This window comes from Manis javanica, chromosome 3, assembly GCF_040802235.1.
Source record: "Manis javanica isolate MJ-LG chromosome 3, MJ_LKY, whole genome shotgun sequence".
Classification (NCBI taxonomy): Eukaryota; Metazoa; Chordata; class Mammalia; order Pholidota; family Manidae; genus Manis; species Manis javanica.
Window position 1 is genome coordinate 49,642,001 of NC_133158.1, and position 126,580 is coordinate 49,768,580.

The following is a 126,580-nucleotide window of genomic DNA, read 5'->3' on the forward strand; positions in this document are numbered from 1 at the left end:
AGATAGAATGGTTTTAGTGTCCTAACTGGGCTGTCATTAATGTCCCAGGCTTACATTGATGGAAACTCTGAGGAGCAGTTTTCTACAAGGTGCTGTTCTGCGTGTCAGAGGAATGTTATCAATGATCCACTCATTCCTTCAGCAGTCAGTGAGTCAGGGCCAGGGCTTGGGGATGCCAGAAATTTACAAGAAGGTGGTGTAATTACCAAGTACGGGCATTATGCAGGATACAAGGAGACCCCCACTGCTCCTGTCCTCAGAGGGCTTGCAGTACAGTGGGGAAAAGAGATAGTCAAGTGTTATGATGTACTATGACCACTGTGTTTGATGAAAGTGTTAAAGAGGGCATCATATAGGGGACTTCCATGACAGGGACCACAGACCTCACCTGAGCAGGGAGGGAGGGATTTGATGATCATTATTTGGATGCCTGATCCTTGGAAGTTTCTAGTGAGTAACTCAAACATGAATGGAGAAGGCTCCCAAGCCCTCAGCTCTGGCACCCAGCTTAGTGGCCCACATAAGGCTGCAGTCCCAAACTGAAAGAATGGATGGGGGAGGAGATAAGGGGGTAGACTCGGCCAGTATGGTATGTGGGGCAGCAGGAAGAGTGGAAGGGCCATGGGGATGGGCTGTTGGATGGGGGATGGATCAGCTGGGGGCGTGTGCATGTAAGTTAGAGGGAGCAGTCTGCAGGACTCCTACTTTCTTCCCTGGTGACTGGGCAGATTGCAGGGCACAAATTAGAACAGAATAGAGTGGGTGAGCAGGTTCCATGGGAAAGATGATGGCCTTTGAAGTGCTCTTTGGAAACAAACCTTACATTTCTGACCACAGTGATGACCTGGGAGGGTGAAAAGAGCAGAACTCAGAAAAGCTCAGTAAGCCCCACAGTCCAGGGTCAGAGCCGGACTGTCCAGATGTAAGGCGCTGTCCTTGGTGGAGTTTTGTCCATTCTATTTACCTGCCCTTCTGGGGGTCAAGGTCACTCACTGGGGTGAGTGAAAAATACTAGGTCTTCTGTTTATATTAGTTTCTATATTTTTGAAAAAGAGAGGAGGAAGGAAGGAGGGAAGGAAGGAAGGAAGGAAGGAAGGAAGGAAGGAAGGAAGGAAGGAAGGAAGGAAGGAAGGAAGGGAGGGAGGGAGGGAGGGAGGGAGGGAGGGAGGGAGGGAGGGAGGGAGGGACGGAGGGATCTGGCTCTGCTGTTTTGCTATGAGGGTTACCTGCTGCCCACTCTCGCTGCAGGAGCCACATAGGCAGGTGTCATGGGGGTGCACAAGGTGCCCTGATGGCATGGCTGTAGCTACAGGTGGCGTGGGTTGACAATGCTCTGCACATCTTCCTTACTTCCAGAATTTTCCTGTTATTACAGATCCCAAATGCCCATCAAGAAAATTTGCAGGTTATGTTTCCTAGTTTTTAGCCAAACTAGTTCTCATGAAAATAGACAAGTATCTTTCTTACAAAGGTGCCTGCTAACCAATGATGTGAAGATATTTCTAAGGAAGCAAGCAGAAGTGGACAATGAGAAAGGGACCGAGCTGGCATTTCTCCACTCTGTGTATGACCAACCACCAGCCGTATGTCATTTTATATGAACATATATTAGTATTGATTATAATTATTTTGTAGTATGTGCTATACATATTTGAATATATTATATATAAATGTATTTGTTTATATCTATTAATAAGTAGTTATATCTGTTAAGTCAGTAGCTAAATAAACAAACTCAACCTGCCTCTTCAGGGTCAGGGTGACACTTAACAACTAAGAAAATAACCACTTTCTGCCAGAAACATGTGCTATAGCAACATTTTGAAAACAGAAACTTTTGGAAACGTTTCTATCATGCAGTGATTTTATTGCCAGCAAATGATGTGTCACATCTATAAAAACTCTCATATCTCACCCTTGAAACTTGGAAACACCATTTTCTAACCTGCAAAAAGCTTCCAAGGGATTCTGTGGATTTTAAAACCCATATGTGAAACATATAAAAACAAATAACTTCCAATTAATTTATAAGAACAGCTCATTGACATCAAGGAGCATGGAATTAAGTACATTTCCATGATAATAATAATAAATAATAAACCTTTGCATAATACTTGACAATGGGATTGAAAAATGAGTATCCTGATTTAGGAAGCAGAGCAAATACTATCCACCACCTGGCTCCCAAGGTTTTCCAAAAAGGATGAAACATATGTAACCACATCACTCTTACTAAGACACTACTAATAAGTAATTAAGAGAAACAAAGATTTTTGAGGAAACAAAATATTTTTGATTGTTGATAAAATCTTTGCCTTTGTTAATCTTCCAAGCTGGAGGAGATGAGGATTAAAAACAATAAACATTTAAGTTTGGGTTTATTTCTTTTCTTATACTTTAAAAATTCCTATTTGTCTGTAAGTTTTATAATAAGCATCACATATATTATGAATAGATTATATATCCTATATATATTAGTGTATTAATATGTCATTACATAATTATCTGCATGTATTTCTGTATTCATGTATGGTGGATGAATATATGTTCATATATCATTTTATATAAACATATATTAGTATTGATTATAATTATTTTATAGTATGTGTTATACATATTTGAATATATTATGTATAAGCATATTTGTTTATATCTATTAATGCCTATGTATATATTAAATTCTATGCATACATTTACATTTTACATACATATATCATACGATATCACATTAGTGTGCCTATGTAATCCTCCTGCATTTTGCGGGTCCATTCATTCTCTGTTTTCCCAGAAGACTACTTTACATTTCCTTCTCTTGCCTTAAACTCAATGTCATGTTCCTCATCCTCACCCTCAGCTGATGGCATTGCTTCTAATTTTACTGAGAAGATCAAAGCAGCCCTGGGGAGCCTCACCACCCCTGCCCCCATATCATGTCAGCACCACCAGCCCCTGTGCGGAGCTTGCCACCCTCTTCCTGTGACATGGAGATGGAGGGCATGGATTCTTCCCCCTAGGGCTGCCTCTGCACTCCTGTGCCAGGACCCTCTCCTCCCTGCTGCACAGAGATGACTCCAGAAACTCCCCTCATCCCACCTGGCTGTCAAGCCTTTCCTGTCTATCAGGTCATCCCCATCAGGTACAAAGCGTGTGTTTCTTCTCCCATCTGTAAATACACCAACAAAACCTGTCCCTGACTTTCACTTCTTCCAGCTACATCCCATTTCTCCACCTACCTCTAAAATTTCTGTCTACCTCTAAAACAACGTCTAGGAAGAGTTGCTTAAAATCCTCGCCTCTAATTATTCTCCCAGTTGGACATTCATCTCCCACTATTTCTCTTGCAAAGTTAGTATGACTTCCAAACTGTGAAATCCAAAAGTCTGTTCTTCATCCTCCCCAAAGCCACCCTGTGGGCAGCACTGGACAGAAAGGACCCTCCTCTGGCCTGCGAAGCCCTTTCTGGCCTTGGTTTCCAGGCCCCCTGCCTGCCTGGAAGCTCTGCCGCACTGATCCACCCGTCCACGTTCCACTGCTGACCGATGTCCGAGCACATCCTCTTCACGCACTCTGAAAGGGACATGACGGCTTCATGCCTTTAAATCCCCTCTGGAGCCGTGTCTCCTCATGCACGATTCCAACGATCTCCCTTAAACTTCTGTTTAAGTGCTTTCTCAAGCCTGAATTTCCCCAGCAAACTCCTTATGACGGGCCCTCCCCAACAACCTCGGGTGTGTGCTTGCTCATGTGGCTGAGAGGCAGCTCCTTCCTTACCTCTGAGGGCCTGGAGTCAATCCGGACTCCTGTCTTCAAGTATGGTAGATACAACTATGACCTGCCCAAAGATTTTCCCATTCTAAGACCTGGAACCTTTGAGTTTGTTACCTTACAGGCAAAAAGGACTCTGCAAATGTGATTAAATTAAGGGTTTGGAGATGGCAAGATTATCCTGGGTTACCAGGTGAGCCCAATAGACGGGTCCCTGTAAGAGGGAAGCAGGGCGTGAGAGTCAGAGGAGGTGGTAGGCGGGAAGCAGAGGTTGGAGAGATGTAGGGTCACAAGCCCAGGGCTGCGGTAGCCTCCTGAACCTGGAAAAAGGCAAGAAATGGGTTTTCTTCTAGAACCTAGAAAAGGAACACAGCTCTGATGACCCACTTCAGACTTCTGACCTCCAGAATTATAATTTTTTTTGTTGTTTCAGCCACTCAATTTGTGGCATTCTGTTACGGCATCCATAGGAAAATAATATGCTAAGGAAATCCTATTGGCTGCACCTTCAGAATATAGAAAATCTTACCACTTTCACACTACTTTGGGTGGTCCATCCTCATCCAAATTCCCATATCGCCTCTCACCTGGATGATTACAACAGCCCCTGACTAGTTTGTAGCTTCCACCGTTGGTCCCACACAGTGTACTATGCAGAGAGCTCCTAAGTGAGCCTTCCTGATAGTCACAAGAAAGTCAGGGCATGTTAGTTGCTTTCTGCTCAAACCCTCCTCTGGCTCCCAAAGTCCTCACTGTGCCCTAGAAAGCACCTTATCATCTGACCAGAACTCATGTCTGACCTCAGCACTGCTCACTACCCTGATCACCCATCCCAGCCACACTGGCCTTAAAACTATTCCTTCGAAAAGGCTAGGCAGCTGCTGCCTCAGGGCCTTTGCACTTGCTCCTCTGGCTAGCATACTCTTTCCTAGAAGAGGGCATAGCACCCCTTTCCTCAGTCTTCGCTCATGGTATTCCCTGGTTGACCTAGCTGAAATCCTTCCCCCTATACACGCACATGTGCACCTATTTCCAATCCCTCTTCCTGCTTTATTTTCTGCTCCTTAGTACTTATTACCACGTATCTATATGTTATATTTACTTATGACCAACATCTACATATCATATTTATCTTATTTATTGCCCACCCCCCACCCCCATGCCAGCTACCAGCCCTAGAAAGTACACTTCACCAGACAGGGCTTTTTGTCTGTTTTGTGCAGCACCTTATTCCTAGCACCCCATGAGAATGGGGGTCCCCAAGTCCATCAGGGTAGACTCAGGCCTGAATGAGGTTGGCTTAGTTGTGGCCATTTTAGCCCTGTGCCCAGTGAGTTCATGAACACTAAGTCATCATTATACAGCAGGCACTGTTCAGTGTTACAAGCAAATAAGATGTGGCTCCTATTCAAAGCAGGAACCCATCACAGCAGTTAGAAACCATTCCTGAGGAGGGGCAGTGGGACAGTTTTCAGCCATGTCCCCCCGAACTGCCAACGCTGACAAGAAATCTTTCCTGTTGGGATAGTGACAATGAATCAGCTCAATCCCAGGACAGCGTTGCCCAGCACACAGATGGCTTGCAAGGACAGATGTCAATAGCCTAGGTAAGAGGTAGGTGGAGTCCTTTGTTGTATCATCCATCTCAAAATCTGAAGAAGAGTTCATTAGCACACTAATGCTCTCATTCCCAGGCACGGACCTGCCTGGGATTCATTCTCTAGAAGCTGGCCAGAAGAGGAAGGTCTATTTTCCTGCTATCCCATTGTTAAAAGACTAACATAGAAGAGAAGGAGGTCCCTAAGTGAGAGATACAGGGCCAAGAGTGGAATTATAATCCTTCCATTCTGAGCTCTCATTTGTGCCTGGCCAAGTATGGACATCATTTCTGACCCCTGCTACACTTCTGGAAGGAAGCTCTTTATGTCACCTTTCTGGGATTTGGAGACTCAGAGAGGTCAGGTGGCTTCCCCGAAGCCACAGAGATAATAACAGAACTGGAATTTAGAGCCCATCTACCTGGCTTCTGGAGCTAATAGGAGATTGTGGAATAGTTACAGGAGTGAGGATTTTAGCTCAAAACAAAGGAAGACATTTTGAACAATCAGACTCACTGAAAATACATGGGCTGCAAACTTTCAGAAGTGGATGCCCATTTGCTTATGTGCCATTCTCCTGTCTCTGGTGGCCTCAAGATGGCCCCAAATGACAGATTGGCTTCCAGATAGCCACTGAGGTCTGCTGTCTGAGATCTTCCCAGGGCCTGGCCACATTCCTGCCTTTGGCTACCATGAGATGCCCTACATCCTTATTTAAAATTCCTTCTTGTTTAAACCAGCTCCAGAGGTTTTCATTACTTGCATCTAGAAGACTCCTAACTCACATAAAAGCCACATAAATGTCAGCAACCTTGAATTTAAAGTAATGTAAAAACTAGTGAACTTTCTTTCCAAACTTGGAAAGGCAAAGTAACCAAATTCCATTATTTCCCCCCACAAAACCTTATTTATAATGTTGGCTTTTTGACTTAAAAAACATCAGAGATCATAAAAAAAAATAGCAGGGACATTAAGAGTAATTTAAGAATAAACCTTGAGTGGGGGAATAAGTCCTCTCCCTAAAACAAAACAATAAAACAGCACATATTTTTATTCATTTTATAGGAGGTAAAAGAAGAAAAACTTTCAATTGAGTTATTTAAGGGGTTGTTCATTTGAGCTGTCTTTGGAACAGTTCATTCTTTGTAAAAGCAAACACTTAGAAAGTCAGCTATTTGCCTTCTATCTTAAAAACATTTTTTAAATGTCTGTAATTTCCCAGAATGTGCAGAAATGCCTTTTCATTTAATAAGCACTCCTCAAGTGCCTACTGCACACAGTCCCCTTCAATTTCCAGAACAAAATAGGAAGCAATTGACAATGTCATACTGTGAAACTTTCCCACCTGGCAAATGAATGGGCCAGTTTATCTGCACCCAGGCATGTTTGCATAACTGGGCTGCCTTAAATGTAAGAGACAGATGCTAAGAACAAAAATAGCCAAACATTGCTTTTTGAGCGCCTCTTCTTTTATATTTGGTAATTGCAATGGCTGATATGAAGGAAGCATAAGGGGAGGGAAGTGAACAGGAGGTGGTAGCATATATTAATAAAAATTTGTGCCCCTCCCCCATTTTAATAAAGAATTATGGAGAGCAGCTCTTTACTGATGTTGGTTCCTTTCCCTTCTGGGCATCTGAAGATCTGGATCAAATCTGCTCCTGTGAGCCAGTGAGAAGGGAAGGCTTCATTGCCACTGTCGGAAAAAGGACAGCTAGCAATTCCCAGAGACACGTGAGGAATTTTGTACATGTTTCATGGTGGAACAGCACTTAAAAGAATATCCCCAAGTATAATGATTTCACCCTCAGAAATGTCTGCAATTCTACTTAGGTGCCTGTTTTTCTTAGCGGCCACTGTGCTGTTGGCAGCATATTTCTGTTTTTTCCTTCTCAGAACAGACCGTTGATTGTTGGTGTTGTTAGTGTCCATGAAAGCATAAGGCACAACGCTTGCCTTTCTTAAACTGACAAGGCATAAAGAACAGGGCAGTTACTACAAAGTTCTATTTACTAAGTGGAAGGGAGAATCTGGCATCTTATTACTGAATGTGTTGCCTACGATAGGGCAGGGACCCTGGGCCCCGGATGTGGAAGGCGTGCTGCTCATCTCCTTTGAGAGATCCCGTCAGTTTGCTCTGATATTTTGAGCGCTCTCCATGTCTTGGGCGCCAGGTCCAGCACGGGCTCTGAGTAGCTGAGCTGCCCTGCATGCTGGCTGTGCTGGGAGGCTCACCGTTTCCTTAGGGTCACCAGCCCTGCCCCCATCTTCAACCCTAAGCACCTCTTACCTTCTACTCTCAATCTCTCCACCTCTCTCATTCCCTCTTTTCCTCTGCTCTCTTTCCCCATCCTCTGCTTTCCCCCACTGCTTTTCTTTGGTTCCTTCCATTTTTCTGTTCCTGTAGTGCTGAGGGGCAGGAATAAGAGGAAGGGGTGTTTTTCTCTGCCTTTTGCTACTGCCTGCTTGTGGGAAGATCATTCCATTTCTTGAACCTCAGTTCTAAGACTCTGGAGTCAAAATAGCTGTTGGTGAGGATTATAGGAGCTAGTTTATATTTATAACCATTAACTATTCAAGAGCTACCCAAGTGAAATAGTGTTATTAATAAAGTCATACAGACAACTATGAAATGTCACTGCCTTTAATTTGCTGCCTGGAGAGGGAAAGGAGAGACACAGGAGCGGGAATCCAAAGTCCCTTTAGGAACAATGTGTGACTTTATGTCTTAGTAATGGCTAGCTGTGGCCCAAAGTCAATTACACGTACCTTTGTACCAGCTGCCTGTTTGAATTTGTTCCTTCCTCTCCGAGCTCAGAAGCTAGCCCCCTGTGACAGCCTGCTCGGTGTGCATTTCAGGTTTCTGCTTTGCTGGTGTTTTCCTTCCCCTCACACACTTTGCCCTCATGGCCCACTGCAAGCTGGAAGCAGCTTAGGGGAAGCCAGTACTGAAAGAGCCTGTGTACTGTCTGAGGATGGTGATGCCGTGGACCCTGCCAGCAGAGGGTCAGCAGGGCACAGTTTTCCAAAACTGGTACCTCTCCCCTCTGGTACCCTTTTCAGAATGTGGGCTTGAGTTTACAGAGTTTTTGATTCTGCAATATCATTCACTCTGCCTCCATTCATCTAGCTTCTTGTGACCTTTATCACAGTCTCTTATTTGTAAATACCAACTTTACTGAGATATAATTCACATACCATACAATTCACCCTTTAAAATACAATTCAGTGACTTTTAGGACATTTGTGGAGTTGTGCCAAGATCACCACAATCCAATTTTAGAACATTTTCTTCACCCCAAAAAGAAAGCCATACCCTTTAGTGGTCACTGCACTTCTCTCCCCGACCAAGCTCTGGCAATCACTAATTTACTTTCCATCTCTATGGATTTGCCTATTCTGGATGTTTCATAGAAATGGAATAATATAATATGTGGCCTTTTGTGACTGGCTTCACTTAGCACAATGTTTTTGAGGTTCATCATATTGTAGCAGGTGTCAGACTTCATTCCTTTTACGTTGAATAATGCTCCAATGAATGGATGTATGTCTGGCTACCTGATCATCAGCTGATGAACATTTGGGTTATTTCCACTTATGGCTATTGTGAATAATGATGATACCAACCAACCTTCGAGTATTGGTTTTTGTGTGGACATTTTGTTTCACTTCTCTTAGGTTTATACCTAGGACAGGAATTACCTGGTCATGTGTAACTCTAACTTTCTGAGGAACTGCTAAACCGTTTTTCCAAAGTAGCTGCACTGTTTTACATTCCCACCAGCAATGTAGGATGGTTCTGGTTTCTCCAGATTCTCACTTCACATTTTATTTTATGAGTCATCTCTGCATGCATATTACTCTCCTCAGATTTAAGCTCCCAATGGGCCCTTAACTGCCCTAAGATTGTCAGAATAGCAACCACAGCACATGGCATATTCTGAATAAATCTCACCTGCTACTGGATATACTTTTTATTACAATCAGTTAACAGTTCTTACTAAATTAGGATAAGCCAACTTTGAGAAAAAATACAGGCCTAATTTCACGTTTTAAGAACTGTACACATTAACAGAGCTGCCATTTATTGGATGCTTACTGAATTCTTACCATATATGACCTCATTTTTCAGATGAAGCCACAAATTCAGGCAAATTGTCCAAGTAATTAACGACAAAACGGAAATTCAGAACCGAGTTTTCATGGTACCACTTGTCCTACATGGTGAAGGAATTCTGTTTTGCAGGAAGAGAGGGGGAAAAGTTACTTTTATTTGAGGACCTCAGCTTTCCTTCTGTAAACTCCCCAAAGGCAAGGACCAATGTTTTCCTTCTTTTGTTATCTGCTATTGCACACAGCATATACTGAAATTCAAAAAATTACTTCAGATTATATAAATATCGAAAAATGATATAATGACTAATAAGCTGAAGTATGACGGAAGCAAGGTATCGTCATGGTCTAATTCAATCTTTATTTGCGACTCTATGTGATAATACACGGTAAGCGTCTAACCCGTTGCAATGGCCACCGAGTCGAAGGCAGCACTGGATGGATCACGCTTAAATTCCCACAAGTTGACGTAGGTGCCTCAAGGTGTCACGCATGGGAACCACAGAAGCGAGGCCTCTGCGGCTACCATCCGGGCGCCCCAGACCCCATCTCGCGCCATTCAGCCGGCACCAGTCCTCAGAAAAGCGGAACCGGCTGAACAGGCCCCTGCCCGTAACAAACAGGGCCACCCCAGGGCTTCAGGCTGAAGGCGGCCGAATAGGGATGACGTAAAAATAATCTCTTTCTCTTATTGGCTTTGTTTCCTGGGAGGGCGGGAGACAACAACACTGCGGAGGCCGGCCTTAAAGGGCCCTCCTCCGCTGAGGCTTCCCGAGCTCCGCCCCGCGCTGGGCGCGCGGGAACGGCGCCGGAGGCCGCGTCTCCGGAGCCTTGGTGACCGCGGCGGCCGGCGACGCGAGCCCGAAGGGGTTAACCGGAGCCGGCGGACGGGAGAGCGCCGGGCTCCCGCGCGCGAGCCCGGCTCAGCCGGCGGGGACGCGCGGGCGCGGGGATGGAGGACGGCGCGGCCGGGTCCCCGCTCCGGGAAGCGGCCGACGCGGCTGAAGCGCGAGCGCGGCCCGGGGCCACCCTGCGACCCTTCGCGCCGTTCTCGGGGGCAGCCGAGGCCGACGAGGGCGGCGGCGACTGGAGCTTCATCGACTGTGCGATGGAGGAGGTGGACCTGCAGGACCTGCCCAGCGCCACCATCGCCTGCCACCTGGACCCGCGCGTGTTCGTGGACGGCCTGTGCCGGGTGAGCCCGGGCCGGGCGGGCCGTCGGGAGGCGGGCGGACACTTGTTGCCCAGAGGAGGCGGCGCGGCGCGGGGCGCAGCGCAGCGCCTCGGTCCCGGCCGGCCCAAGGCAGCTTCTCCAGCCCGGGCCGCCGGCGGAGCGCAGAGGCGACCGCCGGGGACGCAGCGACGTCCCCGGCCGCCCCGCCGCGGGTACCCCTCCAATCCGGATTGGGTGGGAGCCTCGGCTGGGGCGGGGGCGCGCTCCCCGGGGTCCCGATGCCAGAGCACCTGCCCGGACGCCTGCGCAGCCCGCCCGAGGGGAGCGCCTGGCCTTTGATCAGGGCTGGTAACCGTCTCCCAGCGACGCCCCTGCCCCGTTGTCTATTCGGGCAGGGAGGGGGACTAAGTAGGAGACAGTCAAGGGATGAATTAGCACCCGGAGTGGCCAGGAGCTCTGCACCGCCGCCTCTGGGGCGTTTACTGCCCTGCATTTACTCATTTGAGGGGGATTGGGGGTGGGAGTGGGTCTCGCCCCATTCACAGGGATAAGGAAACAGACATTGAACGGCGACTTGATTCGCTGCCCATAAATAGTACGACGTCCTGCATTCTTAATCTGCACTATTGGAAGAAAAGCCAATGTTTGGGTGAAGATTCGTGGTTGCTCATTATCCTCCGGTTGGCCAGTTTTGGTTGAATGGTGTTGGGGGAAAGGGGCCCATTTTCTAGGCCTTTAGGATATTTAGTCAAGAATTTTGATCTCAGAAGGGGTGACATGCCACCACCGGGGACACTGAGTACATTGGGAGTTGTTTTTTTTTTCTTTTTAACTTTCCAAGCCATTTTAAATACTTTGAAGCTGAGGGGCCAAATATGAGTAGAATGGTGATGATGGAGAGAAGGAATTTATTTCAAATCTGCAATTAATGTGCAGAATAAATTTGGACAATGTAGGCGTTGCAGGATAAAGCCTGTCTTTGAGAGATACGCCTCATTCAGAGAGCAGCTATCAAAAAAAGTGACGCTTTCTGGGCTTGGCTCTGGGTCTGCAAATACTGTCAATGAACTGTAGTTGAAGTGTGCAGCCAAGAGGAACACCACTATGGAACCAAGAGTGGTGCCCATTTATTTATAATTCATATCCCCATCTACTTTCAGAAATGATTGCAATGTCTGCTTGCTTAGGTAAGCTTCTGTGCATGCTTTCTAAAGCAATGATTGTCAAAAATCCGGGGTCAAACTCATCTTACTGAGGCCCAGGTCTAGCCAGCATTTCAAGTTTCTATCTTAGGGGGGCCTAGGCTCTTTCTAATGGAACAAGGTCAGGTCATGTAAGTCTGTGATGATGCTGGGGTGTCTAACAATTCATTGTTCTATAGTCTTCCCAGTAAGTGTTGGGGACAATCCTGAAATTGCTTTGTATGAAATTTTGCACACTAGCTATTCATTTTAACAAATGTTTATTGAGACTACTGTGGGCCAGGCATTGTTGTAGGCTCTGCAGGCCCATCAGTGAGTAAAACAACGTTCCTGCCTTCAGGGCTGACTTTTTTGTCCCCCAGAGGGAGTGACAGTCTAGGAGGGCAGGAAGGTTGTAGTTTTACATTAAGAGGATCATGGAAGGTCTTAATAACAAGGTCATGTTTTGAGCAGAGACAGTGGACTAGCATTCATTCATTCACCTTTCTTTAGGTGTTTATTGAATGCTTACATGCTCCCAGCACTGTTTCAGGCACAGTGGATAGAGATTTGAACATTATGAGCTTCTGTTCTAGTGGTGAGGAGAAAACAATAGGCAGTTAAGTGAACAAGGTAATTTCAGAGTAGGAATAAGTGCAGTGGAGAAAATACAACAGGATAATGTGATAGAGGGTGACCAAGGAGGGGAGATGGGCTGGGTAGTAGTATCAATCGGGTCCTAACAGGGACACTGTAGGGTTCAAGAGGTTTTAATGAAGAACCCATTCATTGGGGGCAGGACTGAGGCAATCACAAGGGGTGTGGGCTGGAGGGGAGAATGTAGTATTGCTAGAACCCTAGCAGAGGAGCTGCCTAGCAGCAGCTGCACACGAAAAAATACAGAATTGAGATGTGACTCAGGGTGTGGTAAAGAGGGCTTTAGATTGAGTGGCCCCAGAAGGCTTGTCTGCACAGCTTGGCCTTGGCTGACAGAAAGAAGCTCCTGGTACGGATTTGTGTGGCTAGCCTCCAGGCAGAGGGAATAGCAAATGCACAAGCTCCTGTGCAGGAATAAGCTGTGCATTCACAGGGCGCAAAGCTGCCTGCTGGGTAGTGAGAGGTAATCAGTGAGGGGCCTTGGAAGCCCTGTAGGGATTTAGATGTTATTCTAATTGCAAAGCTGGTTGGAGAATGTCTTTTGGGGAAGGACGTTGGGTGGATAAGAGAGGAAGCAAGGAGGGCCTGTAGAAGGCTCTTGACTTCAGCTATCTTGGGGGCTATGGAAGTGTTCAGACTTGGGTGGTGGTGCTGGAGATGGAGGAAGAGGACTGAGCCTCTCCTCTGGGAGGGTCAGGAGCTTCAGAATGGGGGCAGGGGAACTTGGTTCCTTGGTTGCCCATCCATAGGGTCCTGCAAGATGTAAAACAATCAGCAAAAACACAAAAACCCACTGGGCTAAGGGAGTTCCAGCCACTGAAGGCAAACAGCTCTGTGAAACAAGGCAATGAGATCAGAAATCACTGCAGGCCTTTGGGACGCCTTTCTGTGAACTATAGTTTGTTATTTAGCTAAAACCATCCTTCACGGTGGGAAGATGAGGCTTCTGAGGTTTCAGTCTGACAGTGTTATTATTGTAAAGGCCATTCTTCCTTAAGGCTGGTGTGTCACCTTTGGTGGTGTAACGAGAATGTGATTCCACTTCAGGTTGCGGGTGTCTGACACTTGAATAGGTGGCTCACTGGCAGCACTGCTGACAGAAGTCCCTGGGCTGGTGGTCTGGCCTCCCTTCTCCTTAATCAGTCTGCTGGAGGGTCACCTGGGTGAGTGATGGTGTCTCAGCCCGTCAGGGCAGCAAACACCACCGACTGGGTAGCTTATAAACAACAGGCATTTCTCTCCCAGTTCTGTAGGCCAGCATGGTCGGGTGGGCCTCTTACAGGTTGCAGACTTCTCAGGTGTCTTTTTCCCTGTAGAAGGGGTGAGGAAGTTGTGTGTGGGGGGGAATTTCTGATCAGGACACTAATCCCACTGTGAGGGTCCCACCCTCATGACCTAATCTCCTCCCAAAGGCCCCTCCTGACAGTACCTTCACGTTTGAAGGTTAAGATGTCAACATATGAATTTGGTGGGAACACAAACACTCAGACCATGGCAGAGAGTGTGAAGGAAAAAGACTGTCAAACTTCTTTACATGTGTTCATATTTTTCTCTAAACTTAGTCTTAAAGTAAAGAAAGAAATTGACCTGGACTACCGATTAATTTGGCAATTTACCTTGGAAGCCATCTTTCTAGCTGTAACAGTGGGGTCTGATAGGTAAAATTTGTTTTTGTTAGCTGGGTCATCACTAATATAAACTTATAATGAATATGTTCAGTAAATGTTTATCTAATAAATAACTGAGATTGTATCATTAATTTCAAGTACTGTTATTGGATTCATACCATTACAAATGAATGAAAATTTTTATTAAAATATGATTTTTTTGTGTGCTGCAGACATTTGCCTAGCATATTCCATCACCATACTCTTTTGGAAACCTTTCTTCTAACTGAGCAAGCCCAGCAATGTCTGAACCAGTGCCTGCATGTGACATGGGATTGCTTGCAGTGGTTCGTTGGTTCCCTAGAATAAGAGTTTACTCAGTTATCACGAAGCTAACCAGAAGTTTGAGAGTTCTGAAATAATATTCTTTAGTTTCCAAGTCAGTTAATGTAGTTCAATACAGTAATGGAAATAAATATAATTTTTTCTGCTGTCATATTTTTTGTTTCATATTCATGAAACATGAATATATATTTGATTAATGAAGCTTTGCCTGAAGGCTAAGTCAGAAAATGCTAATCACAGAAGAATTTACTCTTCTCTAGTGAATAAACTCACTTTTCTTAAAACAAAGGCCCCCTTCAGATTTGTGATACTGCCATGACTTTTTTTTAATAACATGAAATAGTCTGATAGACATAAGAGGGATTTGAGGATGTCTGAGTTCTTTGTGTCAGTGAAGACCCCTGAGCAGTTTGTACTTTAGCTGCACATTAGCATCCCTGAGGAGCTTTAAGAACTCCCCTGCCCAGCCTGTTCCAGATCACTTCCAGTCTCAGGGGCTGGGAAACCCCTGGAAAGCTCCCCAGGTGGTTCCAGTTGAGAGTCAAGGTTAAGAACCATTGTCCAAGCCAGAGAGGGTTTTGTCTGACCAGAGGCACTGCTGTACTATGAAAAGACCATTGACTTGACGATCGGGTTCCATTTTGAGGCAGATCTGTGCCTTGATTTCCTTGAGTCTCAAATGGGAGTCAGGCTCTTGGTCTGGCACCTGCCTCCTAAGTGGCATTTGACCTTGTAGCTGGAGAGCAGGCTGACTGCTTGTCAGCCCCCTACAGCCTCAGCCCTGGGCAGGTAACTCAGGAGATAAGAGCATTTACTTTAACCTGGGGCCCTTGGCCTTTGCGTACATCCCTCTCATGCTGCCCCTTACTGTCCACCCAAATGTCAGATCCCAGACTTACCCTCCCAAGATATCATTCAATAGTAATTTGATGATCAAAATGACTTTAAGATCTCTGGTGGCATAACTGATGTGCATAGTTTCCACTCATGAGGAGGTTGTATATACTTGGCTGTGTTTCTGCCTGTTCCTATTACAAGTCAGTCCAGGCAACATGCTGTAAAATGTGCCATTCCAGTGGATAGTAAAAACTACCCTTCATTACAGTGTAAAATCCAGGCATCTTTAGGCCATTTTCGCTTTTCACGCTAGAGTCATAGGCATGCAGTTTCTCAGACTTAATTAAGCTTTAAATTTTCTCTTAAACCTCTTCAAAAGCAGAGATATTAAACCAGTTTTGTATGGTTTAATTTATTTGGGAATGTTCAGAATGTTGTATGTAAAAAGAAAATCTATGTGCTATATACATGCAAAGTTTATTTTAGAAGTTATCTACTACTTCCCTAGTTTTAGAATTTCTGACTCAAATCAGCCACATATTTCTTTGCACCCGTGAGGTTCCTCTGATTCCTCCTCACTACTCCACGCCCTGGGAAGCATTAGGTTTCCTTTTCAGCTTAGTCTGCCACCACCATCCATTGCTCAGAGCATTTTGAGCAGTAGCTTTAAATGCTATTGTCTGCAATTAGAGATGTTCAAGCCCCAAGATAGTTATATAAGGAAAAAAAAATCTTTGATAGAACAGCACAGCTAAAGCAGAGGGTGATTCCAGTGTTTCGGGCTATATTCTTTTTTTCTTTTTAAAAGTGTCATCAGGTGACACAGTCCACTGTTTGTCATACATGTTACTGAGGGGCCTGTTTGCCCTGTTCTGTGATGGCACCACTCCCATTCAGCTCCCAGCACATGCATCAGTATGTGCTGAGGTGGGGGAGAGATGGGCTCCTCGGTTGTCTGTGCACAATTGTTAGCTGTGGGGGAGTGCCAGTCATTTGAAATAGAATTTGGTCATGAGAGAGAGTATGTTTCTCTGTGAATATTAGTCACCATCAAACTATGGGAATGCTGACAGTTAATGAGATGGTAAACAACTACATGTGTTCTCTGAGCATTGACAGGCCATGCCACGGCAATAGGAAGTAAAAATAGCTCTTCTGTCCTTCTTAGGCAAAACAAACATTTTCAAAACACAACATCATGAAAATAGTAGTTACACTAACTCAAAGTCGGATGCTGTGGAAAGGGTTGGCTTCATATTGTACAAATTTCAGTCATTGTAGACATTCTTTACTCTTTTTCATTTAGTTGCTATACAATGGTTTTATTTACTTTCTAACCTCTAAAGATGTAACTGTTTATTGTGCTCACACTCCCCACTGAAATGTATGAGGAAGCAGTACTACATAATGGCTAAGCGTATGGATCCTAAGCATGCTTCTGCCACTTACGCAGTGTGGCTCTGAAGAAGCTGTTTATCCTACTGTGCCTTACTTTCCCCTGCATGTAAAATTGGAGTAGCATTAGTGCTTACATCTTATGATATATATAAAATGCTTGTCATAGTAACCAGGACATAGTAAACATACAGTAGAATTTAGAGTATTAATTATCTATTACAGTGTAACTAACTCAAAACTTAGTGGTTTAAAAAAACAAATGTTTATTATCTCACAGTTTATGTGGGTCAGGAATCCAGGGATGGCTTAGCTTGGTGCCCCTGCCTTAAAGTCTGCAATAAAGTATCAGCTGTGGTCTCATCTGAAGGATCAACTGAAGGCCTAGTACTTCCAGACTCACTCACATGGTTGGTGGTGGGATTGTGTTTCTGGTGGGTTGTTAGACTGAGGGCCTCAGTCCCTTGGTGGCTGGTCGCCAAGGCCTCTCTCATTTTCTTGCCACACAGGCCTCTCTGTAGGGCAGCTCCCAACACAGCAGCTGGCTTTCCTCAGGGCAAGCAAGGAATGGCATGTGAGAGGAATGGAATTCACAAGCCTAATGTCAGAGTGATATCCCACTTTTGCAGTATTCTGTTCATTAGAAGTGAATCAATAAGTGCAGCTCACCTGCAAGGGAGTCGGGGGCTTACTCTGAGGCATGTATACCAGCAGCTGGAGATCCTTGGGGCCATCTCCCAGGCTGCCTAACACAGTAGCTATTTAGGAGTACATTTTTTTCTTTGTAAACTTTTGCAACTTTTTGGAAAACTTAATGGCCAGAAATATTTATTAAGGTATTTTCTAATAGCATTTATTTTTTAGCTTCAGCTCTATAAAAAAACACAGTTTTAGATTCCACAACTTCAAATACCTCATTGATAGGATTATTGGTAGGTTATTAAGTTTCTGAAGTGTCAAAAGCTGTTTGCCACCACATTTCTGAAAGAAGAGCTTGGCAACTAAACCTGTTTATGTTGGGAAGGTTCAGTACTTTTCCTTTCATTACTAATTTCAGCAGGTGCAGTATGAAATTCCCATGTGTGGTCATAATTAACACCGTAGGAAGAGGTATTTGAGGTTGGCCTGAATTCAGAATTAAAAGACAAAAATGTCATTCAATTCAGATAGCTAAATTTTGGGGTTTTTTCACTTAACATAACAATAGCTTGTTTTACTTTATGATCTTTTATTTTTTTAAGCTTTCTGCTTTATATTAAAAGATAATAAAATAGTTTTCATTCATTAACGTGAACTGCTTGATATGTAATATGTATCATTTCAACTTTCTACAAGAACTCAATGAAATAGGTACTATTATCATCTCCATTCAACAGATTCTGGAAGGAGGCCAGAGGAGGCCAAGTAACCTGTCCCACGTCCCAAGTAAGTGCTGGTGCTATGATTTAAAGCTAGTTTTAGTCACTCCAAAGCCTGTGCTGCACTTGTCTTAACAGTATTCAGTAATGCACATGACTTTTTCATATCTTTCACATCTTATTTAAACTCTAAGACAAGTCTGTGAAGAAAGTATTTTTATACACAGAAAACTGAGGTTCAGATGATTTACAATTCTATTATTCTTTCAGCCATTTATTTCTATTTAATGGATGTATTTGAATGCTTATGGTTCATGATGGCAGCCTTGATGATATTCTTGTGTTCAAGCAGAAGGCAGTGCCTGGGCACTGGGGCACACCCAGATTTGAATCCTGGCTCCATCACTTCACTTGTTCACTCATTCATTTATTCAACAAATATTTATTGGGTGCCTGCTATGTTCTGAGCTCTGTGCTGGTTGTAATACCAGCTGTGCGACCCCAGTGAGTCAGTCAATCTCGCTGAGCCTGGCCTCTGTTACAGATGTAGGCAGTGCCTCCCACGCGGTGGTGATGGTGAGGTCAGTGTGAGGGGGCACAGGCCTGGATCCAGCCCTTGGTGAGTCACAGATCCCTCCCCTCCATTCACGGGGCTCACAGGCCTGCAGGGAAGACATGAAATGGTTAGTTTTCTATTGTGTGTGTTAGGAAAATATAACCAAAGAGCTTAGATCCCTAATAAACCACATGCCCTTGGGCAAGTCATTCAACCTGACCTTAATAAAATGAGCAGGGTCAATTGGATAATTTTTGTGAGGTCATTTCTGGCTCTCAAAACAACATGGCTCTGTACTCCTCTAACAGTGTGATTTGGCCCCTTTGCCCCTTGCTCGCTTGCACCCCCACATGTTACATCAGGTTCTTCTAAGTAAGAATTTGCTCAGGAAGAGAATTCTCCAGTATGATACTAGTTCTCATCCATCCAGCTTTCCAGGGGAGACTGAACCTCATCTCTGCCCTCCTGTGTTTACAGCTGTAGCTCTGTAATAAAAAGCCAGATTAACAAGAGAAATACACACAGCTCTGAATGCATGGAGCGCCCATATCACATGGGAGATACCTTAGCAAAACATAACTCAAAGCGGAGGCTTAGAACTCGGCTTATAAAATCTCTTCAACAAAGAACACATTTGCAGAGGAATGACAGGGCGGAGGACAGCAGTGTTAGGCCTCCAAGCAGCAGCGAAGTGTGGGAAGGTAAATATGTGGGAGGAAACTAATGGGGTAGGGTTTGTTTGCAGGTGCCTCTGGTACCATTTCTCTGCTGATAAGAGCCTAGAGTCATCTCCAGTAAAAGGAGAATTTATATCCTGCCTTTAGGCAGAAAATGGGGAGAGGAAGAAAGAGTTTTTCTTGCATGTGCAGCCTCTTAATTGCCTTCAGCCCAAAATAACTTATGTCAGAGGGATGCATGTTGGGGTGACATACCCTCGTTTCCTTCAGACCCATGCTCCTGTTCTATCCTGCATGTGTCAAGGGGCAGCCTGTCTACTAGTTTGTAGCTAGAGAGGAAATTAAATTTCGGCCACTTAAACATTAAGTCTTTAATTAAGTCTTAAACATTAAGGTCTTTAATTGGCCTTGGAAATTTACATAGGATTAATCCACAGGGACCTGTGTCAGAGAAAGTTTACTGACCCCATAATGATTCTGTCCAGTTACCAAAGATAGAGCCTCATAAGCCAGAACCTTTGAGTGACACTTCTTTTTTTAAGTCTTGATTATTGGGGACTTTTCCAGATCTCCTGATGGCTATTATTGATGGAATGACAGTATGTCCCAGTTTGTCCATGGAAATTTATTAGTAGCACCTTCTTTTATCCTTAAGTTTGGATGATAAGTTATGTAATTAGCAATTATATGTAAGTAAAATTACAATAGATTACAAGCACCCTATCTACTTGTGCCAAATACTTTATGTACATCATTTTACTTAATCCTTCTTACAGTCTTCTAAGGTAAATACTGTATTTGCCCACTTTATGGAGGAAGACTTCTCCTTTGCAAAGCTAATCAACCCCCAGAACCCATGTCAACTGGGTAGCTGACTCTGGATGCTGTCACATTGTCACAGAATCAGAGCAGGAAGGACTCTCAGGCCTAAGTCTTGCATTTCTCCAAGGAGGAATCAAGGCTCAGAGCTGATGACGTTGCCTCAGGTGCCCCCTAGATATTGGCAGAACTAGAACTTTATCGTAGGTCGCCTTTCTCCCAGCCCACTGGTTTTTATACTGCTCATTTAATCCTCCCCTGTTACACACCCCCACTGTGCCCAAGATAACCCAGAACATGCAAACAGCGAGAAAATCATCTACTGTCAAGTCAGCCACAACGGGCAAGACCGGCCCCAGCGCCCCGCCTGGGGGTGGGGGTGGGGCTGCCAAACCGCAGGGGGTCTCTGAACGCCCCCCCCCCCCTCGTTGAAGAAGCACAGAAAGCTTTGCCTTGAGAGCTAGTCTGATGCTGTTTAAAACACCAGCTCTCACCACCAGGGGGAAGTAACTTCACGTATGTTCGGTGGTGGAGTCTGGCAGCTGGCTTAGACTTTATTTCAAGCATCTAAGCCAGAAAGTGCATTTTCAGGAAGGAGAAGTCCCACAAAAGACACTATTATAAAGAGAAGTTTGTAGTTGAAACTTTAAAGTGGAGAGACACCCTCCCCACTCCTAGCAGACAACCAGGGGGGTGAGAGCCATCCCCCTGAATGGACCCTTTCCTGCGAGTGGGGCAACAGCCCCCTTCAGTTAGAACTGGAAACACAGTGGTGGGTGGGGAAAGGACTATCTACAGGAACAGCCCTCCTACTCCAGCCATCTGGGCACAGATTTGCGACCTCTGCCCCATACTCAGATTCACTGCAATTCATGTGGACAGTGACTCAACTGATGGGCACAAAGGAATACAGAGATGTCACTCAGATGAAACACACTTTATTCCAGAGCTATGGGGAATTTTCAGAGCTGGCTTCAGATATTAGGTTACTACAAAGATCACTTTTAAAAGGCAAAGCTTGTACAGGAGTAGAGTTCACCCGACCCGTGGAGGGGAATGTTATCTCTCATGGGAGCCCCTGTCCTCGGATGTATCCAGAATTATGTACTGCTCTGGCTTCTGGACGGATTCTGGGAAATCTCTTACAGATGAACCATGCAGCCTAGAGATACCAAAAATTTTAAGAAAAAGTTAGGTATATCATGAACGCGTAAAATATATGTAGATACTAGTCTATATTAAGTCATTTACTACCATAAAATCAACAATAGACTATTAGTAGTTAAATTTTGGGGACCCAAAAGTTATATGTGGATATTTGACTGTTGGGGGTGCCCCAATCCCCACATTTTTCCAGTGTCAACTATATTGGGAAATAGTTAACAGATCATAAGATACTTGCAAATTTTCTTGCTGCTTGTTATTAACCCTATTTTTATGGTTCAGCCGAGAATGGAAATGAATGAGGATGTGTGCATATATTACCCATGAGGGCCCACCCTTCTTTGTGGACAAATTCCTACCTTACTTTGGAGTTATTCATGTTAAGGTGGTATGATGCAGTGGTTAGGAGGGGGGCCCCAGTGCCAAGTCAGCCTGAATTCAAATCCCTGCTCTGCCAGCAACTGGCTCTGTGGCCTTGGGCAAGTAACTTCTCTATGCTTCAGTATCTGTGAAATGGGATAATAAAAGTACATACCTCACAGGGTTCTGAGGATAAAGAAAGAGCATATAAATAAAGGGCTAAGAATAATACCAGGTATGTAGTAAGTGCTTAGTTCACATTAGCAGCTTATCAAAATTGTTATTATAATGCAAAGATTATAGTGTCCATATTGCTCACCACTATTTATCCTGTGCCTAGACAGGGTCTGCCACAGAGCAGGCTCTTAATAAATATTTGTGCAGCACTAGAAGCAGAAGCCCAGCATAAAGATGAAAATCTTGCTGTTTTAGGTCCATTAAATACTAACCTATTTCTCCAGGAGTAACTTAGGCACATCCAGAAATTGCACAAACTATCTTTTTAATAATTAAAATTATTAAATGGCACTGCAGCTTTAAAATTATTGTGGTCATGTGCAATGTGTATGCATGCATATGTGTAAGAAATTAACAGACTGAAATGTTGCTGAACATTTACAGTCAGATGTGTTATAGCAGAAGAGGAGCATGGCTTGGCATCACGTGTAGATGCATAGGCAAAGAATCTAACAGGAAATGAGCATTGTTACAAAATTGAAAACACCTTTAAAAACTAAACACTAGTTTATCTCTCCGATAAGATAACAGATATAAAAACCATGAACTATAAACTGTAAAGCCATTTTTACTGATGATAAATCCTAGTCTTCCTAGCAAAATTTTTTTTAATTCCTATAATTGAAAAATAAACGCCATGTTTGCCGATGAGGTTTCCCCTCCCTCTCTTCCTCCCATCTTTCTTCTCTCTCTTCCGCTTCCCTTCCTCTCTTGTCTTTTGTTCTTAGAAAACTTTTTGGAGACACACAGATCTTTTCAGAAATTCCTTGTCATATGCTAAGTCTCCACCCACTGTATCATCCAGCCTCTAGCACCCTTGATGGAAAGTAGCTGGTCATTCGTTGCCAATCGTCTCTTAAGAGGGCAAAATCAACTTGTGATCTTATCTCTGCAGGCTGCCCTGGTTTCCGTTAGATCATGCCAGCAAAGATGACCTTCCTTCATGAAATGCATGGTGTCTGCTTAGTACTCAGTGGCCTGCTGTGCTTTTAATTAAATGAAACAATCTTTAAAAATGTGAAGATTATCCTGCAACAGCATGTCACCGACCAGTCTGTCCCCAGTTACAGTAATTCCAGATGATTGCACACCAGTGGGGACTAAAGGTTCGAGTGAGGGGTTTTAGCATGGTATGATTTGGGCTTCTAGTTCTTGGAGCCAGTTCTCTGCTTTTTGGTCCAAGGTAACTCACCCCTTATCTAGCCTTGTAGCCAGAAACACAGCCATTACAACCTGAGTTTAGCAAAAAAGTTACCCACCATTGCATTAGCTCCACACTGCTGGTGTAAGAGTATGTAATGGCATTTGGGAGAACTTTCTCAGGAGCATAACTCATAGCAAGTATCATTTGCTGAATACCAACTATGGGTTATTACAATTGTCTAGACTGTTGTGTGATTTGAAGAGTAATTCATTACAACAGTAATATTTAGCCATAAAAATAAAAAGAGCATTTACTACATAGCCCCCATCCTCTTCTCTTAACCTGTTTCTTAGAGATAATCTCTGTCAAGTTTTATGTGTACTCTTTCATGCATGTTCTATGCATGTATAAACATATGTATGGTATATAGAGAGATAAATGCAATTAAATATGTACCGTATTATATGCAATTATATATATTTATACACTCTCATACTATGTATAATCACTTGCTACTTGTCGTTTTAAAATATTGTGGACTTCTTCCCACTAGACTTGGTGCATCCCTTTTGATTATTGCCTGGTGTTCCATTATTATAAGAGTATAACATAATGTAACCAGCAATTCCTATTGATAGATATTTAGGTTGTTTCTAGGTTTTTTTCTTCCTATTATAAATAATGTTGCAAGCAGGATTGTTATACCCATATCTTTGTTTACTTGTGTAAATATGTGACGTACATGTGTAGAAGTGGAATATCTGAGTCAGAATATGGTTATTTTGCATTTTGATAGATACATCAATTTGCTTTCTAAAATATTTATACTAATTTATATTACCAGCTGCAAAGCGTAAGAGTTACTTCTCCCCCACATTCTTGCCAAACACAGAACTACAAATCATTTCAAATCATTGCCCAGATCTTTGATAAGTGAAAAATGGTATCTCTGTTTTAATTTGCTTTTCCTTAATTAGGAGAAGGTTGACCATCTTTATGCTTATTGTCATTTTTTTCTCTGTAAATTGATAGTTTGTATCTTTTGCTACTTTTCTGGTAAATTTTGGTCTGTACTTATGAATTTATAAGAGTTTTTTGTATATTAGGGAAATTGGTACTTCAGCATATAGATTGAGAAATTTCCCCTAGCTTGCCATTTGATTTTATGGCATTTTTACCCCAGAGAAATTTTTATTCTTTTTATTTTTAGTTCAGATGTAGAAATTTTGCCTTCCTCCCTCCAGGCTGGAGAGGCCTTTCCTGAGCCAAGATGTATAGGAGTATGTTTTCTTCTAGTACTTTCACATCTTATTTTTGATGTTTGACTTTAGTTCACTGGCCATTTTTGTGCAAGGAATAATAAGTGTTACATTTCTGGTTTTCTTTTTTGCATGTTGCCTCTGAGTTCCAAATCCTGTAGATTTATAATACCACCTAAATGGGCACATGTATGTAAATGAGGGCTCTTCTGTTGATCTTTTCGTCCATTCCAGAACCAGCTTCATACTATTGTAATGACTGAAGCCTTACATTTTCGCCTTATTTAACAATTAAAAGGGGTATTTTAATTGTTTTCTCCTCTTTCAGAATTTACTTTGCTGGCCAATTTCATTTGCTCGGTCTTTGTGAATGAACTTCAGAGTCACTCATTCTGTCACACTCAAACTATCCCCTGCCCTACGTGTCCCACCAAAAGAATGAAAATAAAAATGCAACAACCAAACCTGGTGTTATTTTAAGTGAGATTGCTTTGGACTTGTAGAGCTACCAAGAGAACATAGACATCGCTGACTCTTACTGTCCTATAAAGTTGTTCTACTTATTTAGGCCCATCAATACAGGTTTGACATCTTCTTCATATAGATCCTTTTTCTTTTTGTATCCATGATTTAGATTCTTCGGTATAAATATTTTTATGTAAAACTAAGAAATATATTAAAACCTGAGCTCTCTTTTTCTATTATGCTTACTTGTACTTTTGTATAAAGAAAATTGTTTCTGTGTATTAACATCATACCCAATCACTGTATTTTTTTTCTTTTGAGAGGGCATCTCTCATATTTATTCACCAAATGGTTGTTAACAACAATAAAATTCTGTATAGGGGACTCAATGCTCAATGTACAATCATTAATCCACCCCAAGCCTAACTCTCGTCAGTCTCCAATCTTCTGAAGCATAACGAACAAGTTCTTACATGGTGAACAAATTCTTACATAGTGAATAAGTTCTTACATGGTGAACAGTACAAGGGCAGTCATCACAGAAACTTTCGGTTTTGATCACACATTATGAACTATAAACAATCAGGTCAAATATGAATATTCGTTTGATTTCTCCATTATTATTATTGTTATTATTATTATTAGTTTTAATAAAATGCTGAAGTGGTAGGTAGATGCAAGACAAAGGTAGAAAACATAGTTTAGTGCTGTAAGAGCAAATTTAGATGATCAGGTGTGTGCCTGTAGACTATGTGTTAATCCAAGCTAGACAAGAGCAATAAAACAACCACGGATGTAGAAGATTTCTCTCAAAACAGGGGGGGTGAGGTTCTAAGCCTCACGTCTGTTGATCCCCAATTTCTCACCTGATGGCCCCCCTGCGACTCTGCCTGCCTTAGGTTGTTCCTCCCTTGAGGAATCTTACCCATCTCTGGCGAACCAGTCATCTTCCAGGGCCATACAGGGAAATGTAAAGTTGGTAAGTGAGAGAGAAGCAATATTGTTTGAAAAGGTTAGCTTTTTACTTCTTTACAGATTTATGCCCTGTAGCTTCTATACCCTGCATTTGTCTTGAGGTATCTTTACCACTTGGAAGAATTATGATACTCGGTAAATTCAATATGAGGCACGAATTCTATTTAAGGGTTGTAATTAGGAAGGAAGAAGAAAAGCTATAGGAGTAGCAGACAGAAGATAACATGAGAAGATTGATTATTTCTTTCACATATCTTCTTCTAGAGTAACTTAAGCATGTATAGGTTTTAAATTACTAATTAAATTACATACACACATTAACATAATAGGAATACAGTTACATAACCAAAGCAGACCTATAATTACCAGCCATCTCCAGTGAAACCAAGAAAACCAGTTAGCCACCCTAGGCATTTGTGAAAACTTATCTATGATATGGTGGATATTGTCCAACTGAACTTGAACAGTCTGAGAGAAATCAGACAAATTAAAACAACCCATTCCTGGGAACTGTTCACATCCCATATGTTCTATTAACAGTAGATAGTCTGTAGTCATAAGATTTTGGAGCGCTACAACTTGCACTTCTCCTAATTCTTGGTTGAGTTCCAACAGTATAGATCCAGTCAAATTTGTTGTTTTACTGTATGCACAGGCCAGCTTAGATATCTCCTTCTTCATTCCCATGGCAAGTCCAGGAACCGGTGGGATGAATGCAGCTACAACTGCACCATTGCCTGGATTGTTGCTGAGGTTTTTTGATGATCATCTTCTGGTATGACTCTTCCAGAGAGTGCTGATGTTGGAAGTTCTTCTTCATATCCTATCTTAGTTCATTTTCTGGGTAGCCAAATTAGGCTTTGATCCTTTGTATAAACACAAACAGACCCTTTGCCCACACTTTGATATGCCCTTTATACCATTGTGTAGAACTCATTGGAGGTCACCACACAGGAACTGCTTTTTTTTTTTTTTAAGAGAAACGAATATTATCAGAAAAGTGTACATCCATAGCCAATCATCTGACACCCTTTAAGTGATCAAAATTAAGGATATTTAAAGCATGCATGAATCGTTGATTTACAGTTAGTTTTATCCTATCAGGGAGTAATCCGCCTTTCTCTTTTTTTTTGTAATCTTTAATCTACACTTACATGAAGAATATTATGTTTACTAGGCTCTCCCCTATACCAGGTCCCCCCTATAAACCCCTTTACAGTCACTGCCCATCAGCATAGCAAAATGTTGTAGAATCACTACTTCTCTTCTCTGTCTTGTACAGCCCTCCCATTTCTCCCTCCCCCCCATGCATGCTAATCTTAATACCCCTCTTCTTCCCCCCCTTATCCCTCCCTACCCACCCATCCTCCCCAGTCCCTTTCCCTTTGGTACCTGTTAGTCCATTCTTGGGTTCTGTGATTCCGCTGCTGTTTTGTTCCTTCAGTTTTTCCTTTGTTCTTATACTCCACAGATGAGTCAAATCATTTGGTATTTCTCTTTCTCCACTTGGCTTATTTCACCAAGCATACTACCCTCCAGGTCCATCCATGTTGCTGCAAATGGTAGGATTTGCCCTCTTCTTATGGCTGAGTAGTATTTCACTGTGTATATATACCACATCTTCTTTATCCATTCATCTACCGATGGACATTTAGGTTGCTTCCAATTCCTGGCTATTGTAAATAGTGCTGCGATAAACATAGGGGTGCATCTGTCTTTCTCAAACTTGATGGCTGCGTTCTTAGGGTAAATTCCTAGGAGTGGAATTCCTGGGTCAAATGGTAAGTCTGTTTTGAGCATTTTGATGAACCTCCATACTGCTTTCCACATGGTTGAATTAATTTACATTCCCAACAGCAATGTAGGAGGGTTCCCCTTTCTCCACAGCCTCGCCAACATTTGTTGTTGTTTGTCTTTTGGATGGCAGCCATCCTTACTGGTGTGAGGTGATATCTCATTGTAGTTTTAATTTGCATTTCTCTGATAATTAGCGATGTGGAGCATCTTTTCATGTGTCTGTTGGCCATCTGTATTTCTTTTCTGGAGTACTGTCTGTTGAGTTCCTCTGCCCATTTTTTAATTGGATTATTTGATTTTTGTTTGTTGAGGCGTGTGAGCTCTTTATATATTTTGGACGTCAAGCCTTTATCGGATCTGTCATTTACAAATATATCCTCCCATACTGTAGGGTTCCTTTTTGTTCTATTGATGGTGTCTTTTGCTGTACAGAAGCTTTTCAGCTTAATATAGTCCCACTTGTTCATTTTTGCTGTTGTTTTCCTTGCCCGGGGAGATATGTTCAAGAAGAGGTCACCCATGTTTATGTCTAAAAGGTTTTTGCCTATGTTTTTTTCTAAGAGTTTTATGGTTTCATGACTTACATTCAAGTCTTTGATCCATTTTGAGTTTACTTTTGTGTATGGGGTTAGACAATGGTCCAGTTTGATTCTCCTACATGTAGCTGTCCAGTTTTGCCAGCACCATCTGTTGAAGAGACTGTCATTTCCCCATTATATGTCCATGGCTCCTTTATCAAATATTAATTGACCATATATGTTTGGGTTAATGTCTGGAGTCTCTAATCTGTTCCACTGGTCTGTGGCTCTGTTCTTGTGCCAGTACCAAATTGTCTTGATTACTATGGCGTTGTAGTAGAGCTTGAAGTGGGGGAGTGAGATCCCCCCTACTTTATTCTTCTTTCTCAGGATTGCTTTGGCTATTCGGGGTCTTTGGTGTTTCCATATAAATTTTTGAACTATTTGTTCCAGTTTGTTGAAGAATATTGCTGGTAATTTGATAGGGATTGCATCAAATCTGTATATTGCTTTGGGCAGGATGGCCATTTTGACGATATTGATTCTTCCTAGCCATGGGCATGGGATGAGTTTCCATTTGTTAGTGTCCCCTTTAATTTCTCTTAAGAGTGACTTGTAGTTTTCAGGGTATAGGTCTTTCACTTCTTTGGTTAGGTTTATTCCTAGGTATTTTATTCTTTTTGATGCAATTGTGAATGGAGTTGTTTTCCTGATTTCTCTTTCTATTGGTTCATTGTTAGTGTATAGGAAAGCTACAGATTTCTGTGTGTTAATTTTGTATCCTGCAACTTTGCTGTATTCCGATATCAGTTCTAGTAGTTTTGGAGTGAAGTCTTTAGGGTTTTTTATGTACAATATCATGTCATCTGCAAATAGTGACAGTTTAAGTTCTTCTTTACCGATCTGGATTCCTTGAATTTCTTTGTTTTGTCTGATTGCCGTGCCTAGGACCTCCAGTACTATGTTAAATAACAGTGGGGAGAGTGGGCATCCCTGTCTAGTTCCAGAGGAAAAGCTTTCAACTTCTTGCTGTCCAGTGTAGTGTTGGCTGTGGGTTTATCATAATGGCCTTTATTATGTTGAGGTACTTGCCCTCTATTCCCATTTTGCTGAGAGTTTTTATCATGAATGGATGTTGAATTTTGTCAAATGCTTTTTCAGCATCTATGGAGATGATCATGTGGTTTTTGTCTTTCTTTTTGTTGTTGTAGTGGATGATGTTGATGGATTTTCAAATGTTGTACCATCCTTGCATGCCTGGGATGAATCCCACTTGGTCATGGTGTATGATCCTTTTGATATACTGTTGAATTCTGTTTGCTAATATTTTATTGAGTATTTTTGCATCTACATTCATCAGGCATATTGGTCTGTAATTTTCTTTTTTGGTGGGGTCTTTGCCTGGTTTTGGTATTAGGGTGATGTTTGCTTCATAGAATGAGTTTGGGAGTATTCCCTCCTATTCTATTTTTTGAAAAACTTTAAGGAGAATGGGTATTATCTCTTCTCTGTGTGTCTGTTAAAATTCCGAGGTAAATCCGTCTGGCCCGGGGGTTTTGTTCTTGGGTAGTTTTTTGATTACCGTTTCAATTTCTTTGCTCGTAATTGGTTTGTTTAACTTTTGTGCTTCTTCCTTGGTCAGTCTTGGAAGGTTGTATTTTTCTAGGAAGTTGTCCATCTCTTCTAGGTTTTCCAGCTTGTTGGCATATAGGTTTTCATAGTAGTCTTTAATAATTCTTTGTATTTCTGTGGAGTCTGTTTTGATTTTTCCGTTCTCATTTCTGATTCTGTTGATTTGTGTTGATTCTTTTTTTCTCTTAATAAGTTTGGCTAGAGGCTTATCTACTTTGTTTATTTTCTCAAAGAACCAGCTCTTGGTTTCATTGATTTTTGCTATTGTTTTATTCTTCTCAATTTTGTTTATTTCTTCTCTGATCTTTATTATGTCCCTCCTTCTGCTGACTTTAGGCCTCATTTGTTCTTCTTTTTCCAATTTCGATAATTGTGATGTTAGACTATTCATTTGAGATTGTTCTTCCTTCTTCAACTGTGCCTGGATCGCTATATACTTTCCTCTTAGGACTGCTTTCACTGCGTCCCACAGAAGTTCAGGCTTTGTATTGTTGTTGTTATTTGTTTCCATATATTCCTTGATCTCTATTTTAATTTGTTCGTTGATCCATTGATTATTTAGGAGCTTGTTGTTAAGCCTCCATGTGTTTGTGAGCCTTTTTATTTTCTTTGTAGAATTTATTTCTACTTTTATACCTTTGTGGTCTGAAAAATTGGTTGGTAGAATTTTAATATTTTGGATTTTGCTGAGGCTCTTTTTGTGGGCTAGTATGTGGTCTATTCTGGAGAAGGTTCCATGTGCTCTTGAGAAGAATGTATATCCTGTTGCTTTTGGATGTAGAGTTCTATAGATGTGTATTAGGTCTATCTGCTCTACTGTGTTGCTCAGTGCCTCCGTGTCCTTACTGATTTTCTGCCCGGTGGATCTATCCTTTGGGGTGAGTGGTGTGTTGAAGTCTCCTAAAATGAATGCACTGCAGTCTATTTCCCCCTTTAGTTCTGTTAGTATTTGTTTCACATATGCTGGTGCTCCTGTGTTGGATGCATATATATTTAGAATGGTTATATCCTCTTGTTGGACTGAGCCCTTTAGCATTATGTAATGTCCTTCTTTATCTCTTGTTACTTTCTTTGTTTTGAAGTCTATGTTGTCTGATATTAGTACTGCAACCCCTGCTTTCTTTTTGCTGTTGTTTGCCTGAAATATGTTTTTCCATCCCTTGACTTTTAGTCTGTACATGTCTTTGGGTTTGAGGTGAGTTTCTTGTTAGCAGCATATAGATGGGTCTTGCTTTTTTATCCATTCTATTACTCTGTGTCTTTTGATTGGTGCATTAAGTCCATTTACATTTAGGGTGACTATTGAGAGATATGTACTTATTGCCATTGCAGGCTTTAAATTCGTGGTTACCAAAGGTTCAAGGTTAGCCTCTTTAGTATCTTACTGCCTAACTTAGCTCGCTTATTGAGCTGTTATATACACTGTCTGGAGATTCTTTTCTTCTCTCCCTTCTTATTCCTCCTCCTCCTTTCTTCATATGTTGGGTGTTTTGTTCTGTGCTCTTTTTAGGAGTGCTCCCATCTAGAGCAGTCCCTGTAAGATGCCCTGTAGAGGTGATTTGTGGGAAGCAAATTCCCTCAGCTTTTGCTTGCCTGGGAATTGTTTAGTCCCACCATCATATTTAAATGATAGTCGTGTTGGATACAGTATCCTTGGTCCAAGGCCCTTCTGTTTCATTGTATTAAATATATCTTGCCATTCTCTTCTCGCCTGTAGGGTTTCTGTCGAGAAGTCTGATGATAGCCTGATGGGTTTTCCTTTTTAGGTGACCTTTTTCTCTCTAGCTGCCTTTAAAACTCTTTCCTTGTCCTTGATCTTTGCCATTTTAATTATTATGTGTCTTGGTGTTGTCCTCCTTGGGTCCTTTCTGTTGGGGGTTCTGTGTATTTCCGTGGTCTTTTCGATTATTTCCTCCCCCAGTTTGGGGAAGTTTTCAGCAATTATTTCTTCCAAGATACTTTCCGTCCCTTTTCCTCCCTCTTCTTCTTCTGGTACCCCTATAATACAGATATTGTTCCCTTTGGATTGGTCACACAGTTCTCTAAATATTGTTTCATTCCTGGAGATCCTTTTATCTCTCTCTATGTCAGCTTCTATGCGTTCCTGTTCTCTGGTTTCAATTCCATCAATGGCCTCTTGCATCTTATCCATTCTGCTTATAAATCCTTCCAGAGTTTGTTTTACTTCTGTAATCTCTTTCCAGGCTTCTGTAATCTCCCTCTGGACTTCATCCCTTAGCTCTTATATATTTCTCTGCATCTCCATCAGCATGTTTATGATTTTTATTTTGAATTCTTTTTCAGGAAGACTGGTTAGGTCTGTCTCCTTCTCAGGTGTTGACTCTGTGATGTTTGTCTGCCTGTAATTTTGCCTTTTCATGGTGATAGAGATAGTTTGCAGAGCTGGCATGAGTGACGGCTGGGAGAACTTTCCTTCTTGTTGGTTTGTGGCCTTCCTCTCCTGGGAGAACAGCGACCTCTAGTGGCTTGTGCTGGGCAACTGCGCATAGACAGGGCTTCTGCTTCCTGCCCGGCTGCTATGGAGTTTATCTCCGCTGTTGCTCTGGGTGTGGCCTGGCTCAGGCTGCTGATCCAAAATGGTGGAGCCCTGTTGGAGGGGGAGTGGCCAGGAGGCTATTTATCTCCATAAGGGGCCTCTGTGCTCCCTGCTGCCCAGGGGGTTAAAGTGCCCAGAGATCCCCAGATTCCCTGCCTCTCGACTAAGTGTCCTGCCCTCCCCTTTAAGACTTCCAAAAAGCACTCGCCAAACCAAAACAACAACAACAACAAAAATTAACTAAATAATTTTTTTAAAAAAAGAAAAAGAAAAACACATGATTTTCTTTGTCCTCAGGCGCCGGCCTCAGGCACCTGCTCACCGGTCTTGCTGCACTTTTTCTCTAGTATTGGGGTCCCTGTCCCTTTAAGACTTCCAAAAAGCACTCGCCAAAAAAAAAAATGGCCACTCCCATTTCTTTGTTCTCCAGCATCGCCCTCAGGCACCCGCTCACCGGTCCTGCTGCCCTGTTTCCCTAGTATCCAGGACCCCATGCATACACTGTGTCTGCGCTCTGGTCTGGATGGCTGGGGTTGGGTGTTCAGCAGTCCTGGGCTCCCTCTCCCTCCCCACTCCGAGTCCTCTCCTCCCGCCGGGAGTTGGGGGGAGGGGCGCTCGGGTCCCGTGGGGTTGGGGCTTGTATCTTACCCCCTTAGCAAGGTGCTGGGTTCTCACAGGTGTGGTTGTGGTTTGGATGTTGTCCTGTGTCCTCTGGTCTCTATTTTAGGAAGAGTTGTCTTTGTTATATTTTCATAGATATATGTGGTTTTGGGAGGAGATTTCCGCTGCTCTACTCACACCGCCATCTTGGCCTCCCCCCAATCACTATATTAATGCCTCTTTCTAGTCGTGTTTTGGTGAGTCATTTGTATTTTCCAGGTGTAAAATCATATCATCTGCAAGTAGTGATGATTTGCCATATTCTTCACAATACTTGTGTTTTATTCTGTCATTCACATGGCACTTCAGCATTAAATTATAGTGGTGGCAGATGACGTCCTCATCTTCTACCAGCTTAAAGGGAAGTGCACTAGTCTCTTAACCATTAACCATAACCTTGGCATGGCAGAATGGTATTTTAAAAACCCACCTTCAGATATCTTTGACGAATGCTCTCCTCTTCTAGACCTGGTTTCACACGACAAACACACCCAGCTCTTTCACTGTTTTTGTATAGCCTCTAACCCAACACTCAATTCCACTTTTAAACAAGTCTTCATATGTTCTATGACACACAGATCTCCATCTACACAGTCTCAATGCTGCCCATGCCACTCTGTTGACAGGAAGGTTCCTTATCTGTGCTGTCCACTGAGCGTTTGAAATGTGGACATGATGGAGAAACTGAATTTTTTATTTTAAGTTGAATTAACTTTAATTAAATTAGCCACATGTGGCTAGTAGCTACAGAAGTGGGCATCATGGCTCCTCATTCATATCATGAAAGAACAGGATGTGAGTGTGAGAAAGGAACTAGTGGCTGCCCATTTGTGCCCAGAGAGGTTATAATTGGCCCCAAATCACACAGCAAGTTCACAGTTTAACTGAAAACTGAACCCAGAAGCCCAGGCTCCTTGTTCTCATCTTCGTGCTTTTCCTGCTCTGCCTGACCCTCACCTTACTCCTCACTTCCCCCCTCTCTAAGTCCCACTATATGCAGACTCAGCCCCACTGACTTCTTCACTGACTGGGGGTCGGGGGTCAGCCCAGGTGGGGTGCCATTGTTGAGCTGAGTCACCTTGCTCTGCTCTTCTGTCAAAGTGAGGGCAGTGCTGTGGGCCTGGAGGCCAAGGCCTCTGGTTGTCTGGGTTTTGCTTCTGGCCGAGTTGCCAGTGGACTGAGAGACCATTGGGCCTGCGTTCCCGCATCCTCAGGAAACATCGGTACTGTGCTCTTTTGGTCCACATGTATTTTCTGGTTCTTTTCCTAAAAGATTGCCCTCCTCCAGCCTCTAGCAGGACAGCAGGGTGGTGCCACCATCCCCTGTGACTAGCCTACACCTTAAGGGCACCCAGGTGCGGTGAGCTGGGGAGTCAGCGAGGAGAATGGAAGGAGAGCCTTGGGGAAGGTGGCCAGGGCCCTGCCTCGGGCCCCAGATCTGCAGGTGTGGAGAAACCACAGCACAGCTCACAAGTCACTCTGAATTCTTCCTACTCCAGCCAACCCTTTCCCTCTTACCCAGGGGCTCCCTGGTCAGTCACTTGGGGCCATGGTCTGTCTTAGCTTTCCCTTCCAGCCAGTCATGCAGATGAAGCAGGAGTGACCTGCCCTCTCTGGAAGTCTGATTTTTCTGGCCGACAGGAGGGCCTCCACTTCCGTGTGAAGGCCCGTGGTCGGGTCTAGTGGGTGGAGCGCTGGGCCTGGGCTTCAGCACTGCCCTGCCCCTCATTTGCGCAGCCCGCCTGCCTGCAGATAATAAAGGGCCCCTTCGGCTCCCGTGAGGCTGATGTGAACCCAGGGCCGGCTCAGAGACGTGCTCAGAGGGCCGGCCCAGCAGAATGCCCTTCGCAGTTCTCTTCACAAAGCGGATGTCTCTCCCTGCTCCAATGGCCAGGCCTGGCCCACCCGCCCCTCTGGGACGTTTGCATGTGGGCCTGTGGAGGGAGTGGGGTGCAGGTGGCTGCACCTGGCACCCCAGAGAGTCCCCTTTCCCAGCTGGGGCACGTGGATATCCTGGCTCAGTGAGTGGTGGCTGCTTATCCGACAGCAGGGTCCCAGACCCCTTGCAGCAGGTTGTACCAGCCCCAGGGGCCCATCCAGCTGTGGGGACCCTGGCTCACAGGCCCGTCCGGGCAGTGCATTGCTTTGGAAGCAGCACTGTCTCCGTGGCCAGGAGCGTGCATGTCTGACGTCAGCATTTGCCAGTCAGGATGTCAGCTCCTGAGCTGGAGCCGAGCAAACCCCAGTGTGGCTCTTTCTCAGCAGGGGTTCCTGCAGAAGCTCTGGTGACAGCACCCACCTGCAGAGCTGGCCTTTGGGATCCATTCCTCAGACACTGGAGTCTATAATGAAAAGCCGGGTTGTGTTCAATCTTAGCCGACTCAGTAATTTGCAGAAAGGTCAAACTCAGCTTGAGCAGAACACAAAATTACTGGCATTCTATTCTTTCTGCAGGTGTTGCTCCATTTTTTTCCCATTTTTTCAAGGAAGAGCCTTAGAGTAGTTTCTTAGAGCTTAAAAACTAGGTGATTTTCCCTCCCCCTCTGATGAACCTCTTTTCCTGCTTCCCAACACATCCAGAAAAGGGAAATGGTTATGTTGACTTTTCCCAGCCATTTACCCAGCACTTGCTATGTGCCATCCTCCCATGGCCAGTGGCTCGTGTATGCTTAAGTAAATACTTTTTATAGAGTTTGTTCTGTGCCAGGCACGTATACATGCTTAGAAATGCACATGCGTTTAATCTCCTAAAGCCCTGTGAGAGAGGCTGCTGTTCTTCCCATTTTGTGGATGGTCGCACTGAAGACATCGGGGTGGGGTCACTGGCTCAGTGTCGCACAGCTGAGTTGGGGTAGGGGGCAAGACTGGGGCTCAGGCTGTTTCATCCCAGAGTCAGCCCTGCTGCCTCTCTGCTCTGGTCCCTCACTTAGTCCGTGTGAGGTATACATTTGTTCTTCCATGAGGCCTGGAGAGTTCGTGTGCAGGCCAATAGCCTGCCTGGGATTCAGAAGCAGCAGCCCCGGGTCCAGCTCCAAACACTGCCCCTCCCCGCGCACCTGGCTGCCTGTGCAGCACTGCCGTCCCAGCCTCTGGCCTCTACCTCACCCTGTGCCCCTCACTTCAGACCTGAAAAGTCAGATGCAATGAACTGACTTTCAGGAGCTCCAGGTTGTCCACTTCTCTTCGTGAAACTGTCTCATTTTTGTCAGCTGTGTCTCTTGACTGCAGAATTGTTCTATCACCCCACACGCTTGTTTGCTAGTTCTGTTTTCTCAAGACAGGTCATATCCTGTCCAGCTAATGGTCTGTTTATTTTAGGCAGGCTCACTTTCCAACTCAGGGGTCAGGACAGAAATTCCTCTGATCTTAACAAGTGATATGTAACATTTTTGTCCCTTTTCTGTTTTGCAACAACTCTGAAAATAATCGCTTGACCATAATGCTAAATGAGAAGATAAGAGCACAGATGTCACTGACGCCCCAGGCCTCCAACCTCAGAAGAAAAAACAAATGTAGTTAGCAGATTTTTCCTACATGGATTATAGAATTATAAGTCCATAGCAGACAATGGTCATCCAGGGCAAAAGTCACTCCAGACTCTATAGTCTGTACTCCTGCGTCTGACCTGGGACCTAGTATGCAGGAACCTTCTATCAGTGTCTGCCAGGGAATGACAGTGGGCAGCTCACATACATTCTGTGAGCTGGGGAGAGAACCAGGAAGCCAGAAACTGGCCTAGAACTCCCATGAAGGGAAAGCCCATGACAGTTTTCTTCTGTCTGCTAGATATTCTTCTAAACCTGTTGCCTATTCTGAAAACTAGACATGCTTTCTCTGCATCAATCAGTTGGCTCAGCAGCCAGAGGGCCCCCCAGCCCTACTGCATACTCACTGAGGCCCAGCATACCCATCTCTTGGGGGTTTGTGACCTCATCTCTAAAGCCCATATAGCTGCCTCTTGCCCCTAAGAGAAAGGCGGAGTGGGCTCGTGCATGAGAGCACTTCCTGTTATCAGTGAATGCAAAAGGGCAGAAATGCCAGGTAGGTTAGCCTCCCTTCATAACCTCCCAAAAGGAAGCTGTAGTTCAGGGTGGCAACCCAGCCCCCGTCATAAGCCAAATCTTCATAACTATTCAATTATATTCTGTCATTTGTGATGATGCATCCAGGGCTGGCTGAGGGAGGGTGAGCTTTGCATGTGGTACAGCTGGACTGTGCCTTGTCTGGCAGTTGCAGGCACTCTATTAGCACGTGGTTGATGGGTGACAGCTAATTCATATCATGTCTAAACACATCAATTGCCAATATCTGAGTATTTTTGACCTAGAAATATTGGTGCTTTGCTATTAATATTGTTTTCTCGTATGGGAGCAGCTCACAGTGAGCTTTTCTGTAACTAAAGTGCATTGAGAACATCATATGAAGTCCTAATCTGGATAAAGTAGAGTCAAATTTTATTGTGATCTAGGTAAGGGGAAATTTAGCTCCTTTTGCAGTGAATGCCCACCAGCAGTTACCCGGGATGCCATCCAGCGTGGGCATGTGACTGGGCTCAGAGGTTGGCTGTGCCTTTGAGCCCTTGGGGATGCTCCAAGCCCTGAGCCTGGTCTTGTCTTCATGTTCCTATATGCATGGACTTAAAAGAAACGGCACTGCAGTCCATTACCATGTCCTCCTGGCATCTAGTTAAGTCAAGCCATGGAGGTTTTCCTGTAATTATAGTTTGACACCTTCATATTAATTACCAGAGTCCACAGAAGTTATATAGTAGAAAAATCTGGTTGGGGACAAGACAGCCTCAGCCAAGAAAAGTTTTATTCCTGGCACCAGCACCAGAAAACACAAGAAACAGATGACTGGATTCTGTTCACTTTTTAAGGCTATGCAGGTCAACATTGGTCCCTGAGTGCTGCTATTCTTACAGACTTTAAGCCCTGCTGTAGAACAGTGACAGGCCCACAGAGGTGACTTGGGTGGAAAAGCCCAGGGATTTGTGGGTATGGGAGGGACAAACTGTCCCATTATATTGACTTGCTGTATAATCCTAGTGCTGGGAAAATGGGACATCCCTCTCTGCTTGAACTTTAATCACCTCCTGACCAGTGTTTTATTCAAAAGAAGAGCAGCCTAAATACTGATCCTTGGGTTTTATCGAATCCTTTTTTAGCCCGGCAGTCAGAGGACAGGCCACCAGGGTGTGGGCGTGTGCCTGGGCACCACCACCATGGAACCAAGGAAAGCAGTGAGAGGATGGGAGTGGGTAGAGCCCAGCTGGAGAGCCCCTGCAGATGGGACCGGAGCAAGGTCCCCATTGGTCCTGACACCCAGGTGTGCTGCACTGCGAGGCTGGGAGCTCCCCCACGCCCTGCCAGGCTGAACCCTCCGGAATGGAAATTCAGACATTTGGATGAATTTCTCTGGTTTTCTGGCTCCCTGTCATCTTTTTCATCTGTCTAGACCCAAACAAAGGCAGATTTGGCACCCAATGGGATCTGGCTGTGGCAGGGTGTGGGGGTTGGGGGCTCTTCTTTACATTTGATGATGCTTTTACAGCCAGAATTCCCATCATACTGCAAGTTGCTGTGTGACTACGTATATGGTAATGAGATGGGAGGGGAATAGAATTAGATGATGGCTCGTTCCATGTGAAATAATGGCCCTTTTTGTATTAGCCTGACAAACATAAGATCCAATTGGGGGGATCTTGAACCCTTTAGATAGATCAGTTAATCAAGTTGGCGTTCAGTGGCAGTTTCAAAGACTTAAACCTCTACTTAGTCTTAAAACAGTTGTGTTTGAAACTCAGCTTTAATTTCCCTGCCCTTTATTCACACCTTCAGGGTTTCCTGGGTCCCTCTCTGTTTTCCCCGCTCCCTGCCTTTCTGCTTGCTTTTCCTTCCTCCTGGAATAAATTTTGCCCAGAAGGTCATAACTCTGGCTTCTTCACCTAAGTCAGGTCTTGGCTCAGATGTCACCTTCTCAGTGAGACAGTTCCTGTCCATCCTACTTCAGCCACACACCCCTGCACTTTCTATCCCCCACCCTATTTTGTTCTCCATGCATCTCTCACTGTACGGCACATGGTGTTTGAATTATTATTTGCTGTCCTTCTCTTCCTTGCAGGCTGTGGACTGCATGTGGGGAGGGGTTTTCTTCATGCTGTTCACCACTGTCTATTACCAGTTCCAAGAGCTGTGCCTGGTTCACTGTAGATGTCTACATAAATATTTATCAGACAGGGAACAAACCCTCCCTGACAAAGCTTTATGCTGGCCTGGGCTGGCTGGTGTCCTGGAGGTGAGGCCAGGACTGGATTCTCACTTGATCCCAGGCTTTTCTAGAGGAAGGAGCTTTCATGTACCTTGGCAGCTTCTTTCTAACCCTACACAGGTGTCACCCACACAGATTGTAAGCCTGGAGTTTGATGTGGGTTTTTTTTCTTTTTTTTTATTAAGGTATGATTGATATATACCCTTATGAAGGTTTCACATGAAAAAACAATGTGGTTACTACATTTTCCCATATTGTCAAGTCCCCACAAATACCCCAGTGTAGTCATTGTCCATCAGTGCAGCAAGTTGCCAGAGATCCACTATGTGCCTTCTCTGTGATACACTGTTCTCCCCGTGATCCCCCACACCATGTGTACTAAACATAATACCCCTCAATCCCCTTCTCCCTCCCTCCCCACCTACCCTCCCACACCCCTCCCCTTTGGGAACCACTAGTTCATTCTTGTAATCTCTGAGTCCGCTGCCATTTTGTTCTTTCAGTTTTACTTCATTGTTATACTCCACAAATGAGGGAAATCATTTGGTATTTGTCTTTGTCTGCCTCACTTATTTCACTGAGCATAATGTCCTCCAGCTCCATCCATGTTGTTGCAAATGGTAGGATTTATTTATTTCTTATGGCTGAATAGTATTCCATTGTGTATATGTACCACATCTTCTTTATCCATTCATCTACTGATGGACACTTAGGTTGCTTCCATATCTTGGTTATTGTAAAAAGTGCTGCAATAAACATAGGGGTCCATATGTCTTTTTGAATCTGAGAAGTTGTATTCTTTGGGTGAATTCCAAGGAGTGGGATTCCAGGGTCAAATGGTATTTCTATTTTTAGTTTTTTGAGGAACCTCCATATTGCTTTCCACAACGGTTGAACTGGCTTACATTCCCACCAGCAGTGTAGGAGGGTTCCCCTTTCTCCACATCCTTGCCAGCATTTGTTGTTCTTAATCTTTTCAATGCTGGCCATCCTCACTGGTGTGACGTGATATCTCATTGTGGTTTTAATTTGCATTTCCCTGATGATTATTGCTGTGGAGCATCTTTTCATGTGTCTTGTTGGCCATCTGAATTTCTTCTTTGGAAAACTATCTCTTCATATCCACTGCCCATTTGTTAACTGGGTTATTTGCTTTTTGGGTGTTGAGACGTGTAAGTTCTTTATATATTTTGGATGTTAACCCCTTGTCGGATATGTCATTTACTAATATATTCTCCCTTACTGTAGGATGCGTTTTTGTTTTGTTGATGATGTCCTTTGCCGTACAAAAACTTTTTAGTTTGATGTAGTCCCATGAGTTCATTTTTGTTTTTGTTTCCCTTTCTCGAGGAGATGGGTTCAGGAAGAAGATGCTCATGCTTATATTCAGGAGATGTTTGTCTATGTTGTCTTGTAAGAGTTTTATGGTTTCATGACTTACATTCAAGTCTTTGATCCATCTCAAGTTTTCTTTTGTGTATGGGGTTAAACAATAATCCAGTTTCATTCTCTTGCATGTAGCTGTCCAGTTTTGCCAACACCAGCTGTTGAAGAGGCTGTCATTTCCCCATTGTATGTCCATGACTCTCTTATCATATATTAATTGATCATATATGGTTGGGTTTATAGTCTCTCTAGTCTGTTCCATTAGTCTATGGGTCTGTTCTTGTGCCAGTACCAAATTGTCTTGATTACTGTGGCTTTGTAGTAGATATTGAAGTTGGGGAGCATAATTCCCCTGCTTTATTCTTCCTTCTCAGGATTGTTTGGCTATTCGAGGTCTTTTGTGGTTCCATATGAATTTTAGGATGATTTTCTCTAGTTTGTTGAAAAATGCTATTGGTATTTTGATAGGGATTGCATTGAATATATAGATTACTTTAGGCAGGATGGCCATTTTAACAATATTACTTCTTCCTATCCATGAGCACGGGATGTATTTCCATTTACCATTTATTGGTATCTTCTTTAATTTCTCTCATGGGTGTCTTGTAATTGTCAGAGTATAGGTCGTTCACTTCCTTGGTTAGGTTTATTCCTACGTATTTTATTCTTTTTGATGCAATTGTGAATGGAATTGTTTTCCTGATTTCTGTCTCTGCTAGTTCATTGTTAGTGTATAGGAATGCCAGAGATTTCTGTGTATTAATTTTGTATCCTGCCACTTTGCTGAATTCAGATACTAGATCTAGTATTTTTGGAGTGGATTCTTTAGGGGTTTTTTTTTTTTGAGAGGGCATCTCTCATATGTATTGATCAAATGGTTGTGAACAACAATAAAATTCTGTATAGGGGAGTCAATGCTCAATGCACAATCATTAATCCACCCCCACCTAATTCTCGTCAGTCTCCAATCTTCTGAAGCATAACGAACAAGTTCTTACATGGTGAACAAATTCTTACTTAGTGAATAAGTTCTTACATGGTGAACAGTACAAGGGCAGCCATCACAAAAAATTTCGGTTTTGATCACTCATTATGAACTATAAACCATCAGGTCAAATATGAATATTCATTTGATTTTTATACTTGATTTATATGTGAATCCCACATTTCTCCCTTTATTATTATTATTATTTTTTTTAATAAAATGCTGAAGTGGTAGGTAGATGCAAGATAAAGGTAGAAAACATAGTTTAGTGCTGTAAGAGAGCATATGTAGATGATCAGGTGTGTGCCTGTAGGCCGACTATTAATCCAAGCTAGACAAGGGCAACAAAACATCCACGGATGCAGATTTCTCTCAAAACAGGGGGGGTGAGGTTCTGAGCCTCACCTCTGTTGATTCCCAATTTCTCACCTGATGGCCCCCTGTCAGGTGAGAACTCTGCCTGTCTTAGGTTGTTCCTCCCTTGAGGAGTCTTACCCGTCTCTGGCTAACCAGTCATCTTCCGGGGCCATACAGGGAGATGTAAAGTTGGTAAGTGAGAGAGAGGCAATATTGTTTGAAAAGATTAGCTTTTTACTTTTTTGCAGATTTATGCCCTGTGGCTTCTCTGCCTACCATTTGTCTTGAGGTATCTTTACACTTGGAGGAATTATGATACTCAGTAAATTCGATATGATGCACGAATTCAATTTAAGGGTTGTAATTAGAAAGGAAGAAGAAAAGGTATAGAGGTAGCAGATGGAAGATAACATGGGAAGATTGATTATTTCTTTGACATATCTTCTTGTAGAGTAACTTAAGCATGTATAGGTTTTAAACTACTAATTAAGTTGCGCACACACATTAACATAATAGGAATACAGTTATATAACCAAAGCAGATCTATAATTACCAGCCATCTCCAGTGAAGCCAAGAAAACCAGTTAGGCACCCTAGGCATTTGTGAAAACTTATCTATGATATGGTAGATATTGTCCAACTGAACTTGAACAGTCTGAGAGAAATCAGACAAATTAAAACAACCCATTCCTGGGAACTGTTCACATCCCATATGTTCTTTTAACAGTAGATAGTCTGTAGTTGTAAAATTTTGGAGCGCTACAACTTGCACTTCTCCTAATTCTTGGTTGAGTTCCAAGAGTATAGATCCAGTCAAATTTGTTGTTTTACTGTATGCACAGGCCAGCTTAGATATCTCCTTCTTCATTCCCATGGCAAGTCCAGGAACCGGTGGGATGAATGCAGCTACAACTGCACCATTGCCTGGATTGTTGCTGAGGTTTTTTGATGATCATCTTCTGGTATGACTCTTCCAGAGAGTGCTGATGTTGGAAGTTCTTCTTCATATCCTATCTTAGTTCATTTTCTGGGTAGCCAAATTAGGCTTTGATCCTTTGTATAAACACAAACAGACCCTTTGCCCACACTTTGATATGCCCTTTATACCATTGTGTAGAACTCATTGGAGGTCACCACACAGGAACTGCTTTTTTTTTTTTTTAAGAGAAACGAATATTATCAGAAAAGTGTACATCCATAGCCAATCATCTGACACCCTTTAAGTGATCAAAATTAAGGATATTTAAAGCATGCATGAATCGTTGATTTACAGTTAGTTTTATCCTATCAGGGAGTAATCCGCCTTTCTCTTTTTTTTTTTGTTATCTTTAATCTACACTTACATGAAGAATATTATGTTTACTAGGCTCTCCCCTATACCAGGTCCCCCCTATAAACCCCTTTACAGTCACTGTCCATCAGCATAGCAAAATGTTGTAGAATCACTACTTCTCTTCTCTGTCTTGTACAGCCCTCCCATTTCTCCCTCCCCCCCATGCATGCTAATCTTAATACCCCTCTTCTTCCCCCCCTTATCCCTCCCTACCCACCCATCCTCCCCAGTCCCTTTCCCTTTGGTACCTGTTAGTCCATTCTTGGGTTCTGTGATTCCGCTGCTGTTTTGTTCCTTCAGTTTTTCCTTTGTTCTTATACTCCACAGATGAGTCAAATCATTTGGTATTTCTCTTTCTCCACTTGGCTTATTTCACCAAGCATAATACCCTCCAGGTCCATCCATGTTGCTGCAAATGGTAGGATTTGCCCTCTTCTTATGGCTGAGTAGTATTTCACTGTGTATATATACCACATCTTCTTTATCCATTCATCTACCGATGGACATTTAGGTTGCTTCCAATTCCTGGCTATTGTAAATAGTGCTGCGATAAACATAGGGGTGCATCTGTCTTTCTCAAACTTGATGGCTGCGTTCTTAGGGTAAATTCCTAGGAGTGGAATTCCTGGGTCAAATGGTAAGTCTGTTTTGAGCATTTTGATGAACCTCCATACTGCTTTCCACATGGTTGAATTAATTTACATTCCCAACAGCAATGTAGGAGGGTTCCCCTTTCTCCACAGCCTCGCCAACATTTGTTGTTGTTTGTCTTTTGGATGGCAGCCATCCTTACTGGTGTGAGGTGATATCTCATTGTAGTTTTAATTTGCATTTCTCTGATAATTAGCGATGTGGAGCATCTTTTCATGTGTCTGTTGGCCATCTGTATTTCTTTTCTGGAGTACTGTCTGTTGAGTTCCTCTGCCCATTTTTTAATTGGATTATTTGATTTTTGTTTGTTGAGGCGTGTGAGCTCTTTATATATTTTGGACGTCAAGCCTTTATCGGATCTGTCATTTACAAATATATCCTCCCATACTGTAGGGTTCCTTTTTGTTCTATTGATGGTGTCTTTTGCTGTACAGAAGCTTTTCAGCTTAATATAGTCCCACTTGTTCATTTTTGCTGTTGTTTTCCTTGCCCGGGGAGATATGTTCAAGAAGAGGTCACCCATGTTTATGTCTAAAAGGTTTTTGCCTATGTTTTTTTCTAAGAGTTTTATGGTTTCATGACTTACATTCAAGTCTTTGATCCATTTTGAGTTTACTTTTGTGTATGGGGTTAGACAATGGTCCAGTTTGATTCTCCTACATGTAGCTGTCCAGTTTTGCCAGCACCATCTGTTGAAGAGACTGTCATTTCCCCATTATATGTCCATGGCTCCTTTATCAAATATTAATTGACCATATATGTTTGGGTTAATGTCTGGAGTCTCTAATCTGTTCCACTGGTCTGTGGCTCTGTTCTTGTGCCAGTACCAAATTGTCTTGATTACTATGGCGTTGTAGTAGAGCTTGAAGTGGGGGAGTGAGATCCCCCCTACTTTATTCTTCTTTCTCAGGATTGCTTTGGCTATTCGGGGTCTTTGGTGTTTCCATATAAATTTTTGAACTATTTGTTCCAGTTTGTTGAAGAATATTGCTGGTAATTTGATAGGGATTGCATCAAATCTGTGTATTGCTTTGGGCAGGATGGCCATTTTGACGATATTGATTCTTCCTAGCCATGGGCATGGGATGAGTTTCCATTTGTAGTGTCCCCTTTAATTTCTCTTAAGAGTGGCTTGTAGTTTTCAGGGTATAGGTCTTTCACTTCTTTGGTTAGGTTTATTCCTAGGTATTTTACTCTTTTTGATGCAATTGTGAATGGAGTTGTTTTCCTGATTTCTCTTTCTATTGGTTCATTGTTAGTGTATAGGAAAGCTACAGATTTCTGTGTGTTAATTTTGTATCCTGCAACTTTGCTGTATTCCGATATCAGTTCTAGTAGTTTTGGAGTGGAGTCTTTAGGGTTTTTTATGTACAATATCATGTCATCTGCAAATAGTGACAGTTTAAGTTCTTCTTTACCAATCTGGATTCCTTGTATTTCTTTGTTTTGTCTGATTGCTATGGCTAGGACCTCCAGTACTATGTTAAATAACAGAGGGGAGAGTGGTCATCCCTGTCTTGTTTCCGATCTCAGAGGAAAAGCTTTCAGCTTCTCGCTGTTCAGTGTAATGTTGGCTGTGGGTTTATCATATATGGCCTTTATTATGTTGAGGTACTTGCAATCTATACCCATTTTGCTGAGAGCTTTTATCATGAATGGATGTTGAATTTTGTCGAGTGCTTTTTCAGCAACTATGGAGATGATCATGTGGTTTTTGTCTTTCTTTTTTTGATGTGGTGGATGGTGTTGATGGATTTTCAAATGTTGTACCCTCCTTGCATCCCTGGGATGAATCCCACTTGGTCATGGTGTATGATCCTTTTGATACACTTTTGAATTTGGTTTGCTAATATTTTATTAAGTATTTTTGCATCTACATTCATCAGGCATATTGGTCTGTAATTTTCTTTTTTGGTGTGGTCTTTGCCTGGTTTTGGTATTAGGGTGATGTTGGCTTCATAGATTGAGATTGGGAGTATTCCTTCCTCTTCTATTTTTTGAAAAGCTTTAAGGAGAATGGGTATTACGTCTTCACTGTGTGTCTGTTAAAATTCCGAGGTAAATCCGTCCGGCCCAGGGGTTTTGTTCTTGGGTAGTTTTTTGATTACCGTTTCAATTTCTTTGCTTGTAATTGGTTTGTTTAACTTTTGTGTTTCTTCCTTGGTCTGTCTTGGAAGGTTGTGTTTTTCTAGAAAGTTGTCCATCTCTTCTAGGTTTTCCAGCTTGTTGGCACATAGGTTTTCATAGTAATAATTCTTTGTATTTCTGTGGAGTCTGTTGTGATTTTTCCATTCTCTTTTCTGATTCTGTTGATTTGTGTTGATTCTCTTTTTCTCTTAATAAGTTTGGCTAGAGGCTTATCTATTTTGTTTATTTTCTCAAAGAACCAGCTCTTGGTTTCATTGATTTTTGCTATTGTTTTATTCTTCTCAATTTTGTTTATTTCTTCTCTGATCTTTATTATGTCCCTCCGTCTGCTGACTTTAGGCCTCATTTGTTCTTCTTTTTCCAATTTCGATAATTGTGATGTTAGACTATTCATTTGAGATTGTTCTTCCTTCTTCAACTGTGCCTGGATCGCTATATACTTTCCTCTTAGGACTGCTTTCACTGCGTCCCACAGAAGTTGGGGCTTTGTGTTGTTGTCCTTTGTTTCCATATATTCCTTCATCTTTATTTTAATTTGTTCGTTGATCCATTGATTATTTATATAGGAGCATTTTGTTAAGCCCCCATGTGTTTGTGAGCCTTTCTGTTTTCTTTGTAGAATTTATTTCTAGTTTTATATCTTTGTGGTCTGAAAAGTTGGTTGGTAGAATTTCAATATTTTGGAATTTACTGAGGCTCTTTTTGTGAGCTAGTATGTGGTCTATTCTGGAGAAGGTTCCATGTGTGCTTGAGAAGAATGTATATCCTGTTGGTTTTGCATGTAGAGTTCTATAGATGTCTATTAGGTCCATCTGTTCTAGTGTGTTACTCAGTGCCTCTGTGTCCTTACTGATTTTCTGCCCGGTGGATCTATCCTTTGGGGTGAGTGGTGTGTTGAAGTCTCCTAAAATGAATGCACTGCAGTCTATTTCCCCCTTTAGTTCTGTTAGTATTTGTTTCACATATGCTGGTGCTCCTGTGTTGGATGCATATATATTTAGAATGGTTATATCCTCTTGTTGGACTGAGCCCTTTAGCATTATGTAATGTCCTTCTTTATCTCTTGTTACTTTCTTTGTTTTGAAGTCTATGTTGTCTGATATTAGTACTGCAACCCCTGCTTTCTTTTTGCTGTTGTTTGCCTGAAATATGTTTTTCCATCCCTTGACTTTTAGTCTGTACATGTCTTTGGGTTTGAGGTGAGTTTCTTGAAAGCAGCATATAGATGGGTCTTGCTTTTTTATCCATTCTATTACTCTGTGTCTTTTGATTGATGCATTCAGTCCATTTACATTTAGGGTGACTATTGAAAGATATGTACTTATTGCCATTGCAGGCTTTAAATTCGTGGTTACCAAAGGTTCAAGGTTAGCCTCTTTAGTATCTTACCGCCTAACTTAGCTTGCTTATTGAGCTGTTATATACACTATCTGGAGATTCTTTTCTTCTCTCCCTTCTTATTCCTCCTCCTCCATTCTTCATATGTTGGGTGTTTTGTTCTGTGCTCTTTCTAGGAGTGTTCCCATCTAGAGCAGTCCCTGTAAGATACCCTGTAGAGGTGGTTTGTGGGAAGCAAATTCCCTCAGCTTTTGCTTGTCTGGGAATTGTTTAATCCCACCATCATATTTAAATGATAATCGTGCTGGATACAGTATCCTTGGTTCAGGGCCCTTCTGTTTCATTGCATTAAATATATCATGCCATTCTCTTCTGGCCTGTAGGGTTTCTGTCAAGAAGTCTGATGTTAGCCTGATGGGTTTTCCTTTTTAGGTGACCTTTTTCTCTCTAGCTGCCTTTAAAACTCTTTCCTTGTCCTTGATCTTTGCCATTTTAATTATTATGTGTCTTGGTGTTGTCCTCCTTGGGTCCTTTCTGTTGGGGGTTCTGTGTATTTCCGTGGTCTGTTCGATTATTTCCTCCCCCAGTTTGGGGAAGTTTTCAGCAATTATTTCTTCCAAGATACTTTCCGTCCCTTTTCCTCCCTCTTCTTCTTCTGGTACCCCTATAATACAGATATTGTTCCCTTTGGATTGGTCACACAGTTCTCTAAATATTGTTTCATTCTTGGAGATCTTTTTATCTCTCTCTATGTCAGCTTCTATGCGTTCCTGTTCTCTGGTTTCAATTCCATCAATGGCCTCTTGCATCTTATCCATTCTGCATATAAATCCTTCCAGAGTTTGTTTCACTTCTGTAATCTCTTTCCAGGCATCTGTAATCTCCCTCCGGACTTCATCCCTTAGCTCTTGTATATTTCTCTGCATCTCCATCAGCATGTTTATGATTTTTATTTTGAATTCTTTTTCAGGAAGACTGGTTAGGTCTGTCTCCTTCTCAGGTGTTGACTCTGTGATCTTTGTCTGCCTGTAATTTTGCCTTTTCATGGTGATAGAGATAGTTTGCAGAGCTGGCATGAGTGACAGCTGGGAGAACTTTCCTTCTTGTTGGTTTGTGGCCTTCCTCTCCTGGGAGAACAGCGACCTCTAGTGGCTTGTGCTGGGCAGCTGTGCGCAGGCAGCCTTCTTTTGCCTTCTTTTGAATTAATTTTTAAAAAATTATTCCCTTGCCCCCTCTACTAACTTGTCTGTTTCCCATCCCTTTTCTCTTCTTTTAGTGGTTATCCTATTGGTTACAGTGTGTATTCTTGACTCGTTAAGGTCTAATATGAATTAGAAAGTAGAAATAATATTGTAGTATATGCTGCTTGTGTTGCTAATGCATTATTCTGGAAATGCCTATGAACTTGCTTCTTTTTTAGATATCAGTAACATTCCTAAAGACCTCTTCTGTTACTCTTAGGATCACCAAGTGAGTGAAAAGGGTGAAGTTGAAATTGTATATACTCTAGAAATTATTAAACTTTATTGAAATTTTGTCACTAACTTTCCTAGAAAAAGAGAAAATTAATTTAAAACAATGATCTATAAATTATTTTTATAGTAATCAGTGTGTACAGTGTATGTAAAATTTTAAAACACTGCCCTTTTAGCATACAAAATAAAGCAGAATGGATACAGTGGTATCCCTTACATGCATATCAAAGCATGACCCTCAGAAAACAGGAAATTCCTATTTTCATTTCCTAATGGCACATACTTACATGAAGCCGTGGGGTCGAGTGGTTAGTATGCATTCAATTTTGTCATTTGAATTCATGATGCTCTTATGACTCCTCTAGTAAAAGTCAGACTTAGGAAACATACAAGTTTATTTTCAAAAAGACTCTGTCACCAGGCCAGCAGGTACACGCTTCTGTAAAGTTTGAAGGGCTCTTTTTAATTTGGAAGCACATCACCCAAAATTAAAAACAACTTATGATCTTTTCATTCCTTACCTCCTTTGGACTGATGTCCCCTGCATCCTTTGTAATTTTCCCCCTGCCTGTCCCTAATTACACCATCTCACCTAGCAATTTGGTGAAAACCTTAATAGGTGTTAATGTCAACAAGATTATATTTCATAAGGGAATGTAATTTTCCGCTGTAGTCAGCAACAGAGGAGGAGGAAAGTGGTGGAAGAAATCCTTTTCCAAGAATGATGTGTTTGAGGAGTTACCACAAAAACAAACCGTAATTATGAAGCTCAATTTTTACAAAGTAAAAAAAAATTTTTTTTAGTTTGATAATGTCTATTTTCACACATTTGGAAAAAGAGATGCTCTAATGTTGAAAGGCTTATTTTTCATTGTTTTGATTTGCATTTGTTTGGTGAATTCATAATGAAGGCAACCTTTTGGATATTTCTAGCTAACTATGTTTCTGATTTCCCTTTGGATTCTTAATATCTTCTGAGGGTTAGGAGGGATATTAATAGAGATTACCTGAAATAAGGTGTGAGACTGCTGCCTGTAGAATACAGGCAAAGGGTTAAAGTCAACAAATTGTTGCATGACTACAGTCAGCTGTCTGGGGCACTGCAAATGGCTCTTGCAAGCTGTCTCTGGCCAGCCCTGTACTCAGGAATGCAGACCTGCAGGAGCAGGCATGCTCTTCAGCAGGAGATTCAAAGAAAATTGTCCTAAGGTAATTGGGAGTAAAGAGGTAGCTCTTGGTTAGACTTCATAATCTATATGAATTTTGCTTATGTGTGTGTGTCTGTGTGTGTGTAGTTTGTTTTTTTAATTATCAGCCTTCAGGTCATGGGATCTCTATAATATGTGGTTAAGTTTATTAAACTGTAGAGATTCAAAATAAAGGCTCTTTGTATTAGTTTGCTAGGGCTGCCATGTCATAGTACCCCAGCTGGAGTAAATTAAATAGCACTCATTTATTTTCTTATAGTTCTGGAGGCTGAAGTCTAAGATCAAGGCACTGGCAGGGTTGGTTTCTCCTGAGGCCTCTCTCCTCGGTTTGCAGATGGCCGCCTTCTTGCTACATCCTCAGATGGTCTTTCCTCTGTGTGCACATGTCTGATATCCCTGTGTGGGTCCTGATCACTGCCTCTTATAAAGACACCAGTCAGACTGGATTAGAGCCCACCCTAAGGGTCTCATTTTAACTTAATTACCTCTTTAAAGGCCCCATCTCCAAATACAGTCAAATTCTGAGGTCCTATGGGTTAGGGCTTCACCATATGAATTTAGGGGGAAGAGCACAATTCAGCCCATAACACTATTAGAATAATCTTAGCTCTCTAGCTGAAAAAGAACAGATGGTGCTGAGGGCTGTACACAAAATGGGGAGATGTTGGTCAAAGAGTATGCACTTTCAATTATAATATGACTCAGTTCTGGAAACCTAATATACAGTCTGGTAACGTATACTTCAGTTTGCTAAGAGAATATATCTTAAGTGTTCTCACCACATAGTCACACACAAAGGGAGTAACAATTGTTACATTAACTAGCTTGATTGCAGTAATCATTCCATAGTGTATTGTATATCAACTCATCACACGGTATACCTCATATATACAAAGTTTTTATCAATCATACCACAATAAAACTGGGGGGAAAGAGTATCTGTAGGAATTTATTTGCTTGATTGTTCCTAAAACCAGCAATAAAATCAGTTCTCCCTTTAATACTAAGGACTCTGGACACAATTCCAAAGTGGGGTGGGGATGGGGAGAGTCTCCACACCACCAATTCCTGGACACCAGCTGGGTGTTGTGCAATTTAACTCAATTCTGATACCATCTATCTGGAGATAGCATCAAATCCCACAAGATAAGGGCTCAGTTATACAAGACTGCCCCCCCACCGCCCCCTTTTCCCCCATACTTATAACCCAGTTGAGGTTCACCTGTGCTTCTAATCAACTGCTATAAGTCAGAGGTTCCCACAATCCCCTCCTTGGGTTCATTATTTTGCTAGAGCAGCACACGGAACTCAGAGAAACATTTTACTTAACTAGATCACTGTTTCATTTTTTAAAAGGATTTAACTCAGAGCAGCCAAATGGAAAAGATGCATAGGACAAAGTACGGCAAAAGTGTTACAGGTTGAGTTCATTCTTCTGAGTTCTTGTTCCTACTGCAACAAAGAATTGAAAGGCAAACACAGTAACCAAGCAGAATTTAAGTTTTATTTGAATACTCTCCAAGGAGGAAGCAGACCAGGGTCAAGATAGAGAAAGGCACTGAACTTTTAGGGGAGGGTCTATTTATCTTCACCTAGCTGGGAGCCACTTCCCTTGATTGACAGGGTGAGATTATTTGATTGTCAGCTCTAGTTCTACACCCATTCCTCTTGGTGCATATGTCTTTTCCCAGAATGCACACAGAAAAGGCCATGGAGGCAGGGGGCATGGGGAAGCAAAACCACAATTTTATTTTAATAAGATTAAGAGGAGGTGTGGTTTGGGTGGTTCTTAGTTTTGTTCAGTTAACGCCTGCCTGCGTTGGGACCTGGTTGGGACTGGTTTGACCTGGTCTCAATAGGCAAGAAATTATCTCCCTGCAAAACCTTTGTTGTCTTCATGTGGGACCACCTAACTGGGCAGTTGGGGCAGTTTTTCCTTGACTTTATCTTCCCCTTCCCCAGCTGCTCATGTCTTTCTACCTAATGAAAGGACACAGCTTACCGAGTATGCCACTTTCCCCAAATCTCCACATGTTCATCAACCTGGAAGCTCTCAGAATCTTGTCCTTTTGGGTTTCTATGGAGCCCCCCTTACGCTGGCATGATTGGTTAAATCACTGGCCACTGCTGATCAATTCAAATCGCAGTGTCACAGATACTCCTTATAATGGCAGCAACTTCCATCTAACAGGCACTTTTCTCCCATCTCCAATCCCACATCCAGCCCAGGTACAAGAGTAAGTGATTCATCTGGCTTGAAAGAGCAACCCTGTTGGCATTTTGATAATAAATTCAGAACTGGGAGGTTGCTGATGAGGCTAGTCCCTGATTCTGTCACCTACATGGAAAGCCACGTACTTTGCAAGAATGCAGCAGAGCCCCTGGGATATGCCCTTTCTCCACAAGCTCTCAGCAGACATGCAGGCCACTTCCTGATCTTCCTAACTTTCCGGGTTTTTTAGCTTTTCTTTCATTAATACTCTATTGAAACTGTCATGCTAGGTATCCTGATTGTGTTTAATATTTCTTAAGACCCATAAACAATAAAAGTGTGATATAATGAGTTATAAGAAATACATATTTGGTCATTCATATGACCATGTATATATTTCCCAGGTATATTTGGTCTTCATCCACAGTTCCTGAAAGCACTGCAGAGTCTTAAAGGTGAAATAGATGTCTTGTCATGTTAGTGGGAGACTTTTGGACCCCCCACCCAAGGGCAGGGGCCGGAGGTTGGATCAGCCAATGGCCAATAATGTAGTCAATCATGACTGTGCAATGAAGCCCTCATAAAAACCCCCAAGAAGAGCTTCTATGCTTGGGGAAGCAGAACGCTTCCATGTGCCACCGAGCCAGACCCCAAGCTCCATGGGGATAGAAGCCTCTTTATTTGGGACCTTGTCTAGGTATCTCTTCATCTGGCTGTTAACTTGTATCCTTTACGATATCCTTTATTAATTGGTAAACATGTTTTCCTGAGTTCTGTGAGCTGCTCTACCAAATTAATTAAACCTAAGGGGGAGCTTGTGGGAACCTCCAATCTGTAGCTGGTAGGTCAGAGCACAAGTAACTGCCTGGGGCTTGTGATCGCCCTCTGGAGTGGGTGTGGAGGGCAGTCTTGTAGGATGGAGCCCTTCACCTGGGGAATCTGGTGCAGATTACATCAGAATTGAGTTGAGTTCTAGGACACCCTGCCTGTGTTTGAGAACTGCTTGGTGTTATGTGTGGGAGACCCCCTCCCACACAACTTAAACACACTGGAATCAGGTGTGGGAACCAAACAGCGTTACACTACTGTTACCTCTGTGTATTGTTGTTGTATATGAAAGAACACATCGCAAGAGGCTTTTCATTTTTGATTATTTTTTTTCATTAGTAATGGCATTGGCCTCTGGGAATGACCATAGTTTTTCTTTTGGGCCCCTGGACTTCTGTGATCAGAATTTACCAAGTAGGAAGGAGAGAGCTGGGGGCTTTCCAGCCAGAGGGAAGGAAAGCTGGCCGGTCTCATAGGTGGGAATTTCCTCTTCCACCTCCTCCTCATTCATCCTTTTCTTCCATTTGAGGACATTTCTTAAGTAAGAGGAAAGAGGGAGTATGAAAAACACTTTCTCAGATTGAAAAGATTTTTAAGGGTTAGCCTCAGTTCACTTTATTGACTCTCAAAGATAACCGTTTTTTGTTTTGCTCTGTTTTTGAATCAGACTTTATTTCCTTGCCCTGCCCAATCCTGAAGCTATCTGCGCAGGGGCAGTCTGAGCCCTGGAAACAGCGTCTGGAACTGGTTGGGATGTTAGAATAGGTATCTTTCAATTCTAAGACACTGAAAAAACTTACCAAGGAGGCTCCAACATGTTGACTGTTTAAACTTTCCAACTTGGAAGCATTTCCAGTTGTTTTTCCACAGAGAATGAGACATCTCTGGGCAACTCTGCACCCCTCTCTAGAAGAGCCTAGAACTCTGACTCACTGCCCAGTGCTTTCATTTTTTGAGATTCTTCTCCTCATGCTTGTCTAAATAAGTTCTTGAAGGGTTTTTTGGCCCAAAGGTCTTCTCTCCCTCCTTCTCACTGGCACCTGTCGCAAACATCCCCTGGGAACTTGCCTTTCTCTGCTTTTCCTTGTACAGTGAGCTTCTACATGTATGTCAAGGGGCCATAAGCAGAGGGATGGAAAGCTGGCAGGTCTCAGGTTTTAGACTCACAGGGCCCATGTTTACGATCCCTGCTCTGTGCAACTGCAGACAGGTCATTGGATCTCCCTGGCATTGGAGTCCCTCATGCATAAAGTGGGGTGAGTACTGCGCCCGTTAGGATCACCATGAGGTCACTTGCACCTGGGCAGAGGGGCCTAAGAAGCATCAGGAGCCCTCGAGGCACCTCACTGGTGGTTAACACAGGCCATCCACACACTGTCTGCCTTAGATCTCAGGATCCTGCCTGCCTGCTTTGGCGAGCACTATCCCTTCAGCTGCTCGGGGTTGCAGCACACAATTCCTGCAGCCCAGAGGACGTGACTAGATAACAGCCTGTCAAGTGAGCTGCAGTGATATTTGAACACAAGCCCTGATCTGATTATTCTTCAGTCATTCAACCCCAGGCAAGAATGGATTCATACTTTCCACTGCTGCCTGTGCCAGCCAGTTTCCATATCAGCTGGAGCCTCAGGAAGATGGAAGGACACACTGTCATTCTTTCCACTTGCACTAACCCTGCTCGCTATCGGGCCTGAATGCCAGCACATTTAGCTAAAGGAAGTCACAGAGCTGACCAGGCTGTTCAGACCAGCTTCCGTCCAGCACACTTGACAGATAAGATGGCTCTTGATGTTCTAAAGCTGGACTCGCCTTACCTGTGACAGCAAAACAAACAAAGCTGCCTCCTTCCTTCTTGGGAATCTTTGATCGGGTTCTCTTATTTTGAGCTGTTGAAGTAATTTGCAGTCCAGTCGCTTTGGGTCTGAAAATAATGCAATGTGACATTCTCCCCTGCCCCCGGACGCCTTGTATTTGTTGTAAAGAGTCAGACTGATAGCAAATTCCATATGAATTCTTCCCAACAGCCTTGAGAGACAGATTGGTGGTTATTTCTATTTGACAGGGTGGAAAGGCAATTTAGAAGAAAAAAAACAAAAATTCTTCTGCACATGGTCATTACTGCAAGCCAGAGGGCCCAGACAGAATTAGAGCTCATGGCCCTCGACCTGCCAACCACCACCTCCCTCCTTTGAGCTCAGGGTTTTGGCTGACACCCGGTTTCAGTTTTAGAAATTCATTCAAGGGTAATGAGAGATGGGTCTATTTTAGGACCCTTGACTAATTCATTTTGTTCTGTTTTCTGTAAAGCAAAGGGTTATTCATCAGCAGGTCTAAGTAATGTCTGAGTAATGCAACTACACTACATTAGGTTTTGGGTCATGATTATTGAATTGGTCATAATCATTTATTAAATGCATGCATTGAATCATAGATAGAGCTGGGAAGGGCTTTTGTAATCATTTAATCCAGTGGCTCCTAAATCTGGCTATTTATCAGAATCACCTAGAGAGCTCATTAAAATTCAGGTGCCTGGTCCCAGCTCAGACCAGGACTTTGGGTCTAACATTACATTTTAGCAAACCCCCCAAACAGTTCCTGAACAGCCAGCCGAAATATCTCTAAAGGACCCATAAATTTAGAATCACTAAGTACAAATCCTTCTTTTTCCATTTGCTTCTTTTTCTTGTCTGTCTATTTTTGCTTTTGTTGTTCTTCAGGTGAGGAACCTGGGGCTCAAATGCTAGATGACCTTGCCTGGGGTCACACAGGTTGTGGGTGTTCGAGTTGGGACTGGAGACCCAGCTCTGCTCTTCCCAGGGAGTCACCGTGAGCACAGGCTGATGGCTGTGGCATTGATGCAGAGCCACCCAGACCGCTCGGCTAGCATTTTGTGGTGTGCCCGAGGCCCCTGCAAAGTTGCTGTGCCTGGATGGACCTGTCAGTGGACCCACTCGGTTCAGGAGATTCTTTCCCAGCCTTAGTAAGAGTTACATGAGAGGCTGTCTGCAGAGCCTTGCCTCCCTTTCTGAGCAGGTCCATCTCCCAAGGCCCAGAAGGGAGCCCACCAAGAGCAGAACGGATGCCAGGGCTGGAATAGAGCTGGTCTGTCCCATCTGCCTGCTGCCCTGTGACAACAACCTGCCTGGAAATTCTGCCTCACTTAGACAACCCGTTCAGTTGCCTGAGATAATGAACTTCAGTTGTCAGTGGCTTCGGATAAATGCCCATTTCAGAATGATTGTCCCGTAGGCTTCGGATGGAACACTGACTATCCAGTTACTTATTTGGCTCAATTAGAGAGATGATAAGAATATGTAGTTGGGTCTGTCTCCGATATAGGGCATCTAGCTAATTGCTACTCAGCAGACCTACTTACCTATGATGTAATACATTTCTTAATTTCCTCCTGCAGGATAATTCTGATGTCTGTCTTCTATCCTTTCCCTTCCTGGAGTTTCTCAATCCAATATTCTATTTCAAGCTCAAATAGTTAGAAATTTATTTCCCAGATTGTGCCTATCCTTGGTCCTCTTTAACAGAGTACAGTATAATATCCTTATTTGCTTACCCAAATTATATATTTTGGGGGGAAAATCACAAGGTAAGTAGTCAGAGAAATACAAGGGTCAAGGACAATACAAAAACCGTGTATTTCCACAGCACACATCTTAGGGTTTCATGTTTTTCATTTAACACCTCCACGCAGGTTATCCTCAGGGCTCTGACCTTAGCTGGCTCAGGGTTCTCCTCCTGTTCATCTACCCCCATTCAACTGATGACTGACGTCCAGAACTCTCTGCAGGGTGCCCAGCTTCAGTAGCCACATTCCAGGCAGAACTTCCACTCAGAAGCTCCACAGGCATTTCAAACCCTGTGTCCAAAACCCCAGCCGTTGTCTCCACTCCTGAACCTGCAGTCCATTCTGTTCTCTCCCATCCACTCAGCTGCTCAAGCCAGAAACAGCAGGTATTAACACCTTCTCTCTCATCCTCATTGATTCAGCCAAAAGTGTTGTGGATTTCACATGCAAACATGCTTTCCATCTGTTTCCACTCTCCCTTCCTCACTCTAACTGCCTGAATTCAGGCCCTTGAATGTCTCTTGCCTGGGTGGTATGGAACAGCCTCCTCCCAGTGTTGCTTTTCTGTCTGGTGACCCCCGGTTTACCTCTAGCCTGCTTCCTGAGATATCTTTCTGAAGATACCTGCCTGTCATGACTCTTCCACACTATCCATTGGTTAGAAGATAAAGTTCAAAATATTTATTTTGCAAATAAAGACTTTTGTTTGGCTCCTGTTTATGTCTCTGCCTGCACCACTCTTCCCCCTCGCTGTTCCCTAACACAGCTCAGTCATGTAGGGGTGCAGAACAACCTGGAGTCCCCAGAATCTGACTGTGTGATGGAAACTGCTGTTGACTTTTCCTGGGATGCCTCACCCCACTTCTGCTGCCAGCTGACCCCTACAGGTCCTTCCCACAGCCTTTTGAAGTTGTTTTTAAAATAGACTTCATGTTTTAGAACAGTTTTAGGTTCATAGCAAAATGGAGCAGAAGGTATAGAGATTTCCCATTTATACCTGTCCCCATGTACACACTCACAGCCTCCCCCATTGTCAGCTTGGGATTAACAGTTGGTGTATATAGGGGTAGTTTACCTTGGGGTTCACTCTTGATTGTGTACATTCTGTGGATATGGGCGAATGTGTAATGACATGTGTCCACTATGGTGTCATACAGAGTATTTTCATGGCCGTAAAAACCCTCTGTGCTCTGCCTGTTCATACCAGATAGCCTTTTTCCAGAAAAGATCAAGTCTCTTCCCAGCTAACTCTAATCTTCTGCAATGAAGACACTGTCTTAGTATTGCCAGCTCCTAGCACAGACAATTGCTTGCCATTCTATATGTTATTAATGTGTTCAATGAATTAATGAATGAGTTAGCATGTCTTTTAAATACCAAATCATGTAACTGAACCAAAGGGGAAAGCATACTTCATTAGGTATTTTTGGGTCTCCTCCCACCTGCTCATTTGTATTATAAAATTCACTTGACTGCAGTAGATTTCATGCCAAGAAGCAATTAGACCCCTGGAAATCTGCCTAGTTTGAGCTTGGGAACACTCCTGTGTATTGATCAAAATGTGCAGACTTCTCCAGTGGTAGTGCATTATTCTCAGCCTACTACAATTTGTTTCTTCCAAAGACTTAGCCTTGCTAGCTGGTTCTGGTTTTGTTTTTAATAAAAATTCATCATTCTTCTTTAAAAAGAAAGGCTGAGTTGGAGAGTGCACAGTCACCCACAGACTTGCTTAACATAAAAGGAGAAGGTCCCGCGAGCCTGAAACCTGTCACAGCTGCACCCAGCAGTTTGCTTGTGTCTGAGCTGGATGGGGCCCAGGGCTCCTTTCTCCTTGTCACAGGCTCCTCTGGAGACTGTCCAGAGCCCTGCCCTTGGAGAGGCTCCAGTTCTCATTGCTGGAGAGAACAGGTCAGGGAGAGGTCACGGCCCCCAAGCTGGAGTGGTGCAGGTGCGAAACTCTGTTGCTATACTCATGACAAGGACACCTGTCTTTGGGTTGGGAAGAGCTAGGAGGCCAGTTATGGAACCATGGCGTTTTATCATTGGGTGATACCCAGGGACTGTTTAAGGCTGGCTACATTGTTGAGCTCTTGAGCTTGAATCAAAACCTTTCTCAAGCTCTCCTGCCTCCTGCACTTCTGTCTCTTTCAGGCGTCACATCTGGGGTGACTGAAACTTCCCTAGGACCCCAGCTTGCTCACTTCCTCGACACCGAGAGTTAACAGACAATGTGATGGGAAGAACCCAAATTCTGGTGCTACACAGGCCTGGGTTGGGCCTCCTCCAGTTTTTTGAGGTTGTTTTCTCAATAAAACAATGCCTACCTCAAGGAGTCATCCCAAAAATGAAATGATGTGTTTGAGAGTCCGTAGTGGCCCCCGTTTGAGAGTCCACAATGGCCCCCATTTGAGAGTCTGCAGTGGCCCCCATTTGAGAGTCCATAGTGGCCCCGGTTTGAGAGTCTGTGGTGGCCCCTCAGGAAACTGCTCACCCATTCCTCTGTGTTTCTTTTCCATTAAGTGGATTTTTTGCGTGTGCCTGTCTGGTTAGTGGCATCATGCTCAGGAAGTCCTAACCGCTGGTCCTGCTATGTGAAAGGCCCTCTGGAAAATGCTTTTATTTTACCATCTTCTTTGTCACATCCAGGCATGGATTCTCCAGGCTGTGGGTTTCATTTCCTCTATGTTGGGCCCGCCCTGAGAACAAGACCATCTCAGCCATAACATGTGGGAAAGGAGAGACGGAGGAAGAGGTGGAGGAAAGGAGGGAGGAAGGGAATGATCTCACCGACAAGTCGAGTGTGCTAGCCCCGGGCAGGGATGAGGTGAAGAACTTGTTTTCCTGCCCAGTGTTGCTGTCGTGCTGAGGCAGGCCCGAGCCAGCAGGGGCCGCGCAGGCAGGGATGCCGATGAGGAACCAGGTAGCTATTACAGTGGGGGTCTCATTCTGATCACATCTCTGAGCCCCAGGACCAGTTGGGTAAAATGACCACTGATGCTGTTTGAAAACTCATTTGATGTAAAAGGACTGGTTTTCACAGATCCCCTTAAATTCTGTAATTGAGAATTAACACTTTAATTCATTTTCCTCTCATTCCTTATCCCTTCTGCCTATCCACTTCCGCCTTCCAGCAGCCATGCTTTTGCATTGAGGTGGTTAACATTTACATCCTATGCTGTAACCATTGTCCATGTTTTATTCATAAGCTTATTCTAAACCCTCAAAATCAGTAAATAGGGTTTACACTATTAAAGCTATAAAAGTACTCTTTAGTGCTGGACCAAGCTATTGGTTAGGACTATGTTTCCTTCTAAGTAGGCCCAACTTGACCCAGGAGGCACTTGAAGAGAGTGTATTTACCATCAAAGACACATGGATTCTCCTTGAACTCAAACAACTGTCAGCTTAAAATCATATTATGTTACTCTTTACTTCATATTTGGACCTAACATTCTTGAATAGCATTTTTATTTTTCTTACATTACCTTTTTTTCTCCCACGTGTCATGCACTTTATTATAATGTTGAGTTTTTGCATCTTCTCCATTTTGGGAAACATTCTGTTATTCATGTTTCCCATTCCAGACTGGCTTTTCTCAAGATCTGAGGCTTACCTGCCCCCTTGGGGGCTTTTCTTTACTTCTTGCCTGAGTTAGATCCATGTTTCCTAGATCCCATGTCTTTGTGTTTTGTGGTTTATGCCTTATTTAAACCACATTTACCTTAACTAACCACCCACTGCCACCCCAAGAGAGAATGAAAAGTAAATTGTCTGATTTCTTGGGAATATCTTAAAATACACATATTTCACTTCACACTTAATTGCTGGTTTCTCGACATGTAGTATTCTCTAGGGAACACTGTTTTCTCTCAGAACTTGAAGGGAAAGCTCATTGTCTCCCTGGGTCCAGCTTGACTGATGTCAGCCTGATTTGCACACCTTTGTAGGTAACTGACTTTTTTTTTTCCCCTCTTAAAATATCTCTTCATCTTGGGTATTCTGAAATGCTTTGCAGATCCGTCTGCACATGGGTCTTTCCTCACGGCCATCTTCGTTTGGCGAGTTTCTTTCCATCTGAGAATGCACCTCCTTTTGACCTGAGGAATTTGGTTTTAGCATTGCTAATCTTTTCCCCTTCACTTATTTTCCTTCTTTCTGGAACCCTAGACTCTGAATGTTGGGCCTCCTAAACTGGTACTCTGTATCTTGTATATTGTCTTTGTTTTTGTGACACAGATAATTTTGGCAACGTTCTACTAATTAGAGAAGCTGTGTATATTGTACAGCAATAACAGAAATTACAAGTAGGAGTAATTATAAGATGCTGTAATTGGAAGAGGCAGGAGGGAACAGACTCAAAGCCAAAATGAAGGCTTTATTTTTAGGAAGGAAAAGGAATGCTTCTTACTGACTGAGAGAAAAGGAGCCAAGAATGAGTCAAGATACAGAAAAATTGTAGGACAAGGGGAGGAGTTAATTCAAGTTTCTTGGCCTTGATAATCCTATAAAGTAGAAGTTGAGGTCATCTACTTGGACTGAAGACTCAGGGCTCAGAAAGGCAGGAAACATCTGCTGAGGCAGCAAATTGTGAATGGAGTTTGCAACAGAAACCTTAAAGACCCATCTGAAGTTATATAGGATGTATATGGGACCAGTTGGCCTGGTTTTGTATCATCCAATAATTAGAACCTGTGAGAAGGAGTGAGATTGAAATTTGGCAAGGCAAGCATGGTAACAGGACATCAGTGAGGGAACTCAGCCAAGGCAAAATATTTTCCTAAGTGATGAGAGATCAGCTAAATAATCTTGACTTTATCCAAGTCCATGACTTTACGTTTTCTCGGTGTCCCTCCCCTCTCCCTCGGTCACCATCCCCATGCCGAAGTTTGTCTCAGGAAGAATCGAGACAAAAAGGAAGTTGGACCCCAAATTTGAGGGTCTCTGCTAAAATCTTTCCATTTACAGCAAGTCTGTTTTCAAACAGTATCTTTGGATGACCATCATAAAACCAAAATCTCACCCAAGAGAGTAATGCATCTTGCATGCAGAATTTCCAGCTTACTTTGGCTTGGATCTAGGAGCAGAGTCTAGATAAGCCAAATTCATCCACATTCGTGGATGTTACAATGTTGAAGCTGAAAGAAACCTTAGAGATCACACTGAGCGGTTTTGCAATGGCCTCCTTTTTGGATCTTATTATTTTTAATGAAGTATCTTTTTTAAATGAACTCCTCTACTGAAGCCAATTACTTCAGCCTCTTATGAAATCTCTTAGTCATCAGAGAGTTAACTGCTTGTGTTCTAGTCCCTCCCACTGATGCATATATGCCCTTCAGGTCAAATGCAGGTTGGTCGTGCAGATTTTCCAGCCTACCATCCTCGGAACTGCTGGGTACTGTTTTTGCCTAGTGAAAAAAGAAAGCTTTTCTTGCAAGAGGATGATCATGCTCTGCCTCTTCTTGGTCATCAATTATGTTAGTTACAATTAAATTAGGTATTTGATAGGCATGCCAGTAAAACAGCTTGTTATAATTTACCAAATGAAATAGTCTTAATGATTAATTATAAAGTCATTTAAAAATTGTATCTGTATTCTCTGAATAGTTTTAATTTAAAATGAGTTGATTGGCATTACTAGATTTGATTTTATTTATTAAAAGTACATTCATGTTTGACATACTTTTTTTTAAGAGGTACATGTAAAACTTTTTATAGAATACATTGAATCACTTTTTAAGTGGTGATTTATTTTTATTTCTTCAGGAAACTTTTATCAGAAAACCAAACTATGTTTTGGCATATGTAAACATGCTCCATTCATTTATAACGCAGTTCTTTATGAATGAAAAGAGTTCTTCTGAGAACTCTTGATAATCATGATCAATTTTTATGGGTCTTTGATAAAGTCTGCAACTTGCTTGAGTCTGTGATTAGGGACTTTTAATATATATATATATATATATATATACACATATATATTTATACAAAGTCATGTCAGTCTAAACAAAAGCATATTCTAGCACTATACTGAAAGCTTTTTGTAGCTGTTCTTTTCAAATTGCATTTGGAGCAAGTTCACTAAATATATGAAAAAATTTGATGGGGTTTTGGTCACGTTCTATTTTTGGTTTATAATGGTGTTACTAGGTTGATCATGCATTTCATGGGCCAAATTTTGGCTTTGAGTTTAAAAAGAAAAAAGAGAAAGAAACCAATCCATCATCATCAAAAGGCATATGGAGCCTGACTTCCCAAATAGTTCTGAGCCGTGTAACATGGGAGTATGTGGACAACATGCTTTATGTATTTACAACCATGTTTCTCCACAGTCTAAACTCTTATTGCCTAAGAAGTTGTCATTTACATCCTACTCTTAGGATTTTTTTTTCTATGTTCACCAGACCTCTTACACTGCTGGTACTTAAATTAAGGGAAGTAACATGTAGAAGTAAATCTCCTAGTCTTCTGGAGAATTCTTGTGCCAAAAACTTGCTCTTTCTTTTTCTTTCCTTTCCACCTTCCTTCTTTTTCACTATTATTCGTTTACTTGACTTGTTCTCTTTTAATTTCTCCAGAGTAGTTTACCTATAACAATTTTTCTTTTACTCTGACGTTTTAGCAAGGAAAGGCCCTTTTTCATTGTCTGGGATCTTCTAGATTGACTGATTTTCTTTAAAACCTTTACAGGCACCACGCTATTGGAAACTCAACCCCTAACGGACGGGGTCCTCTTACAGAGCCCCGGGGCCGTGCGTAGGCCCTCTGCCTCCCCATCCTCTGCCCGTCTGTCTGTCCATGCTCGCGCACCAGCACAGGCTTCCACCAGAAGCGGTGGGAAGGCCCCTCCATCGCCCCTGCCGCTTCCTGCTTCCTCCTCTTATTTCCACCCAAGGAGACATCTTGCCCTGAGCGCAGGGGGTCTTTGGCTCCAGAAAGGAATTACCTGATGACCTCAGGCAAAATCTTTAACCTCTTTGAGATTGTTTCCTTCTCTGTAAGTGGAAGTAACATTTACCTCATAACCAAGATGAGAAATTTTAAAAAAGAATTTATGTGAACAGCTACGTACAGTTGCTAGCACGTAGGATGTGCTTAAATTATTGATAGCGGCTTCTTCCCTTTCTCTCTCTCCCTAGTTACCCCTCCTTCCCCATTCCTCACTTGCTGTGGCCTAGAAGCTCTGCCCTGGCTTGTCCACCTCACGCAGCTCCTGGAGGGGAGCCGGTAGCACCGTGTTCCCCAGGGGGAGGGGAGGAAAGACCTGCCTGCCTTCTGCCGCTCCGGACAGCCTTTCCCACTAGGTCATGGTCAAAAACAGCTTCTAATCTGTGATATGCCAACATGTAAAGAATCACCACAGAACAAAAGTAACATTAGTTTGCTAGAATTTGTATTAAATTATTTCAAAACTTAAAGGAAAGGGGCTCTGATTTGAAGCTCAGTCCTTCAGGATTTATGGCAGTTCCTACACAGCAATTCTAACATCAAAAATAAGTTTTGTTTAAAAAAAATACGAAAGTCTCTCTGTGGACTGCCATTTACTATTTGGAAAGCCTTTTCCCACCTGCCCCTAAAAAGCAGGTGGGACTGTGTCCTGCTCAGTTGGTTCCACCCTAGCTGCCTATGAGCATGGTAACTTAGAGAGGCTAGGCTCCGTTCTGCTGAGAGCCCCCCTGCCCCTAACATACAGCTGACATGGAGTCGTCCCATGGATGTACAGAGATCCCTCTATGGAGCCTGGTCTACTGCGAATGGCAGGGACTACGGTGGCACCAGAATACCCTGCTCCCCGTGTCACCGCCATCTCTCACCAGCAAATGCACGTCTTAGACTCAGTTATACTTCACATCATTGAGAAGTTGGAAAACTGAATTCTCAAAGTTACCAGCGAGGTTCAAACACACCCGAGGTCAAGCTCTTAACAGGCAATCTAATTGCATTAGCAAGGTCTCGATGGGTTTGGTGGGAGAGGAATTGCCTCCAACAGAGAGTGCCGAGATTTGAAGACAGAAGTCTGACTGTCCGGGGGCCTGATGGGGCGATAACCACCACGGCTGTAGCCAGCTTGCATGAGCGTATCATACTTTCTTTGAATGGGACCCTGGTGCGCTTTCACAGCGGGAGCTCAGGCCCTGCGTGGAAGGCTCACGTCCTGGGGAAGCTGCTCCCAGTGCCTTGCCCCACGCTCTGCCCACTCCCGCCCCGTTCTCAGAGCTAAGGCCCTTTTGTGCTGTCATCCCTCAGGTGGAATTTGGTCCTGACTGAGAGAACAACCAGCCACAAGCAGGACACATGCAGGACAATGCTATTTCACTCTGATTCCCTTGTGTCCACATAGCAGATGGAACTCAGGAATAGAAGGGGCGAAAGAGAGGAACATGGTTCCTCCCCCTTTTTCCCTCTTTCATTACTTTTCAAGTCTCAGCAACAGCCACAGCTAGTAGCAAATTCCAACGAACCTGTACTTGCTGGACTTGTTTGGGTTATAGGTGAAACCTTACAAAGATTTCCCTAAGCATTTTCCTTGTCAGTAACTAGGCTGAAGCTTGTTCTGGTCAGTTTTCAGGACAGTTGACATCCCATATTATACTAGTTAGGCAGAAGCTTTAAACTTCAAAGTTGATTTGAGATTATTATAATTGCTTACCTTTTTCTAACACAGGGATGCCTCCTACAGTCTTTTTTAAGTACGCAAATTGCTTTTTAGCATGTTTCCTTGGGGTCAGATGCAGCGTGACCCTAAACTGCCCGACCCCACAGAGCATGTGACTGGTTAGTACCCTTGTGCCCATGTGCGTGCTGAAAAGGGAGGAAGGACAAGGAGCAGGGAAGAAAAAGCAGAGTCTGGTTTGTGACAACTGAGAAGCCGGAGGACAAAGGAAGCATGTTCTTTTGGGGGTGGGGAGCACGGTGGTGTTCATCTTGTAATCAGGCCCCACTGTAGACCCTGGCAACGGCCTGGCCCTGGACCTAGTGCTTCCCCACTTGAACCCAAGGGACATGCCACCCAGACCCTGTACTCCTCCACATACACCACATTCTGGGTACCCAGGACCCTGCAGTTCCTCCGCTAAACCACCCAAATCCACTTCCGGGGTCTGAATGAGCCTCTGCCCCAGATGCAGGGACCAAGCCACAGGTGGTGCCCTTCAAGGTCAGAGGGTGGCTAGGGAGCAGCTGTCTCCCAGGACTGTGCACAGAATTTTAACATGTCCTCTCAGGTATCCACCTGGAGTGGGCAAGGCCCCCTGGGGTGTGAATGCTGGTGTGGGGTGCAGGCAGAGGTAGGAAAATAAAGGTTCACCTCTCTATTCTCATTCACATTCCAGAGAGGTCTCCAAGGAGTTTGAGAATCCTAGATTTAAGCCTGGTCTTCCAGGCCACTGTGACTGTCTTTGTCAGCTCAAGCTGCTGTAACAAAATGCCTATAGAGTGAGTGCTTACAGACATCAAATGCTTTTCTCACAGCTCTGGAGGCTGGAAGGCTGAGATCAGGGTGCCAGCATGGTTGGGTCTGGGGGTGCTCTCTTCTGGACTGCAGACGGCAGACCTCTCCTTGTATCCTCACATGTTAGAAAGTGAGCTCGCTCTCTGACCTCTTCCTATAAGGACGCCAATCTTATTCATGAGGGCTCCACCCTTGTGACCTAATTACCTTTTAAATGCCCCACCTGCAAATATCACCATCCTGGGATTAGGACTCCAACACATGAGTTAGCTGGGGACGCGAACATTCAGTCCATTGCATTGACCATCTTTTTTTTTCCAGGTAGGAAGATGGAACATACTTTATTTAAAACTATTGATGTATGCCTTTTACCATTTAGGTACATGGTGTGTGGGCCTGTATTTGTTCACAAAATGCAGCCTGCTACGAACCCAAGTGCTGTAGTATTAAGCAAGTCTGGAGTTCTTCACGCAGAATTTGGACCCAGGGTTGGAAGAAGACTGTCAGTGTCCAGAAGCCACCTGCACTGGACCGTCTGCCATGCACGAGCCCCTCCCACATCCACACCACGTGGTTCCCTGGCCTCTGCACCTGGGGAAAGCAGCTTCCTCTCTTTCCTGGCAGCCCATTTCATCTTTACCTGGCTCTGAAGTAGCTCCCACTTCTCTTAAGTCATTTCCACTGTGGTATTATCTAGTACATTCCAGAAAGGTGGCAGCAAGCCAGGCAAGGAGTTGCAAGTCAGAGTGAGCATAGGAACCAGCCCTCTCCATCAGGAGATAAGGTGTGGCTCCAGGGTGACGAGCATGGACAGGCCTAAACGGTGACGTGCCATCAAACTCAAGGTGATAGCTCATTCTGTGGGCCTGCTCGGTGCTGTGCACACGTGTGTACATGTACGGTGGTGAGTGAAATTCCAGACATGAGTCCTGCCCTGATGGCATGTCAGCCAAATGCGTATGCAAAGTCATGGTTGAGGAGACAAGTGAAGCCCTTTGAATCAAAAGACATGTCATCTCTCTGTGGCTAGTGTTTCCTAAATATAAGTCGCAAAATTTCCGGAGAGCACATGCAAGGAAGGCCATTGGATTCATCGAATAGTGCCTTTTGAACATGACAAAAAATACAGGTGTCGGTCAGGAAGGTGTTGCAATGCTCTTTAATGGTATCCTTTCTTGTGTAAGCAGTGTTTTCTAATCTGCTGTATCATGTGACCTGCACACACTCACCTAAGTGATCCTTAAAGAGCACCTTGCCCCCACCATGGCTGGCTGTGTCCCACCGCGGAGCCCTCGCCATCCTGGCCACCAGGTGAGCGGGGCGGCAGCCCATTTTGTGGCAGGAGACTGGCTAGGAGGCGCCAGCTGGAACAAGCGGCCCTGTGTGGACCACGCTGGCCTCTGGGAGCCTGGCACCAGTGCAGCGTTTCCACTCAGTGTTCCTCAAACCACCTATGGGTTTGACCTGCCTTATTTAAATTTCCAGTCTCTTGCAGATTAATAAATACAATATAATAAAAACAAACTACTAAAAGAATGAAGTGGAACAGAAAGGCATGCCAAACACACACCTTAACTTTTTATCATTAGATGCAACACACATGCAGTATTTCTGATAAATTGCTTTAAAAGTCTCTAAATGCCTTTTCTCCCAGTTTCAGTTCTTCCCTCATGGCAAACTGGCCCCAGGTTACAGACTACACTTGGGTAGCACTCCTAAATGACAAGTAAAGGCCAAAGCCCGGGTTTAAAATTGTAAATATGTGTATGTACAGTTACGAGGTTTTCATTAGCTTTTCAGGAAAACAAAAAAGGAAAATCAATGTGCATCATATTCAGTATGCATTACCTGAAATTTTTTCAAGTCTTTTCCAGTGAGGGGGCACACATTTGCCTTAGTCGTAATCCCCAGGTGTGTTTACATTCTTCTTGTATTCACTGGCCCTTTCCTCATGCTGGTGTCCCCAGAGCACTGCCTGGGTCCCGCCCTCCTCCCCTGCCGCCTGGTCGCCGTCCCAGCTTCCACTGTCCTCCCCTCAGCGTCCATCCCCATCCAAGTCAAGTCCCACCGGGTGCCCAGAGGGGCCGAGTCATGAACCTGGCCTCCTTCCTTCCAGTGGCCTCAGTTCCCACAGGATGGTGGCTACGTTCCTCTTCTGCCTGCTCTGGCCCCTGCTTGCCTCTCTGGCTTCATGTTTTACTTAGTTCCTGAGCTCTGATTCTTTCCACCCCCACACAGGTGCATCAGCCTTGCTGAGCTCCACGCTGTTCTGGAAGGCCCCTTTCCCACCTCCCTGCAGACCAGGGTACTGATGAACCAGCCAGCACCCAGCCCTCAGTGAGTAGTAGGCAAGTGTTCTTAAGGAGAACTACCCATTTTACTGCATTTCCCCAGGTGGTCTTCTATCATAAACAGTGCTGACTTAGATACTTTCTTACATTCTGTGATGGTGTTTTTTTCCTCCTATGTAACAATAGAGTCTTGCAGCAGTAACTTCTTTCATGTTCCTAGACCTGATTCCGATGTGTGTGTGCCAGGGAGGGGGTCTTCCCACACACACGCCAACAATTCTTGAACACCAGCAGGGTGTTGGAGAACTCAATTCTGATGCTGTCTGCTCAGAGACAGCACCAGGTTGCCCAGGTTAAGGGCTCCATCCTACAAGACTGCCCTCCACCCCCAGCTCCAGATGCCGATCACAAGCCCCAGGCGGTTACCTGTGCTTCTGACTTACCGGCTATAGATTGGAGGTTCCCACGAGCTTCCCCTTATGTTTGATTAATTTGCCAGAGAGGCTCACAGGACTCAGGAAAACACTGAAGTCTCACCAGTTTAATAAAGGAGACCATAAATGATACAGGCTAACAGCCAGATGAAGAGAGACATAGGGTAAAGTCCCAAATAAAGGAGCTTCTGTCCTGGCGACACATGGAGGCGTCCGGTTTCCCAAGCGTAGAAGCTCTCTGGGACTGAGAAGCAAGATCTGAGAGCACGATGAGCTCTTCCCAGGGGTTTATGTGAGGGCTTCATTGCACAGTCATGATTGACTAAATTATTGGCCATTGGCTGATTCAACCTCCAGCCCCTGCCCTTGGTGGGGTCCAAAAGTCTCTCATAAACGACAAGATACCTATGTCACCTTTAAGACTGCAGTGTTTTCAGGAACTATGGATGAAGACTACATATACCTGGGAAACATGTATTTGGTGATGTGAATGACCAAATATATATTTCTTATGATTCATTATATCACACAATCTATCTTAATATAGGAATTAATTCCCCCCAAGTAGGATTAGAGAGTCTCAGATCATGGACCCTTCTGCATATGGCCAAACTGTTTTCCAGAAAGGTGAGCCATGTTTCAGCAACAGCATAAATAAATCCTGAATTGTAACTCAGGAAAATTGTGCCAGTACTGGCCCCAAGTTAAGTTTATAAGCTAAAGCATACAGAGTGTTCTCATGTTGGTAATAGACAATGTCAAACTAATCGGCTTTCTGCTTTAGATGTTAGCTGTGCACAAGCAAGAAGGGCCTGTTTTCCAACATTCTTGTATCATAAAAGAGGGTGCACATAGTTCATACATGATGGCAGTGATGTTGATGAGGCCCAATCTGTTGCTGAGAGGTGAGTAAAAGTTAAGCTAAAAGGTTTATTGATGGAGGGTGTCCAAATCTATGTGTCCATCAAAGGTGGAGATGTAGAATAACAAAAATATCCAATTGAATTGTGTAAGACATGCCTAAGCATGCTGGTAGCAGAAGGGTGACATGGATGTTCCAACAACAGGGTCTTTGATTATTTGTCACAAGAATATCCTAACTACCATGGGTGCTTATTATAATCGTGCCAGCACCATGAGCCCTTGTGAATTTTTACAATTGTATGAGCTGTTGCCAGGCTGGTATCATCCCTCTGTGTGGAGGAGAAGACTAACGCACAAGGAGATTGAGTAGCTCACCGAAGGTGGTGAGTACCCGACGCACAGTGAAGCTGGGGCTCTATCCCAGAAACTCCAAACCCCCCACTCCACCTTGACAACATGTTTCACTTCTGAATTGGCCTGACTTGATGTAAAAGTTCTTTTTCGGGCAGTTGTTATTATTTTGTTGTTGTTACAGAAAAGTTGCAGGTTCAATACAAGGAGCTCTTCCTGAGCCATTTGGAAGTAGTTGTCAACCTGGTGTCCCATCACCCCCAAATCCCAGGTAATATCTCCATAAAATAAGGATGTCTTCTAGGTAATCACATCAAACTGTCAGGATCTGGGTGTTAGCACCCAGGTAACCCCAATATGCCATTTAAATTTCCCATTTGTCCCAGTGATGTCCTTTGTAGTTAAAGGATCCAGTTAAGGCTTGCACGCTGGGAATGGTGGTCTTAGCTCTTGCGTCTCCTTCAGTCTAGACAACTCCTCAATCTGTCCTGGACTCTCATGAACTGGACATGTTTGAAGGGTACAGGCCAGTCATTTTGTAGAATGTCTCCCTCAGTCTTGCTTTGTCTGATGTTTCCTCAAGATTGGATACAGGTTGTGCAAAATGTTTTAATTGTGGCAAAATACACATAACATAAAATGCTCCAACATAATTTTTAAATGTACTGCTGAGTTTATCTGTGCTGTTGTGCTAGTGTACTTGCCTAAGTGTCCTGGATGGTTTGGGTAGGTTAGAACCCCTGGGGGGAACACAGCCTCAGCAGGCCCCCCACCCTGTCCCTGCTTTCCCCTGGTGTGGCCCCAGCCCCAGGTGAGCCTCCCCAGGGCATTTGTCATACAACATTCTTCATGTGCCACCTGTGGGTCTGCTCCCCCAAGAAAATACACTTTCTTGAATATCTTGTATATAGCACATAGTAGGTATCCCATGAGTGATGAGTGAATGAAGTAGACTATTTGGGCTAAATATTGGAGGATAGAGTAATATGATCTTCCAGGAGCATAATAATGTACCAAAATGATGTCATTGCCGAATCAGTCAGTGCTCCATAAAGTCTGTATTGATTTTTTAGCCAAAATGTGACCTTAAGAGATTCCTCCTAAGGGAAATGGAGCCAGATGATTATTTTCTGTGCCTTCATAATGGAATTCACAGGGCATTCAGTCAGATTTTCTTAAAGTGCTTGTTCTACATGACCTCACAGAAAATATGAGGCCAATCTAAGCATGGCCCCACTTCAGTGAAGAGGTCACATCTAAGAAAGTGCAGTTGAGTGTAGCACTAGTACCCTGAAGTAATAAACAACCTGGAATTTTCTGGGTAGATCCCTGAATTGGCAAAGATGGTGTCTTGAGCCCTTTGAGGAGCCAAGTCTCTGAATCTTACGTGCTGTGGAAAAATGTAGTCGGGCAGGCGCTGACCCAGCGTGCGTCAGCTCTTCTGAATGGTAGGACTGTTGTGGCCCCTGCCAGCATATGTGTGAGTTAAATTCAGGTTTCATTGGCATTGACACTGTGCATTAGCTTCTTTTCTTTTCATAAACAGACTGCTCAGGTCACTAACTTGTATGTAAAACAATCCAAAGGTAAGCATTTTCCAGAAAGTGCTAGTTCTTGGAATTCTTTCAAGTAGTCAAACCAGGCAAGTAAACCTAGCCACAATATTTTTAACTCTTGGAGGAAGATGAAACTATTCAGATGTGTTTTAGTTTGCATACAGAGCATTAAGAAAGTATTTCAAACAAATAGGATATGCACTTACTAAAGAGAATTTCCTGATGCTGGAGAAAGTGGCATAGATTGGGAACTTTTATGCTGTGTTGGCACTGATCATGATTTCAGCACAGCATTAGTTTGTAAGTACAGTTGACCCTCGAGCAATGCAGGGTTTAGGGGCAGCAATCCCCCACTTAGTTGAAAATCTGAGTATAACTTTTGATTCTCCAAACACTTTATTACTAATAGCCTACTGTTGATCAGAAGCCTTACCAATAACAGTCAAATTAACACATATGCTGTATGTTATATGCATTATGTACTGTATTTTTACAATAAGCTAGAGAAGTGAAAATAGTTTTCCAAATCGTTGCGCATCTCCAAAAAGTTTTCCAATATATTTAGAAAAAAATCCATCTCTAAGTGGACCCATACAGTTCAAACCCATTGTTGTTCAAGGGTCCACTGTACAGACTTCTCCTATTCCTGAGAGTAGAACATTGCTATGAACCCTGTCATGAACCAAAAATGGTGGAAAGCAAAGGAACAATTAGCATTAACCTATATGGAGACATTTTTTGAGTGTCCCCAGACCCAAAATACAAGTTCTCTCAGGCTTTTCTGATACCTTAGAACACATCTTGCTAACATATACACAAAAGAAATCGAGATAAAGCACAGATGCTCACAGTTTCAGTTGAAAGGCATGTTGGCTTGACTCTCAGTGCATTTCCTGGGGAAGGAGCTGAGGCGGGGCACCCTGGCTGCTTGGGGCTCCAGCTGCCTCCATCACAGCTGGCTGCAAAACAAACACTGAGCCCTATTTCTGCTTTTCACCTTTCCTCTTAAAAGAGAAAATCACCTTTGGATTTATTTTGGTTAGTAAAAACAGGCACTTAGGTTTAATGCAGGTCTTCTGTAAAAGCCAAGTGGCAAAACGCTAGCCTTCAAAAAGCAGAGAATACCTGTAGGTAGAATGGCTTTGCTGGATGTTACTCTTGGTCCTTTATTTCACCACTCCTTTCCATTGAGCTTCCCCCGGGTGCTCCCTGTGCTTCCCACAGATGTATCATTCTTCTGACAGCCTTATAAAAGAATGTTGATAATTCTGATTTTTAACACATTATTTTCTTTGTGTTGTCACTTCAAGCAAATCTTCTTCTGGTACATTTCAAGTTATTATATTAAGAATGTAAATTATTAAAGAATTGCAAAATACTTTCCATTATGAAGCCCTGTTTTCTTCATTTAAAACTTCACAACAGTCCTCCTTCCATAAAGATGTTTTCATGTAAATGAATGTCCTGCAAAAAATCAATATCAGTATGGATACTCTCTTCTTTATCCTCAATTTTTATTCTTATTCTCTATTACCTGTTTGTTCTAAGTATAAAAGATGGAGAAATGATAAAGGAAAGGAAGATCCTGCTTTTAAATTCTTACAGAAGTTAAGTTGGTGTCCTTACATGAAACAGTTACAGAAGGAGTTTTAAAATTAGCCTTCTCACAGAAACTTCTAGCTTCTTCCAGTGCAGGTTCTTCCTTACTAGCACCTTCTTGGACTGCGTGCATCTATGCCAGTATGTGCCTCGGGCCAGCCATAAATCCTGCAAGGTCTATCACTAACTTAAAATGCCTAGAACCTGACTTCTTGTACTAAAAGGTAAATTTAGAGGAAATTTTCTTTAGTGATCTTAACCCTGTCTCAAATCAGAGGCTGAGACCTGAATGAGCTCACCAGTGTTTCCTTTAAATAATGTTTACCGACTTACCACAGAAATCTGAAGGCATGTTGTACACCCAAGCGGTGCCTTTTTTTGGTTCTCTCTTAAGGGTTTACAGGAAGGTGTTTGGGGGTACATCCATCCTGGGTAACGGTCAGAGGGCATGAACGTGCATGTTAATGTTGCCAGTTCTGAGGTGTATGACCTGGGGCAGGTAATCTGAGCTCACCAAGCCTCATTTCTGAGGGTAAGGATAAGAATTCTTCCCTGTGTCCTCTCAAGGGTTTCAGGAAACTCAAATGAGTTAATACACATGAAAAGACCTTGTAAACTGCAAAGTGTAGGTTGAATGTAACTTAGAATCATTGTCAGCCAGAGCATGCATAATAAACTGGAACATGTGAGCTATGCTTGCAGAAGAACATCAGGACCTTCTGTGAGACTCAGTTCCGGATATTTTGACTGACTTAATCCACTGGAACAAAGGGATATTTGAGAATGTGGCATTGAAAGCATTAGGCTGATTAAACCAGTACCAGCAGGACGTTTGTGCACCTTACAGACAAGTTCTTTATCTTCTCACTTGCCTGTGAAACACCTGCATGATAGGATTGATCATTGAGCTTGACATTAAGTTGCATTTGTCTGAACCCATTCATGAGCCTATCAAATATTATCCAGAACAAACAGGGTTTGATGAGAGTTCTTAAGAAAGAATCCTGTGCTGCAAATCAGACTCAAGTTGTATTAAGCTTCCTGATACTACTTAATTGGTCAGACAAATTTTCTTTTATTTTTTTCCCTAATCCTGGCCTTGTCCCAAATTTTCCAATGTTTTCTGGAATAAGTAGGCTATATTATCCATCTCTACATTCTCAGAATTTCCTGTGACTCTCCTGAGAATTTCATGCAGTTAGAATGATAGGAATTTATGATTTTTTATTATGATGATGATCACTTGGAAGCCTATTTTTAGTATTCAGGTGAAACTTTTTTATAGTGCTCCATTAGCATAGATATTAATACACTTGAGTATTAATATATCTGCCTGCTTTCCCACACTTGGTTCCATTATATAAGCTGAATTGTATTATACATGATTTTGATCTTTCCCGTCTGTTAGCACCCTTTCAATTCTCTGGATTCAGAGCATTGGAGCTGAAGGAATCTTTACCATTGATTTTGCAACAAAGAGACTGAGATCCGGGAGGCAGAATGTTCTGCCCCATGCAGAATGACTTATTTTTTGTCAAAGCACAGCTTAGAAACCGAAATGGACTCCTGGACCGGCATCCTTCCTAAGATGCCATAGCTCCTTGGGAAACCAGAGTAGACTTTGCTATTCAAAATCCTTAGATAGCTAGGTGTTCTATGGAGAAGAGCACATAGCATTCTTATTGTTAGCAGTTTAATGTTTAACTACTTGAGGATCAGTGTCCAAAATGGACAGTCCAACTCTTCCTTAAGGAGAATGATGGGTTTTTTCCTTGATAATTTCCTTTCTTGATAATTCTTGATAATGCCTTTTCTAGATCATTCCAGCTCATCAATCATCCTGAGTCTCAGTCTCTGTGTTCTGGGCAGGGCAGGTGGTGTCTAAGGTGAAAAACAGGGCCTAAGCTTGAGGCCTGCCTTCTTAGGAAAGGTGACTGGCCTTGCCAACCTTCTGATCTCCTCTGCTTTTCTTGAGCACGTTTGTGTATTTGACCGTGTGTGATACCTGCTAGGGGTAACATCTTCCTTAGTTGGCCAGATGTCTCGTGAATTGTCAGCAGCGTTAAAAAAATCACGCTTCCTCCATCCATAGTACGTGGGACCACAGGCACCTCCTTGACAGCTTGAACTTGTCAACAGAGCTTCCACCTGGTGTGATGGATCGTTCTTCACTATTTTAAGAATTTGTGTTAAGCTGTATACAGTTTCATTGTCATCTTGCTGCAGATTCTGATTTTGAGTCAGACATCCAGGAGAATCTGGCATGACACGTAGCCTTAGTTCCTCATCTGTGAAAAAAAGAAATAGCGCCTATCTCATAGAGCAGGTTGAGGATGAGAAGGGAAACTGAGTGCGGAGTACTTGCCTGAGAACCTGGTAGGTAGTAAGCTCTCAGTTTATGAGAGCAACTGTTCCCCATCCTCTTCACCATCACCGTGATCACTGTTTGCTGCTACCTCTGTTAGCATCATCTTCTGTGGGAAATGGACATCACCTTTCTCATCTTTTAAGTACATTAAATGTTAAAATGTTTCTTTTAGTGTTTATTATTTTTAGAATTATCTGGAAATTTGAAAATCCCGGGCTTGGAAAGAAGTGCATTGTGATGGTGAAAGCCGCATGCCAGGATTTTGAAGTGCTGGGTTAGGTTTTATTTCTGGCCTTCCCCTTGAGTCACTGCCTGACTTGAGCAATCACATGATGTGCACCAGTCTTTTCAGAGTGAAACAAAAGCATACAGGTTGCCACCTCCACACCTCATGGGATTGTGTGGGAGTTAGGAGTTTGTGCTTCTGAAATGGGTGGCAGGAATAAGCCCTGCAAGCATGAGGTGTCTGAGTGGCATATCTGGTCCAAAGGACATCACCTTTACCAATGGCTCCCGTGTGGTCTTCGAGCTTTAAGGTGCTGAAAGCATCCAGCAAGTACATCCTTCTCTACTTGGCCTTAGGCCTCTTGGGTCACATGGTTGACCTGACGGAGATCTGTTACACCATAAGAAACAAGAACTTGGAATGGGAAGTATTTGGTCTTCACCTGAAAGGTGGGCAGAGACGTTCTCTGCTCCTGTTTTCCTGCATTTCGAAAATTATTCCAAATACTATCCCTACTGACTATATTGCAATAATTGCAAAAAGTAAACCATGTCCAAGAGATTTCTGTTGTACACCTTTGGTAACAGAGTACGAAAATTTTCATCAGAGACCTCCCTCTCTTGCAAAACTTGAAATTATGTGTTTTCAACTCACATGAATTATACATTTTATCATGAAAACTGTATTATACCATGTCTATTTAATATTAGTACAGGGAGTGCTGACCTTATTTTAAATCTCCTATCAATTCTTCACTCCTTTTTTTATTTTGAATTTTTAAAAAATAACTTATTTATGGAGGTCTTTAAACGCATACCAAAGCAGGGGAGACAGTCCAGTGAACCCCAGGTACTCAACTCATCACCCAGTGTCAACAGTGACCAACACACAGAATCCCCTCTTCCCATCTTCACACTATAAAGAAATTTTAAACATACACCCAAGGATCATATCATTTCAATTGTGCCCATTTCTAAGAGATAAGAACTCTTTTCTAAGGGGGCAAAAAAAAAGAGCACTTTCTTAATATCAAATACCATTCTGTGTTCAAATTCCCCAGACACTTCATGAATCTGTTTTTATAATTAGTGTGTTTGAACCAGAATCCAAATAAATGCACCCATGCATTTGGTTGGTATATCTCTTCTGCCTCTGAATATCTGGGTTCCCCATCCATAGTCTTTTGTGTTGGAAGACACTGGGTCATTATCTGGTAGAATGTCCCGCAATCTGGAAGCAGCAATTGTATTCCATTAACACCCTTTAGCACATCCCTATATCCCTCTGTTTACTGTAAACTCAGGTCTGGGAGCTTGGTCAGACTTCGTGTTTTGTGTGTTTTTTTATTTGTGTTTACAGGAGGTGTTCTGTTACTGACTACTGCTGTACAGCAAGGGGCACATAGTGATCGGCGGCCTCTCCTGCTGTGTGTCAGATGGAGCTATCCCTAGATTACAGTGTGGTCTGTCTGATCGAGCTTATAAAGTTCCCCATCAGCTTTTCATCTCATGGTTTCAGCAGCCATTGCTGAGCCCTGCCTCTGGATTCATAATTTCAGCCACATGAAACCTCTCTTTTCCACCCAATGTATAACATTTTCCAAAAATGTTCCTTAGTAGTGGGTATCAGAAATACTGAATGATTCTAATAAAATAATGCTTTTTAGGTGAAAGTGCATGCTTCAAAATGTTTTCACTTTTCTGTATAGAACCACATACTTTTCAGGCTGTTAACTAGAAAAATAAATACAATTCTAAGTCTCAAAGAAAGAAGATGAGTATGAGGAATAATCAGTCAAGAGTTGGCCTGTTTATTCTCTTCCCATAGACACCAACTAATGATGTGAAAATGTGCATTGTTTCCAAGAGATTTTTTTGTTTTGTTTTAAAGAGCACAGTAATTTTAAAGCATTTATCTTCCTTACAGAACAAGCAAATTGAGGCAATTTAAAGTACTCCATGTTCCGTTTGGTAGTAATGTAAAAAAAAATCAATGGTTAAATACTGAATGCCCCTTTAAGTAAAGCATAACAGTGCACATCTTATGGAGCAAGAATGTCTGCTTCTAATCCCCTTTGTACCCTTATCATACTTCTTGATTTCAGACCTTGCTGATCTGAAAAGATTGTTGCTTTATAGCTTATCTGTTTTATTACAAGTAGATGTGATTCTGGAATTGAATTCAGTACATTTGGATCATGAGCCCAGGACTGTGCCACCGGCTCCTCTACTAGAGAGTGTGTGATGTCCTTTAGAGCCCAGAAGCATTGGTCCATCTTGTGAATATATGGCCAGAAGTTAATTTGGGACTAGACTTAAGAATTTAAATCTGTACCCAGGTTTCTGGGTTTTATATATCATTCCACTTTTTATGTGGAATAACCTTCATCAGAATCATTTCAGGAAATGAGAGAAGTAGGATATGGCTATGAGTCAGCCGTGGAAAACTGCAGCATGGAATGAATTAGTCAGAAGAAGGATCTCAGTGGCCAGCATGAGCTGTATGCTATCAGGAAGTGGTGTGACTTTCCATGATTTTGTGTAGTATAAATCCTGGGGCATAATGCTCCAGACACCTTGAATGTTTTTTTTTTCAATCATAGTTTTTAAGATAAAATTGGAAAGTACTGTGGAGCAAAAGCACCACAGCCCTTTCATTCTTTGGCCGTCCTGTCAGTTCAAGTGTCACCTACTGTCACCCCACTCCCACTCCATCAGGGTCAGGGACACACACTACAGCCCTTTGGGGCTGCTAAGTCAAGTCTGAAAAGCGACTGCCCTTGAGACAGTCAGTGTTACAAAGGGGCGGCATCTGTCTCTTTCTTTTGTTTCTAGGACGTTTTCTGATGCCCCAGGTCTGGTTGTGTATAAAACCATGGCATGTATGGTCTGCAGGAGAGTTGCTCCTCCCTGTGTTGTGTGTGTTTTAGAAAGGTACTCTGAGGTTCAGACTATGGCAGTGTGTCCCAGTCTTCTATCATCTTGTTAAAGAAAGAAAAGAAAAACTAGTGGAAATGGGGCAAATTAAAAGTTTGAGTCATGTAAGATCTATAAAACTACATCTCTAGAGGAGAAGGCTGAAAATACACAGTCAACTAGTAAAACTACACAAAGAGGAAAGTTAAGTTTGTTTTTTTATTAAATGCAGGTCAGCTCAAATATAATCAAGTCATCAAGTCACCTCTTCCATGTTTATTATGCTTGATTGCTTGATAGATACAGCATTCAATAATTATAGCTTGGGAAATACACACACACACACACACACACACACACACACACACACACACACACACACACATACATATAAACATATATTTGAACCAGCATATCTGATGGAATAACTCAATTACGAATGGAGCCTGTGTATGAGTGTCCACACTCCCCATAGACCATCGATGAGGCTTCTTGACTCTGATGCCCTTGGCAACCTGGTAAACACTCTCTGGGAGAATCCTGTAAGCTAGGTTTGCCTGGTTTGCCATTTGTGGAAATCTGGCAAGATTCCTATGGAGGATTATTGGCCCACAAGTTAAGCCAGGACAGTTTACTGTTCTTGTCATGTGGTATCACTCAGCGATCAGATGGTAATAATCAGCACCTTCTCCCTCCCCTTCTCTCCTGGACCAGCACTTCTCAAACCCTGCTGAGTGCCCTCAGCTGAATGTTTCCCTTGAAATTCATGGGTTGAAATCCTAATCCCCAGTGTGATGGTGTTAGGAGGTGGGACCTTTGGGGGTGATTGGGTTATAAGGGTGGGACCCCCATGAATGCAATTAGTGCCTTTATCAAAGGGACCAGGGGAGCTCTCTCAATGCTTCTACCTTGTGAAAGACAGCACCTATGAATGGGGCACTGGGCCCTCACCAGACAGCAGATCTGCCAGTACCTTGATCTTGAATTTCCCAGCCTCCAGAACTGTGAGAAATAAACATCTGTTGTGTATAAGCTGCCTCTGGTGTTCTGTTAGAGCAGCCAAACAGACTAAGACAGCACACGAGGAGACACCTGGGAACCTTGTTCACCTATAGACTGTATTTGTAGCATAGATCTCAAGTGGGGCCCAAGGTCTGCAGTTCTCACACACTCATCGGTGACACCAGTGCTGCTGGCTGAGGGCCACTCTGTGAGCATCCAGGCCATCCAGGCCAGTGCTATTTAAATGGACTTCATCTGCACAGTTAGCAAGAAATCCCAAAGCGTGTCCTTGTCTATTGCTAATACCTACAGAGCCCTTCTGTGTCCACTCAAGTGTCTGTACATCACTTTAATACCTCCCCTCCCTGCAGGACTGGGAAACACCCCTGGATGGAGGGACCCTAATAAACACATGACATCAGCCCCCTGCTGGCTTTCCCACCTATCATCTTGAACCACACTTCATCCTCTGAGCACATAGCTGTCCACCCCAAACTCTACTGAAGCCTCATAGTGGTCTGATAATTCCTTCCCTTTCTCCATTGACTGGACTCTCTCTTATTATAAAGACAAGTTCTAGAACTATTGGTCATCTGAGTCTTCTCATGGCACCTGAGCGCTATGCTTAAAGATCTGTTCTAAGGCTTTTTACGTGACTTACTTGTCTCTGTCCTCCCATGTGCTGGGAAAGGGCTCAGAAAGTTCAGGAGGACAAGAACAGGTTTCAACTTTAGTGCCCAAGGGGACAATGCTGGAGGTTCTATGAATGAAAGCTTAAGAGGTTTACGAATTCCTTAAGGCTGATTTGAAGAATCAAGAAAGAATGTTCACTGGGAGAGTATCCCAGCCTAGAAACTCCAGCAGTTGCTGGATTTCAGAACCATCCATTGTCAGAACATGCGTGTGGGACCAGCTGAAGAACCATTAAGCCATAGTGACAGAACTGTTTTCCACTGCCTCCTTTTCCCTTGATGCCCAGATGGAAATAGGTTAAATCTTTAACTGGTTATTTTATTGCTATGGAATTTTCAAAGAAACCAGCAAATCGACATCATTATTTTAAGGTCCTAGGAAATATGAATCGAGTTGTCATTATTTTTTCCAAGGAAGAAACTGTTACAGATATTTTCTGCAAGGGTAAATTCGGTGACTTTTCCAGTTAGAAGTCAGCCAGCAGACCTTCCATACACTCAGTCTGAAAAGAACCGGTGTTCAGAATGTAGGAGTAAAAATAGTTATGACCCTGATGGTTTCCTTTTGTGTAATGGGTGCCTTTAGAAAGCCTTTTCACTGTTACCCTTGGGTCTTTGTTTAGAAAAAAAAGCCCCATTCCAATGACTGCCAAGAATGTGGCATTTGAAAAGGCAAGTTTAATCATTGTCGTGGAGTTGCTTGTCTTACTTTATGATCAGAGAGTTAATGCGGTTATGCATGTATGAATGACTGCCTTACAGCTTGGTATCAGATGACAGCAGGATATGAATTTCATCAGATATGTGATAAGGCTCTGCACACCCCACAAAACGTGTCTGAAGGTGGCTCGATGTGTGTCCCAGTGGACTCGAGCTATCGTTCAGTTCCTGCCTGATCGCTTTCTTCAGAGACTTTTCCTTGAAAAGATGAAGGCCAGCTGTAGACAGGACATTGTACTTCTGCGGGACCTTATGTAAGAATGTGCAGTAAAAGCAGTGGTGCAAGATTTTATATTGTTATACTCTTAAATTGGGGATTATACTAGTTTCCTGTGTTTGGATTGTATTAGTTTCTTGTGTGTGGCTTAAACAACAGAAATTAATTCTCTCACAGTTTGGGAGGCTGGAAGTCCAGGATCAAGCTGTCAGCAAGGTTGATTCCTTCACAGGCTTCTTTCCTGGGCTTGCAGGTGGCCAGCCACCCTCTGTGTCCTCGCTTGGCCTTTCCTCTGTGTGTACAACCCTGATGTCCTTGGCGTGTCTGTAGTCCCCTTCATGTAAGGACACGGTCATACAGGATTAGCGCCCACCCTAAAGGTCTCATTTAACCTTAAATACCTCTTTAAAGGCCCTGACTCTGAATACAATCCTCTTCTGAAGCACAGGGCAGGGTTAGGACTTCAACAAAGGAATTTAAAGGAGACACAGTTCAGCCATAACAAAGGTCAAAGAAACCACTTTGAAATCACAAAACTGTTTCTTAGACAAAGCTTATTTTTCATTTCTTCCATTTCTTGTCAAGAATGGTTCTAATCTTAGTAGGGAGATGGCAGATCTGGAATTATATTGTGGAAGAAAGAACTGCAACAACAGTTCTCTTGTGATATTTTAGGCCATTAGAGAGGGTATTACACCAAGGAGGCTTCTGTGGAAACACCTGGTTCAGGAGTCCGGGCTCCCCCCCACCCCCCCACCCCGTCTCACTGTCCTTCTCTCCATCTGTCTGTGTGCTGTCCTGCAACCGCCCTCACCAGCAGGAGCACGGGGAGAGGGGCCAAATCACACCTGCATTCTGTGTTCAGTAGCTCCTGGTGTTGGTTTGGGGGGCCAAGTCTCCCCTGTAGTTCCCTCAGCAACTCCAGAGCCCATGGTAGTTGTCAGTGAGTGTATGAATGAACTCGCAAGTGAATTGGTGATAACAGCAAACTCCTTCGCAACTTCCTGCCCTCAGAAATATTTCAGAAGAATCAGCTACGTGGCTACGGCACCCGCTCCAGGTCCTCCATCATCGTCCTCCTCCCCATGCGGTCCGTTGGTGAACCTCTGCTGTAGAGGCGACCCGCGGAGCATGACCTCATTTTGCCCTATGTATACTGGAAACAAGGCAGATGTTGGCACTCCTGTGCCAGCCTGGACTGGAGGAGCACCGGCAGCACTCTGACCATGAGAGAGTATTCATTTTCCAAGTGACCTCTATATTGTCATTTTGGGGTCTTTGGTACCTGCCACTCCTCTTGATTTTGAGCAAACCACAGTGAGTCATCTAGTAGATGCATTTTCAAACTTAAAAACAGATTAGGACATCACCTAAACCACCACCAGGTTAGAAAAGGAATCACTATAAAAGAAATAAAAATAATACTGATGCAGAGTCGCAGGCTGTCCTAGAGGGCCTCCACGGCAGGTTTCGCCTTTTGAATGCAGGCTGCCACAAGCATGGCTACTGGCTGTCTTGACTTTTTTTGTCCAGGACCTCTGAGGGCCACTGATAGCAGCAATGAGTCAGAACACGCCCGGACCCAAACAGTGTACACTGGCCCAGCGCCTTAGTCACAGGGAGGACGGACGGCTTCCTTCAAGGATGGAGACAGCAAAAAGCATGAGTGACAGAAGGCCAGTGGGGGACAATTTCAGACATGGCTATTTGATCATATGCCAGCATCCAACCCACAAAATCTCAGTCCCTCTCCCAGGTGGTGGACCACACAGGCCAGTTTGCTGGCAGCGCCACTGAGCAAAATCATCAAGCCTTCATAAAGTAAGAAACAAACACAGAAAATAAGTGCAAAGAGGAAAAGCATGCATTTCTTTTTAATTGCTTTATATTCTGCCACAGTCCTTAGCTTGAATGTATAATATACATTTGAAGAAATAAGGTTTTATTTAGATGGTATTAAGATAGAATTTAACATTCTTCTGTTAGCACATATTGCCCTAGACATCAGTAGATTTACTAAGAGATACAGAGGTTAATAGCTTATGAAGTAATCAGGAATGATGTTTTCTAGTTATAATAGTATTTTTTACAATGTTAAGCAAAATAGCAATTTTATCATGATATAAAGACAGATTTTGAAAGTACTATAATGGTATTTAAGTTATATCTCAATAAAGCTGTTTAAAAGTACTATATTCAAATGCCAAGAATTTCAGTATTACAGTTTAAATCCTAAGTATGTACTGACTTAACATTTTTTATCATTTTTACCCTTTTGACAGTTCCAGTTTCCCAGTTTAAATCTGAAAACCCAGCTTTCCCAGTGTAAGAGGTCATCAGAGAGCTTTTGAAGAAATCAAAAAAATATTATTTTCCTAAGAGAGCTGATTGATTATTGATAATGTTAATTTCCAAAACTTTAATCATCTAGCAAAAATCTAACCATACAAAACAAATTTCATATGTAGCTTTGAAAACAAAAAGTACACTGTAATTAAAACACATTGCATGTCTGAACCCAGGGCTTCTCAAGAAGTACTGAAGCACAGTTCTTAGGAACATGAGCTTAGAAACCATAGACTTCAGTTCAGCCTCCTGTTTGTAAAGCTGAATGATGGGGGATGTATTAGCTTAGGCCTAAAGCAAAATACTATATAGACTGGGTGGCTTACCCAACAGACATTTATTTCTTACAGCTCTGCATGCTGGGAAGTCTGAGATCAGAGTGCCGGGCACGGTCGGGTTCTGGCGAGTCCCCTCTTCACCTCTGGTGAGGCACACGGCAAAGAGAGAGAGTGTGTTCTGGTGCCCTTTCCCGTTCTTGTAAGGACACTAATTCCATCACGGGATCACCTTATCTAAATCAGATTACTTCTCAAAGACCCCACTTCCTAATGGCATCATATTGGAGTTTGGGCTTCCACATATGAATTTGGGGGATACAATTCAATCCACAGCAGTGGACAAGAGACTCATTATCTCATTCTCTTGGCTGTTTTACTTTTTCTGTTGGGAATATTTTTTCTAAATGCTCTGTCTCCTAGGTGCTGTTCACCTGCAGGGCAGGAGCAGGCGGAGGGGAGCACTGGGAATACATGGCGTATGGAGAGCAGCAGTCCCAAGAGACAGAGGGTTGCCTATGAAAGGTCTCCTCTTTGCTCCACAGGAAATCCTCTTAGCTCTCAGGTGCTCTGGGAGAGTCCAAGTGCCTGGGCTCAGGCTCCTGAACCCCATAACCCCCCATCCTCAACTCCCACACCCGTGCTGGAAGCCTGAGCCCTTCCCTGACCCCATTGTCCCCATAGGGACAACATGGCTGCAGGCTGGTAAGAATCTTTCTGTGACCCTTTGGGTTCCAAAGAAAATACCACCCCCAAATCCACTGTCCCATTCACTATGTAGACCTTTGAAAAGTATGGACCCCAACATAGAGGTTTTGGGAAATGTTTGTTCATGCAGGTTATCCAGAAAGTCATTTTTAATAAGTCATGCACTTATGACTAATCATTTCTCCACCTTTTTTATTTTCCAGATATGACTTAGTAATGGGTCAAGCTACTTATACCTTTCCTGTTTCCCATTTTAATGGGAAAAACACACACTGTCTTTCCATACCTAAACTGGAATCGAACACTTCTTGTAAAATATACATCTCAGGGAAAAACCCATTGCTCTGCTAAACCTGCTTCCTCCTATTCTTCAGCCTCTGGTACGGGGGATATTGCTTATGCCCTCTGACTTCTACTTTCCGAGTAACAGAGTTACAATAACTTATTTGCTTATCAGTGTTTGAGAACACTGTGTTTATCTTCGAACTACAAAGACAGTTTTACTTTTAAGCTATATTGAATTTTCTCTCATGTTCCCACCTGTGGTATCTTCTTTGTACCAGCCTCTAAAATAAGTAATAGTTACACACCTGTGGACAATATATTAGCAGTATTTTGGGGATTTCTCAAATAATTTGATGTTCAATTATGCCAATAAATTATTGTAAGTTAAAGCCTATTTAGTTTGGAATTTAAAAAATGGTTTCTACATTAAGAAAAAAATCTCTAATGATAAGGAAGGAACTGCAAACAAGCACATAGAGTCAATATTTTTATATCATTAAACATAGAGCCAAACTTTAGTAAGTTCTCAGCCTGCCAGCAAATGTTTGGAGCAGGAGGTTGTTATTAGGTGGAGGTTTTTGGTTTTTTTTTTTTTTGTTTATGGAAAAAAAGCAAACCTTTTCCTGATGTGATTTGTAGCCATTTTCTGAGTCACTGGAGTGTTTGTTGTTATCCATTTTTTTTCTGTAAATCACTTTCTTTTGCCATCCTTCAGATGATCAAAGCACATGTTTTATCTCTGAAGGCTTTCACTTTATTCAAGACAGACTGGAATCTTCCAATATGCTACACGTGTTTTTCAACCCAGCAGTTGAGATTCAGACCGTATCTCCTTTGGAGCCATTTGAAATGACACCTTTCCAAGGAGCTCTAGATGAAGAGGTCATTCTTTCGTGCTGAACAAGAAATCAAATGAATGTGTTTAGTGTGCTGGGGCTATTCTTAGATGTCAGAACAAACCCGCTTAATTTTAGATCTCAGTGTTATCATCACCCACCCCCAAACCGGGGGTGTTTGAAAGTCCATGGGGGACACTGGGGCTGCAGCTGTGGCGGCCTCACTGCTGGCACTTGGGGAGGAGAGAGGGTGGGGCCTGCAGGGTGCTAAACCATGCAGAATGTGAAGGGCAGCACTGCATAAGGAAAAACTGTTTCATCCAAAATGTCATTAGTGTAACTGTTGAGAAACACAGGAAAGACACAGGCCAAGGAATGTTAGCACATAAAGGATCTTCCATCTGGCTCAACCCCCGTGTTTTGGAAGAGCAAGCTGAGGGCACGCATTGCTTTTTTCAGGGTTTCCTGCCCCCTGTGCCCTGAATTGCAGCAGTTTTCATCAGAAACCACAGGAGCCCAAGATAATACTTCCTCATTTCTTGATGGTTCTCTTAGTCCTGGCAGTTTTGGTTGGGGGACCAACACTTGTGTGCTTCCCTAACAGTCTTTTGGGAGAAAGTGTCAAGCTGGTGTTCAGAGTGTCCCCCAGGGAGTTTTGGAACTGTGGGTCCCAAGTGCTGGCGCACCCCAACTGCCCACTGTGCAATGCTGCCAACTCCGCTAGTGAGCAAGAAGCAACGTTGAGTAACATTGAAACGGGACGCTCTTGTGATTTTGCTTTGCTTCTGCCTTTCAGTTTGGTTTTTCTGAAGGACACCATACCCTTGGGAGGCATTGGGGCTGCTGACTGAAGGCCAGTTCCTCTGGTATCCAGTTGTGGCCTGGGGCCCAAGGGAGCTGGTCCCAGCAGTCCCACGGCACTGACAGTGGGCCCAAGACTTCTGCCAACACAGTCTCCTCCATCTGCCTAGCTGCTCCCTGGCCGTCAGTGAAGCGCCCATCACACAGCCTTTAAGAGGCTTCCTACAGCACTCAGCACTCACTGGCCCCTTTTCTTGGGCATGCACGGTCCATGCCGCAGCTGAGCATAAAGGGCAGGTCTGTGTACTACGTACAGACCTTTTATTCCAACCCGAATGCTTCCTGAGGGCTGGGCTGTGTCTCATTCCTGATCTCCCAGGGACCAGTGTGGCTTCTCACCCAGCGCAGATGTCCAGAAAATGCCTGTGAGTGAATGGAGAGAGGGCCAAGAGGTGATAGACATCCAGAGATCAGTCCCCCCCCGCATTTACAAGTTTTAAAAGGTGTGATTACCTTTTGTTTTTTCTAAATTCCTCTTGTTAGATTAATATTTTGGTGTTTAAAAAGAGTGTGATCATTAATTTATTCACTCATTCAGCCAACAAATAGTGACAGAGCCATGTCCTGGGTGCCCAGAACTGGGCCAGCTGTGGAAACAGCGTTTTTGTTTTGTTTTGTTTTGTTTTGTTATAAGAAACAATGCCTTCAGCACATAGTGACTCTGTGGCATCTTACTACACTGATGGGCAGTGACTGCAATGGGGTATGGGGGGGACTCAATAATATAGGTGAATGTAATAACCACATTGTTTTTCATGTGAAACCTTCATAAGAGTGTATATCAATGATACCTTAATAAAAAAAAGAAAGAAAGAAAGAAACAGTGCCTTCAGGGAAAAATGCAAAAACTTGTGCAATTACTGCAAAACGTTAAAAAGTATCTACACATTCACCCCCCCAAGGAATTACAATCTTTGTTGCTACCTGAGCCTGAACATCGAATGCCATTTTGAACTGCTTGGCGTAGGCATCTGATTCCTTGTAGATCACATCAGCTTGTTCTCATGCACCAGCGCAGTCAGCTTGATGCTTAAACATCAGCTTTGTAGGGGAACAGAAAATGAAGATGGACAATAAAGGGTACAATTCCTACTTCCCTATGACATAGTTATACCAAGTCATTTTCAACGTGTAAAAAACATAGGAAAGTGCTACCTGCATCCTTCAAATAAAAAAACAAAGTTCAGGTGAGACTGGCTTATGTTACACCTTATTTTTTTTATTGAAGTATAATTGACATACCATATCCTATTAGTTTCAGGTGTACACCTAGTGATTTGATATTTGTGTACATTATGGACTGATCCCCATGGTAAGTCTATTTAGCATCCGTCACCCTACAAAGTTATTACAATATTATCGACTATACTCTCTGTGCTGCACATTACATCCCCATGACTAATTTACTTTGTAATTTGAAGTTTATACTTCTTAATCCTCTTCAGTTATTCTTCCCACCTTTCAGCCTGGTAACCAACAGTTTATTTCATATATCAATCTTGGTTTGATTTGTTTTTTAGATTCCACATAAAAGTGAAATCATATGGCATTTGCCTTTCTTTGTCTGACTTATTTCACATAGCAAAATACCCTCCAGGTCCATCCATGTTGTGTCAAATGGCAAGATTTCATTTTTTTTTATGGCTGAGTACTATTGCATTGTGTATATGTACCACATCTTCTTTATCCATTCATCTATCGATGGGCACTTAGGTTGCTTCCATATCCTGGCTATTGTAAATGATGATGCAGTAAAACGTAGGGGTGCACCTGTCTTCAAATTGGTGTTTTCCTTTGGATAAATAACCAGAAGAGGAATTGCTAGATCACATGGTAGTTCTTTTTTTAATTTTTTTAAGAAACCTCTGTACTGCTTTACATAGTAGCTGCCCCAATTTACACTCCCACCAACAAAGTAAGAGGGTCCCCTTTTCTCCACATCCTCACTAACACTTGTTATTTCTTGTCTTTGTAATAACAGCCATTCTCAGTGGTGTGAAGTGATAACCTTATTTTGGTTTTGATCGGTGTTTCCCTGATGATTAGTCATGTGGAGCACCTTTTCATTGCCTTTTGGCCAACTTTGTGTCTTCTCTGGAAAAATGTCTATTTAGGTCCTCTGCCAGTTTTATTTGGGTTGTTTTTTTTATATTAAGCCATGTGAGTTCTTTGTATATGTTGCATATTAACCCCTTATCAGATGTATGATTTGCAAATATCTTCTCCCATTCAATAAACTGCCTTTTCATCTTGTTGATGGTTCCATCTTGTGCAAAAGTGTTTTTGTTTGATGTTGCTATTAATCCAACTAAATCAGCAGTCACTTTGAACCTCAGTGGCTCAATGACTACATCAGTGAAAAGACAGAGATTGTTCAGAGTGGATGAAGAAACAAGGCCCAAGTAAATGTTGTCTACAGGAAACCCATTTGAAATAGAAAGACATGTATAGATTACAAAGAAATGAGTAGAGAAGGATAAACCATGCTAACATGAATCGAAAGAGTGTCAGGAAGAAGCTGGAAGAAATGAGAGGTATGCAGGAAAATGAAATGGTGGGAGAGAAGTGGGTAACCCAGGAATAGTCTGCCCTGACTGCATGTCTCCAAGCGCCAGTCCTAAGCCCTGCTGTGGGGTTTCTCATGACAGCGTCTTACTTGCCCTATGAAGTAGGTCCTACTTTTAGTTTTGGAGACTCAGATCAATCTCCCCTGCCTACATCCTCTCAGAACATGGGAGGAGGTCGCATCTGCCCTCCCCCACTTCAGCTAGAACTTGTCTTCTGCAGCTACTTCATCAGTATTAGTTCTAGTTGCCCTTGACTGTTAGATTGAAGAGGAAAAGGGAATTTCTCTCCCTTGTCTGTTGTTTTCAGAATAGCCAACGTTCAATCTGCTCTTACACCTGAAAGCACAAGTCTGGAAGACTTTTTTTCTTTTGCACTTTTTAAAGCTTTTTCAAATGCAACAGAGGAGCCGGAAGATTCTCAGAATATATGATAGTACAGCAGCTGCTATTCACCCTGGACCCACCTGTGCCAAGCTGTGCTGGGCAGGCCCTTAAATAGACTAGAGGTGCTCAAACTTGAGTGTGCATCTCAGTCACCTGGAGGGCTTGTTCAAACACAAGAGTTTCTGATTCAGTAAATAGTTTCCATAACTGCATGACAAATGACCACAAATTTAATGGCTTAACACAACACCCACTTATTAGCCGACAGGTCTGTAGTCAAAGTCCCAGCATGGTGTAGCTGGGTTCTCTGCTCGAGGTCATACAAGGCCAGAATCAAGTCATCAGCTGGGCTGCATTCCTGTGTAGAGGTCTGGGGAAGAATCTGCTTCCATGTACAGTTGAGTCCCTGTTACCAGGGGCTACCCCAGGTCCTGGAGGCCACTAGCATTTCTTGGCCCCCAGCCCCCTCCATCTTCAAACCAGCAATGGAGAATTCATCTCATGTCAAATCTGTGGCTGCAAAAAGAGTCTCATCCCTTTTAAGGGCTCATCCTGGATAATCTCCCTTTTAACAAACTATGCTGTATAACATGACCAATCATGGGTGGTAATATCCATCTTGGCCATAGTCCTGGGAATTATACAGGGCGTGTCCCCCAGGGAGGGAGATCTCAGGGCCACTTTAGAATTCTGCCCATTCTAGTAGGTGAAGCAAACATTTGCACTTCTAGTGAGTTCCCAAGTAATGAGATACTGCTGCTCTGGGAATCCCAATTAAAGAACTACTTACCTACACTCATCTACAACCTTTGACTTAAATTGTACCTAATTTACAAAAAAGGACACTCAGAGTTTTAAGTCTAGACCTAATACTCAAAATACATAGCAATATAGAGTGCCTCATGGGCACTGACCAAAGGGATATGAAGACAGTCAGTACAGATCTGGTTGTAAATAGCCAGTACGGCCTTGCCGGCAGGAACCAGTGAACCAGGGACCCCCCTTCCCCCCCAGTGAGTAAGGGCTGGAGTCAGTGCTCGCACCTGATGCCTGAGCCCAAGCTTTGACCAGCCTCCCACGCTAAGATTAAAGAGAAAATGTTGTCCTGCCCAAGGCTAAGTCAGCAGGAAAGGAAATAAAGAGAGAGCGTTGATTGATCCCCAAGTCTGTCTTCTTTTCATCATTCCGTCTGCTGGATGTTCTGTAAAGCTCCCTTTCTCAAGGTTAAAATCCGGATTAATTCGCTATTGCTTCTGTAACAAATTCCCACAAACTTAATGGCTGAAATAACACAGACTTATTATCTTACAGGTCTGGGGGGTCAGAAGTCCAAAGTCAGTCCCAGTGGGCTAAAGTCAAGGTGTTGGCAGGGTTTGTTCCTTCTAGGCAAGAACGTGTTTCCTTGCCTTTCTGCGGGTTCTGGAGGAATTCTTGGCTCCTGGCCCCACATCGTTCCAGTCTCTGTTTCCATCTTCACGCCTGGTCTCTGACCCTGACCTCCCTCATCCCTCTTATAAGGACCCCCTGATCACATCAGCCCCCTCCCCCAGACAATCCAGGGTCATCTCCCATCTCAGCATCCTTAACTTAATCACATCTGCAAAGTCCCTTCTGCCACGTAAGGTGCCATATTCACAAGTTCCAGGGATTAGGACATGGACATCTTTGAGAGGCAGTTCTTCAGCCTCCCATTTAAGGCCCACATTTATGTGGATCCTAACAGCAAACATTTTCATAGAACTTCCTATGTGCCCAGCCCTTTTTAGACATTAGGTCACTTAGTGCCACAATGACTGTCTGAGGCGGGTTCTGTTATTATCCTCCCTTTACAGCTGAAGAAAGCAAAGCGCATGGGAGTGAGAAGCCAGGGTCACGCCCGGGCAGGCTGGCTCCAGCATCCACGCCCCTTGCCACTGTGCTGTGGACCTCTCATAGACGTGCACGTAAAAGGCAGACCGTCATATGCACATCAAGAAGCCAAACTCGCCATCCCCACCTCACCTTCACCTGCCCTTCCTCTACCTCCCACTGCTCCTGTCAAGGACCCTACTCTCTGGTCTCTCAGAGGGGGAAGCAGTTAAACACTTTGGTCTTGCTTTCCTTGCTTTCCAAGTCTAATTAATAATAGGGCCTTGTCACTTCAGCCCATCTCCGAAACATTGTTCAAGTTACTATTTCTGTGAAACAAACCACCCAGAACTTAGTGACTTACACCAGCAGCAGTCATTTACTTCACTCATTCATCTGAAGTCTGTGCATGGATGGTTCTCTTTTCCACACAGCATCTGCTGGGTTTGCTTGCCTGGGGACCCGAGAACCACTCTCAAGATGTCACACGCACATAGTTGGCACGAGTGCCGCCAGTCAGCTGAGAGCTCAGACAGGGCTTTGATCCAGGACCTCAGTTCCTCTCCATGGGGGCCTCTCCTCAGGCTGTTTGGGCTTCCTGACAGCGTGGGGTCTGGGCTCCAAGAGAACAAAGCAGAAGTGCATGGCTTTGTATTCCCTTGCCTCAGAAGTCATATGGTGTCACTTCCCCCATGTAGTATCTATCGCTTGAGGCACTTACAGAAACCCTCCCAAGTTTAAGGGCAGGGGACACACACTCCTCCTCCTGACAGGAGAATGGCAGTTTTCTTCAAGAGCACATCAGATGAGAGGTGTCATGGCAGCCATCTTTGGATAATTCAGTCTGCCAAAATTGTCTTTATTGTGGCTCCCTGCGTCCTCCTCAACCCCCTCCACTGACAGATACATTATCCACCAAGCCCGGATTCAGGCATATGAGCTAATGGAAGATTTTGTCTGATACATTATTTATTTTGATGCTCTTTTAACAAAATATTAAAAATGTAGCTACACATACTGCATGAATTGTTTTTATTTTAGAAATAAAGTACATAAAGGTAAGATTTCCCAAGAAATCCAGGACATGAGATTGACAGATATTAGTACTTAACCAATGTCATGCAAAAATGCAGGCAATCAAAGAAGCAGTTCAGAATGAATAAAGCATCTAAGTCCTTCAGTAAAAGCAGCTCTTTACTGGATTCTGCATGATAGTTGGTAAAGAAAATCATAAATTTCCTAATACCTTCCCTTCAAGTAGGAATGAGAAAATACAGGGATTATATCCTCTTCCCATCCATTTAAAATCTAAGCCTATTTTCAAGGCCTTTATCCACAACATATTCTGTAACTAAACTAAGTGGATATTGAGACAGGATCATTATGTATGAGACTCTCCTTCACCAATCACCAGTCTCCACCTCCAGTATCCTGAGCCCTTTTGTCTGCAACACAGCATGGAGATGTTTGTATTACCTTGTCACTGGATTTGTGGTCTTGTCTCCAAAGCTTTGATGTAAGGCCCTATAGGGCCAGGAACTGTGTCTTAGACTTTTGAAGCCCCTATTCATGTATGAACACCTGATAATGGCATAGTAAGTATTTTGCGATTAACATGACTAGAAGCTTTTTGAAGGAATGGTCATATCTCACTCCTCTTTGTATCTCTAGTAAACAGTCATTTATACTAGGCTGCATGTCTTCTTCATTCAACAAATATTTATGAAGTCTTAAATATTTCAGGACCCATCACTTAGTCTGCCCCTTGTTCAGTGGAGGAAACCAATTAAAATATGATAAGTGCTAAGAATTAGAGGTTCCTGGTATTAGGAGAATATATAATAGGTATAATTAGACCCAACATGGAGTTCGAGAAGGCACACAGCAAATCCTTCATTAATGGCAGTGGAATGAATGAACAAATGAATGATTTTCCTTTAGACTGGAAAGTCTATTCCTAATCCCAAACAGCCCACACAAGAATTGCTCAGTATCAATGCCCAAAAAATATGTGTTTCATCTCCAGGTAGTCAGTACACAGTCCCAGAAGAGCCCACCTGTCCAGGGAAAATTCCCCTGTACCTGACTTTCTGCTTGGAATTTTTCTCTTAGCAATGGATTCCTTTGGGGCTGAGACTTTGATCTCCAGAATTTGCTGATTAAATACATTCTCTGGGAGGTCTTATACACTGAATAGCTGTCGTCATTAACACCTTAATGGGAAAACATTCCTTAGGTAACATTCCAGTGTTGTTTGAAGGGAGATATAGAGGGCAGGACTGTCACAGGCAGAAAGGAAAGGACCTAAGTGTGGTTCTGGGAAAGCAAGAATGGAGGAAATAAAGCAAATGAGGAAGGCATAGATGTGGGGACATGGCAGTGACAAGAGAAAATTTGTTAGTTTTGTTCAAAGAAGGCATCGTGTTAGGAGTCATTTGCAAGGCTTGAATACCAGATTTTCTGAAAAACACAGGATACTCTGTACTGGCCGGCCACACTGGAGCTTGCAGAAGGTGCTGTGTGAGATCTGCTCATGCTATCAGAGTTCAACTCAGCTACCTGCACAGTGGGACACAACAGGATCACAACACTGTTTCCTGGCATGCATACAGCCCTAATTCATGGGACAGTGGCTCAGTCAATACAGCTTAGTTGGACACGTCACCAGATAAAGATGGTTAGCTAGGAAGGTTATCAAAAACATGCAAAATAAATATTTTCTGGTGAAATCACTGTTTTTAAAAGCATTTAGGTAAGAAATGGGATTCTTTCAACAGCACAACAATCGGCACTCCAAAATATTAAAAGGTTGAAAACACTGTGCTTGGGAATTGTGCCTAACAAATACAGGGCAAAGAATTTAAAGCCATGATACCACAGCACTAGGCAAAACAGGCTAGATTTCCTCTCTGATTAACCTTTAATATTACGTAGTGTATCTGTTAACCATGGTTTCCCTAACCCTTGGTATATAACCTGTAGTGGGGAAAGGGGAAAAAGAAAGACTTTTTGTTATTACAATAGTAATAACGGTTCATTGTGGGCATTCTATTATGTCCAAATAAACAAAAAAAGGAAAACATTGCAATCTTATTTACTAATATGCATATTTTTTCCTCTCACCAAAATGGAGTATTAACAATAAACATTGCTTTACAGCCTGCTTTTTTTATTAACAGCAAGATGCGAGCATCTTTTTGTGTCATGAAATAGTTTTCACGTCCTTAGTGTAAGTGGCTCTGTAGTCTATTGAATGGGTTCCACATGTTCATTAGCTGGTCACAGATTGGATGTTTAGATGTTTCTGGTGTGTTATTTGCATAAACAGCATTCCGTGTAATAAATTCACATCTAAATATTTGCCCACGGCCATGAGAATTTCCTTAGAATAAATTTCTAGGAGTGAACTTTTGGTCAATATTCAGGGTTTTAGTTAACATGGTTTATGCCAAAAGTTTAAAACTGTTGGGTTTACTACTTTTTTTTTTTTTAACCATATTCCTTTGAAGTTGCTTACATGGAACTTTTAAGATGAGCTAATGCTAATGGTTTGGGGTGGAATCAATACTATTTTCATGGTGTCTGCTATATTTATAAGAAATTTCAGATGATGACCTTAGGGTACAGATCTTTGACCTTGTTCCGGTTGGTTGGTGGACATAGTGACACCCAGGTCCCTTCAGGGATTAAGGGCTTGTCCCTCAGCTGCCCATTTCCTCCCCTCCTGTGCTTCTCTTTCCTTGCCTGGGTGCTGCCCTAATAAGCCTCCTGCACAAGGACCTCTGTTTCAGAGGCTGGAATAGCCAGGGTCCATTGAGTTGGCTGGGGGAAGTTGCAGGGGATCAGGCTGGGGGCTCAGCAAACCCCAGCAGCTGCTCACTGTATATGCCATATAATGTCACCACTCCAGATGGTGGGTGTCACCACGAGCTCCCTGAGAATGGAAGAGCCTGGGCAGCTCAGGCTGAGCAGAATGGCTTCCATCAGGCACGATCTTCCTAAGAGTTATTTCAGCACATAAAGACTGATCAAACTGTAGCCTAGATTTTTACAAGGGCAGTTGCAAATACCATCTTCTCAAAAGGGTCTTTTAAAAAAAACTATCGTAAAAACCTCATGTGAAAATGCCTCGGTCTCAGTCTAATCGCAGATCATCTTCTAACCATTATCTTCTCATGGCTGCCTGCCTGCATTAGTCATAAGCTAGCTCTATAGAAATCTGTGTGTTAAAGTTCTGACCTCGGCCAAGCTGTCCGCCTCTCTGGTCTTCCTTCATTCATGTTTTCGTAACAATCGCTAAAGGAACCGACTATGGTTTGTGAATGTTTGAGCGAATCTAGGTCATCCCTGGAATGTCTCCAGCTTTCACTCGCATTGCAGTGTAATTTCAGGGAATGTTCTGCAGTGCCAAGGAGTCACCTATGGAAATGTGTGGTTCCAGTGAATGGACCATAAAAAGAAAAAAAAAATTGCCATGTGAAGAGTGAGGAGCATGCCCTCTAAATGTATTATTTGAAAAAGGCTGTTTGATGCAGAACATTTGGAGCCAGGGGGAAGGATGGGTAAGCTGCTTTCGTGCGTACCCCTGCCTCTCAGTGGCTCATAGCAAATGACTAATGTGATGACTGACTAAGCCAGAGGCTGAAAACTCAAATGCCCGTGGGGTCCAGAGCAAGGGGGCCACTGATATTTGGAGAGCACAGGGTCAGCAGCAGGTTCAGCCATAGCCAGTGGGCCTCTAGGCCCTGAATTGGCACATATTCCTTTTTTTTTTCCCAAAGAAGCTGAGAGTTCTATTTCTATGTGAAATCTCCCATTTTTAAATTTTGAAAACTACTTTTTTTTTCTTTAAATGCTGGGGTCTGCCAGTTCCTAACAGGGCACTAACCTGGGGATCCTAGATCTGGTGGAAAAAGAGGGCAGTCTAGATGCTCTGGTGCAGATGTGTGCCCAAGTTTTGGTCACATGACACAAAACCCCAAATTTTCCTAATGAACAAAGTTGGCACTCTTCTCTTTTTTATAGCGCTTGTTAATATCCAAGCTGCATGTATGTGTGTGGTCAATGGGGAGGTCTTGCCTACAGTTTACTGTTTTTTAAGTGTGCTTTGAGTCATTGTGCTGCCTTCATGAAGACAGGATCTGCTTCCTCAGGCAACTTATTATCAGACTTTAAAATACTCAGTGAAGAAGGCAATGGAAGAAGAAGAAAGCACCCTGCCGTGGCCCTGTGGGTGGCTTCCCAACTACACACACGGGAGCAGGGCTGCGGGTGATAGCGAAACTAACCAGGAAGTGCACACACATGCTTTTCTCTTCTGCGCTTGGCAAAAAACAATTTCTGAGCTGACTCCTGAATGTTTAAGTCGGGCGCGGATCCAAGCTCTGCATAGCAAAGTTACTGGGAACTGTTGCATCTGTAAAGATTCAGATTTCAGTTTTACCCCCATTCTTTTCCCCTTCGCCCATGACCTTCTCCCCTTGTGATCCTCAACTCAGGCTCAGCCAGGCATCCACCAGGTAGGGGTCGGGGGCGTGCACGTCCCCAGCCCCCAGCCAGGCCCCCTGGGAGGATCCACCGGAGTGAGGTTCATCCTCCCCCTCTCACACATCCCAGCCCGAGGGTCGTATCAGCTCTTCTGACATGAGCATGGAACGTGGGGACGAATGGAACGAGGCTTTTCCGTCAGCATTGACTTAGAAAGTGGAACTTATACTTTGAACATGAAGGGATTTACCTGATGGGAATGAATCAGTGCAGGGCTGGGAAAGCTATTTGACTCTGGAATGAGAGATAACCAGGTCCTGTGACTGATTCTGGCAAAGCAGACTGTCACTAGCTCAGACAGTTCTTTCTTGCCCAGACTTTTGTCGCTGCGGGACTGGGCTCCGCCCGAGAACGGCCTCAAAGCCAAAGTCGAAAATCAGTAATTAAAGCAAGGTGGGTCTGGAAAGGCATTGACTAAAGAGAGCAAATAAGGAAGGGTAATTAGGGTGGCTGTGGCCCCAGTCATCTCTTAATAAATGTTACCTCCCTTAATCCACGTCTGCTGGTCTCCAAGTCATTAAGGATAGTTTTGATTTGCCTATGGCTATTTCTCCATCTTAAGCATTGCAAGCATTTCCAAGAAGTTACAGAGGGTTGGTTAACCTTTATGTAAGGAAAGATTGAGGTAATAAGGAAACAGAAGTTAATGGGATTTTGACCGCACATGGAATTTAACAAACAAGATGAAATCTGGTGTGAACTGTGACCTCTTCCTTAAGGTATAAGTTGGAACACTCTTCCCCCCAATTTACCCCAAATCAGTTGTTGTTTTTTATTTTATTTTGTTGTGCCTTATCTTGTTGTTTAATTTCACTTCATTTCTTTCTTTCTTTTTGATGACTGCAGTTTTTCTTTATTTCCACCATAAGCTTTTGCAGAGCGTGATTGCCATTCTGTTAAAATACGTGTTTAGCATTTTCAGCACTGCACCCATCATTTTTGGCACTGGCATCAGTAAACCGTATTATTTATTTGAGTAATTGAAAGTTCTATGCTATTATACCAGAAATACAAATTATGTGTACACTATCTTGTACTCATCCGTGCAAGGTAGAAAAATGATATTTCAGGCTTTCCTGTTTTTGTTTTTTTCAGAGTATCAGAAATATGCCAGATTGAAGTTTAGAATTACCATTATTTCTTCTGTGTTACGCTACAGATTCAAGATTAACGCTTCCTAAACTTAAAGTCAGTTTTCACATAGGTTGGTCCCATTTCAGATTTAGAATTCTTAGGTCATCCTCTGCAGGGGGAGAACCAGTACATGCCTGTCTTCTCTAGGGACTCCTACTACAAGGAGCCCACCAGGAAAAGGGTTTTCTACTTTGTTTTACATTTTCTTTGAAATGGAGGCCCCTCCCAGGGGCCCAGCTCTGAGTTTAGCAGTAATAAAGCATGCTGAGACCAGTAAATTCCTGAGCCCAAAGCTGGGGCCCTGAGCCCATTCTCTCATTACCCTCAAAGTGAACAAGAACAGAAATTCTTTTAGAGATCAGAGAGAAGAATGTTTTTCCTGTTCTCTTTCTTACACTTGATTATTATGAAGAAGCCTAAAGAAAATTAGGACTCTAATCACACTACTGCTTAAACAAATGGTCTCCAAATGTTCATGATCATGAACTCCATTGGTAGATTTTTGGGTACTTGAGCCAGTAAAAGCACTTTATTTGTAAGCTCTATATACTGTTTCTACTCTACGCTTGGCACCTTATAAAACACACCTAAAAATAGGCATTTAACAAAGACAAGGTGAGCCTATATTGAGTGGAGTAGGTCCTTCCCACATGCAAAGGACTTTCCAGATTGCTGCCTTCGGTAGACCCATGGGAGTCGGAAGGCCTCTGCTAGTGCCCCTTGGGGTGGAACCTCAGAGTCTGGGGCTGATGGTGCAGTCCTGTGCCCAGGGTCCTGCAAGCAAACACTGTGCCTTTCCAACACCACCACCACCTGTGACAAAAAGGAATGACAAGGCCTCTGCTCAAACCAAAGGCATAGGACTATTTCAATCAGGGACACAAGTGGCTATGGGCCTTGGATGCCTGGTGAATTCTGGCTCTTTGCCTCCAGTGGACCCTCCCTGGGACAGTCCCTGAACTTCACAAGCATTTATGTGCATCTCCAGGAATGGCAGAGTGAGCGGTGTCACCCTCAGGCAGCTGTCACTGTGGCAGGGAGATTGCCAGGTAGGGACATAACTAGGATGCCAGGCAGACTATGGAGAGAACCCAGGGAGCCACCAGGATTAAAGGAGGAAGAGAACATTTAGGAGGGGTGCCTCCTGGAGAAGTGGCCTTTGGGATGGACTTTAAAGGATGCATAGGAGTTTGACAGGCGGCAGGGAAGAAACCAAGGAAGCGCTGGCTGTGGGCACTGAGGAAGCAGGCACAGCTGCTGGCACCTTAGGGGAGCTGCAGGCTGATGGCCGGAGAGAGCTGCACGCCTCACATCTCACGCATCACACCTCACTAGGCATTTTGCTTCTTTATGCCCTGCCCCCTCACTCCTCTGAGCCCAGTCACTGGAGCATCTCTGTTACACGGTGGAAGTTGTATCCTGCTCTGCCTCTGCTCAGAACTCTGATGGCTCTCACTTCAGCCAGAATACAAGCCAAGGGCCCTCCAGTGGCTAAAGAGCTCACACAGCCTCTTCCCCAGCCTCTCTCTCTCCACTTGCTCCCCTGCAGCCGCTCTCAGACTTCTGCTGGGCTAATGTTACTGGGGTCTCCTGCCTTGGGGCTTTTCTGTTTTCTGTTCCCTGGGGCTGAAATGCTATTTCCCAGCATCCCACAGTTCATGCCCCCGTTCCTCAGGCCCTGATGCATCCACACGCCATCTTTTTAGGGAGGCCTTCTCTGGCCAGACCTTCTTTTAGCTCCTCCTTTACCCAGCTTTTCTTGCCCCTCCTCTTTGCCTTATTCCCAGCACTTACCACCATCTAAATGTATGATACATTTTACCCAATTGCCTTGTTTCTTTTCTTTTTTCCCCATCTAGAATGTAAGCTCCATGAGAACAGAGAGTTCTGTCTATTTGGTTCACCTTTGAACCCCCAATACCCAGTACTGGTCTTGGGTGAAAGAACAAGTGGATAACTAGACTCATAGATGGATGGGTAGATGGGTGCTTGGATGGACAGATGGATAGATGCACGCATGGACTGACATGAATACTAAGTATAAGCCTTTATCTTCGACCTAAGGAGCAGTGGGAAGTTCCTGGAGCTTTTATTGTAGGGCAGGAATGTGATCAAGCTCAGCTTCAGGAAGTTTTATAATGTGGGAATTATACAGAATATGGCGCAGTAAGACATTGGCCAGAGCAAGGCCACAGACAGGTACTGCAGTTGCAGTGGGCTGCGTGTAGCAGTGTGCTGGGGGTGCCAAGTGGAGGGTAGTACAGAGAATCTACAGCTCGCCTCTGTTCTGCAGAGCCCATAGGAAAGGAAGACATCCAAGATGCCCTGGTCAGTCCAGCCAGAGGGCCTGGAAGAATGGAGGTGGGAAAACGAGCTGCAATACCAAAGGCACCGCTGCCAGGCAGGTGCAGTTCCGAGGAACAAGCACGGTGTCTGTGATCAAGAGACCAGAGTGAATCCTGGCCTCCCAAACCAGTGTGCCCCTCTGACCCTCGGTATCATTAGAGAGGAGGGGCGAGGAGAAACGCAGCTAACACACAATAACCACCAATTGTTTCTGCCGCCTGCTAGGCTGTGTGATTGTTCAGTCCTCATCACAGCTCAGGATTTGATATTAACCCGGTTCACAGCTTGAGGGAGGATAAGAACCCTCCCATCAGTTAGTAACACCTTGTAGACTGGGAGATATCAGGAGGAGGAGGGGAGTGAGCTGCTGTGTAGGAATTTAGGTTGGGGGAACAATACTCCACATTATAGAGAAAGGGCTACAGATATTAAATAACAACAAAATTATTTCATTGTCTCAGAAGCCAAACGCTGGACTAAACCAGAAGTTCATTAGCATTCAAGATAAATACACTGACACCTTTTATTTCAGTCCAGTGTGTCTTTTTTCTTCCCAGAAGATCTGCAAATTGCCCCATTCTTTGTTCCCCTTTGCTTTGCACATCAAAGTCTGGTCCTGTTCTGGAAAGTTTCACGCGTGCACATTCTTGCTGTGGCTGTAAACTCCTTGGGGTACATAATGAATGTACTGAGGTCATCCTAACTATGTTTTGGGAACAGTGGAATTTAACCTAAACCTCAGTTTTTCCTCAGAGAAACTCCTTAATGAAAATATGCTCTAACTGCTTAGAGCCAGAGGAAGCAAATTCAGGTTAAAGAGATTCATTTAAGGTTTTTATGGTATAAATGGAAGAAATGCAAAACATCTGAAGCTTACAGTTGATTCAAGCATTTCATTTCTTCTTTAACTTCTAGTTTCAGTTTTACTCTTTTAAGTGCAATTTTTAGTGTGCTTTTCAAGAGTTCTAATAAGGCATTAGGCACTGCTTTCTTCAAATAACTTACATCCAGCTAACAAACAAGAACCAAGAATGTACTTTTCTCCCAAACCACAAGGTATCTTAAGTAGGGAAGTCAACTTTTCAAATACTGGCTGGGGATCAACTTTGATTCTCAGTGGGGAAAATCGCTAAAATTTCTTAATTGCATTTAGAAATCCAAGTTCACATATATGTATAATAAACATGCAGTCAAAGAGCAAATATTCCCATCTAGAATATTCAGATTAGCAAATGAAGAGAACTTGAATTTACAGCAGTGCTGCCTCCGTGCACAAGGACAGGCGTCCATCCCCTTGGGCAGCTGGGGTGTTGGAGCACGATGGAGAGGCTGTGCTGCTCAGTGACACACTCTGAAAACTTGCATCTGCTGTGCATCGCTCAGGCTGTGGCTGAGCGAGCCTGTGCTGGCACACCCTGGATGCCCTCTCTCCTGGTCCTGGGCCCAGCTGCACTTTGTGACCTAGTTTTGGCCAGAGAGCCTCCATTCCAGCCTCCTACAATTGGCCACCGTTTTGAGCCCCTTTCCCTGATATCAAAATGGAAGCACTCACGTTCATCACATTTGAATCAGGTGGAGCTTAAAATCAATTCAAAGGCAGGTATAGACTTACATATTTTGTTAGGCTTTTGGGGCAGCGTAATGGAAGCTGGATCATTTCTCATTTATTTCTATGAACAAAACAGTTGAACAGTCTTCAAATACCTCACTATTCTTTGTTTTCTTCTGTATGAGTCAGCCAAAATTGTGAATCTGGGTGAGCTCGGTACCATTGTCTCAGGTGAACAGACGTATTCAGGTTTGCCCACACAGCCGAACTGGAGCTTCATGTCATAATTTTAAGAAGAAGACAGTGAAGTTAGCCTCTTCCTCCTTTGATCACCTTTTAACTCTGTTTGCGAAGGTGGACTACAGAAGAAAGAAAAGGGGAGCGGCAGGGACTGAAGGCAAGGGAAGGAGTGAACTTCAGAGACGTTCTCAGCCTCTCTGAAGTAGGGAATGCAGTCCTGGGTCCCCTCCCTGCCCTGTTTCCCCTTAGCCCCACACCCCAAAGCCCACGCAGACATGCCCTCCCCATCACCAGACACCGTCCAGTGTGCATTCCCCTTGGTGCCTGATGCATAGCCATACTGTTCAGTGTTCCAAACTTTTTCAGAGTATATGCATTTAGCTCTTTTTCAGGTAGGGAGTTATGGGTAATTTGGCAAAGCAAACACCGTAACTGGTTTCTTACATAACTACAGCTGGCAGCATGGCACTGTGCATTGAAATTAAGCAATGCTCATTCATCCAAGAAGACTTTATACTTTTTCTTTTGTGGTACATTAATGCTCTGGTTTGTTTTTTCCCATTGCAAATATTCTTTTTATTGTTGGCTGACTTAATGATTCTTTGAAGTTAACCTTTACATGTGAAGGGCAGAGTTCCGTTTATCTTTTGAGAGCTTAAGAGGTGTCTCTGGGTGCCTCTAGACTAGAGAATGCTTTTGTAAAGAACTTGAGTGCTTTTAGGTGATAATGAAATAGTGGAGATTGGGAAGGACCTATACTACCTTAGGGATCTAAACTGGTAAAGTGCTTAGAAGTTCAGAGTTACATACAGCCTTTTGAAAAAACTGACATCCTGCTATCCCAGTAGGCTTCTCCAGACTAGTCATCTGACCCAAAAAAGGCCAGCTGAACTATCTTTTTAAGAATAGTGTGCATCTTTCTTTTTCTTCTTCTTTTCTATTAAAAAAAACTTTCAGTCTGTGAGTCTCAAGGCAGGAAGACCTCTGAATGATTCTCTTCTCAACTTCCAAGGCTAGATTCTCTAAAATGTTTTCATACCTTTTTCCGGATTCAGTAGCTGTTAGAAAATGATCCAAGTGTTGCATATTCTAGTTCTCAAATTACAACAATAAAGTTCCCAATGAAAATCCTAGGGTTGCTTAAGAGTATCTTCCCACGTTCCCACTGTGCAATACAAGTGGGGGTTGGGACATTCATCCAATAAAGTTAAATTGGAAAAAGAAGCCATATTTCAAAATTGAATCCACTTTTTTTCTTTAAGAAGAGTTCATTGACCAAGACAGATTTTCAAATATTTTCTCTACTATCCCAAAATGACACCTTGCTTGAGGTTTTCAGGGAATTACCAGGATCAAACAACTTTACATGACTAGTTTCCAGATTTCCCAGAGCCTTGAAACGTCCCTGGAGGCTCATTGCTGTTTAATGCAGTAGACCTTCCTTCTTTTTCTTCGGTAACATTTTCCATCTTAAGAAGGGTCGTCCCATTCAGCCCAGAAGCATGGTGTCTGAGTAGCTGAATAGAATTACTACCAGTGGAAACTATGCTGCAAGGAGGGTCGATAAAGCAGCTGCACAGCCAACCTCGGCTGTTTTTTCCATCCTCCCCAAGCAGAGTTAATTAGCATAGGGAAAATGACTAAGGTGTTGACGTCACCTCTTTCCAGTAGAAACTTACACTCTGTCCCTGTCTGCCTGCAAACATGCAGGACTTGACTCAGGAATTTGCTGGCCAAACAGGATGCTCTGGAAGCTGCACTTTTTTTCCCCGGGGGCTGGACCTCAGTGCTTTAAAAGGGCTGGCTTGAGAAAGAACCCACAGCCTCTTGTAAAGGAACCTCGCTTGGGGCTTGACTTCGTGAGTCTCTAGTGCTTTCACTGTGAGAAATCGAGATGCACTTTAGAAACTTTAACTACAGCTTTAGCTCCCTGATTGCCTGTGTGGCAAACAGTGATATCTTCAGCGAAAGTGAAACCAGGGTAAGGTTTATAATATCATTTTTGAGAGTCCCAAATAATGTTATGTTAATTGGGACAATTAACTGAAATATGTGGGGCAGGTATGTGGCTGTCTTGTGGGTTTTGGGGTTTTTAAATAAATCCACATTACTTTGAGCCTTAAAAATAAAAAGCTATTGCCTGAGGAATTAGCTGTGAAGGAACTTTTAAAGCTTGTGGACCCTGAAAATATCCAGGTCCCTTGACCAGTGAATAAGGCAAAAGTTTTAGCACTGTGTGTTTTTCATTCTCTGAAGGTTGTAAGTAAACTTTTGGAAGGAGGTCTTTTCGGACAGTGAATAAAACATTTCATTTGACAACTAGAGTTCAGAATAATTTGATTTTATCTTAGGAAATACGTATTGTAAAGATAGTTGTAGTTGTATGTTTGCAGTAATTATAAGGGCCTGTCCTTAAGTTTCTGGATTTCTATAGCTAGAGAAAATGAACCCTAGCAAATAATAAAACCGGATAAATAACTTACATGGGAGATAAATGTACCTTCTGGGAAGCAACTCTCATTGATGCTAATTAGTATAATTGGTCATTTTAATTACTGTGCTTTTCTTCTTCATCTGATTGACATGTAAAATTTTCATCAGTAGCTACCCAAGCTATGGAACTGATCTGTAACAATATTGTATATGAATGAATTCTGTGTGTTCTGTTTGGGAGGTGGTGTTTGTTAATGTACTTTATGCTCCAAGCCATACTGAGATATGTGAAATTTTCTCTCTCTTTTTTTTTTTAAATCAAATTTAACTCCATAATTGTGTATGATTCTTGCAAGCCGGGACTAGATTTTGAACTAGATATTATGTATATCTAGTTCTATGTATAAAATTACTATAAAGTCTATGTGTGTAATGTTGGTCTTACATAAGTAAAATCATTAACTTGATTACTTAATTAAATAGAGATGCCATCCAACAATTATAATAACTAGATATTAGTTATTAGAACAAATAAGAATACCTTACAAGGGAAAAGTATAATGGTAATATGGATTTAACAGATAATGTGCCTTCTCCTGTGTTCTGGTCCTGAGTCCTTTTGTATTCTAAAAATATTCATCGAAGTCATCTCCCTTAAATTCTGAATCATAATTCAAAAGTAAAGAGTTGGTCACAATGCCTGTTGATGAGATCATGCAAAATTCCAAATTTACACAGACACCCTATGCCAGAAACTTGCCCATTCTGGAGAGAGGTGGAGAAAACAGTCATAGGCAGCCAGATGCAACCCGATGGGAAGCTTCTGTTCTGTGTTCTTTCTCATTCTTGCCTCTGCCAAACCCCTCATAGGAAAGTCACAGAAATTCATAAGCTACAGAAAAGCCATGAAATTTGAAGCGAGAAAGTCTGTGAGTTATGCCACTGCCCCTTAACAATGGCAGAGACAGGCTGACCCTTCCTGGCTGGAGCACAGGACTTGTCCCCCTACCTTGCAGGAAGGCCCACCTCATGGAGCAGGCTCGCACCCAGAGGCCGATTCCCTCCCTGCTCCCTCGCCAGGATTCTTGAAAATGCTCTCTTATTCAGAATCCTCTCCCTCCTTTGCAGAAACTCTGTGCTTCCTCTAGGTTTCCTGGGCACTCTCTGGGCCCCACCTCCTCTTCCACATCGGTGTAGAGGGAGCACAGCCCCAGGCCCTGACCCAGCTCCCAGGCACCCTCTTCTGCCTTCTCTGCAGGTTTCCACAGCCTGTCCCCAATGTGTAGTCTGGAAAAAAGACAAGAACTAACAAGCCACTAAAAGGCCATGCAGTGGTTCCTCTAGGTTTTCATGTGCATCAACTGCCTCTCTGATTGGAATCCTGCAGGGCTGCAGTGGCCTCCCAGTTGCCCCCTCCCCAGACTCCCAGCACAGGGTGGGGGTCTCTCTCCAGAGCTTTTCCCAGGAGGCTGATGAGCTCTTCTAAACATGAAATCATGGAACTTGGGCACTTTAACTCTAACAGCTTGTGCCGTTGCCTGATTTTCACTAGACCTGATAACACTAGAGCTGGGTGTGTGCCTGTATTAAAGCCAGTGTGCAGAAATGGGTCCATTTGCAGTACATTAATTTTTAAACCAGTATTATTTTAGAGAGTTAAAAAGTAACAGACTGAGTGGGAAAACAATAGTGGGAATTTTTTAAAAGCTGATTCCTTTACCTAAGAAATGCAAATCTTTTTATTAACTTCATTGTTTTCCAGTGCAGTAAAAATGTTTTGTTTTTTTTTCAAATTAGCTCTAGTGCTTTTAAGCCCCAAAGAAATAGTTGATGTACACAACACTGAGGGGTGGGATGGAGTTCACTAACCTGGGGAAGGTCATAACAACTGTCAGGTCAGCAGGTGACAAACCTTCCAACTGGACCTCCTTGGAAAAAGGTCATTCTACTTTAAAGAGATGTTCCTGTGACATTAAGAGGTGTTTAAGTATTGGTAATTATTCCGTTGATTCAGTGAATTCAATAGAGCATACATTCTTACTTTCTCATAAAATCACCTGTATTAGAATTAAAAGGGCCACAAAGAGCAGACTCTTCCTGAGAGGAAAGGCCAACTTCTCTCTTCTCTAAGAAAGAAGCTAGGTGTTTTCAAAATGATTAATAACTCATTTCCACAGTTAGAAATGTAATGAAGTCTTCTGGTCAAGAGTCTAATGCAGATGAATTTTAACTCCTTTTATTTTTATTGTTCTTTTTCAGGCCAAATTTGAATCCCTCTTTAGGACATATGACAAGGATATCACCTTTCAGTATTTTAAGAGCTTCAAACGAGTCAGAATCAACTTCAGCAACCCCTTGTCTGCAGCAGATGCCAGACTCCAGCTACATAAGACTGAATTTCTTGGAAAAGAAATGAAGTTATATTTTGCTCAGGTGAGCTGATTTCACTGGTATGCATGCTTCTCCCTCTCACCCTTTTAAAAAGTAGTTTAGGCATTGATTATGTTGTGCTTTGGTATTTTTTATGCATTATGCATCTTAAATTATAATTTCTGAATTGCTAAGTATATAATATTTTGTGTCATACTTTTTTCATCTTACATTATTTGTGATCATTTTACATTACATTTATTTAAAAAGATTATAATAGGCATGTAATATTCTGCCATATAGATATTTCAAACATATTTCACTTATCTTTATTGTTAGACATTTATATTGTTCTCCAGTTTTTTACTATCATTCTACAGTGAACATTCTTGCACCTCCACCCTTTTTAAGCATATTTATTCTGTTCAGTCGAATGTCAAAAGCAACACAGGTTCTCTGAAACAATTCAGATACAAAGTTCCTAAAGTTAAATGGGCATATTCTTCCACTCTCCCTCCAAAACCATCCCCCTCATGTAACCATTGTTGGAAATGTAGTGTGACCCTTACACACATACATATAAAGACATTGTAGGAGTTTTTCCTTCACAAAAAATGGGGTGCCTATGGCCTTCTCTTTAACTTAGCATCTTTTACAGCCTTCCAAGTCAAAATGCACATTACGCATTGATTTAAAACTCCAAAAATTCATCTTGAGAAAGGCAAAATCCATACTCTAAGTTTTCAGTGGCTCACCTATTTTAAGAAAACGTCAGGGTGTACTTGAACATGACTTCAGAAATGGCCCCTGACCTTGGGTTGGAGTAAGGATGGGAGAAAAAATGCGTTTCTGTTCATGTAGGAAGATAGTGGATTGAGGTGTCAGGGGCATGGCCACTCGGGAGCCCTGAGATTTGGGCAGCAGGTTTTCATGAATTTGCTCCAGGCTTAGGGCTAGTGACGTTCCAAACCGAGAGCAGACCATCGTGGTTCCGGCTCCGGCCGGGGGCTCAGCAGCCTGTTCGCTGGGTGGAGCGCTGGTAGCCCACCCGGCATGCACATGAGCACAGGGCCGCTAGGCCTGTCTTGAAAGGAAAAAATGGGTTAACCAGACAGGTTGCAAGTGCAGTCCTCCCGGCCCCAGGGCACCCACAGCTGTGAGTGGGTTTGCTTTTTTTCCTGCCCCCTACCCTTCCAGCTCTCCCCACAGTTCCACTGATGAGCCACCTGCAGACTCATAAAGTCCCATTTGATGATGTAAAGGGGTCCAGTGGGTTGGCAGGGAGAAGGCAAGGAGCTTCTGGGATGCTGCCGCCTAGTTAAATCTAACCCCCGCGGGGCTCAGAGTTCCCCCCGCAGCTTTGGGAGCAGACCCTGTAGGGGGGCTCCCTGCGCTGTGAAAGCGCTAATGTACCTACTTCCAAGTGTACATTGGGGCTGGGATGCCCTGCCTCCTGGTGGTGCTTGCGAGGCACGGCTTCGACCTTGGATCTCAGCTGTGAAGTGGTAGGGTTCCCAATGAGTAATTGCTTAGTCCTTCCCTGACATTTTCTGATTTTTAAAGTAAATGCATGTTCATGTGCAAATTTGGTGTGGGGCGAGCATTATTTCCATGTAAGCTCTTTCTGGCCAGTCCTCTAATCCCTGATAGAACATTTGAGCCCAAACTAAAATCATGGGTAATTGTTTCTCATTATTTTAAAAAATATCCTGTAAGGTTTTTTGGTTTTTTCCTTCCTTGCCTTTGACATCTGATTTGGAGCCCCAGAGGGGGGAACTGTGGGGCTGCCACTGGCTGAGGGGCCTGGGAGCGAGGGGTGGTGGGAGGCCTGGGTCCCTGCCCCTGCTTTGATCCCCGTCCCTCCCGAGGTATCATCTTAGAGCTGACGCTTGGCCTTCTGGAGTTTCAGCCCAGCCTCTGTGAAGTGAAGAGGTAGAAGAAATGGATTCTGAGATCCCTTCTGACCAGCAGCAGAGCTTTATTTTTTCCATTTATACTGAAAGCATCTCAGTTAATTTTCTGTCAGTCTATGTCAAGCATAATACTTGCAGCCCCTGTGCCCGGGAGTCCCAGTCTTGGGAGGGGGCTCTCATCACGTTTGCACCATGACCAGGGCTCAAACACCCCTTTGTCCCCTCTGTAGGGACCGTATTACAGTTCACCCTGAGCTGACCTGTTCCGCCGCCCAGGCACCCATTTGCCCTGTCACGTGGGCTTCATGAGCCTCCTGAAGCACTGTTGCGCGGCTTCAGTTCTTCTCTCGCGAGGCATTCACCTGTATTTGTTTTTCTCCCCAGACTTTACACATAGGAAGTTCACACCTGGCCCCACCGAATCCAGACAAGCAGTTCCTCATCTCTCCGCCCGCCTCTCCGCCAGTTGGCTGGAAACAAGTGGAAGATGCTACTCCTGTCATAAATTATGACCTTTTATATGCTATCTCCAAGCTGGGGCCAGGTAAGCTGTGCCCTCTGGTGGGGGAGAGTAAATGCGATCAGCTGAGGGCCCCAGACTCAGTGCTCACCGCAGCGGGGAGCAGCACGCAGTACCCCATCCATCTGTGCAAGCGTGTTTTGTAAATTGCCTCTCTTTGCGTCCTTCTATCTCACTGGAATTCATGCTGGGAGTGGGCATGCCTGCCTCTGGCCTCATTCCTCATGAAGGGGAGCAAGAGGGACTGTGGCTGGTCCTGGGGACCTGAATCCTTCCCCTCACCCACTGAGTACATCCCGCCTGAGTGGCTCAAGACCCAGCCGGGGTTCTGTGGCTCCAAGTGGGGATGAAAACCACTGGAGTTTGGAAGGGCCCTGCCCCCTTTAGGTATTTCATTTTTGCTCAGGGTAATTTTTTCCATCAAGATCAATTCTCACCTGCCCTTTCAAACGTTCAAGGGAACAGAGAACCATAGAGTATAGTGGAGGAAGATCCTCCCTAGTCATGCATGGCCCCCTCCTGGCCCCATAGGGGTGCTCCCCTCCAGAGCTGGCCAGAGAAAGAAGGGGTGCCATACTATGAAGGGATGAAGTGAGAATTTAGGGAGACAGCTACTAGGGCCTCAGCCCCCTCCATCAAATGGGTATTGCCCTGTAAAGTTGTGAGCAGTAGTTGAGGTCATGTGCAGGAAGCTCCTCAGATGGTGCCTGGCTCATAGGCAGCACGCAGTACAGTTTTTTTGGAGACAGTAAAGTGCTGGTGGTTCCCATCTGCTGATAGGGTTTGGATAACCAGGCAGACGCACAATGTGTCCTGGGATAAAAGCTTTGAGCCCACCCTCCCGCTCGATCCGTGGAGCAAATGCAGTAAATGCTGAGACCATCAGGCCCCTCCTTCTCCTTGGCCAGCAATCTGATGTTCCTATGGTTGAGGGTGTGATTTTCTTGGACCATTGGAAGTTTCATATTGAGAAGATTACATTTCTGAAAACATTGCTTCAGTGGAAATTCCCTCAGTGAGAGAAAGCAAGACTCACATTACTTACTGCTAATCATGGCATGAAGGTCAAGCTGGAAATGGCCAGTTTGAGGAAGGCGTACTCCTCCCTGCAGCCCCTGACCGAGGTGTACTAGCAAAGCTGAGGGCTGGAGTCCGCTGGGATGTTAGACAAGGGAGGAAACAGGATCCCCACCAGGGGAAAGGTGTCAGACTGCTCCAGAGGCAAGAAGTGCCACTAAGAAATTCTTCAAGGAGACAGAGATTTGCAAGGTACATCCTGTGACCCTCCACCTTCCTTCTCTCCCTGAGATACTGGGGCTGTTTCACCTTTTCAAACACAGTTGCAATACCATTCCAGTCTCAAGGGCGAGGTAAGAAAAGGCAGCCACCTTTTTATGAGTAAAAGCACCTTAGGGTTCCAAGCCCCCAAAGCAGCGTGAGGCAGAAGCCCTGCTTAGCCGCTCCTGCCCAGTGGAAATCAGCTGGAAGAGCACAGGAACTTGGAGGGAAACCAGCCCGGCCCAGGGGTGGAGTCAGCTGAAGCAAACCCTCCTGCCTGTTTAAAATCCCCAGTATTTCTCCAACCCCCAGCTTTCCACCTGTTACAATTCATTCTGTTTTTAGACATAATAAAACTAGTTACCGGGCATGTGCACCGAGTGTTTTGCTCACATTCCCTCAGGTGAACAGCTTTGTGAGGTCAGTGCCCTTATTGTCCCATTTAGAGAGGACACTGAGGCAGCGAGGCGAAGGAGCACCCACACTAAGGGGCACCACCCGCAGCCCAGGAGGTACCTCACCACCCCCCTTGGCCTCCTCTGTAGCCAAACCTGCTCTTCCGTTACCGAAAGCCTTGCAGGACCTGAACTTGACTGAACCTGGTAAAACCCAGGCTGACAAAGCGCGGCAGGATGTTCACACTCCCCAGGGGTTGATAGTTACTGTATGAGAAAGGATGCTGTGGCCAAAATGGTTTGGAGTACCTGGCTCAGGCAGCCACCCTGTGTCCTTGTGCCTTCTGTCCCCCCGGGGTTCCTGTGAGGCTCAGGAGGGAGGCTCACGTTGTCCTTTGCTAACACACTGATTTGTGCAATGTCTTTTCCTGAACCCATGCTCCTCGCACCATGCTGGTGTGTCCTCTGGGTATTTTCACTGTCCTGGTGGATGTGTTAAGTGTAATTAAAAAATACATTCCTTCTGTACCATTCATATGCCTGAACTCAAACGTCTGACTGAAAGCAGAATGATATACAGTGGTGATTATATATATAATGTTTTTTCCTGAACAAGCCACCAGAGAAATACCAGTCCAGAGCATATCTGATGTGTCCCTCAGTCCCCACTGAGTGCCCACAGAAGCATGGCCAGGCCAACCCCTGCATGCTGGCATGCATTTTTCATTTACTCTTGTGTTTTTGGCTCTCAGGTTGCTGCCCGAGTTACCCTGAAATCATTTTCTTTCCCCAGGGGAAAAGTATGAATTGCATGCAGCCACTGACACCACTCCCAGTGTGGTGGTCCACGTCTGTGAGAGCGACCAGGAGAATGAGGAAGAAGACGAGATGGAAAGAATGAAGAGACCCAAACCAAAAATCATCCAGACCAGAAGGCCGGAGTACACGCCCATCCACTTAAGCTGAACTGGCCCCTGGACAAAGAAGTATTTCAAATCATACTCACGGAGAGGAATCTTTTACTGTGGAAGTGGCCAGTCACAACTTTGGAGGTGGCAGCCATGATCGCTGTGTCAGAAATTCCAGTTCATGTTGCTCAGGAGAGAATCAAGGTTCTAATGCTGTGCATCAGTCAGTGTCCATGGCTCTCAGGAATGTCCGGGGCCAATCTCTGAGTTTAGGGTGATCACACAAGGGCATTTGGGAATGTCTTGAGAAAACCGATAATGATAGTGAGTGTTTTGTACTTGTTCTTTTCTGGTAGGTTCTGTTTCACCAAGGGCAGGTTGACAATGGGTATGGGAGAGCTTCTTTTTCAATCAAGCCTACAGGGTAGACTGTCTACTGGTAGGAAAAGGCATCGCTAAAGCCACAATGTATTTGGTGCAGAAAAGTTGTGGAAACAGCAATGCAATGTGGAAATTGTAGTGTTTCATTTCTTCCCCTCATTGTCTAATGTTCGTGCATGTATATTACTGATTTTCAGAACTAACCTTTGTTGGTGTATAGAGTTAGGCCACTGTTGTTTTACATCTTTTGGGAAGAGAGGAACGCATTTGAAAAACCTATCACCTTTCCAGTTCATGACTCTGTTTGCAGCAGCACTCAATGTGTGGAATTCTACCTGGAATACACTCACTCAGCATCTTACCCAATGCAACATACAACTTGTGCTTTTGCAAAAGAAGTGGACCTGGAATTCCTATGGAGAGTTTCACTTATAAAATTCAGAAAATAGCAGTTTCACTGCCAACTTTTAGTGGGTGAGAAATTTTCATTGAGGCGTTTGGAATCAGACATTGGTTTCATTGATTTCTTTGACATGGTGGTTTATACACATGTACGGTAGCCAAAAACTTTTTTTGGCAACTGTCAGTTGAGATAGTTCATTTTTTTACCCCTCTAAAGCATCCAGATAAACTTGTAAATAAAGTTGATAGCGTATATGTTCTTACCTGTTGTACATGTGGGTGAAATATATGGCCATGGAAGAATAGTGTAAAATGTAATTGTATGTTGTAGAAAATGCTGTTAAAACATTTGCCAGGACTTGAATTCAAAGCATGTGAGGTGGGTGGTAGATGTGCAGTGAGTGATGTGAGAGGGATGCAGTGCCTTTCCACATTAATTCCTGATGGAATCGTTAACACTAGATTAATGTTTGTGATTTTTTTTCTAGCTGTTAATGTGTATGTCTGGTAAATAGCTATTATATTTTGGCCTTAACCACAGCACCATAACAAAAATCTGTTGTTTCAAAATACCTAATGGCAAGTAACAGTGCATGCTCTGGAAGCTGGGGAGATGGTTTTCTTTAAGAAGCAAATACCTTTGGTTGTTCCTATCAAGAAACGGACTGAGTGTTCTCAAAACCCTGTTTACAGTATCCACGTAGGCAGGGGCAGGTGCGGGAGAGCCCATTGCATAGCTGTTCAAGTGTTCCTAGTTAAGTGCTTTTAAACTGGAGAGGCTAACCTCAAAATATTTTTTTTAACTGTATTCTATAATAAATCGACACAATATGCTCTTTACGGGAAAGTTATCTGGTTGTTATTTTATTTCTAGTCATCAGTCTGTGAACCCCTTAGTTCTGCAGTCTCAGAAGGACACGTTCCTTCATCAGTTTTAGTTTAGAGACTCCTTTGCTAAGACTCACAGAGAGTCAACCACACTGACAGGACCTCACTTAGTACAGGGGAAAATGGATAACACTGAAAACACAAGTCTGAGTTTTTCCTGTCTAGAGAGCTGATAGGATGAAAACCCTATTCACCAGCAGCTCCACCAAATGATGTTTTTGATCATTAATTTGAGGAGTGTTCTTTCCTGTTAGAAAAAATGTCCATGGAAGATACTAAGTTACAAAGGCTGGTTATGTTCAGAGAGTCTGTCTCTAGTCCAAGCCTTCTGTTTGAATCTCAGACAGCCTGGTGTCTACTACAAATGGTGGTGAGCTTCCTGCACCAGCCCACAAGGGCCTAAATAACCCAGGATCTTACTGAATGCAAAAAATGTCATTAATCTTGATCAAGATGAACACTAGGCATTTTTCCATGAAGAGTCATATGCTCCTTTGTTTCTTTTATGAATAGTCTCATCCTGTCTCTTCCCAAGAGCATTTATATATTTCAAAACCATATATATTTGAGGTTTAAACACATTGAAAAAATCCACATTTCAGTCAGGTTGGTCCAGTCTAATTATTGTGCAGATTCACTATATGACCACCTGGCAGAGGGGTAAGGGGCAGCAGGGCCTGTCATTCTGAATAGCTGGGAGCCCACCGATGATCAGAGGTGGGTTGCAAAGTGTGCCAGCCCCGGATCCTATTAATAAGTTACCCTGGAATAAAATTGAAATGTGTTGTCAGTTAACTCAGACTTCCAGTGGGTCCCCTTACACAATGTGGGAAATAGAAGTGGATGGTCCCACTGCCTATGAAACCAACAGACCCTAGAAATCACAAGGTAGTGAATATCCTCACTCATGTCCAACGATGTCTGATGAGCAGTCCTGTGGCAAGTATGTGAGGCAGCCGCAGCTGAAATTCTGAAGCCAATAGTGCATATAATTGCTGGTTACCAGTCTGATGGATAATGAAGGGCCCCGAATGATGACTCTGCCCAGGACTCATGTTTCTTTGTCTGACCCTGCTAGTGGGAAGGCTCAGTAATATGCAAAACAACAGATACCAAACAAGCAGAATCATGCAGAACACCCTTGGCCAGTAATGGAATGTGTTCCTTCAGTGGATTTTGAGAGAATATGTTTCTGATCTGATGGTAAGTAGCTTAGACCACCCAAGAAAAGAAAAGCAGCCCCCTCGAAATATATGCTAAGTCCAACTGAAGGGTGGTAAATGAGAAGCATAGCATTTTATGCAGCTATTAATACTCAGGTTATGAACATTTGATTTGCAGTCAGCAAGCATTTAGGATTTTACATTTCCAGAATGTTGTGTAAATTAGGGCCCACAGGAGGTCTGAGTTTTCAGGGAGCTTTAATTTTAGATGAAATGTACAGAATTCACTAAAAATAAATCGATTTTATGAAATATCAAGCTGCTAAGGATTAAATATATTATATGGACATGTTACGGCCAAAAATGAATCAGCAGCTGGGTCTATCATACTCTACCAGCATTTGCAGAGACTATGGAACATCTGCCTCAATATATTGGGCACCTATCCAGTAACATTCATCTGAAGGTCAACAATTCAGATGGAAACTATGTAAATAATTTACCTTAAAACTATTGGGGTAGAAGTTAGAATGTACATAAGAAATGTGTTCTTTCTTCCCCAATTCTCTGCTTTTCTGACTCTAATGTAGGACATGTAGGGAATTTTTTTACGTGCACTGCCACTCTTGGCAATCTTTACTTCACATCTGAAATTCTCACTCTTGTGACACACCAGAAGTTACATGGCAATCAGGTAGATGGATTTTATCCTCACATACCTCATTTTCCTCAGCACTGCCTGCTGATCGTGAAAGGTCATTTTAATCATGGCTATGCTTATGAAAGGCAAAAGGAAATTATTTGCAAGTGAAGGAGGGGTGGTGCCTACATTCACTTCTTTTTTTTCAAGATTCTTATTAGAGATTCAATGACCATTCTATACACAGAAATAAAAGCCAAGTGGTGGCTATAGCTGCTGCTCGTAGCTCCCTCTGTCAAGGCCATCAGGGCTGACGTTCATACTCGGGTCATGTGAAACTGTCAGTGTTTCTAATTCGCCATGTCGTCTCCTCTCTATGTGCACTATTCTGTATGTTCCCTTTGCCAAGAACGTTATTCCACTGCCCCAGTCCAGCCCAGGCCAACTCCACAGCAATGTGCACCCGCTTAGAGCAGGCCCATGTCTGTCCTACTCTGTCTGAATCACCAGCAGCTGCCATCACTGTATCCAGCCTGCAGCTCTCAGTAGGTATCACTGAAATATTAACTGATTCATTGACGGTTATCCTGCAGGTCTGTATCATTAATGTCTCTTCCCCTGAGAACCATTCCCAGCTATGCCTACTAAGTTTCCCATTGTGTCCCATGCTTCTCTGTTATGATATTATTGCTTTTTTAGCATAATTGTTAAATTGTCTTCCCTGTTAGAGAATAGGTCAAGTAGAGGTGGGATCCTGGTAGCCTAGTCAGTCAATAAAATTGAATGAATGGATGGATAGATGGATGGATGGATGGATGATGTATGAATAGGTGGGCAGGTGGACCAGGTGGATGGTTGGATGGATAGGTGGATGGATGGATGGGTAAATGGATGTAGGGGTGGGGATTTCAGAGGCAGAGGAGTGAGAAGTTACTGAGAAAGAACAGAAAAATAATAAGGCACGTGTCCTTCTTCCTAGTCAGTAGAGTCAATAAGCAACTCAGTGCTTTAATCCAATAAACTGTCAGGCTACCAGAGCAACAAGAATGAAAGAAAAAGAGAAAGAGACATGATTGTGTTGGGGTAGGAGGGTGGAGAAGAGAAGAACAAAAACTTTGTTTTCATATTTTCTTCTCAAAGCAGAGTGGCCAGCTAGAGGGCATGGACTGGGGAAAGCATGAAAGAACTTTCCAGGGTGATGGAAATGTCCTGTGTCTTAACTGAATGACACAGTAATAGTGGCAGTAATGACACAGTGATAGTAAAATAAGTATACATTTGCCCAAACTCATGAAAGCACATACACTGAAAATGGGTGCATTTGGTTATATGTAAAGTATGCCTCAATAAAGTCAACATTTTTTTAAAAATCAGGATAAAGGAAAAAATCAAATCTTGGACAATGGGCAAGAGTTGGGAGGAGGCCTTAATTCTCATTATATCCTAGTGAAAACATTTCTCGAGTGTACAACACTCTAATAACATTCTTAAACACAGTATTATACAGGGAGACAAAGCAGTAACCCAAATTGGAGTGTGAACATTCTAATTAAGCTTTTCTAGAAGACAACAATATGTTCATGAGAATTTATTAACTTTAAAAATCAACTTGGATCTCATTTATTTCCTTAAAGCTTGATATATGACTAATTTTTCCATATTTTCAGAAACAACACATTGCTACTTCAAGAATAATATACATCCACATCCAATCAGTGGTAAATGCAAAATGCACTGTAGCATGTCTTTAATGTCAACCCACACTTTTGTGAGGCCTCAGGCAGGGATGGCGTATTGGACCGGGAATACACACTTGCAGTGATGCACTTGAAATGAATGAACTATTGGAGAAACATAAAAACCCACTTTCTGCAAGGTTAATTTATGTCCGAATCTCCTAAAACATTTTTCCTGAAAATTATACAAAATGTGCATCATTCAGTTTCTTACAAAAATAGAAAAGACTTAAGCACCATGAATGCTGAAGAAATAACTTTTAAAGGCTGTATAGGATCATCAGTCACCATTATAAATAGTGGCTTACATCAATTATGCATGTTTATGCCTTCTAAATTCTAGTTTTCTCATGGTGTTCTATTATAAGCTCAATTGCCAAATAACTTCTTTTAACTGAGTTAAATTCATGATTTTTATAAGGTAAAAATAGGCCCACTTTTGGTCTTTCTAGCAAGTCTCATGTGAAAAAGCAAAAAAATTGGCTTTGTAGAGGTACTAGTAAGTGAGGATGTGGAAATTATATTAAATAATCAAGAATGGAGGGCCATCACAGAGATTAGATTGTGTATGGCATGATATCCCTGGTTTTTCTTAACATATTGTACACCCGTGAGTGCATCAGCGTGAAGTGCTGCCATGGAAATAAATGTGATGAGAAACAAGGGGCTTGCAGCCTTCCGTACATCACCCGGGGTTGCTGCCTGGTGCCTTTGCTAGTCCGGGGAACAAGGGAACCTGGGCCCTGAGGAAGCGAAGGGGACCGCTGCCATTTGGGAAAGAGATCACTTGGGAAGGAAAAGAATAAATCTGGGCTGAACTGCCTGCTGATCTCAGAAGGTGGGTGCCTGAGCCAGATTTCTTTTTACCTTGTGCTCATGTGTTTGTTTTGTTTCATTTTTCATTCATTCAGACAAAATATGCAAAACTTTTAATCTTACTTTTCCCACAGGTCACTTAAGCCTATCCTGTCTCAAATGTTTCTTGTCCCCATCAGCGGCAACACCATTCCAGCCCAGCTGATATGACTCTGGGGTCATCCCTGACCATCATCTTCTCCTCACTCCTCACATTGAGATGAGATCACCTTGGGTTATCCAAGTGGGCCCTGAAACAGTCACAGGGGGCCTTGGAAGAGGGAAGTAGAGAGAGTCTTAACTACAAAAGAGACTGGGATGCTCTGCTACTGGCTTTGAAGATGGAGGAAGGGGCCATGAGCCGAGGGATGCAAGGAACACAGCTCTGGAAGCTGGAATAGACAAGAAGAAGAATGCTCCTCCAGCCCCCAGCGGGAACACAGCTTTGCTGACAACTCGGCTTCAGCCCAGGGTATCTGATTTCAGATGCTGGCCTCCAGAACTGAAAGGGAATCACTGTGGACTGTAGGAAACCACCAAGTGTGATTCATTACAACAACAGTAGGAAGCTATTACACCTCCCAGCTTAGATAAAATTTCAAGTCCTGACCCCGCTCTGAGGCCCTCCTCTGCCCGGCCTTTGCCTCTCGTCTCTGACCTCCTCACCTCCACTCTCTCCCTGGCTCAGCACCGTCCAGTGACACCAACATGCCAAATACACTACCTTATATTCAAGTTTGCCAAAGATACTCACATCCGCTCAGTTCCCAGGAAAATACTGAAAGAAGCATGGGTGGTGATTCTTGGGTGTTTATCTTGGGCCCGGAATACAGGAAGCTACCGACTTGCTTTTCCAGGAGGAAATCACACCATAGGCTGATGCTGCCGGACCCCCGGAGCATGAGACCACCCTCCTGGCCCCTGGCTATGCTGCTTGGGCGAGGCAGCAGGTGGGCCGCTGAGCCCATGACGAAATCACAAATTACAAAAAAATTCAGAATACTCTCTGGAAATAAATCTTCCTCCCCGGGAAGCAAAACGTTTCAGTCTTGACTGGATTAGACTACTGGGCTCTCCAGGGATGGTGGTTCTCAGGGAAGCGGGAGCAACAGCCAGACAGATGGCCTTAAAGGCTCAGAAGGGACCGGTGTAGGGGGCAGTGCAGGCCCCTGCTTAGTCAGGCACCGCTCCACCCCTGCCTCCATCTGCACCGCCACCCCCGACAGCGGACAGAGGGGCAGGCGAGCTCATAGGCTGGCAGGGACCTGGCATGTGAGCCGCCTGCCCACGCACTGCCCCCAGACAGCAGGCCCTGACTCCCCTGCACCGATGCCAGCTGGGAGAAAGGAAGGTCTCTCTGTAAGCAGAGCCCCCGTCCTCCCGGGATCAGGAAAACCCGACAGAGCTGGGAATCCAGGAAGGTGAGCTTGGCCTGAGACGTGGCCGTGCTTCAGTCTCCTGCCAGCCCTCCAGCTACGACCAGCAGCGCCCCCTGCTGCCTGTGTGGAACCGTACGGACCGAGAGAGAACTGCAGAGAGAAAGCAGGCTGCGGACCGGAAGCTCTGAGGGAGAGGATGAAGGTGTGCGGGAGCCTGAGGCAGAGGCAGGGAGGTGACCTGGGCAGGTCACACAGGGGATCGCCTTGGTGGGCGTCCCTGCTCTGAGGAGCTGGCTCCTTTACCCCCAGTCACTAGACAGTTCTGTGTGTTTAGTGGAAGTCCAGCTGAGGCCCTGCCTGGGACTGGAGAGAATGGAGCTGTGAGTTTGGGTTGAGGGGTGGTAGGCAGAATGGCCAAGATGGCCCCACAGTTGCCATCCCAACCCAGGTGAACAGGATCCGTGGATGATGGAATCAACAGGTTTAAAAAAACCCCAAAATGATAATATAACTTTATATGGCAAAAAGAAGTTTGCAGATAGGACTGAGTGCCCTGCTCAGTTGACTGTAAGTCAAAAGGAAGATTCTCCAGGGTGGGCCTGACCTAATCAGGGGAGCCCTTAGAGAAGGCAAGAAGTTGCAGGCTCTCCTGTAGGCCAGGAAGAGGCTAACTGCCAGGCTGTGAGAGAGGGGCTATGTGTTGGGAATCTTAGGGAAGTCTCTAGAAGCTGAGAGCAGTCCCTGGTCAACAGCCAGCAAAGAAAAGGGGACCTCAATTCTACAACTGCAAGGAAATGAGTTCTGCTAACAGCAGAGTGAGTTTGGAAGAGGTCAGACCACAGCTCTCGTTAACACTGATTTCAAGATGGCTTCACCTGGTGAGAAATCCTGAGCACAGGATGCAGCCAGCCCATACCTAGACTCCTGACCCACGAAGCTATAAGGTAAAAATGTATGTTGTTTTAAATTCCATGTTAGTGGCAAGAAGTTGTGCAGCAAAAAGGAACTAATACGGAGGTGCAAGGTATAACCTCAGAGGGAGTTGTGACCCCTTCATAGGGGCCAGCCTCACAGGGCCATAAGGGCAGCCCAAGGCCAGCACCACCAGGCAGGCTGTGCACCCCTGAGAGCCACCAACCCCACACGGACCTGAGCTCATGGACCACGGAGCTGGCCTCAAAACTCCCTGTACTGCATACCACAGGCCATGCAGATCTAAACACTGATTTCTGGCCTCCTTTTTAACAAATGCATTTATGAATATGTTTTAGTAAGCTCTTCCCTAGGCAATTTTGCAAAAGGATAGAGCTATGAACTTGAGTGGGTTTACCTTTTGTTTTTAGAGTACAATATTCTTGGTATAAAGCAATATTGCAAAATTAAGTTGCGATGGTTTAAAAAAATCAGGCTTCCGTGATTATTTGAACAAGTGGAGGAGTGGAAGCACAGGTAATACCCTACACAGGCCATTGCAATATATCATCAGTACTCATTTAAAAGGTGTTTATTGAGTGTCCAGATGTGCTGGACACTGTTGGCAGAGCTGGGGGTGAAGGAAACCCCCATGGCACCCAATCTCACAGAGCTTAGCGTGGCCCCTTCCTTGCAGGACTCCAGTCTCCCACTTCCGTCATCTGGTTTAATCCCCTGCTTCTCGCCTCCTGGTGCGGGAGGGATTCCTGCCCCAGGGTTGTGGGGATGGTGAGCACACACCTTTGGGACAGCTGACATCAGTAGCAGTTATTGGTCCAAAGGGAGGGGACACTTCATGCCAGGCAGGGCCACATGGGGCTGCTCTCAGCACCATGGAGGCGAGCTTTGTAGTACCAAGATGGGGAGGTGCCCCCCATTCCCGTGGGAGGATGCAATGGCCTTGTTTGAGTAATTCCACCAGCCAGGAGGGCATTGGAAGCCACTGCTCAGGGGTGAGCAGGACCTGAGCCTGCTCTGAATTGTAAGAAGGGGTGTGTGGCTGGGGAACCATATCTGTGGGAGCAGAATGGGGAAGGGAACTTACAGTAGGCCGTTCGAGGCCCTCCAACCTGCCCAATATCAGGGCAGCACATAATACTTTATGTCTTACACTACATGGCAACATTTCCTACTACGGGCAAGAAGTGGATGAGACAAAATTTCAGCCCCCATGGGTCTGACTCCAGACAGGTAGCTCTAACCACCCACCACACAGCCTCTCCACGCTGCAGGTGTGGCACCCTGTGCACCCAGATGGCCCCCACAGAGCCTCGCCTGCCCATGTTCATGTGTGGTAAGCTCTGCTCCCACCCTGAGCCTGGGCTGGCCCTCAGGCTCTCACCAGCAGCACCTGGTGGATGTGACGCTGTGCCTGCCCTTGGCCTAGATGGGCTTCGGCTTCTGCCTTCTTGGCAGCCAGCTGCCGTGTAAGGAGCTCAACTGCCTCCTGCAGAGGGAGGCCACAGGGACAGACCCTGGGGACGAGGAAAAGGCCATAGGAAGGAGCACCAAGTAGCAGCCCTGTAAGCAGAGAGGCCATTCTAGACTGTTCTAGTAAATAGAGCCCCCCAAGGCTAGGGCCCCAGCCGACCTCACCAGCAGACGAACCGCCGGCTGAAGCCGGTCAGTCTGCAGCAGAGCGTGAGAGATACAGTCACGGTGGTTTTAAGCCATTAAGGGTAACATGTTACTCCACTAGATAATTAAAACTCTAGTTAAAAATCTCATAGCTCATTTTGCACCATTAGCAAAGCATAAACACTTCAAACTCACACTGTAGTAAATAAAACAACCTAATTCTCTCTATGTGTGGGAAGAACACTTGGGTGAATTTACTTTTCTAGCAATAACAAACAGTGAAAAAGACCTCTAGCTGTATTGTGCTTTATCATTCATGCTCACTGCTATGGAATTTTTGTAAAGCTGTCCGATGACCACTACCTCCTCTTTGCATATTTCCTGTGTTTTAAAAAACATATTCTGTCATAATCTTGATCACTCTGAAGCCTTTCGAGAGAGAGTTAGTTAGCTCATAGACGTGCTTCCAGAAATGCTCAAAGCATGAGTTACACAGATGAGCCAATCTGGTTCTGAGGGGATGTGTTAGCTCTCTGTATGGCTCCAAAGACAGATGGTGTGTAATTCCAGGTGGTGGTGTCATGCTGCACAGTCCCTGCTCTAAAAATCATTCCAGAAGCTGGGGTAGGTGTCTAAAATTTTCCAGATGCATGCCAAAGCGGCTAAGTCACTGGGGGACCTCCCACTGGTTACAGGGAGGGGAGCACGAAGCCGGGTATAGCCTGCTCGAAGTTTCCTCCGCATCACTGACTAGGTCCTCTCCTGGGCAAGGGTGACTCATGGATCTCCATCCCCAGGCCCTCATTTAATCCCTCCAAGAAAGATGTTCAAGGATGACATGCAGGTGGTGTTTATTCCTTTCACCTTAGAGGTGTGCTTTTCTGCCTTCAGAAAGAAGCCCTGCCTGCTTATGTGGGTCCAGACCCTTGTTCTCTTCCACGCAGCCACCTCCCAGAGCCCCAGAACTGAATGTCTGCAGTTTATACCTGGAATTCGGGACACAACCAGTTCCCCACCACCATTCCAGATCTCATAGCTCTGTCACAGTGACTCAAGCTGGGCCACGCGGGGTGTCCTCCGTCACCTTGTCCCCCCTCACTCACGTCCCAGGCCCTGCTCACTCTCTTATCTCTAGACACAACCCCTGTGCCCCAGCCCCAGAGCCTGAGTGTTCATTCCGACCCCCCTCAGTGCTCACTCTATCACAGCAAAGCCTCCGTGCCACTGCCAGGCTGAGCTCCTCACATGGATGTCTGATCGTCACCCGTCCCTTCATCTTCATGACCAAGTCCAAACTCAGTCTCCAACATGCATCTAGCCACCCAGGGAATTCCTGCCCGCCTCAGCAGAGACCAGGGCCTCTGGTCAAGCCATGCCTCCCATCCCTGTCTTTGCCTACAAGGCCTCTCTCTGACTTTTCAGCTTCCTGTCGTTGTTCAGGACCCTTCTCAAGCATCACGTCCTTTGGGAAGGCTTGCCTGACACCCACCAGTCCCACCAAACAGAGCTGTGTGTCCCTGCTCCAGGGTCCTGCAAAACCACTGGGTCCCCACACAGTTCCCACCACCCTGGCTTGGACTGCCGTGGTTGGCTTCCCTTCCAGCTCCCAACCAGTGTGCCAGTTCTATTTATTTGTTTGATTTCTCAGCACCTGGCAGAGTGCTTTGAAGGAAACAGTCACACAATAAATATTTGTTGGGTAACTTGCTTACAACCCAACTTGATTCCTTTTTCTTTAACTCCATAGAGATACAGATCCTCTCAAATACTGTCGAGCTGGCCGTGTCTGTGTAGATGGTGGCACCTACGGGCCGGGCAGGTGACAAAGACATTTCCCAGGGGTATTTTCTCAATGGAAACAATGTGTTCCAACAAGGAAACTCAGGCCTGGCTTCTGCCAGACATTCCAGAGGTTGCTTTTCATCTCGATGCCCCTTGCTTGTGATCTGCCCCATCCATCTGGCCAACAGCAAAAGAATGGTTTCTGAAGCAGGAAATCCCTGACTGCTGAGGAAACATTTCAAAGACATGATTAGTCTAGACATCCAGCAGTTTTGTGGTAGGTTGTCCCTGTGGGCTCTGTAGGGGCACAGCTGAAAGAACTGAAATTAGGGAACATTCCTTAGTTACTGCCCTTGGCCTGCACTGCGGAATCACTGCAGCCACGTAATCCCAAAGGCACAATTCGTTGCTGACGACTTCCTGTAGGGACTGAGAACAAAATAATCCCCAAATGTAAGGCATTTAACATCCAAGCACTTACACAACTCAACTGATGAAGATTGATGCTGAAATCATTTCTAAGCAATGTTCTATTAAAAAAATTACGGTCATTTAAAACAAAAAGATTTTTTTTTCAGAATCCACTGTCTTGTCTCATTAAGTAGTTCAAGACATTTGGGAATTTCCAGCAACTTGGAGGTAGACACTGCATATCTCGTGTCCTGGGAGGTGACAGTGACGGTAGGAGATATTCCAAGCCAGGTCCTTTTCAGGGACCCAGTCTGATCTCTCTTGCTCTAGAGTAACCAACAAGAGTTAAAAATCACTTTATTTCACTTTTTTTCAAGTGAATAGGGAGATGGAGAAATCTGCAAGGTGATACTCAGGACACACTATCAAAGAAAGTGCAGGGAGACAAACACATCCCTAGTCCCTAGGGATCATGGTGTGAATAGAGGACATCCATTTGCAACTCTGATGTCAGTTGGTCCTGCTCAGCTCTCTAAGACCTGGGTAAAATCAAGCCCCAGTTGCATAGCCTTGGGAAACCCTAATCCTTGCCCATGCCTGCTGCTCCCCCCAAACACTCTCCCTGCCTGCTTCTGCCTGACTTTTGGTCCCACACCTCCCAGTCGAAAAGTGTGCTTTGGTTGTCAACTTCCACAAGAAATCAAAAGGACAGAAAGAAGATCTTAACTTTTGGTTCTTTTAAATGACTTTCTTGAGATATGATGCACATGCATACAATTCACCCATTTAATGTTTACAATTCAATGTTTTTTGGTATATTCACAGACACATGCATCACCACCATCAACTTTAGAACACTTTCATCAACTCAAAAAGAAACCCCAAACCCTTTAGTTACCATGATGCTTATCTTTCCGTCCTCCCCCCAGCCTCCCCAGCCCAGCCAAAGCAACTACTAATCTACTTTCTGTTTCCTTAGATTTCCCTGTTCTGGGCTTTCATATAAATGCAATTATGGAATATGTCATCTTTTGTGACCCGCTTCTTTCACTTAGCATAACATTTATGCAATTGTAACATGTATCAGTACTCCAGTCCTTTTCATGGCTGAATACTATTCTATTGCATAGATACATATTTTGTTTATACATTCATCAGTTGGTGGGAATTTGGTTGTTTCCACTTTTTGGCTATTATGAATAATGCTGCTACAAACATTTGCATGAAAGTCTCCATGTGAACATATAGATTTCATTTCTCCTGGGTGCATACCTAAGAGTAGAATCACTGGGTCATGTGATAACTCTGTGTTTACCCATGTGACCAACTGTCGGAGTGCTTTCCAAAGCAGCTGAACCATTTTACATGCCCACCAGGAGGGTCTGAGGGTTCTCATTTCTCTACCTCCTTGCCAATGCTCACTGTTATCTGACTTTTCTCACTCAGCTCATCCTTCTGGGTGTGAAGTGGTGCCTCACTGTGGTGTGCATTAGCTTGCCCCTGATGACAGGTGATGTTAAGCATCTTTTCCTGAAATTGGCCACTTGTTTTTGTTTGAAAGAAGAGGCTTCATCTTGCCAAACATTCTACCATCTCACTCTCCCTCCCCTCCTCCTCACTCTCTAACCTCCTGAATCCCACCCATTCCAATATAGGTCCAGGTCCAAACTCCTCACCTTCCACTACATACATGGAGCAGCTTCCTCTTTCCTCTGAAGGCCCCGTGTCAGTCAAAACAAGGGTCCAGGGGCTCAGGGTCTGCCACAGTGGGCTTACCTGACAAACACAAGACTTCTCACACTAGCTGCATAGATGAAAGTGCTCCAGCTTCTTACACCTGAGTGGTTACGTGGTGGGAAGGGCTTTCTAGCGGATAGCTGTCAGCATTTATGTGTGTCTGAGTATGTGTTTGCAGCCATGGCATGCTACAAATTCACAAGGTGAGGTGCTCTTCCAAAAATTCAGAGGGAAGGAAAAGGTTTGGTGGCATGTGTTGAAATTCTGGATCCCCACACAGCCTACTTTTCATAAGGATCTATTCCCTTAAAGTAAAACAGATGGTTTTCAAAAGAAGGAGCTTTTGGGAGATGAGGAACTCACCCATGGTGAGATTTGTATGGAAAACCCAGACATTCTAGAGCCCTACATCTTAAGGGAAACTGCTATGGTGTGAGTAGTACTGTGACCTCTGCTCATGTGTCATTGCCAGCCTCAGCGGAGTTCCAGCCTCAGAGAGCCTGAGTAGCTCTCTGCATGTCACATGTGTCAGTAGAGAACAATCAACAGTAGGTCCTCAATGCACTCTTGTTGACAGATAAAGGGAAGGATCGGCCAAGTCATCAAGTG

General features: G+C 43.6%; 1 protein-coding gene across 2 annotated transcripts; it reads left to right on the plus strand.

The window, feature by feature from the left end:
* The first annotated feature begins 10,335 nt into the window (after positions 1 to 10,335).
* On the plus strand, positions 10,336 to 113,677 carry RCAN1 (regulator of calcineurin 1). 2 transcript variants are annotated; one of them, XM_073231393.1, is made up of 4 exons: positions 10,336 to 10,671; positions 106,923 to 107,096; positions 109,331 to 109,490; positions 111,933 to 113,677. In XM_073231393.1, exons 1-4 carry the CDS (start codon positions 10,429 to 10,431, stop codon positions 112,103 to 112,105), a joined length of 750 nt encoding a protein of 249 aa, XP_073087494.1. In that variant the 5' UTR covers positions 10,336 to 10,428; the 3' UTR covers positions 112,106 to 113,677. The 2 variants fall into 2 exon arrangements, with proteins under 2 accessions (XP_073087494.1, XP_017514606.1); XM_017659117.3 differs by lacking the exon at positions 10,336 to 10,671 and adding an exon at positions 103,963 to 104,211.
* The last annotated feature ends 12,903 nt before the right edge of the window (positions 113,678 to 126,580 follow it).

Bases quoted from the DNA above. Each gene is read 5' to 3' on its own strand.
- RCAN1 (XM_073231393.1), top strand. From the start codon at position 10,429: ATGGAGGACGGCGCGGCCGGGTCCCCGCTCCGGGAAGCGGCCGACGCG. The intron at 10,672-106,922 runs GTGAGCCCGGGC...GTTCTTTTTCAG, and splicing joins TCGTGGACGGCCTGTGCCGG to GCCAAATTTGAATCCCTCTT. The intron at 107,097-109,330 runs GTGAGCTGATTT...TTTTCTCCCCAG, and splicing joins TGAAGTTATATTTTGCTCAG to ACTTTACACATAGGAAGTTC.